This window comes from Ammospiza nelsoni, chromosome 2 (genome assembly GCF_027579445.1).
Source record: "Ammospiza nelsoni isolate bAmmNel1 chromosome 2, bAmmNel1.pri, whole genome shotgun sequence".
Classification (NCBI taxonomy): domain Eukaryota; kingdom Metazoa; phylum Chordata; class Aves; order Passeriformes; family Passerellidae; genus Ammospiza; species Ammospiza nelsoni.
Window position 1 is genome coordinate 15,876,670 of NC_080634.1, and position 112,351 is coordinate 15,989,020.

The following is a 112,351-nucleotide window of genomic DNA, read 5'->3' on the forward strand; positions in this document are numbered from 1 at the left end:
CTTAGAAATGCTCTATTTTTGTCATGTTCCTTAAACCCTATGATCCTCCCCATAACAAGCCCTTGTTCCATCACTATGTCATTTTTTTTTAAATAGCTTACAGGTGTGTTATTTCCAAAACGCCTCTGCATCCTGCACAGTGGGTTAGCTTTTCTTGAATAATATAACTTCTGCCCCCAATGACATAGTTTGGAACTTTTTTTTTCCATGAAGGAAAATGATTGAAATCCTGACTTAAACCCTGAGCATGGCCCTTGCTGTGCAGACAGTCTGTCATGCCAGTCACTGTGTGTGCTGCTTCGGGTAGAACATACTGCAGGAGGAGAAAAGTATCTGCACTGTCTAGCTGATGTTTTGGAGTGATACCGTCTGTCTTGGTTTACCAGACAGGTGTCTGCTGGGCACACGAGCAGATAGAGGGAGGTGTCTCAGGGCTGAGCTCCAGCAGTGCTGGTGAATTCTCCCTGCAGTAAGCGACAGCCTGGCTGTGCTTCTCTGATGCCAGAAAGCAAGAGAGCCCTGCCCTTGTGAGAAACGTGAAAAATGACTACCACTTGGTTTTAAAATTTTTAAAGTTTAATAGTAATAAAATGGTTATAAAAATAGTAATATAGTTAGAATAATAAAAATTTGGACAATTTGGATTTAGGACAATACAAGACAATATAAACAAAGAGTTATGGAGAGTCTGGGTACTTTTTTCTGGGCAACATAAGCCCGAAAAAGAACATATGTTAACAGAGGATTAACCCTTAAAAGCAATAGCCTTTTGCATACTCATACACCTCATACATGATGCATAAATTCCATTCAAACACAGGATTCTGTCTGGTCAGTGTCAACTTCTTCCTCTGAATCCTGACGGTGTCTTCATGGCTGAGTGAGGCAGGAAGAAGTTAGTTTCTTCTGATAAGAGAGCAAATTTTTTCTCAGAAAGATTTAGGTGTCTTGTGGCTGCTATCTCGGTGCAAATCCTTTCTTTAAAAAAGTATCTAACATAGCATAGTTTCTATTTTAACATTATGTTATAACCTAAAACTATATTTAACACACTACTGAAGAAAATTATTGGAGCATAACTTTCTAACATAACACATTTAATATTCATTTTAATATTTGAGAAAAGCCAATCATAAAATACACATTTTTCACAGAAAGGACTGCTCACTTCTCCAAGTTTTAAAAGGTTTATTAAGGTTTATTAAAACCTTAATAAAAATTACATCAAAAGGACTAAATAAGGAGAAACAGGCCTTGGAGCCTCCCTCATGGCTGCCTACCCCATGGCACATCTTCAAGGTGGATGCTTCACCTTTTATACCCCGGGGGCGAGGGTGTGCATCAGCCAGCCCTGGCCACTCCCACAGTCTGTCACTCAGCTCTTCTTTGCTGTTTATTGTTGGAGACTGCTTTCTTGTACCTTGATTGGAGGTCAGGTGTTGCCATGCCAGGGCCCCCAACACAACCCATTGTACACCTCTTCTTTCTACCTGTCCTGGATAACCAAGGCTGTCTGATGGCAACAATACACAGGGGGGAGAAGGGAACTGTGGGGAGAACAGAGGACATCAAAACAACAAACTACAATAACGCAGCTATACATCAATAAAGCTTCTCTTAACACAGGATATCCATCCCTTAATTGTGAGAGCCAATCATCCCATCTATCTGTTATCCATCTGTAACACCCCCAACCCTGTCTCCTTTTTTACCTGCCCCCGTTCTCACAGTATCTCCTCCTTCTCTACCCCCAGAGAAACTCCCAAAAAATCCAAAGGAGTTCCCTCTCCCCCCCATCAGTGCTTATTGGCAACTCCATGGGAACAAAATTCCATAGATAACAGGGAAAGAACAGAAAAACCCAACCTCCAACAACTACCTAGAACAGAGGCTAGACACGATTAGGAGAATGAAAAGTAGGTATTATTAAAGGTACACCTTTGAGTGTAAATACGTACACCTTTGGTAGGGGAAAGCCTCTGAGAGAGGCTACACCCAAGTTGGACGAGGGTCACAAGTTTTTCACACAATTATAAGTTGGGTCCATTTACATATCAGAGATTAATCTCCCAATTACAGCTTCAGGTAAAGAAGTCATATTCCCTGAGTTTGCTTCCCTCCCTAACTCAATTTAGTTTATACTTTTCGGGGCCTGAGGCTGTAGGCTGTCCTTGAATTTCAGGCCTAGAGGGATGGTTTTGTCTGACCAAAATGTGAAGACAGTTAACTAACACTTTATATGGAGTTTAGAGTTATGCAGTAGTGCAGTACAGGATTTGAAAAATATAGAGGCCAAAATCCTAAGGCATCATAGCAACCCATTTGGACCAAAGAATGAAGCTGGGGATGCACTGGGAGACATAGGGGAATGCTGGAGTTAGTTCAGTGGGCTGGGAAAGCAGACATAGGGCAGTAAACTGAAGGAAACAATCCTGCTCATCTATTTGATTTTTCCAAACATTGAAACCTAATTTGTTGGGGAACATCTTTATTTCAGAGGTGGGATGCACTCAGCAAAAACTGCAGAGGCAGGGAACAGGCAACTTTTCCACTAGGAAGTTTAGTGCACTGGAATGGTGAAACATGGGCAACACAGAAACATAGATAATTGTGCTCAAATTATGCTTAAATATGTATCATCAGCTCCCTGTCAGGTAGAAGTGACGGCAGCAAGTTTGAAAAGCTGAGTAAACTCCTGGTCTCCTTTTTCTCATAGAAAATTTTAACCCCAGAATGATGTCATAGGTGAAAAAGATGTGATATCTCTGATCAAACAGACATGTACAAGGTTAGTATCTATCAAAGGACACTGGTTCTGATAACCTCCACAGCTCATGGAGGGAAATAGAAGCTCTTCTTGCTTGTGATTCATCTCATTCTCCGGCAGATTCATCACCCACAAGGAGCTCCAACTTTCTCCTGTGAATAAGGGAGTGGTGAATGACTAACACAGACATAGATTCAAAATTAAGGGAAATTAGTCCCTCTTGTAGCCAGCAAACAGAGAATTTGGGGATTTTTTTTGCTGGTTGTGGGCGTACCTCTAGCTGGTGTAAACCCCAGCTTTTCAGCCCAGGTTGGATATATCAATTCCTTATGATAATTCTCAGGTTTCCTTGAGAGAAGCCAGTTGATGATGGTATCTCTGGATGTGTTACAAATGCTATAAGTGGTTCTTCCATTCTGTTGTTGCTTTGAGGGTCTGACATCCCTCATCCCACTGAGCAAAGCCCTGAACAGGATTCCTCCATGAAGAGCCTCAGTACCTCCATAAAGCATGTACTCATATAAAAATGTAAATATCTTTGTTAAGAAATTGGGATCCAGATTCTGGGGTTAGATTCTACACCCCTTTTCCTCCTCAGCTCAAAGGCACTGTGTTTTAGACAGTGATCCTTACAGATCTCATGGCCCATCTGGAAGGTCTGTCCACGCCATATTATAAGCATCTCCTGGATGAAGGGGTGTGCTTCTTTGGATTTGCTCTCTGGCATCAAGACTACTGCATTTTTATTCTCTCCATATCATGAGTGAAAAGAAGAGAAGCTCTTCTTTTCTCACTGGACATTTTCAAAAGGTCCCTCTTGCTGATAGCACACTTCACAACTTAATGGATGGAATCAGCTGTTCCCAGGACTCAGGAACTGTGAGAATGGACAAACCTATCCATGGTAGGTTTGGATCTCAGGCATTTCAGTTCTCAGGTAAGACATTCTTGATAAGGGACCAGTCTTTTTACCATATATAAGTGAATATCCACTTAGGCCCAATGAAAAGTGAGTGGATGTACAGCTCCTACTGACCTCTCCCTTTCTCCACATATACACATGCCAACACCCATTCCAATCAGGAAAGAGGTTTTAGCCACAGCACTGAGGAAGTTTCTCACCTTTCACTTGTGACATTTCTTGGGTTTAACCCATGATGAGCTACTCTTAGCTCAGACCATTTCAGCCTTGAAAAATGCGCAGACTTTCTAAACAAGTAAACTAAACAAAAAATAGCCATCAAACTGTGCCCTATGAGGTTGTTGTAGGGATTGAGATTCAGGATAAAAACTTTTTAGAAGGGCCTGTTGTGCTAGAACAAGGGGTGATGGGTTTAAGGTAGGAGATGGATGATTTTCTTTAGATGTTAAGGAAACATTTTTGATGAAGGTGGTGAAACACTGTCACAGGTTTCCCAGAGAAGCTCTGGTTTTCACATCCCTGTAAGTGTTCAAGGCCAGGCTGGACAGGGCTCTGAGCAGCCTGGTATAGTTGAAGATGTCCCTGCTTATTTCAGGGGGAGTGAACTAGATGACTTTGGTGCCTTTCAAACCAAATTATTCTATGATTCTGTAATAAGAAAGTCATTGGAGATGATTAAAGAAAACAGTGGTGATATTTTCTGGCCACTGAATTATTTACTCATTGGCATTTGCAGGGAACACACAGGAAAACTGATTTTCATATTCTTTGCCTGCCCTCTCGTGGTGAATGGGTGCTGATTAAGTGTATGCATGCATATCCATTTCTATAGACACGTATGGATGTATATGTACATATATATATGTGTGCAGTGACATATACAGCAGAAAACACTTTAGTCAGATTTGTACCTTGTGTTTGATGTTACAGAAGTGAGCAGTAGTTAATTGTCCCATTGGTGGTAACTGGTCTTTTTAATGCTGAAGATTTTCCTGTGATTGGTTACAATTTAGTTCAGATAAAATATTTCTGAAAATAATAAGACTATAATGACTTTTTTTTTTCCAGCTTGGAGAGACTAGGGAGGCCTCCATGTGTTCCCTTCCTCTCTATAAACTCTGCTGAAACTGGGTGAGCTGTACAAAATCAAGAGCAAAATGTTTTTCTAGGACCAATTGTTATGACAAATACAGGGTAGCATAAAAACAACTGCCCTGTTGTTTTTAGATGGAAAAGGCATGGATGTGCCTTTTCCTACACAATGCCAGTATGGGATAGCAGAGGGGCTCAGAAGGGGGAAGTTTGGAGAAGATAATTCATTCACCTTTGGTGCAGTTTATTTTCAAGTAATTTTAAACTCATTCCCCTTGTAGCTGCAGAGAGCAGCCATGTAGCTTGTCACATCTCCTAGAAAGGTGTCCAGCACTGGGTGTGAGGTACTGAGGGTAAATGTGTTCAACACTGCATCTCCTGTCACTTACATAAATATCAGAGGTATTGCCTAAACAAGGTGTTCAGCCTTTTCTCTTCAGACCACCTATCACAGTGATTACAGTTCATATTGATGGGCCTTGTCTATGTCCAGAGGAAAGTGAACAAGAGTAACTTCTCAACAATACATTGATTCACCACTCAGTGCATTTATTATCATTCTGACTACATATTTATTCAGGATTTTGTTTTGAAGTCTTGTACAGGGAGCAGCACACTATATCTCTGGACTTCCATAGCCTTGGGAGATTATGTCCTAAGTCCCAAGCTCCCCAGGGACATAGTCACAACAAAAGGCCTGCCAGAGTTGGAGAAGTGTTTGGACAGCACTCTCAGGCTCATGGTGGAGTTCTTGGGATGGTCCTGTGCAGAGCAAGGAGAAGGACTTGATGATCCATGTGGGTCCCTTCCAACTCAGGATATTCCGTGATCCTAATCTATGATTCCATATTGTCCAAACCCACCATTTATTGCACATTGTCCAGTGACAGGGCAGTATTTTTTTGCCTTTTCTGTGGTGACTGTGGTGGTGATCACAGGGGTCCCAGGACAAGGGAAGAGATGAGAATCTTGACTCCATGTTTTAGAAGGCTGATTTATTATTTTATTATATATATTATATTAAATGAAAATTATATACTAAAGGAAGAGAAGAAAGGATTTCATCAGAAGGCTAGCAAGGAATAGAAAAGAATGGAATGATAATAAAATCTTGTGACTGACCAGAGAGTCTAAGACAGCTGGACTGTGATTGGCCATTAATCAAAAATAACCACGAGACCAAAGATGCACCTGTTGCATTCCACAGCAGCAGATGATTATTGTTCACATTTTGTTTCTGAGGCCTTTCAGCTTCTCAGGAGAAAAAATCCTAACAAAAGGATTTTTCATATAACTGTCCATAAAATATGGACAGTTGGTCCCTAGCCCAACAAGCACCACCCTAAACAACCTTGAGGCACATCTGGGGCCACGGATATTCCAAACATGGTGTTTGGGTGTTTGGAAGGGGATGGCAGTTTATTAGCTGGCCAGGGAAAGGTGCCAAGCAGATGCCATGTAATCACAAAGGCATCCCCTGTGTTTTCTGAGGAGCTTCCATTTGTGCCTTTCCTTTTCTGAGTCCACAGAAGCAACATGCAAGGCTTGTTCCCCTCATTGCTTAGGGCCTCCTGTTGTTCCAGATATGGGGAATGATCTGCTGGAGACCTCTCAGGATGTGAAACCTCCTTTCTCATTACAGCTGGAGGATTTCCTGTCTGGAGAGATTCTTCACTCATTTTCTTTCCTCCTGCCCATTCTCTGCTGGCTGGACACATGTGGACAACAGTGCCAGGGTGGGGAACCAAGGCAGGTTCATCCTAACTAAATAAAGACCTTTTTGTCTTCTAACCTCACCTGGTCAGGACATTATTCTCATGTTTCCTGTTTCTCTCCACACCCACAGACACCAGTGTGCACAGTCTGCAGTCCTCATAATATCAGCCAAGGACAAAGCTACAGCAGCAGGAGTGAAGAGGAGAAGGTTTTCAGGCTGATCCCTCCCCTCCCTTGTGTGAGAAATGGAGTTCCTGGGGTCAGCCTACAAACAGGACCCCAGGCTTGAACCCACCATGAGCAGGGGGTCCTATTTCCCTCTTGTCCTGGCTGTGTTGCAGTCAATCAGAGCATCTTCAATGACATCTCTCCATGAATAAACTCTGGCACCTTATTTGGATAATAGCCTGCAGTTATTCCCCCCAGTGCTTTCTGTGTGGTGATGGTGTTCAGGCAGCCAGGGTTACAGATTTCACCAGGCAGACAATCACTTCCACGGGAGCCCACATAAGTAGGTTAAACAAAAGCATACAGGGTTCTTGGGACATGGTGCCAAGATTTCACAGAGAGCTCAAAACAAGGATTGGCAAGGAGTGTTGTGCTCCTGTAATGCTTCTTTTTGCAAACTGCCACAAGTCACAAAATGCATGCTCAGAGGCAAGCCTGAACTTCTCTTAAAATTAAAATTTTAAAAGAAACCTGAAACACTAACAGTTTTCAGGTTTGTTGTTTAAAGCAACAATGTACCAAAGCAGAGTTCACATGCAAGGGTGTATAGCTCTGCAGAGAAGGACCTCGAGGTTCTGGTGCACAACATGATGTTCTGAGCCAGCAGTGCCCTGGGGGCCAAGGAGGCCGCTGGGTGCCTTGGTGTGCACAGGTCATAGGTTGGACTTGATGATCTCAAAGTTCTTTTCCAACCTAGTTCATTCTGTGATTCTGTGACTGTGCAATGGAGATGACAGGCATGAAAGCTGATGCTGGTTCCTTCTCCCCAGGTGCTTCCCAGCCCGGATGCACTGGCCAATGGGGCAGTCCCTGTGGGCTTTAGGAAGAGAAAGCCTTGACAGCAGGTCAAGGGAGCTGATCCTGCCCCTCTGCTCAGCCCTGGTGAGGCACTTCTGGAGTGCTGTGTCCAGTTTTGGGCTCCTCTGGACAGCAGAGACATAGGGGTCCTAGAGCAGGTCCAGCAGAGGCTGCAGAGATGATGGGACCAGAGCTTCTCTCTTAAGGGGAGACGCTGAGGGAGCTGGGGCTGTTCAGCCTCAAGAGGAGATGACTGACAGGGGACCTCCTCAGTGTCTGTCAGTGCCTGCAGGGAGGGCTCAGAGCAGGGACCAAGCTCTGCTCAGCGGTGCCCAGCAATGGGACAAGAGGCAATGGGCAGAAATAGATGCAGGGGAATTTCCACCTGAACATGAAGAACTTCTTTCTGTGCAGTGACCAAGCACTGGAAGAGATCATCCAGAAAGGGTGTGGAGTCTCCCTCACTTGAGATCCAGAATTGTCTGGACACAACCCCGTGCCACATGTTCTGAGATGACCCTGCTTGAGGAGAAAGGCTGGACCAGATGACCCACTGTGGTGCCTTCCAACCTAGCTCATTTTGTGATTCTGTGTACAAGTAAATTCTGCAGCTGGGACAGGGCTGTGAGCATGGGCTGGGGAAGGAGAGGCTGGAGAGCAGTGCCATGGAAAGGGACCTGGGGCTCTGGTCCATGACCAGCTGAACAGGAGTCAGCAGTGCCCTGGCAGCCAGGAGGGACATCCATGTCCTGGGGGCATCAGGGACAGCATGGCCAGCCAGGCAGGAGGGGACATTGTCCTCTCTGCTCTGCTCTGGGGCAGCCTCACCTCGAGGGCTGGGGCAGGTTTGGGCACCATGAAATAGAAAAGACATTGTCATTAGAGAGCATCTGAAGGAGAACAACAAGGAGGGTGAAGGGCCTTAAGGCTCTGTATGAGGAGTGGCTGAGGTCTCCTGGTCTGTTCAGCCTGGAGGAGACAGGAGAAACCTCATTACAATCTTCAACATTGTCATGAAGGGGAGCAGAGGGACAGGTGTCAATCTCCTCCCTCTTGTGACCTGTGACAGGACTCAGGGGAATGGCCTGAAGCTGAGTCACGGGAGGTTTAGTCTGGGTATCAGGAAAAAGTTTTTTCATTCAGGGTGGTCAGGCACTGAACAGGCTCCCCGGGGAATGGTCATGGCCCCAGAATTGCCAGAGCTCAAGGACTGTTTGGACAACACTCTCAGGCACATGGTGTGATTTTTGGGGTGTACGGTACAGAGCTAGGAATTGGAGTTAAGTGGGTCCCTTCCAACTGGGGATATTCTGTGATTCTATGATTTACAGCACCAGACTCATAGTCCATGGCTTAAGTCATCTGATACTACAGCAGAATAAATCTTCAATAAGCATGGTTATTAAAGATGTTAATTTCAGTACATCTGCAATCAGATATTATTCTGCAATGCTCAGACATTGCTCCTGGTGAGTGAAGGCCTCAAGGCCGGAGCTTCAGCCCTGCAGAGTCAGTTTGCTGCCTTCTCTTCCTGCCCACAGTTTTCTGACTGGAGTGGAGAAAATTTAGTTGGTTTCCTGAAGCATTTCAAGATTTTGAAATGTTATTTCAATACAAGTTTTGGAACATAAAAACAAATAAAGGAGGAAATCAGATGTGGAGGTTGGATCTCAGCAAACTGTCTCCAGGGTTGCTTTGGAATCAGTGACTGTGATGGCCCAGAGGGCAAGCAGCTGAGGTGTCTGGCAAACAAACTTTGAAGACCAGAACCATTTTCCACTTGAAAAGTGCAAAACATCTGCAGCTTGGCAAATCTGAACAATAGCCAGAAAAGGCTTTAATCCTTAATAAATACTGAAGACCAACTGGAATTTCAAGCATTGTATTGTGGCCTTCATTTAGCCATCAGGCCTATGTGGATATAATATGTCAGAATTAGTCCTTGGCCCTGTATCTGCTTTGACTGAATAAACTCAGGGAAGCTCCTGCTTCTCCCCATGGACCATTCAGGGTACCTGCCATGACCAGCTCACATCAGTTCACATGTCCAGTCTGGCCACCTTGAGCACTCTTGCCAGGCCCTGCAGCCCCTCATTTTCATGGGACCTGCCTAATCATGGGACTAAGCCCAGTCTCCCAACTTCTCTCTGGGACTGACTTGGAACCAGGTCTAAGGATGAGGAGAGGAAGTCAGCCTGGCTGATGCTGTGGGCTGCAGTGGGGAATGATACTCTATTTTGGCTCCACTAAGGGAATTGTAGTGAGAGTCCCTACAAAATCTATGTATTGGATAAATGGGTCCTAGTTGCTCTAAATGAGCCACAGCTGTGAAGTCCTTAGTTGGGCAGCAGCTGTGGCTTGCAAAGATAACTGGGATAAAAGGGGGTGGGTCGAGAGCCCAGGATGAGCCCTTGTGAAGCCATGAGGAACTGCACAGCAGAGAGGAGCTGCATGGTAGAAAACCAGCTAGATGGTATGGACTTTAAGATGGGACTCTAGAAATATGAAATACAATAAGATAGCAACAATAGGGAAAAACTGTAGATTTTTGTTCTGTAGTTGCACTTCTTTAGCCTGGAAAAATTACCCCTTCCATGATGCCATGTGAAATCCTGTGTGCATGGAGCTGGCTCCTGAAGGTAACTGTCCACAGTTTCAACACTGTGATTTAACCCATCCCCCTGTTTCAGAACAGCCCTTAGCAAACTCCTGCAAGATGCCCCAAAACTTGGCCTCCAGATTATCATCCTCTTCAGGAGCCGATGGAGATTTGGTCCTTGGAGGGAGTGTGGAGGCCCTGGGGCTGGGGATGTGGCACAGGCCCAAGTAGCCAGAGTTCATACACCAATCATAGCAATGCACTGATTGCTATACATGCACACCTCTAGGATCTCTTTTCTGTTTGGGTTTTAGCAACAGTTCTGTTAGGGCTCTGGATTTTCATCTGATAGGGACACCCACACATGCCATAAGGCAAAAACCTCCTGAGAACATCTCCTGTGGCACAAATGGTCTCAAACACAAAAGCATCCAGTGAACAGTTATTCAGTATCACCCTGAAGATGGGTTGATAAACTCTCTTTTCATGGCTGGGCTTGTTCCTCCTCCTGTTCTCTCCAGCAAATTCAAATCTCTCCCAGACACCCCACACTGAATACGTGGTATACATCTACATTCTCCTTTATCCTACCTCTCCCGTTGTGGCCCATTTTCTCACCTCCCCTTTTATTATCTGCATTTTTATGAAGATTAAAGCTAAAAAAAGAAATTACCAAACTCCTCTACATTCTCTGCATCCTCCTCTGTTTTTCTTTCCTGCTGAGCAGTGAATGAATGAAGCTCTTCTTCATCTACCTCCCTTCATTCTGCCTGTGTTCCTTGCCATCCCCTACACACAGCAGCCTTTGCTTTTCCATCGATATCATGTTATCCCTCCCAGTTCAGCCTCCTCATATTCTCTTCTCTCTGATGCTCAAGTGGTCAAGGATTTGTGCAGCCCCTCCACTCCTCTCCTGGCAGGCCCCATGTTTTCCTGTGCTGCCAACATTTTCCATTGTCCTGGTTTCAGCTGGGATAGAGTTAATTTTCTTCCCAGTACCTGGCAACGTGCTGGGGTTTGGATTTAGTACAAGAATGAGGTTGAGAACACACTGACATTTTTGCTCAGTAGTGCTTACTCTAAATCAGGGACTTCTCCTTGTCCCATGCTGTGCCAGTGAGGAGCTACACAAGGAACTGGGAGGGAGCATGGCTGGGACAACTGATCCAAACTGGCCAGAGTGATATTCCACATGTCATGTGTTGACGCTGGCCAGATGCCAGGAACTCAAAAAAAGCCACTCACTCACTTCCCTGCTGCAGCTGAACAGTGGAGAGAAAATTTAATGAAGGACCTGTAAATTGAAATGAGGACTAGGAGAGATCACTCACTAAATACTATCAACGGCGCAACAGGCTCAGCTTTGAGATATAATGTGAATTTATTGCTAACAAAATCAGAGTAGAATAATGAGAAGTAAAGCAAGCCCTTCAAAACACACGTTGTGATGCACGCACTGGTGGCTTTATTGGATGCACCTGGAGTCACAGTATAAAATTTGGGAATTTAGGTTGCCTAGAGAGGCAGTAGATCCCTCATCCCTGGAAATATTCAAGGCCATTTGCACAAAACTTGGAGAACTTCCACTTAGTGGAAGGTGTTTCTGTCTATTGAAAGTGTTCCTGCTCATGGAATGAGATGAGCTTTAAAAGCCCTTCCCAACCCTAACCATGCTACGATTCTCTGATTTACGTTAAATTTTGGGAAGAAATTCTCCCCTATGAGGGTGGTGAGGCACCAGCACAGGTTGCCCAGAGAAGCTGTGGCTTCCCCACTCCTGGAAGTGTCGATGTGCCAGGGGGTGGCAGTGTTAGAGCACAGAAGGAGGAGACTCCTCCACGCCATTCGGGAGCCTGTGAAGTCCCAGAGCTGGAATGCCTGAAGACGTGAACATCCTGTATCCTGCAGCCCAGCAGCTCACCAGAGAGTCCTGGGCCTCCACATTAGCTTTATTTCTATGCATATCTCTGGGCAAAGTGAGAAAATTAAAAATAATGACTTTAACTGAAAATCTTTTGCTAAGCAAAATAAAAAACTAAACAACCAGTTCTGAGTTAAGAACTGATTGTGCACGCTTAGTAAAACTGAAGAGTGGGGAGTTTGGGGAGCTGAAGAGTGATACCCAAGTGCTTTATCTCCATAAAAAGAAATCAGCATTTTCCTACCCCGAACTTTTGAAATTCCAAATCAATGGTGTGGTAAGTAATTTTTTAAACTGGGACAAGATGGAATCATTATTCCTGAGGCATTTGTTTGCTCCTATATGGGATCATGCCCAGCTCTAGTAAGGAGCAGGGTGAAGGGAAAGAAGATAAGATGAATGCAGAGCTGACATTTGAACGCCATAAATGTTAAAATTGGGGGATTTGAACCCCCCCACCCCCTCCCCCCAAGGGTAGAGAAAGGGATACTCTACAAAACCAGTAAAGGAATCTACAGAAGGAGAGAACAGGGCTCTGAGCAGCCTGGTCTAGTGGAAGATGTCCCTGCTTATGGCAGCAGGTTGGACTAGATGACATTTAACAGCCCCTTCTAACCCAGACCAGTCTTTTTGTGATTCTGTGATTCTATGAACAGTTTAAAAAAGACATGCACACATGTTATTTTAATTTTATGAAAAAACTAAATAAAGAGAGTAAAAGTTAATTCAGATAGCCTCAATATAAGAATTTTTTACATAAATTAATGCTTCACTTAATCTTTTCTCTTTAACTCCAGGATCTATGTGAAAATTAAAGTATTTCCCAGCAAGTCATAATTAGGAGATTGAAAACCCTTGATGTACCCTGGGACATCCACAGAACACGGTGGTGTTCATGAGTTTACTTACAGCTGGATTAAAAAAAATGGCTCTAGGACGATGCCCCACATCTGCAAAGCAGCCTAAAGTGCAACCTTTCTCTACAGCCCAAGTCCCCTGGAGATCCTTCATGGGGCAGAGCTGCAAAATAAAATAGAGTTGAAAGGATTTAATCTCATTAGAAGTCCCACTGCAGGCTGTCTAGGACTCAGGCCATCTGATGCTCAAGCTGCCTGAGGCTCCAGCACGCTCCAGCCCTAGCTGTTCAAGCCTCGATTGTGTTTGTCCCTGGATATTAATTATTATGAAAACCATCCCTAGAACTCCAAAGAGCTCCTAGTCACTGAGAGACCAATTTGCACTGTTTTTACTGGTATTGCCCCCCAAGTGTAAGAATTAGTATTTCAAACCAACCACGTTTGCAAGTACAACTTCTCCCAGATGTTTACAGGAAAGATTTTTAATATGAGTGTCCAGGGACTCCACCATGAGGAGCACCATCTCCACTTGTAAGCAATCAGAAATTCAAGTGGGAAATTGCTCTGACAATCATAGGATATAAAATCACAGAATTATTTGGGTTGGGAAAGCCCTGTGAGATCATCATGTCCAGCTGTTCCCCCAGCACTGCTAAACGCACCACCAACGCACGTCCCCAAATGCCTCATCCATGTGGCTTTTAAATCCACCCAGGGATGGGGACTCCACCAGGACTCTGAGCAAACTGTGCTAGGGCTGAAAAGCCCTTTCCAAGAAAGAATTTTCCCCCAATATCCAACCCAAGCCTTGGCACAACTTGAGGCTCTTTCCTCTTGTCCTGTTGTTTGTTACGTGGGAGAAAAGACTGATCCCCACCTGGCTACAACATCATGGACCTATTGGATCAGGGCCAGAGGAGGTCACCAAGACATTCTGTGGGCTGGAGCAACCCTACTCCTGAGACAGGTTGGGAGAGCTGGAGGTGTTCACCCTGGAGAAGAGAAGGTTTCAGGGAGACCTCAGAGCCCCTGCCAGAGCCTAAAGGAGCTCCAAAAGGGCTGGAGAGGGACTTTGGACAAGGGCCTGGAGTGACAGGACAAGGGGGAATGGCTCCCCACTGTGAGAGGGCAGGGTTACAGCAAAGATACCAGCTGGGAAGGAACAACGACTCTTCCTTCAGAGATTCCCACTGGCCTTGACTCAACAGTCCACTTGCACTGCATGACAAACGCTGGGTAGTGGAAATTCCTCTTTTGCTGCTCTGGAGTTTATGGTTGTACCATCCCCATCTGCTGGGAGGGGGATTCAAAACTGTTGAAGTGCTCCTTTGGGAAAATAACATGTGGGTTAAATAAATGTGTGGGCTCAAGCCAAGAGAAACTCCTGGAGAGCATCTCTGGAGGGCAAGGCAGCGTGCTGAAATGAGATCAGCATCAGCAGTAGCTGTGCCCATTGATTCATTGCAGGAGTTATGCCCTTCCCACTAAGGATAACACTAAGGAAGGGGAAAACCATGTTAACTCCAAAGCACCAGTGAGTTATTGCTGCAACTATTCAGTTAATAGGAAAGCATGTTTCAGACTAATTAAGTGTTTCATTTTGATTTACTTTTTTCTGTTGGGGACCAGGATGGAAAAATATGATTGTTATCCATGTAAACAGGCTCCAAGGGATGAGAATTTGATCTAATACATCTGAAAATGACTTCAAATCAATGCTAATTTTAAGGACTTCACATGCTGAGAATTTTATTTTGGTAATAAATTTTATTTTGGCAATAAATTACCTTGGGTTCTTTAATAGCACAGAATTTTTTGTATAAATTACACCCTCAAAGCTTACCAGTTTGGAAAAAAAAAGGATGAGAAGTGGAGAAGGTTAGATTAGGTGAGAGGTAGAAAGTAAACAAAATATCAATTGCATTTAAATCTTGGAATGGCAGAAAATCTATTTATTTGTAATATTAAATGGATCCCTCCTATATGGTTATGGAGATGAGTCTCTAGGTGAAAGGTAAAACTATCTGAAAATTACCAGAGATTTAATAAAGTTCGGAAATTGTATGAGATCAACCACTACTCATGGCCATGCACAAAACATTTCCAAGTGAGCTTTATTTCCCCTCTCTTAAACTGGGATAAGGAAACCAAGGAATGGCATAAAACCTTAATTAAGCCTGATCTCTCCTTTTTTTTATAGCTTAACCCTAACAAATAAAAGGGTATTGTTTTCTTACAAGCATTGTCTTGTAAGAAATAATTGTTAAAGAGAGAAATTCCCAAGGAATTTGTGCCATGAAAGGGCAGCAGCTCTTTTGTGGCTTGAATCAAAGCTGTTGGAAGTTTGCAAAATGCTATTTTTTCTGCAGCAAATAAGAGCATAAATTATAGGTTTTGAGAGAACAGTCCTTTCTGCATTAAATCTTTATGAGCAACAAAGTATTTCTGTTGAGAAGGAAGAAAATCTTTGTGCCTCGAGAATTTTAAATGTAAAATAAATGGGAAAGAGTTGCACACACTGTCTTAACCTTCCTGGACAAATCAAAAAAGCATCATAAGTTTATATGAATAATACAACTGTAGATTACTTAAAATAAAGATGTGTAAGGGCTGTAAACTGCCAGGGTGTGTCCCCCTCCATCTCAGCTGAAATCACTTGCTCATTCTGACTTTTTTGTTACCCTGTCTTTGAATGCCATGAAACATTTCTTACTGTGGTAAAGAACATGATGATGGCCTCAATCAGCCAAAAGAATTACAGTGAAAACTATTATCATTAGTATTTTATGTACCAGGAAACAACATGGAAGTCAAAAGAAATTCTACATTTTCCTCTGAAAATCACCAACAACAGCAGAACGCGACTTCAAAGGCCATGGAAAATGCTGCAAGTGTCCAATCAGCAGCAGCTGGAGCATGAAAAACAGTGAGGAGGACTTTGGGTAGCAAAGATTGTAATCTAGCAGAAAAAGGAGGCTGATGGACTGCTCCTGAGCTAATTCCCTGAATTCCCTTAGAGAAGTGTGCACTTCCATAACGTGGCTCAACTTCTCCTCAGTGCAGAATGGGGCAAAGGACCTGCATGGCCCCAAATGTGCCTTTTCCCCACAGAGCAGAAAAGGACCCCAAATGACCAGTCCACATGGGGACCCTCTGAATGGACAACACCCAAAGCAAGGTGGGTTTGACCTTGACTTTATTTGACGTTTGTCCCCAAGACTGAAGAACATTCTATCTACAGACAAACTCCACATCTCCAACAGAGAATCCAAATCATCTTAACTATGAGATAGAGACAAGAGGGGCTAAGCTGTATCTTGCATATGAGCCTTGGTCTAAAATAAGGGTTTTCCTTACAGAAGCTCTGCAAATTTCCTTAGGGAAATATCTTGAACACCAGCTTGTTTTATGGAATCATCATTGAATCACAGAATGATTTGGCTTGGGAGGGAGGTTTAAGATCATCCAATTCCACCCCACTGCCATTGACAGGAACACTGTCCACTAGACTAAGTTGCTCCAAGCCCCATCCAACCTGGCCTTGAACACTTCCAGGGATAGGACAGCCACAGCTGCTCTGGGCAAGATGTGCCAGGGCCTCACCACCTCACAGGAAAAAAATTCTTTGCAGTATTCCATCTAACCCTGCCCTTTGTCAGCATGAAGCCATTCCCCTTGTCCTGTCACTCCAGGCCCGTGTCCAAAGTCCCTTTCCAGCACTCTCAGAGCACTGGAAGGCTTATGACCATTACCTGCCCCCTGCAGCCATCCCCTTTACCCAGCCAAGGCGACAAGAAGAGTGAGCACCCAGGTAGCATCCCTGCACTGCCAACAGCTGGGCCCATCATCACACTGACCCCTTCACTAGCTCACAGAAACAAAAACATGGATCACCACTGCCTTTGGGACCCTCTGGCAGCTGGACAATCCACATGCTTGGACTTCAGTGCCCATTTCCAGACATTGGGGTTCCCTGTTGCTGTGACAGCGTTGGTCATCCCTTTGGCCTCATCACACTGTCATTTATCCATGTCATCCCTTCAATACTACAAATCAACTCCAAAGGAGGAATGAAACTTTTATTTTATTTATTACTTCACTCCTCTGATTAGTTAAGACATCATTGCCTTAAGCATTCTGTGTGGTTTCCCCAAATGAGGGCACATGCTGGTAAAATAAATATATTTTAGCCTATTTCCATGATTCTTTTAATCAACTTGCTATAATATTTATAATTTTCTAGTTTGTTCTCTATCCTTCCGTGACTAAATAACCAATGCACTAAATAAAGCTGAACTAGAGCATTACCATGTTTCTTTACACTTTTCTCCACCATGAAGGATGCATTCTTTCAATACTCTAATACTTTCTTGGGTGACAGAAGTTCTTTTCCCTACAAATGACAGAGGTGACTCCGGACTTCATTGTTCCCAGGTAAGGAAACTTTAAAAATCACTTCACAGGACTGCAAAGCTGTGGAGAAAGTAAAAGACAATTAAAAAGAGAGGAGTCACAGCTGGATGAAACCATGTCTGTGTGCAATACAGGGCTATCAACTCCTTCTTACATCCAACAGACTGAGTCACAGGCTCCAGCACTGGGGAAGCCAACATGAAGCAACAGGCAATAAACCACCATGAACCACCAATTGTCAACACTATCAAGCATCAGAAAGTGGGATTGTTCATTGTTTATTCAGTTCCTTTTTCTCCCAGAGCAGGCCATTAGTCTAGTGCAAATCTCTGCCCTTTTGAGACATACCTGGATTTTTCTGACATTAGCAGACTGAAATTTATGTCTTTCCCACGGGATCTGTTTAACAGAACCTTTCAAAGCTCATTAAAGGCATTGGGGTGTGCAACAGAGATACGGGAGTAGCCTTGTGCTATCTCCTTGCTCATTCATTGACATTTTTAATTTGAGATGACAATTCAGTCCAGATTCAACCCATTGCTTCACCAGTGCCTGTAAGCCTAGAAGGGTCACTGTTCCCCCATGCAGTGATATCACCCTCCTGAGATCAATCTTTTACCTGCCTCCAAGCAATGGGCCTGCAGCCAAGGGTGCTGGAGAAGAGGACAGCCAGATGTGCTATGACATCCTGCACATCCAAAGAGAACAGCCAGATGTGCTATGACATGGACTCTCCTGCACTGTCCACTACCAAAAATGTACACATGGATGGGAATTTGTGGAAAAAAAAGTGATGAGAAAGAATTAATCTAATCGTAGTGGTTGATTTGGGTGGAAGATGTTTGTTTTAAATTTCTACAGACTTTCACTGTTTCCTGTTGAGTCCCCAGTGTAGAGAGCATCCTCTCTGTCACAAGCATGCGAGCAGGAGCTGTGTCAGAGCCACCACAGGCAACGCCATGGCATCATCTTGGTTGTCTAAAAGTGGCAACCATGCTCTTCTTCCGCATGAAGAGGCACCATGGGATCCAGCCAGGGAACATCAGAGGCCTGTGTATCAGTTAGCACATAAAAATCAGCACTGATGCCCCATTTGCAAGAAAGGAGACCTGCACAAATGTCAGAGGAGAGAGAACCACCAGGGACCATGCTGGCACACTAACAGCACACCACACTGAGGTGCCTGAAGGGCTCTCATGGACAAGGAGGTCTCCAATGAGCTTTCAGGAATTGCAGGATTAGCCTGAGTTAAAGGTGCCATGTATCATAAATTCACCCTTGGTCCCAACTTTTGCATGCTGTGACCTTTGTGTCCAGAAGAGCTGACATGTTCCTGCAGCACAACAATATAGTTTGATCTACTTCAATAGTTTTCAGTTGAAATCCTTCCCCCAACAAAGTGTTTAACAATGAAGAATGGTTCATAATGACCAGCAAAATGTTCTTTTTGTTTTTCTCTCACTGTTAAAAAACTTAAGTCTTATTCCCCCTTTGATGTAATTCATTTCCCCCCACAAGACCTTTTTTTATTTTTTGTCTGACACCAGATCCCTGTGGCCCATGTAAATTCACACAACATGATCCAACTCTTCCATATGAAATGAATGCCCAGAGGCCCAGACTATTAAGACACACTTTCCTAACTTTTAACAATTCTCTGGGTTTTTCTTCCAACCCTCTTTATGTTTTAACATCCTTGTTAAAGAATATCCATAAAAACTCAGTATAATAATCCTATATTTGCTGCAGCATCATAAAACAGAGATTATCCTTACCCAGCAATGGTGGGTAAGGTTCCAGCATTTCCCTCCTGATACATATAGGACTGTTTGACTCTTCTCAACAAGTCACTTCTCAGAGACAAGTGTTCCTGAGGAAAAAGCCCTATAAATATGAATTTCAGCTGCTATTTTATTGCATGAATGTTTATAAGTGCCCCAAGGATGGGAAACAGACAGCAGATCAAACAGGGTGCTGTGCAAAGCCCGGCACTGTGGAGTGCTTATCCCAGAGGGGTGTCTCCCAAGCCATCAGGGCACAGGTTCTTACATTCAGGTTGAAAAACCCTCTGAGACCACTGAGTCCAACCATTCCCCCAGCACTGCCAAGCCAGCTCTAAACCTTATTCCCAAGTGTCACATCCACACATCCATTAAATCCCTTCAGGGATAGGAACTTCACCACTGCCCCAGGCAGTCTGTCCTGGGACGCAACAACCCTTTCAGGGAAGGAATTTTTCCCAGTATCCCATCTTGCTTGCATGCATTTTTCACCCACAGCTAGCAAACTCCTCCCAAAACTCTAGGATGGGATTCTGGAAAAGAATTAAAAATTCACTGTAATCCAGAGGGAGAGAGAACATGGCCTGTGAGAAATTGGGAGTTCTGTGCTCTTCCCACAGCTAGTCACCAGGAAAGAAACACTAAATCAAGGAGAAAGGACACATTTGGGTTTCTCCAGTGCCAGCAGGGAGGATGTTACCAGCTGCCATAAAAACCCCATGGTGGTCTTGGGGGAAGGCTCAGAACCACGGAGCAAAATGGGGAATCAGCCACTGAAGGCACAGGAGTGAAAAGCTAAAACGCCTTAGAAGCAGCCCTCCTCCCCTTCCAACACCCACGGGCAAAACAGGGTGGGAGGAGAAAGAAGAAGAACATGGGCACAGCACATCCTAGAAGGCTGCCCAGGGCAGTGGAGGAGTCCCCATCCCTGGAGGATTTTAAAAGCCTGTGGATGCGGCACTTGGGGACAAGTGGTGGGCTTGGCAGTACTGAGGGAACAGCTGGATTCAAAGGAAGCCATAAGGATTACTGAATCTGGCTCCTGGCTCAGCACAGCACCACCCCCAAGAGTGACACCCTGTGCCTGAGAGCATTGTCCAAACACTTCTTGAGCCCTGGCAGCCTCGGGGCTGTGACCACTGCTCTGGGGAGCCTGTTCAGTGACCAACCACCCTCTGGGTGAAGAACCTTTTCCTAATATTGCATCTAATCTTCCCCTGACACAACTTCAGAGCATTCCCTCAGGAGTGTCACTGGTCACCAGAGAGCAGAGATCAGAGAGCTGCCCCTCCTGTTCCCCTCATGAGGAAGCTGTAACTGCAATGAAGTCACCCCTCTGTCTCCTCTCCTCCAGGCTGAACAGACCACATGCCCTCAGCCACTCCTCCTACAGCTTCCCCTCCAGGCCCTTCACCGTCCTTGTTACCTTCCTTTGGACTCTCTCTCATCATTAAAGCCTTCCTTGTATTGTGGTGCCCAAAACTGCACACAATATCATTGCCTTTGTCTCAGGAAAACCTGCATGTCCCTGCCAGGCTGTGGAAACCCCACCACCTTGTCTTTGTCCTGGCTACCACATGAACTGAGCCAAGGCAATGAGCATCTTTGATATGTAAAGCACCTTCTCTCTTGTATACACCCTCATGTTATTAATATTGCTGTTACTGTTCACAATGTTCATCCTCTTGCTGTTTGCTTCCAGTAAATTGTTATCTCAACCCATAGTCTCTGCCTTTGCCCCTCTCTAACTGGAAGGGGAGAGGAGGAACAGCTTATTTGGAGTTTAATTCCCAGCTGGTTTTAAACCACCACATTATGTAAAAGAAGAAAATCCACCCAGAGGATTTTACATAGTTTTGAAACAGTTTTCCCCTATCACAGTTTGACCTGTTCCCTCACTTTGAGGAACTGGACTTTTTCACCTGGAAGTGCTGCTGGCTCTTCAAAGGGAAGCAAATACCTCAGCTGGCTCCTAACACCTGTGTCAAGGGAGGAGGCCAGAGCAGGGGGGCTGAAAGGCCTGCAGCCAATGAAGAATACCATCACAGAATAGAACTCCCAAGATGGGATGCTAAATACTTTTAGCCTGACAATATTCATTACATCTGACAATATAATAACCTTGCCTAGCAGCTAGAAACCATTTCCAACTAATATAGTTTGTTATCTGCAGCAATAGCATTATCCTAATATCCACAGGGTCACTCAGCTGCCTTGTACAAAACACTGCATTCCCATAATGCATTTTCTGCTCCACACCTTCATCTCAGTTACAAATGAAACAAAAAATAAGAATTACAACAAGCAGAAGAAGCTGCAGGCTCTGAGTGTCAGTTTTTCCAGGCATGACTGAACCATGAGAGGCACTCTGCTGATGAATACAAACCCCCAAATACTTACAATTCCCTAATATTGTGTGAGCCAGAACAGCACTGTAAAATACCTTATTCTCTATCCAAGCAGCAAATTTTCCTACCTATTACTCCTTTTTGCACTTAAATTACTCTACCTCATCTTTGGGGATGTCAGCCCCCCTTCTGTAGCTGCATTTCTTTCCACAGAAAAAAGCAAGGCACAACTTCCCAAGGATATTTCTGGGAATCGCAGCTCTGAACCTCAGAGAAAGAAAAAACAATTCTTGTCTCATTTACTGCTCCTATGTTTTAAAACAAGTAGAATGCATTGTGGAAGATTGTTTACCTGAAGGGAATTGGTGACTGGATTCTGGTGTGAGTGTTTTGATTCATTGATCAATTGAATCCAAGTGTGTGTGTCAGGACTGCTGGCTCACAGTCATGAGATTCTGTGCAGTTGAGTTGAGTGCTTGGCAGAATCAGTTTAGATGTAATAAAATATAATGTAATATAGTATAGAATAATATAGTATAAGAACGTAACTAATTAGCCTTCTGATATCAGTGGAGTCAGATGCATAATTTCTCCCCTTCAGGGTTGCCCTGTTTTACTCTATTCTTCTGCCTCCCCTCCCCATTCCAGAAGCTCAGGCTTCTTCAATGGAGCCTACACAAAGATGAAGAGAGACAATTTACAAGACATTGGAGTGACAGAACAAGGGGGAATGGCTTCACACCACCATAGGGGCGGGTTAGATGTGATATTGTGATCTTGGGAAGGAATTCTTCCCTGTGATGGTGGGTAAGACCTGGCACAAGTTGCCCAAAAAAAGGAGTTGATCAATAGTTAACTCATGTAAGCATGAGTTAACTATTAAGAGTCAGCAAATATTGATCACAAGCCTAAGAAGCACCTTAGCTTTGCCAAGATAAGAGAAACAGAATGCACCTTGCCAAGATACAAGGAACAACCTGTTGTCAGCAGAAAACATTAAACCAGCCAGTGAACCAGCACATGCTTCAGAAAGAGAGGTGAGAAGTGCAAAGTGAGGAAGACTGCTCGCCTTCATTGGAACAACTGCTGAGGAAGACTCGGAGCCTTACTCAGTGGAACCACCAGGGTACACTGCACCAGTTTGTCAAACATGCTATTTATATTAATGATTTCCCAGAAGTAATTTGCATAACCACACCTGTCCCAAGGAATGTCATGAATATGCATGAAATTTAACCATATATTGTACTGTGTAAAAGTGCTGGGTGTGCATGTTAGCAGGAGTGATCCCCATGTACCCGGCACTGAATAAAGCAAATACCCACCTCACTGAATCAGTCTCTGAGGTGACTTTTAGCTCAGCGTTGGAGTGAATCAGCCCCACCCCTGGAAGTGTTCAATGCCAGGCTGGACAGCCCTTGGAGCAGTGTGAGGCAGTGGAAGGTGTTCCTGTTCATAGCAGGGGGATGGACTTCAGGATCTTGAAGGTGCCTTACAATCCAAACTATTCTGTGATTCTGTAATTCTATTATTACCTTCCAGGAAAACCGTGGTATGATTTTTTTCTTTACGTCTCATTTCAAAATGAAAGAAAATCCAGAAATCAAATCAATTAACGTCTAGGTTTGCATCAATATAAAAATATTTGCATGCCAAGGAGCTTATGAGTGTCCACATTAATCTGAAAGTCTCCCCTTCCATCATGAGAGTCCTCTCCTCCTCAGCTTGCTGCTGCTTCTTTGTGCCTGAGACTTCCTTCCTGTGACACAAGCTTCCACATCATGCAAATTATGTGTACATGGGGCGAAGCAAAGGCCAGATTGTTTTGTGCCATTGTAACATGCTGGAGGTTAGGATTTTTCTTTTTTTATCCCATTTGTTGCCTAAGAGATGATAAGGACAGTGCCTAAGAGAGACAAAAGATGTAGCTGAGAAGGGGGAGGAGAGGTGCAGCTGAATGCACTCTGGTAGCTGAGGGGCATTCTCTTAGGAAGAGCAGAGATACCTGTGTGAAAAATGTGTATTTTAAGATTGGCTTTTCTCAAATATTAAAATGAATATTATATGTATTATGTTAGAAAGTAATGCTGTACTAATTTTCTTAAGTAGTGTGTTAAATATAGTTTAGGTTGTAACATTATGTTAAAATAGAAACTATGCTATGTAAGATATTTTTTTAAAGAAAGGACTCGCACTGAGATGGCAGCGACAGGACACCTAAATCTTTCAGAGAAAGAGAATTTATTGCTCCATTATCAGAAGAAACTAACTTCTTCCTGCCTTGCTCAGGTCTGAAGACGCCGTCAGGATTCAGAGGAAGAAGTTGACACTGACCAGACAGAATCCTGTGTTTGAATGGAATTTATGCATCATGTATGAGGTGTATGAATATGCAACAGGCTGTTGTTTTTAAGGGTTAATCCTCCGTTAACGTGTGTCCTTTTTCGGGCTTATGTTGCCCAGAAAAAGGTACCCGGACTGTCCATAACTCTTTGTTTTTATTGTCTCATATTGTCCTCAATCTCAATTGTTCAAATTTTTATTATTCTAATTCTATTGCCATTTTTATAACCATTTTATTACTATTAAACTTTTAAAATTTTAAGACCAAGTAATTAGTGTTTTTTCACACCTGGAGATTTTGGTTGGAGGGTGAAAGACTGGGCTTGGCTCCAGTCCCTCTCTCTCTCTCTCAGGATTGGGGCAGACACAGGTGGGATTTGGTGCTGGACCATTGCTGCCCTGAGGATTTGCTGCCACTGTGGTAATAATTCAGAGGGAAGGGGGTCATATTTTCCATTCCATTGGAGATTCCCACCTTCCTTGGCAGACGCCTGTCTTTCAAGCCAAGACATAACATTAGCTTTAAATTATAATATTAATTCTGCTTTGCAATCAGAATTTTTCTGCATTAATTTCTTGTAAAAGCAGATAATCTTTTTTCCATTGCTCCTTCAGGCTCACAACTAAACACAAGGACTTCAAAACACATTTATTTTGTTGGTTTTGTTTGGTTTTGCTAGGCAAGAGTTGAAAGCTTGCCTCACCTACTACCACATGCCATGAGAATGGACCCATGGGTACCCTGATGCACCTCCTTCCCTCTAAAAGAGACACAGTTCTCACTGGAGTCACTCAGAAGTCTGTGAAGAGTGCCAAAAGGAACATCCCCCTCATTGATGTGTCCCCTTCTCATCCCTCAGAGTCAAGCTCTCCTGCCAAGCTCCTCCATAGTCAACAAGGGCAAAAAGAGCCATCCACAAGGCTAAGTCATCTTGCCTCCTGTATTTCTCCATGCAGGAGGGTCTGCACCTGGAAATGTTTGGAGTCACCAGGATGAGTGGGCTGGAGACTTCCCTCCTTAAGGCAGATCAGTCCTGTTCAACTCCTGCAGCATCACAGCAGGGAAACACAAAGGTTTCCAAGGATGTTTCTAAATTTAGGAGCTATCGAAATCTGGGCTGGAAATGTCATAACATCTGCAGTAGAGGGATACATATTTTGATTTATTGAGGTTTTAAAATATAAAAAAGTAAAGCTGCAGGTTGTGAAGTCAGTGTACCTGCAAGCAGAGCCCTCGTTACACAGCTTCTGCACTGGGATGTGCCACAGCAGAGCTCCCAGAGTATGGAGAAGGAACTCATCATTCTGTTGGGGGTTTAACACCATTTTTCATCCATTTACACCAACAGTGCAGCACTTGGTGACACAGAGATCTGTCTTTAACCCTGTGCTATCTTCATGTATTATTCTGCTTTTCTCTGTCTCCCTCCCAGGGAGCTCTGTGACCTTTGCTGTGCATTTACCACACCATGGGAGTCTGAAAACAGTTGAGAAGTGAGGGCAAGGCTTTTTTCTTTCACAGAGAAGAAAAGCCTTATTATTTGAACCCCAGAGAGCCCAGGAACAACTGGGAAGCCATTCCCAAAACCAGGCTTTATTGCAGCTTCCATTTCTTGCTCAGAAATGTGTGCAATGCCTGGGGAGAGCTGAGCATCTTACAGGGTCTTTCAGTGTCAGCCCTTCTGTTCAGACATTCCAGGTCATGAAATCATTGCTCTTCCCTGCATACCTCTGATTTGAAATGTCACCTCTCCCATATCTGGGGAGGGTGACCTGACTTTCCAGGGCAGCAGGGATGATGCTGTGTCTGAGATGAGACAGCTCCTCTTCCACTTGACCTGATCAACAGAGCACTCCCCTCCTCCCCGTTGCTGCTGAGACCATTTTCCTTGGTCCATCTCCCCAGGCTAGCTCCTATCTACATCTGGCTGTTATGCTTTTTAAATTATCTTATATGGGTGTTGAAAGTTAATTTCTTTCTTTTTTTTTCTTTCTCTCAGGGAATTTCTCTCCCATTTGTTGCCTAAGAGATTATGAATGACAATACTTAAAAGAAAAAGATGTAGAAAGGATGGGGAGGAGGAGGGAAGGGGTGCAGTCTCTTTAGCTGGGGAGTGAGCTCACTGGCTGGGGGGTTTTCTCTTGGAAACTGCAGAGATACCACAAGAGATTGGGGAGACGTACTAACCAAGACTTGGCTGGGGGTAAAGGGACTGGTCTCAGCTCTCTCTCTCCCTCTGGGCCTGGAGGGGAGATGGTTGTGGTTTTGGACTGCTGCTGCAGAGAGGTTTCACTGCTGCTGTGGAGGTTTTTGTCCTTCACTGCTTCTCCTTACTGTGGGTGAGCCTCTGCTCACAGGAGTGGCCCTTGAACTGGGACTTTGAACATTTCAAGGGTCTTGGGAGGGACCCTTACCATCTGCTTGGGTGCCTCAGGGGAACCCCAGGACCACCAACCCCCTCACTCTCTCCAGAGGAAGCATTCCTGGGTGCTTGCAGGAGCCTGGCTGCTGCTGCCATCACCAGGATGTCACATGGGACACAAGACAGACAGAGAAAATTTATAAGAAACAAAAACCACCCTCCTCTCCCTGCTCACCTTCACTCTCCTCCTAGCATTGCCCCAGTTTGTTGTTAGCTTGCCTTGTCTCATATATATATACGTATATATTCTAGTAAAGAACTGTTATTCCTTTTCCCATATCTTTGCCTCATAGCCCCATAATTTCAAAGTTATAATAATTTGGGGAGAAGGGGTTAATATTTTCCATCCCAGGAAGGTTCCCACCTTCCTTGGCAGACACCCGTCTTTTAAACCAAGACAGGGAGTATACTGAGGCCTGTTAACTTTACTCCATCCACTTCACACACCTCTGTATGCAATTCCTCCGTGAATAATCCTCACTTTCTGACTCTTACCAACACAAAAAAAAAAAAAAAAAAAAAAAAAGGAACAAAACTACCACAGGTTAAAAAAAGGTCTCCTCTCTGTACCTGGTTAATAGAGACATTGTTGACAAGGACAAAAGGTAAATGGAAGACATTTGGGGTCTGTTTTGAATCCATGTAGTTTGCCACGCTTCTGGCAAAGAAGGAAAAGGAAAAAGGGGGGAAATTTCCCATGACACAAATATGAAGGGTAACAAAATTGATTTGGAAAGAGCTGCTGTGAACCTGTACTGTAGAGCAGTTGTGTGCTGCCTTTGATTTACACAGGGCATGCACTACCAAGTTGGAAATTAGGTGCTAACACTTGGGAAAAGGCATGAAGACAACCATGTGAGCTCTCTAAAAACATCTGCCCACCACTATTAACTGCCCCTAAAACGGAGCAGGGCTATCACCAGCTCTGGGAAGCAAACAGAGCCAGAGCAAAAGCATTTCATTTAATCCATCTTTGCATCTTGGCCATAAAGATCAACAACTGCTCTCTCTGTCTCTTTTTAATATTCACCTTATAGTGAATCTAAATTCTAAGGTAAATCTAAATTCTACTACCATAGTTTGCTTAAATACAAACATACCAAAAAAAAGTTCTTTAGCAATGCCAAAATGCATTTCTCTGCTGCTTCTTTTCTGTTGAGAAACTCAGTTTCTATGTTTTCAAAGGAAATGAGTTTGCTCTGATATCATTTGATATTGGATATGACTGATAAGGGTGTTTTCAGAAACACCTTAGTTTAAAAAATAGTATATTTGCTTTGATTTATATGAATGCTTTTGAAGTTAGTGAGGATTTTGTCATTGCTGTTCCTGCTTTCAACAGAGCTGAGATAAAATGTTATTTTTGTACCTTTCAGTGTGGAATATTTATAGCAACAGCCTGGCCTATGCCAGTGCACTGTGACTGCATTAGGTGAACAAAATAAGGAGTGACATTCAGAGATGCTGCCTCCTGATAACAGTATGAAGCATTCAGATGAAAAAGAATCACTTATCAGCATTCACACAGTTTTATAAATTGCTGCAGTTTCACTGAATTTATTGAGAACCTACCAGGGCAAGAGGACTAATAATAATAATAATAATAATAATAATAATAATATGCTATTTGTTCAAGAGATAGCTGAGTTTCCATCCTTAAAATTACTTTTAGCAATAGCATCTTTTTAGCCATGCAAAAGCCAAAGCATTTAGAAAGTTGTGTTTCTGAGAGATTGCAAACCCTCCTCCTCTTTTCTACCACCAAAGCACCCAGGAACTATTCAAGGGGAATGCTAACATGCCTTCCTCATTTCCATCTCCCAGCTTGTGCCAAATTGCAGCTCAGGAATGCCACCTGGACAGTGTTAGTGCACACTCCAGGGCCCCCAGCACAAGGAGGACATGGAGCTGATGGAGCATGTCCAGAGAGATGCTCTGAGGGCTGGAGCCCCTCTGCTCTGGAACCAGGCAAGAAGAGCTGGGGTTGTTCAGCCTGCAGAAGAGATGGCTCCAGGGAGACCTCAGAGCCCCTGTCAGGGCCCTAAGTGGGCTAAGAGAAGGATTCATAATAAGGGAGAGGGACTCTGGGCAAGGGCCTGGATTGACAGGACAAGGGGCAATGGCTTCCCACTGCCAGAGGGCAGGGTTAGATGGGATATTGGGCACAATTTCTTCCCTGTGAGGGCGGAGAGGCACTGGAATAGGTTGTCCATAGAAGCTGTGGCTGTCTCATCCCTGCAAGTGTTCAAGGCTGGATATCTCTTGGAGCAACCTGGTCTAGCGGAGGGTGTCTCTGCCCATGTGTCTTGGGGGGATTTGATGATGATACATTATTCCCTAATCATCTGCTTTATGCCCAGAAATGGCTGCTGTATATTTTAGATGAACCAGGGAGCCCGGGAACCCCAAGCATGGGCTTTGTTCAATTTCTCTCTCTGGCATGGTCGGTGGCTACATGGATTGTTACTTCATTGCATTTGCTAGATCAATTTTGTAATGAATATCCCTGTTCACTAAACCCCGATATGGGCAACCATGTGATTAAGAAATATATGGGCAACTATGTGATTAAGAAATACATAACCTAAAAGAATATATCAGCTATTGCCTGTGTAAACATTAACCACGCATTGCGCAAATATTAACCATGCGAAAAGCTAAGTTTTAGGAACTAAGAAGAGCTAGCCGAGAAATAGAAACCAGCCTAACACCACCCCATATAAGGAAGGCGAGAGTTCCGAGGTCAAGAGTACAGGCCTGAGGAAGACTTTGAGCCTTCATCCAGCGACCACCAGGGCGTAGAAGAAGACCCCCCTAGCAACGACTGGAGCATGCGCAAAGCAAAGGACACGTGCGCGGAAACAGAACTGCATAAAAAGAGGATGAACTGGGGGTTGAGCGCAGCTGTTGGCAGAGCAGAGACTCCCCAGTCGCCCAGCACTGCTTTGCTTATTACCTTTGCTTGTTATAATTAATAAATTCCAATTGGACAACCTAACTCGTTGCGGAGTTAAATTTATAACGACTTTCACCAATTTAGACAAGAAATTTCTGGTATTTTGGGTTTTTCCTTCCCCTGGCCTGGAGGCTTTTCACCAGCAAATCCTTTCAGCAGTTTTTATTTCCTTGAACTGTCTCAGTTTGTTGTTTTTCTTCAATCTGAGGAGCCTGGGGAGGCGGCCACAGACAGTCCAAAGCCTGGGAAAGACTGAGACAGTGAAAGAAAGGACATTGAACTCCACCAACTTCGCCTGCAGTGAGGAGAAGAACCACACCAGAAATCCAACAGGTTCCCAGCTGCTGTGTGAACTTTCTTTCCTCCTCCTTTCCCTGAGACAGAGAAGGGCAGATGCCATCTTTGCATCCCGGCCACGCAATGAGGTGCTCTTTTACCCTTGTGCTTTGCAGGTATCTTGCTTTGTTAATAAACAGTTTTACTTTATTTTTCACTTTCACCCACAGGTATTCAGTCCTCTCATCAGCAAATAGGGATTATTGAAGCCCTTCTCTTTGGACAGAATGCTCATTCCAGGGCACTTTTCTCCTAAAATTTGTCTCTACGCTGAGGCACCATGGCAGGGGTGTTGGACTGGATGACCTTTTAAAGGTCCCTTCCAAACCAAACTCTTCAGTGATCCTGTGACTTTAGGAATACCCTCCTCAGATTACCCATTATCCAATTGCTACCAGAATTAACATGCTGGATGTACAAACTGTAGAAGTCAACCAGGTCTACTCAGCCCAGGCCTGTCACACTTAAGAGCAAATTTTAACCATGGAGCTGCCCATGGGCAGATAAATGTGCAAAGGACACAAACAAGAAATACTTGGCTCCACTCAATTCTCTCTTTGACATAGTTTTTGTGGTGTCAAATGTAATGTTTAAAAAATGGTCTAAGCACATGCAAGAGCCTGCAGCAGTGAGCTGATTTAGCATGGCAAGTGCCAGGTAATCCCCCAGCTGCCAAGAAAACTCCATCTACAACTGTGCTCTGTCTCTGGATTTCTCTGTTTCCCTGCTGATTGCCCATTATACTCATTAATCCTTCTCTAATGCATAATTGCTCTGTGTTCTTGTACTTAAGGGAAATCCTGGATTAGCTTGAGTAACACTACTTTGGGCTTTTGCAATGCGGTGTAAGCTTTAAAGCTCCTGAACCTACGTCAATAGCTGCAGAGTCATTTGTTCACTTCCAGGAGGTTTCTGATCTCCAGATCCTGCCTGTGCCCACTGGACACTACCCTAACATAGCCCTATCCCCTTTCATTTCAAAGCTAATACCTGCAACAAAACCATGATGCTACATCAGTTCATGTCCATAAAAAAACTCCTGAACACAGAGTTTTAATGATGTGGTAATAAAAATCACCATTCTGCACCACTGGCTGGTTGTCCAAAACATTCTCCTGGGAAAAGGAGGAATGGTCTGTGCCTGATTGAAGTCACTTCACCAGGAACCAATGTGTTCCTCAATGCTATAACATCCACTTGTGAAAAATTCCACTCACATTTTTTTTTTAATTGTAAAAGTTTAATAGTAATAAAATGGCTATAAAAACAGCAATATAATTAGAGTAATAAAGATTCTGACAATTAGGATTTAGGACAGCATAAGACAATAAAAATAAAAAGTTACAGACAGTCCTAGTACCTTTTTCTGAGCAAAATAAGCCCAAAAAAGAACACACATTAACAGAGGATTAACCCTTAAGAACAGGCTGTTGCATATTCATACACCTCATACATGATGCATAAATTCAATTCAAACACAGGATTCTGTGTGGTCAGTGTCAACTTCTTCCTCTTAATCCTGACGGTGTCTTCAGGGCTGAGCAAGGCAGGAAGAACTCAATAACAGAGCAATAAATTCTCTTTCTCTGAAAGATTTAGGTGTCTTGTGGCTGCTATCTCAGTGTGAATCCCCTCTTTAAAAATGTATCTCACATAGCATAGTTTCAATTTAACATTATGTTATAACTTAAAACTATATTTAACACACTACTTAAGAGAATTAATACAACATAACTTTCTAACAGAACACATGTAATATTCATTTTAATATTTGCGAGAAGCCAATCCTAAAATACGCATTTTTCATACTCTTCAACAGTTCAATTGCCTCAAATATGATTGAAGTAAGCGTAAAGATAATTTTGACACTACACCTTTAAAACACTTGCTTGGAAATACACATTATTGCTCCTAATTGCTTCCTGGTAGCTAATTGAGACTGATTTGTCTCTTCACCTCCCTCTTGTCCTGAGTCTTCCAAAGCACCACATGACTTTCCATCTTCTGCTGTTTCTGGGTAAATGCACCAATAAGATGCTGGTGCATCAGCCACAAAGTACTCAAAAGTGACTGACACAGAAAGCTCAAATTACTGTAAAGCACGAACATAAATGGCATGCCCAGCTCTTTCAGCTTAAGTAAGAGGCTGCTTCTTGCATGAACAAAGCAGGGCTAAGCATGGATCCCAGGGTCTCTGTACACCCCATGGGCTGCCAGGGATGCCAGCTCTCTCTGTCTTTATAAAATCATAGAATAACAGAAGGGTTTGGGTTGGAAGGGACCTCAAAGCTCATCCCGTTCTATTCCCCTTGCCACAGGTAGGGACACCTCCCACTAGACCAGGCTGCTCCAAGCTCTGACCAACCTGGCCTTGAACACTTCCAGGCACAGGGCAGCCACAGCTTCTGAGGGCAACCTGTGCCAGGGCCTCACCACCCTCACAGGGAAGAATTTCAGCCCAATATCCCATTTAACCCTGCCCTCTGGCAGTGTGAAGCCATTTCCCCTTGTCCTGTCACTCCAGACCCTTGCACAAAGTCTCTCTCCAGCTATCTTGCAGCCTCTTTAGGCTCTGAGGTCTCCCTGGAGCCTTCTCTTCTCCCGGCTGAACACCCCAGCTTTTCTTGCCTGGTTCCAGAGCAGAGGGACTCCAGCCCTTGGAGCATCTCTCTGGCCTCTGGACTCACTCCAGCAGCTCCATGTCCACCTTGTGCTGGGGCCCTGGAGCTGGAGACAGCTCTGCCAGCTGGGGTCCTCCAGGTGTGCAAATGCATGAGGCTGCAGACCGTGACAGGGCAGGTGTGTGCACTCCCCCCTGGCCTGGACCCTACATGTGGGGGCCAGAGAAGTGGCAAAGGGAAAGCCTGCTGCACTCCCCTGGAAGGCCAACCTCTGAGCCACAACCCTTGCGCTTAGGGAAAGCAAGAAAATTGCCCCCAGAGACCTTTATATAAAGAGAGAATATGAGGGACAGGGGGTAGGGGGAGAAATAGAGGGATAGAGAGGAGCCCCCAGAGTCAGAGATCAATCCTCATGGAAGTAATGATCACTGCTCAATTTATTGCAAATCTGAGGGTACATTTATATGGTAATGCAGGGTTCAGATACATGAGAACACATTTGATTGGTTACAAAGTACTATGTGTAAGACAAAGAGCTAACACATCTTTGGTCACGTAGCGTAGCTTGGCAAAAGGGTCAGCAGAACATCTTGCCCTATATCTTCTCTTCACATCCTCAGAACATCCTCCTTCACATCCCTTTTCCTTGGGTACATCTTGGCAAACTTCCTTACATTTTATGCCCAAGGACAGCATGTCTCTGCTATCAGGCACGTATGCAGGGCTGTGCAGCTTGCTTCTATCCAGCGTCTGCTCTAAATGCTCTCTACATTTGTCAGTGTATGTTGATTTCTTCTACCCCACTGGCCCTTCCCCTTTGCTCTGCCTCTCTGCCCTCATCCCATTCACTCCTGTGTTCCATCCCACCCTCGAGATCCCTCTATAAAGCCCTACTTCCCCTAACTGAGTGGCTCTTTTCTCCCGGGATTCCTGCAAGGAAGAAGCTCAAAAAAGGTGCTAGAATGCTGTCAGTCACACTAATTGAGACTGCTAAGAAAATTAATCCACAAACACCAGAGGTTTGTGTCCAGAAAGGAGACAGAGGAGTCCTTTTACTTTATTCAAATTAAGGGAGAGACCATGAGAGGTTCCCCTGGGATCTCTCAAATTTTTGGAGGATGTAACCTCTTTTTTATCCTGATTTCCTGGGCACATTTCCCTTCTCTCTTTCCCCATTGGCTGAGGTACTGGAGAGGTACAGACTTCCCAGAATGCCTGATCCCAAATATTTCCCTCTAATGTATAACCCTCCCTTTTAATTCTTATGGAATTTAGGGGTTTTTCTTCCCCATTGTTTCTTTCATCTTTCAATGTCTAATTTCATTTATCAGCAAACCTAAAGTTTATTTGTAAAAGCAAATATCTTTTTCCATTCAACAATCAGTGGAATCCTTCCCATTGTTTCTTTTATCTCCCAGTGCTAGTTTTACCTACCAGCAGACCCACAGCTTGTTAGTAAAGACAAATCCACTATTCCTCTCAGCATGGAGCAAGAATATTTTCATCTTCTTTCATCTTTCACTAGTTTTTACATGTATATGCTGATAAGTCTTTTGTCCCAGTAATATCTTGTGTGGGGGAAAAAATGTAACAGTTTAATGAGTCCATGTACTAATCAGCACGTATTTGTCATGTAAATTGTTACAAGAATTCAATTTTCCCTTTCAGAGTCCTCTCTTGTATTTTTCCACTCATGAACACACACAGAGGGCACAGCTCATTTCTGATTTTGATACAGTGGTCTGTAATGGACTAATTTCCATCTCATTTTTAGCTTTATTCATTTTCATATATACAAGCCACTGGGGTTGGTCGCTTGTTTGTTTGTTTTTAAGATATACTAATTTATACATGTGGTTCACAACTTGAGATTTCAATTAAACCTTTGTGATAAGATGAGGCCAGGTTGGACAGGGCTTGCAGCAATCTAGGCTAAAGGAAGAGGTCCCTGCCCATGGCAGCAGGGATGGAATGAGATGATCTTTAAAGTCCCTTCCAACCTTAACCCTTCTGTGATTCTGTGTTCGATCACTTATTTCACTCACTTGTTTTTTCAGGACCTTGTTTCTGGTTTGGGATGGGTTTTTTCTGCTCCTTTTCCCTTCATTTTGGGGGAAGAAGACTTTCTGCATAGTAAAATAACTCAGAATTTATTGGAACGTTTATTTTTTCAAATTCAATGTATTATTTTGTCAAATCTTCTAAAAAAACCTTTTGAATAATTCTATTTTATTGAATAGCAAAATCTTTTTTGAAAGAATTTTGAGTAATTATATTTTACTGAATATCCTATAAGGACACCCTTCTCTTTTAAGCAGAGAAGAAGCCTGTGATAACCCTTAAGATCCCTGCTAGCAGGATGCATTGCTGCTGCTTGCTCACTTGGCCTGTGAGCACCTGCCTGGCTACTCTCAGAGGAGAAATGGATGATGGTTGGATTTTTCCCCATGAAAGGATCTCCTTGTTATCCAAAACCCTTATTTACAGCTGTAATTTAGGTGAGGCTTAACATTATTAAGGCAAAGTTGTTCTGCATTTCTTTAATGTTCAAATATTCCTGCTGCTAATTTTTTCTCCATTAGAAGGGAAAAGAAAAAGTTTGTGCTCTTCTTTTGAGGCAACCAACCAAAGCTGAAGTTTATTTGTTGTACATTCAAACGAATTTGAGGTGTAATCCCAGGAATAAGATTAACTTCTTCCCTTTACCCCACACAGAAGACCAAGTTCCTGATAAGCCACTGACCTACTTAAGGATGACTTTCCTGCTTGTATACAGCAGGGAAAAGATTTCTAAGGAAAACAGAGGTGCTGAGTTCCACCAAAAGGGAAGGAGTTGATCAGTAGTGGTTTTAGTAGAGTTCTCCTTTCAGGAGACATGGATTTCACAGCAGCAACTGCAAACAATTCCAAAAATAACTAATTTGCATGGCAAAAAGTTGAAAATCTCTTTCCTTCATGCTCCTGCGGCACAGAGGAGATGTATTTGGTCTCCCAGACCCCATGTTTTTCACTGCACACATCAAATATCTATTCTTCCAAAGTCTTGTTCACATTGTAATCTGGGCAGGACAACAGAGTTTCTGAGCGACACACTCGTGGGAGCTGGGGAAATGGTGTTGCATTTCTGTATTGCATTTCTGTACCAGTTCAGAATTGTTGTGCAGGGTCAGTCCTAGAGTCCACTCAGCCCCAGTCCACCACCAGTCTCAGGCAGGTATCTTGAGAAGAATATGAATAGAGCAGGAACATAGGGTACTTTCTACTAATACTGACATTACCTTCAATTATTTTCAACTCTTAAGTACTCAGTTCCTGAGGGAGAAGTGTTTTCTATGCATTTTGTAACCCAGTTCAGTCTCCCCTTTGGTTTGTCTTGAACCTGGAGTATAAGGTCATCATTTTTTGCTAGTTGGAGGTTAGGGTTTTTCCTTTTGTTTTCTTCCTCTTAGGGAAGTTTCTCCCCATGAAAAATATGTATTTTATGATTGGCTTTTCACCAATATTAAAATGAATATTATATGTGTTGTGTTAGAAAGTAATGCTGTATTAATTCTCTTAAGTAGTGTGTTAAATGTAGTTTTAGGTTATAACAAAATGTTAAAATAGAAACTATGCTACGTAAGATACTTTTTTAAGAAAGGACTTGCACCGAGACAGCAGCCACAGGACACCTAAATCTTTCAGAGAAAAAGAATTTATTGCTCTCTTATTGAGTTCTTCCTGCCTCGCTCAGCCCTGATGACACTCTCAGGATTAAGAGGAAGAAGTTGACGCTGACCAGACAGAATCCTGTGTTTGAATGGAATTTATGCATCATGTATGAGGTGTATGAATATGCAACAGGCTGTTGTTTTTAAGGCTTAATCCTGTGTTAACGTGTGTCCGTTTTCGGGCTTATTTTGCCCAGAAAAGGTACCTGGACATCTGTAACTCTTTGTTCTTATTGTCTCATATTGTCCTAATCCTAATTGTCCAAATTATTATTACTCGAATTGTATTACTATTTTTATAACCATTTTATTACTATTAAACTTTTAAAATTTTAACAACAAGTGACTGGCTTTTTTCACATCCCATTGTGTTGCTAAGAGACAGTAACGACCGGCTACCTAGGAGAGACAGAAGAAGCCTGCCGTGGGTTTTTGCTGCACTGCGGCCCTGCACTCCCTGCCTGCCAGGAGCTTCCAGCCACAGCTGCAGAGCTTCTGCTGCCTCTTGCTCGCTGTACAAGGGGGTGTACCCGCCCTGCCATTCCAGCCTGCTGCTTTCCAGGTTCCTGCCACAGCTCCTTTCGCCATCCAAAGGGGGCAGCGGATGGGCGGTGCCTGGGGCTTTGTGAGGGAAGTTCCGTCTCCATCCCTTCCTGCCCACACGGCCGAGCCCGCGCCGCAGCGCCCCCTGCAGCCGCGGGGGAGTCACTGCACGGTCCCGCCCGGCTGGGAGCCGCCAGCGCCCCTGCAGCTGTGACTGCGTCCTGGTTTAGGGCAAATTTGGGAGAAAACCACCAAAAGAGGGCCCCTCCAGAAAGCAAACCTACACGGTACCTCCCCCCAGCCGGTTCGGGAAGGATTCCTCGGAGAGAAGTGGAAAGAACCTCTTTTTTTAACAGGCACAGCACCCCCCAGCACACAAAATGAACAATACCGGATGGCACCACTCTTTCACCGCTCTGAAAAAGATGACAAATTCAGAAAGTCTCTCTCGGGGGTGGTCGCTCTGTTATCAGTTCCTCCGGCGCTGGGGCAGCTGCTGCAGCCACAAGGTGCAGACTGTCGGTGTTCCCAGGTCCCAGTCCGGAGCAGGTTCGAGTAGGTCCAAAAAAAAGGAAAGGAAAAACAGTCCAGAAAAAAATTTGGACTGCTTAGCTACTAACTAATGAGCAGAAGCAAAAAGCAAGAGCAAAGCAGAAACAAGAGCAAGAGCAAAGCGAAAAGCAAAAAGCAAAAGCAGCACCATGTACAGCCCCATCTGTGTGTCCCACCAGCCATGGGGGAGCGGCTGATAGCAAAACCAAAACAAAACTTCGCTCTTCAAAGACAGTCTTGAAAGCACAGAACATGATATCCGCATAAACACATGGATGGGGATACAAACATCATAACGTCACCCTAGGACAGACTGGAACTGCACCCAAGGGGAAAGTGCCGCAGCCGAGAGAAGGCTGCTGCTGGGTCTCTGCTTTTGTTGTTGTTGGTTGCCTTTTTTGGTTTTGTTTTGCTGTTTGCCTTTCTATACCAGTAAAGAACTGTTATTCCTTTTCCTATATCTTCACCTGAAAGCTCCTTAATTTCCCTCCAGAGGGAAGGGTGTCATATTCTCCATTTCAAGGGAGATTCCCACCTCCCTTGGCAGACACCTGTCTTTCAAGCCAAGACATCACAATAGCTTAAAATGATAATATTAATGTTATCTACTTTGCAATCAGAATTTTTCTCCTTTGGCAGACACCTGTCTTACAAATCAAGACGTGCTTGTTTGGAGAAAGAAAAGTCTTAAATAAAACTATATAATCAAATAAATGACTGAAGAGACTCAGCCCGCTGTTTCACATTACTTGTATGCAGTCAATGTCCTCTCATAGCATCTGTCATGGAATCATTCCATTAACATAAATCTGCCTCTTTCTGCAGATTTGTAGGAACAGGATGTACATCAGGGATGTATACAGGATGTATATCAGGGCAGTTCTTATGAACAACTGTAGGGAGAATAAAGCTTGATGGCAAAGGGCTAAATCAAAACCACCTAAGTATCCTTTGACTAGGAGAGTGGATAAAGTGTAAATTTGTCCCTCAAAAGCAGTCTCAGAAGTCAAGCACCATTCCTAGGTTGGCAGTACAGGGATTATCTTGGTTTTCACCCATGACTGTCCTCACAGATCCTGCTCTGGCTGCCCTCAGCTACTCACAGCAGTGTTTGTTGCTTACTTGTACCATTTTTATTCATTGTTCCCTCAAATACTGTGAAAACCAACTTCCACAACATAACACTTCATCCTTCCTTGTGTCCATCATTGCTACTGGATTTTAATTAGGCGGAGTCAGAGAGATCTTATTAAAAAGGCATGCTCAGGTCTCTCACTCTGTTTTCATTACAAATGCAATGGAAATGGCACACTTTGTACCACACAGGCTGCACATAGTCTTATATAAACCCTACTTCTCAGACATTAACATTGGCAAAACTTTTTCACAGGTGGATCTTTTTTTCTGACATCACTTCCAAGGTACCTGCTCCCTCCCAGACAAGTATTATTGTAGATGGCCAGATCTGTGTGGGTGTTAGTGTGAATGCTGCAGCAGAATAGTGGGAAGACTGGCATCCATCTGTCCTTTATTACTGCTGAGGGCCAGTAAGAAAAGTTACTGGTAATTGGAAGGATCTGAGGTCTGCTTTCCTTCTGCTTGGTCAGCAAAAGTTATGTTCTTGGCATCAGTGTTCTCAAAGTCATTGGAGCAATGCTGGCTTTTTGCTCTCTCCTGGAGAGAAGAGTTCTAACCCCAAACTAACCTGCAACAAGAGACAGGCTCACTTCTGCAGCACCTCAAGGCACGCCACAGGCACAGGCTGAGCGCACACCCACAAAGCAGCACGACCCAAAACCAGGGCAGCTCTTCTGGGGGAAGTCTTGCCTTCTTCCCTCTGCTCTGGGGATATTCAGGCTCTTTGACAACTCCTCTGTATTGAGTTTGTGTGGCCAGGTTTGGATAGCAGGGAGGCTACAGGGGTGGCTTCTGTGACAAGATGCCATAAACTCCCTCCATGTCTGGCAGAGGCAACCACAGGCAGCTCCAAGGAAGATCCATCGCTGGCCAAGGCTGAGCCCATCGGCCACACTGGGAGCACCTCTCAGACAAAGCATTCAGGAAAGTAAAGAATACTGGGCAACTTCAGCTGGACAGAGTGAGAACATGTGAGTGCAGCAGCCCTGCAGTGTCCAAGATCGGTGCAGAAGGAGGGGCAAGAGGCGCCAGAGCTGAGATTCCCTGGCAGCTGATAGTTCAGCCCATGGGGAGGCAGCTGTGCCCTGCAGCTGACGGAGCGCAGGGGGAAGCAGAGATCCACCTGCAGCAGCTGCAGGACTCCATGCCAGTCAAACTGAGCCTGGACTGAACTCAGGAAGAGTGGAAGAAGACAGGAATACAGGGAGAGTGTTTTAAGATTTGGGGGTTTTCCCTCATTATCCTACTCTGCTTTGATTGATAATAAATTAAACCAATTTCTCCAAATCAAATCTGTTTTGCCTGAGACGGTAATGACTGAGTGATCTCTCTCTGCCCTTATCTTGATTCATCAGACTTTTGGCAGATTTTCTCAGCCCTGCCCTGCTGGGGAGGGGAGTGACAGAGTGGTTTTATGGGCCACACCCTCACTTCACCTCGTGAGAAGTTTTTAGCTGTTAAAAACCATGAATGAGAAACAAGGAACGCAGAAGCTGAGTAGTCCAGCCTGGACAAGGACAATAAATATGCAACTGAGGGAGTCCTGAGCCTATCTTGAAGGGAACCTGTAATTTTGAAACTGAAGGTGACAATTTCATTTTGAACATACTTGTCACAATTTAATTTTGAACATCCTTGTGAATGTTGTCATGGCAGAAACGGAACATTTACAAGAGCACGGTTGCTCTGCAAGTAATAAAGAGTGCAAAAGTGGTTTTCAGCTTTGGTGAAAATGGCTTGAGAAATGCAAAAAAGCACTTTTTTTAAGCTGCAAAAAGACAAATACAACCATATTTCACCATCTATGTGCTGTCCTCTCTTCCCTGCTGCCTTTTTAGCACTTTCTAACATGACCATGACCTCAGTGATGGATTGGGAACTCCCACTGCCAACACAGCAAACACCAACAGATCAGTACAAGCCGCACAGCCCACGGCAGCCCATGACCAGGGGCATCAGACTGTCACCTTTGCACCCAACAGGTTGAACATTACTAGAGCAGCAGCTAAAGCTGAGTAACAAATTTATCTTAGGAGATGGATTTCATCCAGCCTGTCTCTGCTGTGCTATTCCCCAAATGAACACATGCCCATCTCAGGATTTATTTTTCACCCTGCAAAGCACATTTTTTCTTTTAGGTGTGTGACCTAAAGGATTGTCACTGTGATTTTGGATGGGCCCCTCTGGACCGCAGGCTGGAAGAGTTTGAAGGCAAACATGGATATGCAGCTGAGCTCCAGTTCTGAGAGGACAGGACATACAGGGATATTCTGCTGCCTTCCTATACATTGGGTGTTTTAAGTCACTCAGCAGTGCTCCACAAACCCGTTGCACACAACAGCTGACATCCTTCCACCTCTTCCTCAACCCTCTGCTCATTCATTTGTCTACTGGCAAAGAGCTTTTAGAACTTTCTGCTGTTTACTTGCTCAGGCAGGAAGAGGCCCCAAGGCACTGCAGAATGTCAACTGTTTTGGGCAGGTAACAGTTTGTAGATCAAATCAATCATTCTTCAATTATCAACCCATGGTGACATTTCGACATTTCACCTCTGTTCCCTTGGGAGGGAATCCAAGTGGCATTCCTTTGATTTCCACTCTATCCCTCACTGAAAATGTAATCAAATGTTGAAAAAAATTACTTTAAAATAGTGTGTGAAGGATAAATTCTCTCTTATCCTCTTATCATTTTATGCATTTTTTGCAGGTCAAATGGGCTTACAAGCTTAACTGAAAGAATATGGAAATGTGGCTGTAGACCAGGAGAATGTTCAAAATCCCAGACTAGGAAATGAACTGTTCAGGAACACATTTAGAACAGGTAGCTCAGTGTGCAAGCTGCAGGTGGAGTTCTGCATGGTGAGAAATGGCAGGAAATGGCCTCTGAAGTGAGGCCAGAGGCAGGTGAGCAGCCACTCAGAGATACACCAGGATTCAGTGACTCCAAAGACCCCAGACTATTGCACACAGGATGGAAAAAACTTTTGCTATTAAAAAAAAAAAAAAAGTAAATGAGAAAATGCTTTAAAGTTCTGTTGTGGTCTTCCGGAAGTAGAATCACAGAATCACAAGATGGTTTGGCTTGGAACAGACCTCAAAGATCATCTGATTCCAAACTCCCTGCCATGGGCAGGGACACCTTCCACTAGACCAGGTTGCTCCAAGCCCTAACCAGCCTGGCCTTGAACACTTCTAGGGACAAGGCAGCCACAGCTTCTCCAGGCATCCTGTACCAGGGCTTCCCCACCCTGACAGCCAAGAATTTCTTCACAAGATCTCATCTAAGCCTGCTCCCTGGTAATGTGAAGCCGTTACCCCTTATCCTGTCACTACATGCCCTTGTAAATAGCCTCTCTCCATCTTTCCTGTTGGCTCCCTCTAGGTACTGAAAGGGGCTCTAAGGTTTCCCTGGAGCCTTCTCATCTCCAGGCTGAACACTCCAAATTCCCTCAGCCTTTACTCACAGCAGAGGTGCTCCACCCCTCTAATCATCTCCATGACCTCCTCTAGACTTGCTCCATCAGGTCCAGGTCCTTCCTGTGCTGGGACCCCAGAGCTGGATGCAGCTCTGCAGGTGTAGAGGTGTAGAATTCTGCTCCTCTACACCTGAGTGGTGTAGAGGGGCAGAATTCCCCCCTTCCTTGCTGCCCACAGGGCTTTGGATGCAGCCCAGCACACAGAATCTTCTGGGCTCCCAGTGCACACAGCCAGGGTATGTTCAGCCTCTCATCCACCAGCACCCCCAAGTCCTTCTCAGCAGGGCTGCTCTCAAAACCATTCCCCACCCAGTCTGGAGTTGTGCTTGGACTTGACCCAGATGCAGCACCTTGCACTTAGTCTTGTTAAACCTCATGAGATTCCCATGAGCCAGTCCTCAAGGTGTCCAAGTCCCTCTGACTGACACCCCCTCCTTCACGTGGGTCACCTGCACCACTCAGCTTGGTGTCATCTGCAAACTGGCCAAGGGTGCACTCAATGCCTTTGTCTGTGCCATTAATGAAGGTATGAAATAACTCTGGTCCCAGTACAGGCCCACTGATGTCCATCAGGACTGAGCCACTGATCACTACCTTCTGGATGTGACCATGCAACCAATTCCTTATCCATCTCCCAGCCCTGTTGTATCTGCAGAGAATGTTGGTACTTAATGCACTGCAATTAAGGGATAAAATTACTCCAGTTGTGTAGCAGACACTGTACATTACCTATTGTTCTAGCAAAAGGGTGGCACTGTGTCCATCCAAACCTCAGCTGTGCCAAAGCAAGATGAAATATTTAGGCTCTGTTTTGGGGAAGGGGCAACAAATGATAAATCCAAATGATAAATCCAGAAAGCATTGAGGGAATAATTGAGCTCCCATGCCTAGACACAAAAAGCAGGTAGGAGGTTTCCTCAGAGGTGTGGTGTTCTGTTGACTGTGGATTCCAAGGTTGGGAGAATTGCCTAAGTTTCTAACTAAAGCAGCCAAGAATGGAGAGACAGAGAAGAGCTGGCCCCACCTGGACCCAGGTGCAGCAGGAGTACCAGACTGCATTAACTTGGTGTCAGCAGCAACTTTTACACCAGAACAAGTATAGGATGATTTAAGAAGATGCATCACCCTACATCCAGCAAGCCCGTTACCTCTGCCTGGTGATGGAGAACATTCCAGTGTGAGCAAGGGATGCACATTTCAAATAACCCAAAGACTGATTTAACTGATGTTCCCTCACATTACCCAGACACAGTTCTATTTGCAGTTGGCTCATCCTCTTCCCTGCAAGGACATCTCATTCCAACCCCCCTTACCCCTGGACCAGGCTGCTCCAAGCTGCTTTCAGGGATGGGGCAGCCACAGCTTCTCTGGGCAATCTGGGCCTCTTTTCCTGCTCTTTCTGAATATTTCTCTCTCCAGTTTAGATCTCTTTATCCTATGTGATAGTCTTCAGAACAGATATAATCGTGCTTTCCCCTTAACATAGTGATCCATGGCACCTCAACTAAGAGACAGGATTTAACTCCAGATTTCTATTTTCTTGTAATTTTACATATTTATGTCAGAGAACACGTGACTCATCTGCATTCAGTTGAAGGCACCTAATGCTTGTTTTTTGAAAGATGTCATTGCCACACAGAACTATCAAATGCTTTGGGTTGAAAGGGACCTTAAAGTTTATCTTGTTCCAAACCCCTGCTATGGAAGGGGCAAGGAATTTCAAACATGAAGCACTGAAGATTCTACTGGATGGAGAGCTGGATATGATCTGGCAAATGAAAGATGTGACTGTACCTGTGTTTCTGGCTGTGGCTGCTGACAGAGAACATCCTGCAGATGTTTGATAATAGGCTTTGTCATGTCTGCAAAAGAAAACAGACCAAAAGGAAGAGGAACAAAAAGGAGAGAGCCTGGAGCAACAGAACAAGAGGAAAGCAGGTTTTATGTTTAGGAGTTACACATCCAGCTCTGGGACCCCAAACATGAGGACATGCAGCTGGTGTGGCAAGCCCAGGAAAGCCATGGAGATGCTTCAAGGTATAAAAAACATCAATCACTTGTTTCTAAAATTTTAAAAGTTTAATAAAATGATTATAAAAATAGCAATATAATTAGAGTAATAAAAATTTTGGACAATTTGAATTAGGACAATATGACACAACAGAAACAAAGAGTTACGGACATCTGGGTACCTTTTCTGGGCAGCACGAGCCCGAAAAAGGACACACATTAACAGAGAATTAACCCTTAAAAGCAATAGCCTGTTGTATATTCATACACCTCATACATGATGCACAAATTCCATTCAAACAAAGGATTCTGTCTGGTCAGTGTCAACTTCTTCCTCTGAATCCTGACGGCGTCTTCATGGCTGAGCAAGGTGGGAAGAAGTTCGTTTCTTCTGATAATGAAGCAATAAATTCTCTTCCTCTGAAAGATTTAGGTGTCCTGTGGCTGCTATCTCCCTGCGAGTCCTTTCTTTAGAAAAAAAGTATCTTACATAGCATAGTTTCTATTTTAACATTATGTTATAACCTAAATATATAACCCACTACTTAAGAAAATTAATACAGCATCACTTTGTAACACAACACATATAATAATAATTTTAATATTTGCAAAAAGCCAATCATAAAATACGCATTTTTCACACTTCCCACTGTCAGGGGACAGGGTTAGATGGGATATTGGGCAGCAATTCTTGGCTGCGAGGGTGGCGAGGCAATGGCACAGGTTGCCCAGAGAAGCTGCGACTGCTCAGTCCCTGGAAGTATTCAAGGCCAGGCTGGACAGGGCTTGGAGCAATTTAGTCCTGTGGAAGATGTCCCTTCCCATGCCAGCTTTGAGTCCCCGCCGTCCCAGCCCGCTCCGCCTCCCGCGGCTGCCGCACCGCCACTCCCCGCCCTCAGCCTGCGTGACGTCACTGCCGCGCGTCAGCGCGTGACGTCACGGTGGCGCCGTGCGGGCGGGCGTTGCCATGGAGGCGGCGGACGAGTGGCTGCTGCAGTCGCTGCGACTGTGAGGGACCCCCGGCCCCCGGCCCCGGCACCGAGCCGGGCACCGCCGCCTCACAGCCGCCCTCTCCCCGCAGGTACCGCGACCTGCACACCTTCGAGCTCCAGGCGCCCACCCGCCTCATCGAATGGGCCCGCGGGGACCGTGAGTGCGAGGCGGGGAGCGCTGAGGGGAGGAGAGGGACCAGGCTGGAGGCTCCGGGGTGCGGGGCCCGGGGCTGGCCGGAGGAAAGGAGGAGGCCCAGGGGCCGGGCCGGGGGCCGTGGGCGGGAGAAGGGGGAAAGGAAGCTCTGGGCATGGGCCAGTCTGGGGTCCCGAGGGTGGCCAGGGTGCGGGACCCCAGAAGTGGGGCTGAGTGGCTGGAGCTGCTCCGGGCTCAGTCTGGGCTCCAGCTCAGGGCCTGGCGGTCCAAGGACTGTGCGGTAACTCGGGTTTGTCTCAGGGAGGGTGGGCTGGGCAGGGGGGCAGCCGTCACCATATTCCTGGCTCTTCATGCCCACCCCACCAAGGTGTCTGTGTAGCCGGGTATGGACAGTCCGATGGGAACGAGATCCTGCAGCTGATCCCACCGCCAACGCTGCTGACAAAGGAGACCCAGGTGGGTGTTGCAGCCAGACCTCTCTGACCTCCTTGGCCTGATGTTTTCAGAGGCCAAGGCAGGGCTTGGTGGCCTTCATGAGCTGTTACCTATTGCTGTGACAAGGGCATGGCCAGGGATTGAGCAGCTTTGGTTGAAAGGAAAAACACATAAATCACCTGTGTGTTGTCCAGTCGTTATCCTGCAGCTGCTCTGCTGACAGCTTGGGTTGTGGACACTTCATCTCCAGGTATGTGAATGAAAGCATTTCCTGGAGAAAGAGAACAGCAAGCCAAGTGAAGAAGGGGCTTGCTGAGCAGCTCAGGCCCGGGGGACCACCCTGCAGAGCACCAAGGTTGGCCCTTGGGTGGGTGACCTCTGCACTAGAGTAGAAGGTGCTGTTTGGGTAAGTAGAAAGCTCCTGAGCTAGATGTGCACTGATGGCAACAAACACAGGCAGAGCTCTTGGCAACACCTTTCTCCAGGCTTCAGTTCTCTCTGACTGTTTTGGAATCCTTCAGTGCTGTATCTCCTGTTGAAAAGGGCAGCGCTGGACAGGGAAGAGCTGTAACCAAGCAAGAGTTTGCTTCATGTCTCTGTCATTTTGTGTGATAACTGAGCACAAGTTGTGCACCACTGTGTGAAGAAATGACTTTGCCTTTGATTTCTAGGGCCTGTGTCCAGAGAGAGATTTCAAGGTAGAATGTGGTGGATTTTCAGAGCGCCCAGTGTACAGCCTGAAATATGTGCCAGACACCAGGTATGACCACCAGGTCCTTCCCAGGGTGTATTGGAAATGGAGAAGGGACTTTTCCACTGAGAGCAAACTCCTTTTCCATACCTCCTTCCCAACCCAGCTGGTCAATCCTGCCAGCTCTGAGACCAGTGTGAGGCCGGGCCAGTTACATACCAAGAACTGCTGTTGTTGCTGCTCCCTACCCCACTTCTGAGCAGCAGGGGCCTGTAGAGTTTTCCTGCTCTACTTTCCCTTCCTTTGGCATTTGACATTGTTTGGTGCTGCTCAGCAGCAGAACAGGACACTGGTGGCTGGTGCCACTGCTCTGCAGGACCCTGTGTGTGCAGGTTCAGGAGCTTTTATCCTGCTCTGGATTTAGACCAAACAAATACTGCTGGCTGATCTCTTGTTCTTCCTACACAAGTCCCCACTGACTGCTTTGGGGCTGTCTGGATCATTCTCAGTCTAGTCCTTCTGGAAAGTGTGATAATTAAATCATGGAATCATTTAGGTAGGAAAAGCCCTCTGAGACCATTGGTTCCAAGCATTCCCCTGTCACTGCCAAACCCACCACTGACACATGTCCCCAAGTGCCACACACACCTTCTAATCCCTCAAGGGATGGCACTTCCACTTCTGTCCTGGGCAGCCTGTACCGAGGCTGGACAACACTTTCAGGGAAGGAATTTTCCCAATGTCCAACCTAAACATCTCCTGGTGCAATTTGAGCCCATTTCCTCTTGTCCTGTCCCTTGTTCCTTGGGAGCACCCAAGTTCCCACCTGGCTGCACCCTCCTGTCAGGGAGTTGTAGAGAGCAAAAAGATGCCCCCTGAGCCTTCTTTTCTTCAGGCTGGGCACCATCTCCAGCTCTCTCAGCCACTACTCAGCAGATCCTCATAAAATATCCTCATAAATGCTCTTGCCTGGGCTGCATGGAGCACACCCTGCATGAGGAGTTCTGGGATTATGGTCCTTCCAGCCACCACTCTGCTCCAAGCAGAGGCAGGAGTTCCTGCTGACAGGAGCAGCAGACCAGTTTGTCCCAGGCTGGGGAAAACAAGGCTGTTCTCTGCTCCTGAGGAGACTCTTTTGTGAGATTCTTCTGTTTCCTCAGCTTGCTGGTGACAAGTGGCCCACCCGACAGCTCCCTCCAGGTCTGGCAGGTGTCAGCAGAGGACTCTGGTAAGGCTTTCTGAGCTCAAGTATTTCCCAATGCAGTTGTTGTTGCATCTCACATCTCTAGCTTCCCCTTCTTCCTGTGTGTCAAAAATGAGGAGAGGAGTGCCACTTCCCTGTCCTGAGTGACCACACTTGTGTGGCACAGGCTGGAGAAGGGTACAAGACAAGGGTCTACACCAGTTTTGGTGGTTTGGAGTTAACAGCACAAACCTTGTCAGAGAATTAATATGTTCAGGCCTACCACAGTAGCCTTGTACTGATGTAGTTGGCATGCTGTCCCCTAGTAACTCCAATGGTTAGCTCCATCCATTGCCTTTTGGGATGGACTGTGATCCACCTTCTCTCAAAAAGAGAGAGGCTGCTACTGGGAAATACTTGTAAACCACCAGAAAGGAGGTGCAAAAGGAGAAAACTTCTTCATTGAACATAAACATCTCAATTCACAAATTTTCATTCAGTTTGCTCAGCATTTTGTCAGCCATGCTGGATGAGTTGCAAAGGGGTTTTACCCTCAAGAAGGGGTTAGGGATAATTGGATTTCTTATTGGTTTTGCAGGTCAGTTTTACCTTTGTGAGGTATTGTTGTGAAGCAGCTTAATTGGATGGATTACTTGTTCTCAATGTGTTTTACATCTGTTTTTATCTTTTCCTAATAGATGTTATTAAATCTGTAAGCACCATAGCAACAGAAAATGGCACTGGGCAGTCCTGGGCTAAAATTGACACCATTTCAGCCAGAGCCCCATGGGTCCTTCATGGTTCAAGACTTGACAGAGTCCAAATTACAGAGGTTGAATCAAGGAAAAATGTCTACACAGCAGGCATTCAAGGCAAGTCTAATGTCTTATTTTCGGAAAGATGGAGTTTGGGTAAAGCAATGCTAATTGCCTGAGTAGCAAACATTTCACTGAGCAGGTACTTTTGGACATGTGCAAGTGGTTATAAAGATAGTTGCCATAAGTATATTGTCTTGAGGAAAGAGGTGACAATGGTCAGGTCCATCTCTAGCTGCTTACCACTCACATTACACTGATTTCTCACATTTCTGCTCCAAATCTGGGCACTACCTGAGTCCTGCAGATAGTTTCAGAGTGGAGAACTGGGTTCACAGAGGGGTGCTGTGTGTGCTGTCCCAAACAAGGGAGGTGACAGCCTGGTTACAACAGGTGGTGGGTGCAGGTCTGGTTTCCTTGGGGATCTGGAGACTCTGCTTTCACTGTGCAGTGAGACTCAGTCCCACAGAGCTCATCGCTGGGGAGGGAAGAGGGGATGTGTGGCAGTATCACAGCACTGAGGAAAAGGAAGGTCTGTTTGTCACTGTCCCTGTGCCAGAGGGACTCACAGAACCTTGCAGTGGTTTGGCTTGGAAGAGACATTTAAAGCTCATCTCATTCCAACTCCCTGCCATGAGCAGAGACGTCTTCCACTAGATGAGGTAGCTACAAGCCCTGTACAAATTGCAGGCATTAGGCAGCCACAGCTTCTCTGGACAGCCTTGTCAGGGCCTCACCACCCTCACAGACAAGAATTTCTGCCCGGTATCCCATTTAACCCTGTTCCCTGTCAGTGGGAAGCCATACCCCCATGTCACTCCAGGCCCTTGTCCAGAGTCCCTCTCCAATTCTCGTGGAAAGGTGGAGAGGGACTTTGGACAAGGGAAAGCTCGTGGAAAGCTTTTAGGCACTGGCAGGGGCTCCTTCTCTTCTCCAGGCTGAACACTCCAAGCTGTCCCAGCCTGTCACTAGGACAGAGGGGCTGTAGCCCTCAGAGCCTCTCCATGGCCTCCTCTGGACTCATTCCAGCAGCTCCAGCTGGACACATTACTGCTGAGCATCCATCCTGCTTTCTCTCTCAGGCAATACTGCAGCACAGAAATCCTGAAATGCTCCTCACTGGACCTGAGCCCTGCCTCTGTTTTGCAGCTCCCCAAGGCAGCGAGGAGCTGAGCAGCCTGGCCTTCCTGGACTGCAGCCTGCTGCTGCTGTGCAGTGCCACGGGCCGGCTGTGCCTGGCCGACACACGGCAGCCGCAGGGCCTCACGGAGGCCGTGCCAGCGCCCTCGGTGCCCAGCAGTGAGCACTGGTGCATGGGCACCCAGCATGCAGCCCAGGGTTCCCAGCCCAGCTCCCAGCCCGTGGCTCGCCTCTCGAGCAGGGGGCTCCTGGCCCTGACAGACCTCAGGAAAACCTCGGAGTTTTTGGCTGTGGCAAAGGCCAGGGTCCCCTCTCCCGGCTCAGGTGCGGAGTTCCTGTGTGTGTCCTGGGCTCCTGCTCTGGAAGGCTACCTTGCCATTTCAGGTAGGTGCTTAGGGCAGAGATCTCCTTTTCTGGGTGCTTTTTTGATTTGTGTTTTTGTGAAGGCCAGTTCACTCCACCTAAAACCCCCCAGCGACAAGGTGGCTTTTCAGTGCTGCCTCTGGAGCGAGCAGAGACACCAGCTAATTGTCCTCTGCAGCTGCCTCTTTCCAACAACTCCAGAAGGGGCCTGGGTGGGTTCTGGAAGATGCCTGCTGCCCTTCTGTGAGATGAAAGGCCCCAAGCTAACCACAAGCACTGTGTGATAGTGCCAGTCACAGCCTGGCTGCAGTGTTGAAAATGCCAGCTGGGCAGCAAGGCTGCCTCTTGACCGGAGCCTTGCATGTTCACACCCATGAGTCCACAAACTTTGGGGATCTGGTCTGGGCTCTCCGCAGCAGCTGTTTCTTTGAGACACTCTTCTCAGAGGCAGAGCTGCTCTCTTCTCACAGGTTTCTAGTCTGGGCCATTTTTCCTTGCTCCTGCTGGGAGGTGATCCTGAGCCCAGCTGGACTAGACCAAAGCAGTTAATTTCTGCATGCTCTCTTCCTTCTTTATCCTTTTAATTCCCTTTTCTCCAAGGTTTTGATGGCACCGTGCATGTGTATGACACACAGAGCTGGGACAGCTCTGGCAGGGAAGCAGAGCCCATCTTCGTTCACAAAGGCCATATATTTGGTGGAGCAGGTGGCAGCAGGGACCCTCCCCTGGTCACTGTGCACACGTGGCATCTGCAGAAACCCAGAACTTTGTTGTCAGCAGCAAGTGATGGTTCCTTGCACGTCTGGGACTGGGTTCAGCCCTGTGGGAAGTGTGGGTAGGTGGTGTTTTGGTGAGATAGGGCATTTCCTGCCTCTGCTGTAGTTTGCATGGGCTGCAGTGTGTGTGTGTTTGCCTGCAGATACTGTTTGGAGACTGTTGCAGTGAGCAGAACAACTGTAAAATTTCTATTTTAATAATAGTAAAAATTTTTGCCTGTGTTACTTGTTCTCCTGTGTACCAGCCTGCAGATGAGAGCTGTGCTTGTGGTTCTGCCTGTGTTTCTGCTGCTGGCAGAAAACATCCTGCTCTTGTTTGATCATAGGCTTGTGTTATGTCTGCAGCAAGGGAGAGGAGCAAAAAGGAGACTTGTCAAGGGCCTGGGGGGACAGGACAAGGGGGAGTGGCTTCACACTGCCCGAGGGCAGGGTTAGATGGGATATTGGGAAGAAATTCTTCCCTGTGAGGGTGGGGAGGCCCTGGCACAGGTTGCCCAGAGAAACTGCTGCTGCCTCATCCCTGGATGTGCCCAAGGCCAGGCTGGATGGATCTTTCAGCAACCTGGTCTAGTGGAAGGTGTCCCTGCCCGTGGCAGGGAGTTGGAACTGGATGAGTTTTGGGGTCCCTTCCAAACCAAACCATTCTCCAATTTAATGAAAAAAAACCCCAGGAATTTGGGGAAACAGGCTCTTCTGTGGGATATTTACCCACTGTATTCCAGGCCCAGAGCACCAAGTGGAAGCTGCACCCCTGAGGGCTGTTGACATTTATCACGTGCTCACATGTCACGAGCAGTGACCTCCGCTCAGGAAGTTTCAGTGTGAGCACTTGTGTTCCTGCTTGCAGCCTGCAAAAGGAACAGGAACAATCTTTCCTGCCACAGCCTACTGCAAACTCTGCCCCTCCCCCTCCAGATCCTGAGAGCACTGGTCTGAGACAGGGCATTGGTGTCCTTTGGCTCTTTTCCCACAGCTGCATGTTTAGATTTGATCAAATGTGTTAGATATTTAGATGTGATTTCCTGGGCTGTGTTGCAGCTCGTACAACACTCACACTTTTACCAAGGTGTTAATTGGGAGGAACAACCTGCCTGCACAAAGGCTCCCTTCTGCTTGGGTGTCACTGAGGTGAGGAGGGGTTGAAGACAGGTGAGATGGGGGTAAAATCTGTACTTCAAGAGCACCTGGGGAAACCTTACACTGGGAATGTGCTGTACTGACTCATTCTGTGCCATGGCAACAGTTGTCTGCCTGGCAGCTGGGAACCTGCCTCATTTTTCTTCCAGGACAAGCTATATGAGCATTTCTGCTCGTCCCAGAACTCTGCCTGGCAGCATGTGAAGCAGGGGCAACGTGTCCTGCCCAAGGCTGGGGATGGTAATGTTTTGTCAGTTACTAAAGGCATGGATCTCTGTCACCAGCAATCAACAAAAGGAAAAGCCTGTTTGAGTGCTAAAGGAGCTGAGCTCTCCTGCAGGAGTGCCTGAGCATCCTTTGTGCTTCCAGGGGTCCACAGTGAAACCAATGCAGTTGAGCCAGAGCTGAACTGGAGGAAATGGCTTCTGACCAAGAGCCTGGGAGCATTTCTGCCCCATGTGGGCAGCAGGGAGGGCTCCTGGCTCTCGAGTCTCTCCATCTGCCCTTGAGTCAGTTCCTTCCGGCTCTGGTAGAGCCCAGCGTGCCCTTCCCCAGCACCAAGACCTGCAGGGTTCTGTGTTTAGCAGGTGGGGCCTTTCTGCCCCATGACTGGGACCCCCAGCAGCCCCAGGAAGGGCAGCCTGAGGTACACAGACATGAAGGGCTCCCAGAGAGGGATCTTGGAGCTCAGTGGGTTTTCCTCAAGCACCCCTGGGAGCAGGCAATTTGGCAGAGGTGCACTCAGATTGTGCAGCTCCTCCTTCCTGGGGGAAACACCCACAGAGGGAGGGTCTCACTTTGGAGAGGTGAGCTCTGAGGCAGAGAGAAGACCATTGGAGCCTTCCCAGGACCCCAGCTACCTCTTCCTGCCTCCTTTGCTGGGACATGTGGAGGAGCTGACCCCTCCCTCATCACAGTGTTGCAGATAGTACAATAAGGACAGGGAACTGAATTTGCTTGGCTTTCAAAATGGGGCTTAAGCAATAGCTCAGTTTGTACCCATCTAAACTTCCCTTTTCTTTCCTAAAATAACTTAAGCCTTCTTGTCCGGCTTGAAGCAGATTTGACAGGGGAATGGAGATATAAAAATTACTAAGTACTCACAGATGCTGTGGGAAGGGATTATGCACATAGGAGTGATCTGGAGAGTTGTGCTGGGCAGGAGGGACATTGCTCTCAGGAATGCACCACATGGAGCCTCTGGCAATGTCCATGTGCAATCAGAGTCTGGTTGTGTGATTGTGGAGACTTTGGCTTTGCTGAAGCCAGATTTGTCTTTGGCAGGGAAGGTCGGGACAGCCTCTGGCACAAATGCCAACACCCATGAAGTGAACCAACTTAGGGACAGTCTCTTCCTCCCCATAGCATCAGCATGGCAAGGGCAGCTCAAGCTGCATGGGACATGAATGTGTCCAACCTCTGCTCTCCCTGGGACCATGGAAAGGTCCTCCAGAAGGCCTGTCTTCACTGAGGCCACAGAGTTTTAACCCCTGGGCAAGGTAACACAGCTGGAGACAGAATCCTGGAATCATTCATGTTGGAAAAGCTCTTTAAGATCATGGAGTCCATTCTTTACCCACACACAGCCAAATCTATCGCTAAATCATGTATGTCTTCAATTGACACATATACATATCTGTTAAATCCCTTCAGGGATGGGGACTCCACCACTGCCCTGGGCAGCCTATCCCAAGGCTGAACAATCCTTTCAGGGAAGGAATTTTCCCTAATATCCAATCTAAACCTCCTCTGGCACAACTTGAGGCGGGGTTTCTCCTTCCTTGGCTGTGAGGGGACAAACTACAGCCCTTCCATGAGGGACTCTCCAAATTCAGGTCCAGAAATGGAGGTGTCACTTGGCTCATTCCCCAGTACTGGCTCCTGCTGCTCTCAAAGGGGATGAGAAGCTCCCTGCACCATTAACAGATGTTTGGATGTGGCTCTTGGAGATATGGTTTATGTGCTCTGTGGTTTTTTATGTGGTCAATGGAGATATGGTCCCAGCCTTGGCAGGGACCACTGGGAACCACTGGACTCTATGATCCTAGAGGGTTTTTCCAACCTCCATGATTGTGTGATCATTAAAACAATCGGCTCTGAGCAGTTGCTCAGCAGGACACAGACTGGACATGGCTTGTTTAACAAGCAGGTTGTTAGTGCCCTGTGCTCATCAAGTACTGCATGACCATGCATTTCATCTCCAAAATAATGCCCAGTCCCTGCTGTGGGATATAGAATCCTTCTTCTCCTCCTTGGCTCTTCTGCATGCACACCAGGGAGGCTGTCATCAGTGGCATGGGGTGGCATGAGCAAGCCAGGTAGCTGCTGCTCCCTGGTCCTTGTGCAGGAGGGAAAAAATGAGGATGGTGAGGCCCTGGCACAGGTTGCCCAGAGAAGCTGCCCCATCTCTAGAAGTATTCATGGCTAGGTTCAATGGATCTTTCAGCAACCTGTTCTACTGGAAGGTGTCCCTGCCCATGGCAGGGAGGATGGAACTGGATAAGCTTCAAGGTCCCTCCCAACTTAAACCATTCTATGGTTCTGTGACTTGCTGCCTGTGCCAGTTCCCCCATCCTTAGCCAAGAAAAGTGTCCAGGCATTGGGACTGTGTTTTACTGTTTCTTCTTTTTTTCTATTTTTTTTCTGAGTTTAATAAACTAGAATAATTTATTTGACAGAACACAGAAACATCACAGACAGGGTGGAGAAACCAAAGCAGCAGGTATCAATGATCAGTACAAAGGAACCACTTTACAAAAAGAAGTACCACGCTGCCCATCAGCTTTACTCAAAAATTACGGGGGGGAGGGGGGTGGGCTCAGCTCAGCACCCCACAAACAGGGTGGGGGGGATGGAGCTATCCCTACAAAATGCTCTCAGATGACAACGCTGACTGCAACAGCACAATAAATAGTGGGAATGGCCTCTCAGTGAATGGTGGGAGACCAGAGACCCTCGGAGGGGAGAGGAGGTCCAGGCACCACCAATCTGGGAGGTACAAGCATCTGTTAAAACATTGATTAGGGTGGCAAAAGCCCTGATTCTCCCCTACCCCCAAACAGGTGCTGGATCCCATGCAGGCAGAGCGAAACATCAACCAGGGGGGCTTTGCAGCTTGGCAGGACAAAAGTATCCCTGGCAACATCCTGATGGGGAACAAGGCTGTTCTGCCACAACACTGCCACGGCTGTGAAGAGGCATTTGAGGCCTCTCCCAGAGCAAGCAGTGTGTGGTGGATAGCACAGACCCACAGGGTCCCCTCTGCCGCTTTAACCTGGCACCAGCAGCTCCCAGCTCTAAGCTGGTTTCCTCCAGGGAGATTATACTGGTGTGAAAACAGATGCAGCTGAGAGGACCCCTGGGGTTGGCCACTTTGGGGGGACTTGGGGGAAGAAAAGGGCAGGTGCTGCCCACCCCCTTTGTTTGGAGCAGCTGGGGCAGGGGCCAAAGTCAAAGCCAGGCTCATGCATCCCAGGGAGGGAACACATGCAGCAGGGCCGGACAGAGGGGGATTGGTCATGGGTGAAAGGAAGGGACACCAAAGTGCACAGGTGCCTTTTCCCATGAGAAGGCTGCCTAAAAAAAACACCCCCCCCAATTCTGCTGCACCCTCCCTCCCTGTAGCAAACTGCTGTTGAGACTGGGCTTATATAAAACTCATAAAAGGGGCATCTCATAGTAAAGGGCTCTAGTGAGTGGCAGGAGGCTGGACAGGGACGGAGTTATAGTGAGCCCCAGTGCCTCCAGCACCTCCCTGGCCGTGCCCTGCACAGGAAACAGCAGCTCTGGCAGCTGGATGAAGAGACAACACGGCACAGCTGGACGGTTATAGGTCCTGTGGCCATCGGGCAATTGGTAGGCTCCCAGTACAGGTAGAAAACAAAATGAATTAATTATAGAAAAGAGAAGCAGCCTAATGTAGGGGTGTCCCTGGGGCAGGGTGGCGAGCTGGGTGGGGCTCGCTTATCTGTCGTTGAGCTGTGGGGAATTTGTCCGCTCCTCCTCATCCTCCTTGTCATCCTTCATGCCTTTCAGTCGCTGGCGGGCGAAGTCTTCAAACACAATGTCATCATCGCTAGCAGGGACACAAGGGAAGTGGGTTTAGGTGGAGTGCAAGGTGAAACACCTCCTCTCCCACAAAGCTGTCCCAGCTTGCCCAGTGAGCTCAACTTGCACCACCACCATGTTACAGCAGCTCAGGGGGCCCCAAAACTTCCCATCCCTAGCAAACAGCCTTGGTTTTCAAAGCCTTATTAAATACTTGCCCAATGCACCCCAAAAAGAGACCCCAAGCTCTCCAGCAGGTGCAGCTTTACCAGAGCCATGGGCATTTGTCCCACTCTGGGGGAACCACGGACCGGCAGGAAGTAGCTGGGTGGGTTAAGTACCCTAAAACCTCCCAAACATATCACCAGCCCTTGGAACGCTGTGGCAACAACCTCCCGCACCCCAACACGATCCCAGCGGCCTCTTACTGCAGTTTCTCCTGTTTTTTGGAAAGCCATGCAGGGAAGGGCAAGGGAGGAGAGAAGAGAGAGGGGAACAGCACACGTCATGCATTACAGGTGACATGCGTGGGGTTAATCACACGTGCCAATCCCATGGCACAGCAGGTGTTAGAGAATTGGGGGAGTGCCATGCAACCGCCATATTTCACATTCCCACAGGACATGTGGGAATTGGGGGAGGGGTGTATTTTAGTCTCTTACTTTGTATCAAGCTCTATCAGATTTGTATCTATGGGCGCTTCATTCTCTGGAACTGAACAAAGGGATGACGCAGGATTAGTCACAGGGTGGTGAGTGCCATCCCACCAAGGTGGGTGACACCTTCCCCAGGATCATCTCTGCCCTCCTATCAGGGTGGGCGAGACCACCCCCCCCGCCACCATCACTGCCATCCCACTGGGGTGGCTGAGATTCCCCTGGAGTCATCACCACTTCCAGTGTGTGGATGCAACCCCCCCGGAGTTTGGCTACACTGGGGTGATGGGAGCACCCCCATTTAATGAACAGGGCCAACAGGAGGCAAGAGTCTCCCTCCATGCAGCCTCACTGGCTCCCTTTGCCCCCACCCACGCCCAGGGATGCTGCCCCTGTCACTCAGGGACAGACACTCACTGTCCCGGTGTACTGGCTCCTCCCTGGGTTTGGGATGCATCAGCGTGAAGGGCAGCTCCACTGCAACGTCGCTGGAAGAGACACCAGGGTAAAGCACAGGCCTGCCTGCACTTTACATGTAGAGCAAGGCAAATTTGCAGAGGGGGAGCAGAACAGCACCCCCATTAGAGCTGCTATAGAGACCACAAAGCTGGGCAAACCCCTGTGTCAATCTCCATGGAGCTGCTCAGCAGCTCTCATGCCTCTTGGCTGAGCATGGACACCAAGGTGGGGGATCAGCACAGGCCCCCTGGGAAGCAGAGGGGCATCAGGAGGGAGAGCTGCATGACAAAAATCTGTCTTTAGCAGCTGTTGGGGGGTATCCAAAATTCCTTGAGCTTAGGCTGCAGCCAGCAGTGCCATGGGAATGGCAGGAGGTGCACCAAGTTTTCCCAGTGCTCAGTGGCCATGGTGGCATCAGGGCATGACAGCCTAAGCACAGCCACACCCAGGGGCAGGTAGGACAGAGCTCAGACAGAAGTGTCCCAAAAGAGGATGAGTAGTCCCACGGCCCCTGTAGGGACCTCCCTGTGGGAGGGAAGTGATGTGAGGATGAAGACCTAGGAAGCCCCAGAGATTTGCCTCCCCACATCCAGAGATGCTCAGCCCTATGGAGCCACCTCTGTGCCCTGCTCACTCCACAGCAGCACCCACAGGCCTCTCACTCCAGTACAAGTAGGATGATGCAGAATTCAAACCCTGCCAGCATTCCCAGCAACATCACCCCAGCCCCACCTCTGCCAGGCTTTTTGCTCTAGGTGAGACAGCATCCCCAACACAGTGGAATTCCAAGGACAAGCATGGGATCAGGTAGCACCCTGAGGGGCTGAGGGGGTGCAGTGAGGATCAGGGGGCGCTGGGGGGAGTGCGGTGTTACCTGGAGGCGAGGTCTCCCAGCAGGCTGGCATGAGTCAAAGGATACAACACGTTAGTCACTGTCCCCTCCCAAGGACACACAACCCCCACACACCTTTTGTCCCACCCATGCTGCTTAGTCCCAGGGGAGCTTTAAGGATGATGGGGCCCCACCTGCAGCACAGACCAGTCCCAAGGTTAGAAAGGAGGTGCAGCACGGTGGGGGGGTGCCCAACACTCACCCTCCTCGTGACACCACCAGCTTCACCTTCACCTTGTAGGAGACAATGATGCCCAGGATCTCCTTGTTGGCTCCATCTCTTAATCTGGAGGAAGGGGCAGGTGGGCATAAGTGAGGTAACATCCATGGGGACCAGCCCCCTGTCCTCCTGGAGGTCCCCCCATGGGATCTCCTCCACCCCAAGCATCACCCCTGAGCAGGGGCTGGATGCCCCCCAGGGCCAGGTCCTGCCCCCACGCTGCAGGGGAGGCAGGAGCCCTGGGGGTAGAGGGGCTCACAGTGTGCTGGAGGCCAGGTTGGTGTCCTCGTGCTTGAGCTTCCCATCCAGCGCCAGCCCCCGCTTCTCCCGGTTGTTGGCAAGGAAGGGGGTCAGGGTGTAGACTTTGCAGAACGTCGAGCTCGGGGCCACCATATCACTGGAGATCATTTCCAAGGTCAGCCAGAGCCCCAGCCACCCACAGCCCCACAGGCCACCCCAGACATCTCCATCTTAGCCTGGTGAACTCCACATATTCCCATCCCTGCCACAGACTGATAAACATCTCTTTCCTGGAGGACGCAGAGGGTGACATCCCCAAGATGACACCAGAAAAAAGGTCTCCATCTCCCTGTTCCTCCCACTGGTTCCTGCTTCCCAAGTGCAACATCCCAGTGGGACTGCACTGGGGCAGGAGACCTCCAATGCTCCTCCAAGACCCCCTAGAGGTCTCCAGGGCTCCAAGGAGCCCGTACTCACTCAGCATCCTCCACAGCCACTGGACACTTGTACTGGGCAGTGTTGAAGAGGCAGATGTCAGCATACTGACGCACTGGGGAGAGACACAGCGAGATGGGGATCAGGGTAGGCCCCCACAGGGATAGGAACAGGGACACCAGCAGGGCGGGGCCCTACTCTTCACCTGAGATCTTGATTTTCTTCACTGTCTTGTTGGTGTTGTTGGTGACGTGCACGTTGACACTGATGGGCTCCCCGTGGTAGTATATCTGTAGAGCAGCAGAACAGAGAGGATGGTGAGGTCCCCAGGGTCACCCCACCAGTGTACACTCCCCAGTCCCTGCCCACCTCCTTGTCCAGGGATGCCTCAAGGTGCAGGGGCTTGTCTGACATGAGGAACTGCCGGGTGGTCTCTGCCATGGGCTGGGGGCCGGGTCTCTCTGGTGCATACTGGACCTTACGGATCACCAGGCGCACCGAATTCCTGGGGGAAGACAAGAGAACTCAGGCTGCCCACAGGCTACCCTCTTTCTTGGCCCATTCTGGGTCAAATCCCTCTTTTCTTCTCGTCTGCTGGGTCAGAAGGATGCAATGGAAGGTCTTGTCTGGATGCCCACCAGAGCTACAATGGGAAAGCCCTATGGCTGGGCCAGGTTGCCCACAGCAGGTGTTGGGCTCCTTGCACAGTGATGGATATCCCAGCCCCTAGATGTTCTCTGGCCCATCCCTACCCTGGAGAACACCTCCATCCCAGCCCCATTGTGGAAAATATCCCCATCCAAGCCCCTTCCTGGATAACAACTCTATCCTATTCTGGAAAACATCTCACCCAAGGTGGGTAACAAACTGCAGTGCCCCTTTCCTGCTGCCAGTACCAGGAGGATGCTGTTCCCACCCAGGCTGGATGGATCCCCTCTGCTTACCTCTTGTGGATCTTCTCCTCCAGGTTCTCAGCACAGAAAGCTTTAACCTCATAGTCCACTCCACAGGCCTGAAAACCAGGAATGGGGGAGAAGGAGGCAGAGAAACCCTTTTGCACTCTCCAAAGAGGTGACCCCAGCAGTGGCCACTCACCACAGCCTTGTGGCATGGGAACATGGGGGACCTTACCTTCCCCGTGTCCTCTGGGCCTGGCTGCAGTGTGACGGAGCAAGGCAGGTTGGGGGGGATCTGGAAGGGAAAGGGGGGTGAGGAGCTTTCTGGGGGGCTACCAGTACTTCCCTATCCTATCCACAATGGAAAGAGGGAAATACGGAAAGGATTTCCTCATTTTACTATTGCATTTCCCAAATCCCAAAGTGCTACAAAAGTACATTATTTTAGAGGGTTTTAATTAATTGGGGACTTTGAGAAATCAGGGCATCAGGGACATTTTTGAGGCCATAGGATTGAGCACTGTAAAATGTCACAGAGCTCCAGAGGGGGTGGCTGTTGCCAGCCAGGGGCTGCGTACAAACCACGAACAGGACAGGGCTGCTGAGGAACGTGCCTTGAGCTGTTTTATTTTCCAGCATCACTCTCATTACACGGTTATGACAATGGGAAGATGCCAGCAGCTCACATCCCACAGTGGCCAGCATTGCCAAAGCTTTGCTGGGGAAATCAGAGGAGCAGGGGATCTACCCCCACCCCATTCCCTGCCAGAGCTGTGCAGTGCTGGCATGGATTCCCAGTGTTACCATGGACCCCCTGGTGCTGACACAGACTGGCAGTTTCCCTACTGGTGGCTACTTTCTGCTCACGAAGATCCACCACCAGAAGTTGTGTCTTGATCACAGATCAACCCCAAGCACGACCCCACAGGGCCAGATGGGACCCTGCTGTCCCCACCAAAGGGTTCACTGTCCCTTCAAGCAGCCCAGAGCACGGTACCTCGAAGGTGAAGGGGTAGGCGTGCTCGCCCAGCTTCTTGATGAGCCGCTCCTGCAGCCGTGTCAGGGGCTTCTTGTCCTCGGGGACCGGGGGGAAGGCCTGGGAGTTGGCCACGAACAGGTCCTTGCGGAAGGTCAGCCCCAGCACATCCAGGTCCTCACGGCCATAGCGGAAGGCGCAGGTCAACGTCACAAACACTGGAGAGAGTGACAAGGGGAGGTTGGAGCAGGGTGTGGGTCATGGAGGGACCATCATGGCATGGGGGCACCAAGGCAAGGTGGCATCCTGCCACCAGCACTGGGAAGCAGTGGCTTGAGGACAGGCCATGTTGAGAAGATGAGGATTCAGCAGCCAGCTGTGCCTTTGGATGCCCACCACAGCACCCCCATTCTCCACAGGACAGGGAATCTGTCGTGGGGACAGGGGCTGGAAATTGTCACCAAAGAGCCCAGAGATGCCAATGCCTGGGTAGGATTGCATGGGGATGCTGGCATCACCCTGTGGCAGTGCCACTTCTGTGGCCCCAGGGGCAGACATTACCTTTTCTCTCCTTCAGGTATTCAGGATCCACCAGCACTACTCCATCTGCAACAGAATAGCCAGGTGAGAAATGTGCCATGGGGACGGGGGGACACACTGGCAGGGTTAGGGGACACGATGGCAGGGTCAGGAAATGCAATGGCAGGGTCAGAGGACATGCTGGTAGGGTTAGAGAGGAAAATAGAGGCAGGGTTTGGGGGGACACCAGCACAGTTAAGGGGAGACATGCTCCCCCTTTACACAGAGAGTCATCACCTCCAAGCTGCCAGCTGGGGCCTGGGGGCAACACACTGCTAGCAGGGACAGTCTGCACCTACCACACCCAGGACATATGCAAAGCCACAGCAGGACATGAACATTATCCCAAATCAGCTGTTTTCTGCTCCCCAAAATCCTTCCCAGACAGCCCAGCCCACCCTGGCATGCATTTTCCTACAACTGAGGTCCCCTTCCTGCCACCACATACCCACGGGGTCCACTACGTCAATGTGGTCCACGAAATCCCTCTTCCCAAGGTAGACAGTGAGCTGCAGGGGAGAACAGGGTGTCAGGGTGCACACAGCAGACCCCCCAGGGCCCCCCATGTTGTCACCACCCAGTGGGGTCTATAGCCCTCATCATCCCCAGTGTCACCCTGTCCCTGTGGTAGCCAAAAGCCAATCCCACCCCATTCCAGTGAAAGCCTGGAACCAGATGTTCCCAGAACAGGAGACACTTTGCATTTGGGGACTCTCAGGTGGCACCCCAGGGGTTTGTACTCCACTGTCAGGAGTGGAGTGCTGCTGCCTGACCCAAAACCCCCACAGGCAGAGTCACCTGCACCCCAGCACTCCAAAACCTGTCTGCTTGACTCCTGACCTTGGGAAAGCCGCCCACCAGCCCCACTGTGCCTCAGTTTCCCTTCCTGCCACCCTGGCAGGATGCTGAGGCAGACAGGGTTCAGGGACATGCCCACCCCCACTCCCAGCCATGTTTGTGACCCCGTGGTTCCCCCCACCATGTCCCCCTTACCTTCCCGTTAGGACTGGCTTTCTTAAACACCCTGCAAAACAGCAAAGGGAGGTGAGTGCTGGAGCGAGGGGTACCCCCTACTCCTGAACCCCCCTCTGCTCCTGGCTCCCTGCCCATGGAGCTGTCCAGCTCTCCCCTTCAGGAAGGGTCTCTGGGGGAAGAAGCATCCACTGGCACAGCCCCATGGTGCCAGGTGCATCCAACCCTCAGCACCCACTGCCAGGACCCAGCTTTGGATAATGGAGGCATCAGGATCTCAGCCCACCCCTTCACCTGAGGATGGTGCCCAGAGACCACTGTGAAAGGCAGCAGCACCCCAGCAACCACCTGGCCCTGGGGACAGCGTGTGGGACCATGGGGTCAAGGCATGCACAGGATGGGAGCATCCCATGGGATGAACCCACCTGACCATTACCTCACATGGATGCATCCCAAAGCCACTGGAGAAGCAGAAAAGTCTGGGTGCTCCTGTCCCCAGGGCTTTTTATTGCCATTCCAAACAATGGAACTAGCCCCCAGACACCCCTCTCAACTCCCAAAATCCTTCCGGAACACCCCACAGAGATATGGGAGAAAGGATGTGAATCCAACATGCCACTGCTGGGGAATGCCAGAGCATTCCCAGCCTGCCTGCTGCAGGCAGGAAGTGGTCAGAGACAGGTAGGGTGCCTGGTGCTGCCAGATATTTTGGAGCCTGCCCTGGCACGAAGCCACCCATAATGGGTTCTCCTCAGATAATCCTTCCTCGCCTTTAAATTCCATTAAAACCATCCGGGAAGATTAGTAGTGGTTTTAGGCTGGAAAAAAACCAATTTCCCAGGGCAGCTGCTTGGCTCTGCCAAAATGTCAAAGGTTGCTAGTGGATGATGACCCCTCAGCCACCCGAGTGCCTGCAGCTGTCCACACCAAGCCAGGGGCAGGCAGGGAAGCAGCAGCTGCTGGGTTGCAGCCTGGGGGTGACCACCACCCCAGCAATGGGGGAGGATGCATCAGGAGATGTGTGGGCACACCCCTCACTCCCATATCCCTGAAATGCTCTGTCCCCACCTCCCTGTATCCTATCTGTGCACTCCTGCACGCCCAAGCCTCCACATCCCTCTCTTGAGAGCCATGGGGACCAGCACAGCCTGGCCAGGCTCTGCCCAGGAAGCAGGATCTGGTCTGGATAAGGGAGTGTGGGGGCTGGGGGCCCTCGTTCCCTTGTCCCCAGATAAGCCACAGGAACCCTCTGCCACACACATAAAATATTGGGGACATCCTTCTGGCTGTCCCAAGCCACTGGGAGCATCAGGAACATCCTGCTGGCTCTTCCTGGATGGCTTTTCCCTGTGGGGGTTGGGGGATTGACTCTTCCCAGCCAAAATGGGAAAGCACTTCCACAGTAGGATGTTTGTCATGAGGGTTTGCTGATGAAGGTGTGATCCTGTGCTGGTGCAAAGAAAGGTGGAATTAATGGGAATTTAGTGGGAATTTAAGCTGCTCCAATTAAGTAACTTGGGGAGATAAAGGCCTCAGCTTGCCATGGAAGGGCATCAGCACCCCACAGTTTCTGGGATTTGAAAGCCATGGGAGGATCAGTCTCCATAGTCAGGGATGGAGGGGCAATGAATGCATCCTCCTGAGAGCCCAGAGCAACTAACAGCAGGATTCTCATGGCTAATTAATGAGGCATTACTTCAGAGCAGGATAAGGAGCATCCCCTGACAGCCTGTCACCCCACACCCCACAGTCCAGCTCCCAGGGGAAGCCCCAAAGAGGGTCCAGCATGCTGGATCACAACCTGAGGCGCACTGGGAAGGCTGGAGGCTCAGTGGGTGCCACTGCCAGCCCCTGTGACACGGGTGGTGCTCCCAGCCAGCCCTGAAGGCACTAACATTCCTGCTAATGAAGCCAGTGCGAGTGAGACTGATGGCAGGTGCTGCAGGAAGCCATTCCTCACCACCCTGCCTGGCACATACTCGTGCTGGCACCACACTGGAACAGGCCCCATGGAGCCTGAGCCTTGCTGAGCCACGCACTGCAGGTGCAGAAGCCCCAGGTTATGGGTGCAGAAGCCCCACAGAATGCAAGAGCTGCACAGCTGCATGCTGTGCATGCAGGAGCCCAGGCTGGCTCCCTACTGTGGGTACATGAGTGTGCTGTGCCCTCATCCTGTGGGTGCAGCAGCCCTGCCTGGCCCCAGGAGCTCACACCTCCCCTGCAACACGGGTGACAGAAGGGAAGGGGCACATGGGGACACGCTGGCCTCTTGCTGCCTCCGGATCTAGAGGGAGGAAAGGAGGAAGTGTGAAGCTTTCCCTCCCCCTCCAGCCCTTCCTGGTGTCGAAATCCTGGAGACATGAGGCAGGAAGTGGCCTCTGCTGCTGCCCATCAGAGACTTGGGGCCTCATGCCCTGGGCTGGCAGTGCCAGTGCCCCCTGAGCCTGTCACACTGCCACACAGCCACATCCCATCCCGCCTGCCCTCTCCCTGCCATGGATCCCATCCCTTAATAAGCTTGTTAGGCACCCAGCCAGGGCTATTATTAGTGGGGTCTGTTGGATCTTGATTGGAAGATTTATGAGGATTTAATTCCCCTAGGCATCGGAACAGGATCCGATGGCAACACCATTGATTGCCTTTGAACCCCGGGCAGAGAATTCAGGGGTTTTGCCAGCCCTCATGCTAACAAGGTTGGCTGGCAGATCTAATTAGCTAGGGCCACGTTAGAAGGGACCTCCAGGGATAATGGAACCACCAGCAACCACATCACACACACCGGCACAACCCTGCGGTGGCGGCCAGAAGCTCCATGCCAGCCTGGACAAGCCTGGAGAACCATGCCAGCCAATCCCAAAGCAAGAGCATGCCACAGGCCCAGTGCTGCATTCTGCATCCCTGCTGCATTCATCTGTCTGTCTATCCCCTCCCAGGGTCAGCAGCAGCATCCCCCAGCAGCTGGGTCAGAGCTCCACCAACTTCCTTGGCAAGGAAACGCCTGAGCTCTGGGATCCGGGATGTGTCTGGATCCTGCTGTTATTACCAGAGTTTGCTCTCCAAACAACATCCAGGAAGCAGGAGTCCTGGGCTACCCTCTCTTTCTCTTCCCAGTGGAGATCCCTGTCCTGCTCCCACACCCTATGGCTTCACCTAGGGGGATGAATGGGATGGTGGAGGGACTGAGCAGCAGGTCTGGCGGTAGGTGAGGGTCGCCCCCCTAGCAGCAAGGAGCTGTGGTGGAATGCTGCAGAGGGGCTGGATGGTACTGCTGGGCCAGAGGAACGGTGCCAGGGGTGCTTAATGCCAGCCAAGGTGGGCTCTGGTGTACCAGAAGCACTGCAGCACTTCCCAGCCACCAGGAAGCCACCCTCAAGTCACAGGCTGGAAATCCCAGCAGCCAGGAATTCCAGTAGCTGGGCATCCTGTGTGGGGCTGCAGCTGCCCTGGCTGGGTGCTGAGTGGGAAAAGCAGGGAAAGGTGATCAATGATGCCAACAGCCACCAACTCAGCTGTATCCTCCAGCTCTTCCCACTGGTGACTCCCAAGAAAAGTGGGTTGCCACAGCAGGAATCAGCCAAAATGGGCTTTTGGGGAAATCAGATAGTAAATCAGCTCCCACAGCTGAACCTCCTGATCAAACCCAGTGGATTTGGGTTTGGAGATCCGAACTGGAGTGGAAGAGGGATTTGTCAGCCTAATTCTTCCCCCCTCACCCTCCCCCAGCTCCCACGGTACCCGCTGCGTAGGCAGGGAGAAGATCAGCTCATGCCTCTCCTGCCGGCACGCCTGCTGATGGGAATGCTGCTCACCAAGCTCCCCCTGGCACCTGAAAAACCCTGCAGGCCAATCTAGCTGCATCCTGGGGTGTGCACCCAGACATTGGGGGGGATCCAGTGGCTGCTCCAGCCCCCTGATCTGTGGGGCTGCCCGCCAGCCCCAGGAGCGCAATACAAATTCTCAAGAATTCAGGATACTGAGCAAGGAGGAAGCGGATGCTGTCAGCCATGGCTGGGCCACCAACACCCAGCAGCAGGCCGGCAGCAGCAACAGCCGCTTCCCAGAATGCTGGATGAGTTCAACAGGCACCCACAGCTCCCATCCTGCCACTCCAAAACACTGCAATGCTTCTGGAAGGTTCTGCCCAGGCAGGCCAGAAGACCCCCTCACCCTTCTCTCACACCGTGGCCATGGTGAGGGGGGAGCAGAAGCTGCACCAAAGCCCCTGATCCTGCTGCCAGGGGACATGGGGATGAGCAAAGGGAGGGCCATGGTGTTGAGGGGTGAGCAGGAGCACTCTGAAATCCCTGATCCTACATGATTAATGGCTAAGGGGGCAGAAAGGGATTGGGGCGAGGAATGGGACTGTCAACACCTTGACCACTCTGCCAGTGCCAGCCGGCGAGCGGATGTCACAGGATGTCACACCTGTGAGCGGATGTCACACCCCCAGGCCTCCCTGCAAGGGCTGGCAGGGGTCATCAGGCTCTCCCTCAAATCCCAACAGTTCCCTGCAGGATGTGCAGCCCCATGGGTCCTGCAGCTCTCCTTAAATCCCAACAGTTCCCTGCAGGATGTGCAGCCCCATGGGTCCTGCAGCTCTCCTTAAATCCCAACAGTTCCCTGCAGGATGTGTACCCTCACAGGTCCTGCAGCTCTCCTTAAATCCCAACAGTTCCCTGCAGGATGTGTACCCTCACAGGTCCTGCAGCTCTCCCTCAAATTCCAACAGCTCCCTGCAGGATGTGCAGCCCCACGGGCCCTGCAGCTCTCCCCCAAATCCCAACAGATCCCTGCAGGATGTGCACCAGGCCCTGCCACCGTCTGCACCTGGAGCCCTGGGGGGCACAGGGGGGGTCCCCATCCACCTCTGCACAGGGGCCCCTAAAAGACAGCATCCCCATGGCAGCATTCCCATGGGATGAAGGCGTCGCAGGCCCTCGTGTCCCGGTGTTCCAGGGCTGGCACGTGCTCCCTGACACCCCCAGCTGTGCCGCATGCCGGGAGTGACATCAGGGCCTGGGTCCCCCGGCGTCACCGCGATGACAACAGCCTCCCCCATTCCCAAATCCATGCAGGCTCCAAATCTGATGGGGAGGGAGCAGTGACGCCCCCGGTCTCCGGATGCTCACTACCGCTCGGGGAGCGCCATATCCCAGCAGCGGGGCCACCTCAGGGGACCACCAGCTCCAGCGCAGGGCACGGGCAGCGCCTGTCCCACCCCTCCCCCGCCGCTGCCGGGCATGCCCCCCCGGGATGCTCCGCTCTGTCCCGGTCCTCACTCACCGGGTGCCTTTGTCTCCCATGGCCCCGCCGATCCTGCGGGCTCAGCCGAGAAGCGCCGGCTGGGCTTGGAAAATTACTGGCTGGATGGTGGAGGGAGCGGCGGCGGGGCGGGCGCGGGGCCCGGTGCGGCCCTGCTCGGGCCCGCTCGGAACCGCTCGAAACGCTCGAGCACGCTCGGAAACACTCGGAACCGCTCGGCTCGGCCCGGGCGGACGCCACGCCGGCCGGTTCGGGGCCGCTCGGAACCGCTCGGGCAGGTTCGGAACCGCTCGGAGCCTCTCGGAGCCGCTCGGACACGCTCGGAGCCGCTCGGCAGGGCTCGGCCCGTCCCGGTTCCGGTGCGGACGCTGCCGCCGCCGCCGCCTCCGCCCGCCCCTGAGCGGCGCGGCCCCGGGGCCGGGGGCGGCGGCGCGCAAGGGCCGCACGGGCGGGGAGAGGATACGGGGAGGCGGGGGGGGGCACCGGGCTGACACGGGGTGGGCGGGAAGGCGGTGAGGGGGTAGGAGAGTGTGGGGCAGTGCGCGCGCACACACACACACGGAGCGGCGGGAGCACGCGCGCGGCTCGGGGCGCCCCCCAGCGGCTGCGCGGGCACAGCGGGGAGAGTCCCGCGTGTGATCCTGGGGACACGCGTGGGGAACGGAGACCGGCGTGTCAGCCGGGACACGTCTAAGGGCACACCGAGACACGTACGTGTGCACACACGCGGCAGTGTGAGTACAAAGTGTCTGTGGGCAGAGGGACACAACTTGCACGTACACGCGCACACATGTGCATACAGACGCCATGCACACACGCGTGAACTCACGCACACACACACACACACACGTGCACAAACATGCATGCTCACACAAACACGTGCACACAAAATAGTGTGTACACGTGCGCATACCCCCCATGTGCACACACATGTACGCATGTGCGCCTACAACCCTTGCACAGATAGACAGACGCACACACACAGACACACACGCACTTGCGAACACCCCGCCCCCGAGGTGTCCCTCCCCTCTCCAATGGAATCCGCCTTCCTTGCAGGAACGCGTCCATCCTTCCGCCCCGCCCTCCCCGTCGGCCGTGTCCCCCTCCCGCCCACCTCCTGTCGCGGAGCAGCCCGTGGGGAACGGGGATTCAGGTGATCCCGGTGCTAGGTGCATCCCCAGCTGGAGCATCCCTTCCTATCCCGCCCCATCGTGGGGCGGATGGAGGGGACCGAGGATGGACACGCGATGTCACCTGTGCCCACTGTGGGGACACGTGCACCCCACCCACGGGGCAGCTTTACCCCATCCTTGGGGAAACCTGCTCCCCACCGTAGGGATCAGCCAGGACGAAAGGACAGGAAGCAATGACGGGCCGAGGCTGCGGTGAGGGTCTGGAAGGAAGGCCGTGATACCCTGACGGATCCAGGCAGGAATGTCACCTAAGGGCACAGAGCCCTCGGTGGCAGAGCCAGAAGTGGGGCAGCTCCTGGCTGGGAACCATAAACCCTGCTCTGGGACTAGTTTGGAGGATTAAAGGGTTTAATCCCAGGATTTGAATCGGCGCTTGGAGCGGGATGGAGGCATTTGGTAGTTTGGAACATTTGGTAGTTTGGGCAGGTTTTCATGGTTTTTCACCGCCATTTTGGCAGCTCACGGAGTGCCAGAGCGTGCCAGCACCAAAGCCTCTGGGGACTTTTCCTCTGGGTATAAAATGCCCAAAAGCTGTCAGATTGGGCTGAGATGAAAGTGCTGCATTGATTTTGGATGATAAATTGCTCCTTAGCTGGATGGCGGGAATGAAAGCTGCAGTCCTGATGGATGATGGGCAGGCTAGGGGATCCCCTCTGGGGCTGTGCAAGGATGGCTGCAGGAACCAGAGGAGCAGCTGGATTCTGCCCCAGTCCCTGCCCAGGCTCAGAGGGGTCCCAACACAGGCCTGATCCTGCATCCCAGCCTAGGATCCCCCTGCAGTCCCAGCCCAAGCTGGATCCTGCCCCAGGCCCAGCTCCCCCTGCTGCCAGGCTGGATGGGGCCCAGCATTGCAGCATTCCATGAGAGTGGAACATCCAAGGAGGGGCTGGAGCCTCCTGGGGAGTCAGAGCTACACTGCCCAAGCTGGATTCTCCCCCTGAGGGTGATTTTGGTGTTCATAAGTTTCAATTGGAGCTCCCCAGACCCCAACAAGGCCACCCACCAACCTGTCACGGGAAGGTTGACATATGAAATTTATTTAGGAAAACCAAAACCCACCAAAAAAAGAGAAATAATAATAAAGAAGGAGCAGGAGGAGGAGAAACAGTAGGGGGGGGGGGGGAGGAGGAAGAGGAGAAGGAGGAGGAAGAAAAGAAGGAGAATAAGAAAAGGAGGAGGAGAGGAAGAAAGAGAAGCCATCTCCTCCTTAGGCTCCATTGGAGTCCAGAACAACCAGTGCCGCAAGACAGAAGGACAGAGAAGCTGGAGGAGGTTTGCACACCCACACACGCCTGTGCACGCTCCTGGGTGAGCTGGGCTGGCTGTGAGCTGCACTCCTCACTATCCAGAGGGGTATATACAGGGGCAGGAGCTGGGAAAGCTTTGACTACCTACACACACCAGCAGCAGGGGCTGGAAAAGTGGGATACAGCTGGGAAAAGGGCATCCCTGCGTGCCCCCACCACGGTGTGGTACCCGGGATGCAGAACCCAAGTGCAGGACATCCCCACATCTGTTGGATGGGGAGATGTGTGCATTGTCAGGCATCCCTGGGCGGCACTGGGATGCAGGGGCTGTCTTTGAACAGTTGTACCTACTGGCACCTTTGTGCCAGGGCTGTGCCAATGACACAACAGGGATGGGGCTGCTGTCCTCCTCTTGCAGCTTGGGGGTTTGCTGCCTTCTGGGACCATGCCCACCCCCTGTGGCAGTGTGGGGAAGGGGGAGGGCTTAAGGGGGTCTTGGAGGCAAAACCATGGGCCAGCAGACAGACTCAGTCAGCAGGTGGGTCCCACCAGGCTTCGGGCAAAGCATCTCACTAAAGGCATCTCCGAGTAGGTAAGGCAAAAGGAATTCAGGCCACTTCAGCCACGTGGAGCAGCTCAGCGTTGAGGTCTCCCATTGCTCCTGCAGACACGCTCCAGGTATCCCGAGAACACCGGCAAGTCATTGCTCACAGACAAGCCAAGGAGAGAAGCAGCCACTGTGCAGCCCAAATCCAGGAGGGACCCACTGTGGCACCACTGGGGATGGTGCCATGGGTTACCGCAGAGCAGTGGGCATGGGGTGGCAAAGGGCCCCACGTGCACTCTTGATCCCTAAAGAACCAACACCAATGCCAGCAGTCCTGGAATTTTACCCTGCTGCTCCCATTGCCTTTCCCTGGTGTGGTGGTGGACTCATCCAGCCCCCACAAGCTGGATGATGCAGCCTGAGGGCTCAGTGCACCCTAATCCCCCGATGCTGAGCACACCCACTCAGCCCCAGCCCCCTCTTCAGCTCCGCCCCAGCAGTTCCCCTGCTCAGGGGTGTTTCAGGTGGCCTTGGCTGGGGTGATGGAGCCCAGGATCACATACAGCTGGTCGGACCCTGGGGGCTGGCAGAGCCCCTGGGACAGGGAGGGTCCATATGGGTTGGGTTGTGGGACTGGAGAGACCACAGGAGGGCAGCAGGGTCCATGCACAGTGGTCTGTAGGACCAGAAAAACCACAGGAGATTGGTGGGGTGCATGCATGGCAGTAAGGACAAGGAGAGAGTCATGGGAAAACACCAGGGTCCATGCATGACCAGATCAACCATGGCTGACCAACAGCATCCATGCATGGTGCCACGTAGGACTGGAGGGACCACAGGAAAATAGCAGGGTCAATGCATGGTGGTCTGCAGGACCAGATGGACCACAGGAGACCATTGGGGGTCATGTCCAGTGGTCTGCAAGACCAGAAGGATCCCAAATGTTGGCAGGATCCATGCACAGAGGTTGGTATGGCAGGAGTTGTGAAGCCACTGTGAGCTAGGGTTACTCACAACATGGTCACCAAGCAGAGAAGCTGCTTGCAGTGAGGAGGCTCCGGGTGGACACCTCAGAGGAACACCCATGTTCCTCTGCCTATGGCAAAGACATGTATGGGACCAGAAGGTGAAGATGATGTGTGGGACCAGATGGACCCCCTGTGGAGCACAGCCTCCCTCCCCTGTGCATGCAAACCAGCAGCAGGACCCCCAGCCTTGGCAGGTGTGTAGCCCTTGTAGGGGATGTGGTTGTGTGGTTGCATGGGACTGGGCTGTGTGAGATATGAGCCCTTCCATGGGTGAGTGGGTTCAGGGGTCCTGGAGGGGTGGGGCTTTCAGCCAAAGGATGCTCAGCAGCTTCTAGGGAGAGGCTGCAGCTGGTTCTCCAGTGTGGATCCCAGCAGGGGATGCAGGCACATCCCCATGGCCGTGGCCATCCCACTCTGGTGCCCCTTCCCTCCTCCAGCTGGAGCCAACCTTCTTCCATGGACCTGATCTATGGTCCCCATAGATCTCCATAACACCCCCCATACGCTCTACAGCCACCCCAGAGATGTCCCACTGCCCCTCACCACCCTGCCCCACACCATCCCCTCTGTCCTGCTGACCCATGCACACCCATGTCATGGTGACCGAGCCCTCCATGGGTGCTTCTACCAAGGACATCGTTCTTATTGTCACCCCATGGGGACAGGACCTGCAGTCTTAAGGCAGCTTAAAGCACATCCATCCCCCAGCCCCACCGTGTCCCTTGGTGCTCCCAGCCACCAAGGCAGTGTCCCATGGACTCCCGGGTGGATGGGACACCTGAACACCCGCCCTGGAGGGAGGAGATAGTCACTCAGTGGTGGGGAAGGACCAGTGGCAGCTGCTGGCAGCACACAGCCCTTGCTGTGGTAGTCCAGATTCACTGATATCCCCCCAAACCTCCTCCCCATGAGCTGGGGGATGAGGCTTGGGGATGCTCCCAGCCCAGCCATGGCTGTGGCCCCCCCATCGCCTTCTTCACTCGGCCCCAGCCTCGGCGGGCTGCCCCGCCTCAGGTTCCAGGCAGCCATTGAGCTGGGGGTCAGGGACCTGTGGGTCATATTCCTCATCCAGAAAGTCCAGGGAGTTGTTACTGGGCAACCCCCGGATGGTGAATTTGTGGGAGACCTTGGTCCACTGCTCCCGGTTGCTGGCCACCCGCTCGTAGAGCTCTGCTGCCTTGGGGAAGAGATCCTGCAGCAATCTGGGGAGTGGGGGATGCATTCCATCAGCACAGGGCTGCACCCCTTACTTCAGTGTAACCCCCTTGGCTGACTGCAACCCCCATCCCCACAGCCTGGAACGCTCCCCAACATCTGCCAGACCTGGCACACACAGCCCCCGATCCCACCCTGAGGGAGGTGGGGGTGGCAGGGGGTCCTCCCCATCCCAGCTCCAGCACTGGGGCTCACTTGTAGATGGGCATGGCAATGTGCTCCATGAAACTGATCTGCAGCTCGGGGATGTAGGCTTTCTCCCGGTCCATCATCTCCAGCGGGCTGTTCCCCATGGCTTTCTCCTGCATGGGTGGTGAGGAGGGTCAGTGCTAGTGCTTTCCCCCCATTCCCAGGCAAGACCTCTCTGCCCACTGCCCACCCCCCCATCCCATTGGTGCTGTCTAGGAGCATTGGCCAAGCCCAACCCTGCCAGCTGGTACCTACCAGGTCACCCTGGGAGAAGAACTCCTTGTAGATCAGCTCCTGCAAGAGACAGGTGTCAGCACAGGGGGTGCAGCCTGGGATGATCCCCCATCCCCACTGCCCTCCACATCCCTCCCCACAGCTCTGAACCAAGCAGGGATATGGTCTGGCTTGGAGAAACTGGGTTCTGCATGGTCCAGGGTCCTGCATGGAGGAACCCACTCCACAAGGGGCAGGTGTGTGCCTGGGGACATGCAGGTGGCCTAGGTGGGTTCTGAGGTGGCATTCAGGGGTTTAGCTCGGTGGTGTGGCACTCACTGCAATCTTCCTGGTGGTCTTCCAGCCCTTGGTCTGGTCAGACAGGTCACAGGAGGTCATGAGCAGGCAGAGCAGCAGGCTGCGGTGCTGCTTGTTCTTGGAGTCATATCCCACTGTGGGCACAGTGTGGGGCAGGGCTTGGGATGGAGGGCTCAGGACAGAGCTCCATAGCCCCCTTCATGCCACATTGTGAGCATTTAAGGGACAGCCAGAACCTTCTGTGTCATGTCCCAGCCATTATCACCCCTGACATAAGAACCTCCCAGCTTTGGTGGGATGAGTTCTTACCACCCCTCAAATCCCAATCCCAATCTCCATTGAGGATCTTCACCTTCTGCCATTTTCTGGAGATCCTTGAAGATGCGGAGGTGGTGGGCCAGGTCAGTAGCCAGGATGATGTCCCGCATCAAGTCCAGCATGCGCTGATAGTCCTGAGGGCAAGGCAGCTGCTGTGACCAGCTCTGTGCCCCTGCCAGCTCCCACACCCCCCGGGATCCAGGGATGGGGAGCAGGAGGTCTGGAGAGGATGCAGGGGCTCAGCATGGGCAGGGGGTGGCAGGAGAGAGGTGTTTGGGTGGGGGACTCACCTTTCTGGAGAAGTGGTCAAAGATGTTGCAGCCTTGGCTGTTGAGGATAGCAATGGCTTGGGCAAAGTGATGCCTCTGTGGGAGAAGGCAGGATGGTGAAAGCAGGCAGGGGGCAGGCAAGGATGCTGCCACGCAGCCAGAACCCAGGAGAGATGGGCAATGAGAGATGTGAGGGATCTCACCTCCATGACAGAGCCCTCTGAACTGTAGAGCGCAGCCAGGACTGATTTCTGCAAGGTAGAGCAGCCAGAATGATGGAACTATGGGGGTGAAGACCCCCACAGTTCTCCCCATACCTCTCCTCCCGCCTCGCCCATCCCAACTCTGGGCTCGGCTCACCGAGGCCACCTGGAAGGAGTTATTTGTTCCTCTGTGGTCCAGGTCGTGGCACATGCAGGAGATGAAGAGGGCAAAGATCTCGATGTCTCTGGGGAGGGGAGGAGGGAAACTGAGGCAGGCAGGAGAGCAGGGAGCAACCCAGCCTGGCCAGGGGTTGGAGAACAGGGGCAGGGATAGCACCTGGCCTTACTCCAGGTAGTTAACGAGCTCCAGGTTCTTGTAGAGCAGGTAGCAGAAGTGGGAGACGGAGAAGGCGTGCATCCAGTTGTGGTAGGGAGGGTCACGGTACCCCTTCTTTACCATCAGGCAGAACCTGGACAGGGGCAAGCCATGCAGGGTGGGTCTCACCCCACAGGGACCTCCACCTTACCAGGTGCCCACCAGGCAGGCACAGGCACGGGCATAGGGATCAGGATGGGGATGAGGATGGGGAAGGGTTGGGGAAGAGTGATGGGAGGGGGATGGGGACAGGGAAGGTAGACAGTTTTCTGCATGGGGATGGGCATAGGGATAGGGATGAGGATACAGACAGGGGACAGAGAAGGTGGACAGGGATGAGGATGTGGATGGGGACAAGGAAGAAGATGGAGGGGATGAGGTAGGTGGATGGGAATGGAAATGAGGATGGAGACAGGGAAGGTGGACAGGGATAAGGACTCACCTGGTGAGCGTCTGACGGTCCATCTTGTAGGTGTTGATGAAATTCATGTCTTGCAGCATACTCAGGATGGCCTGGCAGGAGGGATAGAGGGAGTGGCAAGGAATGACAATGCCCAGCAAGGTCCCCCACGAGCCATCCCTGCCCCTGCTCAACAGGAAGATGCTCAGGGCTGCAACCACAACCCTTCACCCCAGCACCCCAGGTTGGGATATATGACCTGGCTGAGGCCAGGCAGGGGATGGTGGCAGTTGAGAGTTGTCCCCATGGTCCTCACCATGGAGGTGTCGTCCTCAGGCAGTGAGCGTGGTGTGTAGGTGAAGCTGGCAAAGTTGGGGTCAATGGTGGACACAGGCTGGATGCCCTCACTCAGCAGTTTGGTGTACTCATCATCAGACACCTGCAGGAGCCATAGCCAGTCACCCACTCTGTGGCCAGATGTCACCAGGTGTCCCAAAGGCCACATGAACCACAGGGACAGCAGAGAGCCCTGGGGTATCACCACCACCCAGCTGTGTGACCACCTTGAGATAAAGGGTGGGGGCACCATGCTGGCAGTGGGGGTCCCAATCCCTGTCCCTGTCCTCATGGTACCTCACCTTCATGTGGTACATCATCATCTCGTTGGCCAGGTGGCTTCGGTACTGTGCCTCATTCACCTTCTTGTACAGCAGGGACTGTGGGGCAGGATCAGGGATGGGAGTGCTGGGGGTGGGCAGACACCTCCAGCACCCACCCTGGCACCACAGCACATCTTTGTGCCCGTGAATTCCCTTCCCATCCCAGGGCCACCACCACTTGTCCCCAAGGAATGGGGACCACAAACACACATCCCCCCATCCATCGCTCTGTGCTTGGCAGAGCTGGGAGCCCACGCTGTGTGTGACCCCCTCCAAGTGGAGGACCCCCAGCACATACATGGGCGATGCTGATGCCGCAGTAGATGGAGAAGGCAGTGGCCAGGTCCTCATCGAACTTGCTGAACCAAGGGCCATTGATCTTGTTGACCAGCTCTGCCACCCCAATGACCTCTGGAGCAGAGGGGGAACAGCAGGGGTATCAGGCCCTTGTGCTGGGAACAGGGTCATGCCTGTATGCTGGGGACAGCACCGTGTCTGTGGGCTTAGGGCAGGGTTGTGCCCAACTAGCAGGGACAGTGCTGTGCCTGTGGGCTGGGGACAGCATGACATCCACATTCTGGGGACAGCATGGCATCCACATTCTGGGGACAGTGCAGTGCCTGTGGGCTGGGGACAGCATGGCATCCACATTCTGGGGACAGTGCGGTGCCCAGGGGCTGGGACAGGCTCATGCCCAGGGACAGTACTGTGCTCATGTGTTGGTGGACAGGATCGTGCCCACATGCAGGGTACATGATCATGCCCATGTGATCAAGGACAGTGCTGTGCCCATGGGCTGGGACAGAATCATGGCCATGGGCTGGGGGACAGTGCTGAGTGTCTGTAGGGGGACAGGGTCATGTCCAGGGACCACGCTGAGCCCACGGACTAGGACAAGGTCATGTCCATGTGCTGGGGTCAGTGCTGTGTTTGTCTGCAGGGGGACAGCCACACCCAGGAACTGTGCCCTTGTACCAGGAGACAGCACTGAGCCCAAGGGTCAGGACAGGACCATGCCCACATTCATGGGACAGAATGCTGCCCTGATGCTGGGGGCAGGACTGTGACCATGGGATTGGGACAGGGTCATGCCCATGTGCTGGGGCAGTGCTCTGTGTACGGGCTGGGGGCAGAATGGAGCCCATGGGCTGGGGACAGAAAGGTGTTCACATGCTAGGGACGAAGGGGGTTCACATGCTGGGGACAGAGCTGAGCCAGGATTGTGCCCCTGTGCTTGAACAGGATTCATGCCCACAGGCTGGGGATGATGCTGTGGCTGTGCTGCATGCTGGGGACAGTGTCATGTCCACATGATGGGTGACCAAACCACCATGTGCCAAGATGCCTGCTGGGCCAGACCCCTCTGTTCCCAGTGTGCCCCCATCCCTGGCTCACCCTGGCTCTCATTCTTGATGGGGAAGCAGAGGATGTTGCGGGTGCGGAAGCCAGTGCTGTCATCCACGCCGCGGTAGAAGAGCGGGTGTGAGTAGGCATCCTTGATGTTCAGGATCTTGCCAGTGGTGGCCACGTGCCCAGCGATGCCCTGGTCTGCTGGGATGCGGATCTCGTAGCTCTGTGGGCAGGGGAAGGGGATCACCAGAAAGGCCTGTGGGGAGGGACACAACCCCAGGCCCCCAAGCTCCAGGCTGTGCTCACCTCGTCATCCACCACTCCACCATCGAACACCTTGGCCACCAGCTCGTGACTGAGCCGGTCCAGCAGGAACACAGAGCATCTGCAAGACACCCCACTGCCATTCTCACCCACTGGGGAGCTCGGTGTCCCCTGTGTCCCCTCACCCACGTGCCCCACCACCACCACTCACATCTCAGCATTGCTGAGGTTCCGGGCCTCCGTAATGATCTCCTGCAGCAGGACAGAGACATCATCTGCAGGGGTAGCAGTGAAGGGTCAGGGACCCCAGCCAGGCAGCGCTGCCCCCTCTTCCCCACTCATGCAGTGAAAGCAGGGGGAGGGTTTAGTTCAGGGTCCCAGCAGGAAGTCTGGGGGGCACAGAGGGACAGGGGCAGTGTGGGGAATGTGCCTGTATGAGCAGCACATGTGTGCAGCAGTGCAGCTGCACATGTGTACATGTGTTTCTAGGAGCTCTGTGGTCATGCTATATGCATGCATGCAGCCATGCAGCATCAGTGCGTGCCAAGTTCTGTGCCAGCTCACACTCTTCTGTTACCATTCCCCAACAAGGGGACAAGGTTTTCCCTGGCTGGGGACAGAGACCCCATTGCTACCACCTTCCAGGGCTGGGAAGTGATCATCCGTTCCCCATTCCAGCACCCTCACCATGGGTGCTCTCCGGTGCACCTACCCAGGTGGGTGAAGAGGTTCTTGGCCACCTGCAGCAGGGCCTGAGGGGACAGAGAGAATGCCATTAGTGACCAGTGCAAGATGGGGCACGCACACACGCACATGGCACTGCCCTGCACATGCTCACCTGGCACTCACACTTGAGCTTTTGCTCCTTCTGGAAGGCCAGGGTGCTCGTGAGCACCGTGGAGGTGTAGCAGAAGCAGTGCTGGATCTTGTGCTCGTCCGTGTCTGTGAAGCTGGTGGGGGCACACCTCAGTCGTCTGTCCCCATTGGTCCCCCCCCTTCTCCATGGGGACAATGCTCCAGCATCCCAAAAGTGAGGGGGTGCAGCCCCACAGAGAGTCCCAGCCAAAACGCTGCTCACCTCTCCCCACTGAGTTTGTTGAAGGCGCAGGCCAGTGCCACCACCTGGGAGGTGGCCCGGCTAATGACAGGGACACAGAGCATGGAGGTGACCTCACAGCCCAGCATGCTGCTCAGCTGCTTGTGCTCCTCCTGCAGGGAGAGGGAAGATGGGGCTGGAACCCCTGGCCCACTCCAGGAAGCCCCATAGGACACTGGGGTGACACCTGTGCCCCAGGTGTGGAAGGCACAGAGCTGGTACCCACCTCACTGATGTCCTTCAGCGTGATGGGCTTCTTGTCCTCCACCACCTGCCCCAGGCGCCCAAAGGTGAGCTGTGGGGAAAGGGAACATGTTAGCACATAGCACCCACTGCCCACCCTCTGACCTCCCAACCCCTCACCACCTCCCCTTGCTCACTGAAAAGCTGATCTCCTCATCCAGGACACGGTCCCCCACCACCTGGAAAAAATGAGGAGGGGGTGCCCATAAGGAAGACACCATGCCAGGGGGTGTCCTGTAGTCCTCTGTGGGGGTCAGGCTTGGGGGGCTGGCCCAGTGGCACCTACCTGGCAGAAGAGCTGGTGGTTGTCCTCAGAGACGAGCAGGAGGCAGCAGCACAGAGACTGGGTCTCCTGCTTCAGCTGGGGAGTTAAGGGGAGAGTCAGCACCCCAGCCTGCCCCGAGCACCCCCCAGGCAGAATCCAGCCCCTCCTGTGCCCCTCTGTGCCCAAGGCACCCACGCATGGCACAGAGAACTGGGTGCCCCTCCCCAGAACCTCCTCCCCATGACACAGCAGGTTCACTCTGGAGGCTGCTGATGGCAAGGGGAAGGCTGCTCACTCTGGACACTACTGAGGGTCATACTGAGGTACAGAATGATAGAAGCAGGAGAGGAACCTGGATGTTCTCTCAAGGAGCTTTTAGCGTGACAGTGGCACTGTTAACTCTGGAGACTATTGATGGTTGTTACAAGGCTGCTCGCTCTGGTCACTACTGATGACTCCACGGGTGATGCTTGAGGCTTTTCTTGGCTTTGGGGAATTTTCTTGTTTTGAAATAAAACAGGGCTCCCTGGTGTGTCCTGGGGCTGGGGGCAGATGGGGACAGGGGGCTGGTGGAGCAGCTACTCACGTAGTTGATGACCTTGAGCTGCAGCGAGGCGGCATCCAGGTCATACAGCTCACCTGCGTGAGGGTCACAGTGCTGTGAGGGGCTGAGCATGGCTTCACCCTGCCCACACACCCCTCCCTGCCCAGTGTCCCCCAGGTACCACAGAGCTGCAGGATCTTGCAGTCCAGGTCACTGTAGCTGCTGTCAGGTGCCTTCTCAGCCTTGGCCAGAGAGGTCTGGGAGGAGCTGGTGGAGAGGCTGACCTGGGGCCAGGGCTGCAGCTTCTGCAGGGCTTGCAGGCGCCGGACCGCCACCAGGGCCTGCAAGGTTGGGCAGAGGGGACAAGGAGCAGCAGGGCTGGGGGAAAGGCTGGCAGGTTCCCAGGTGGCGGGTCCACAGTTGAGAAGGAGTCACTCACGTGTCTCTCTAGCGCACGCAGGTTCTGCTCATCTGAGTCACTCAGCTGGCCACAGTGCACCTGGAGCAGGAGTGGGGTCAGGACCCTCATGGCCAGGCCCTGTCCCCAGAGCCCTGCCCATGTTCCTGCACTCACCAGGATGACACAAACCACAGCCCCACTGTTCTTGTCCACCAGCGGGATGATGAGCACTGCAAGCAAGAGAGGGTTGGTCCCAGCTGGGCCCCAGGGCCAGCCTGGAGCTGTGGAACTCAGCTCTTGGGGTGCATGACCCCATTACATCCTGATGTGTCATGACCCAGCCAGCCAGCCAGGCAGTCAGCCAGCCATCTCTCCATCTTCCCACCCATCCATTATCCATGTGCCCACCTCTCTGCTTCCTTGTCCCTGAGAACACCTCTCAGTCCCAGTGCCCACCTGTCCCTCATGCCTCCATCCTGTTTCTACCTACCTGTCTATGCACCCATCACTCACCCACACACAGCTGTCTCAGCCACTGCCTCTGACCACCCATGGACCGACCATCCATCCATCCCTCCCTCCCTCCCTCCCTCCCTCCCTCCCTCCCTCCCTCCCTCCCTCTATCCACTCACATCTCAATCTCCCTCCCTGTCCCACCACCCAGCCCTACACCCACACCCCCATACATGGGTGGTGCACCAAGAGCACCCTTCCCACAGCTCCCACCTTGTGTGCCAGCGGCCAGGGGCGCTGCCAGGGGTCCCAGGTGCCGGCCAGGGAGCTCGGCAGGGAGCAGCCCCCCACATTCCAGCCGCTTCTGCTTCTGCACAGCATCTCTGTGGGGACAGGGATACTTTGAGCACCCCCTGGGAAGGTGAACCCCCAGGAAGGGGCAATCCCTGGGCAGAGACACCCACGGGATAGGGACAGGTTCAAGGACTGTGCAACACACATGCATATGTGTGTTCCTGCAGGCATGCACAGCCCCTGGACACAAATGTGTGTGCTCCTGCACACACACAGCCCCTGTGCCAACATCTGTGTCCCTGCACATACACATAACCCCCGTGCACGTGTGCACATCCAGGATGAAGAAGAGGATGGGAAGAGACAGCAGATGGCCACAAGCATGGAGATGGAATGGAGATGGAGATGAGGACAGGGATGGAAACCCTCCTGCCTTCCATACACACCATGCCTGTTCATGCACTCCAGCAGGGCCCCCCCATGTGCCCATCCATGTCCAGGGCTGGGCAGGGGACCGAGCTCACCTGAGCTTCCCGTTGGGCGGCAGCTCGTGGGGGGGGTCATCGCAGAGCAGCCGCGTGTCCCCATCCAGCAGGTAGATGTAGACGTGCTCCTGGGGTACAGGGGCAGCCACACGTGTGTGCAAACACGTGAGCACAGCCACCGGTGTGCACAAACACGTGTGCACACCCGCAGTGGCACATGCACACATGCACAAACCCAGCCCTGCCCACGCACTGAGCCCTGCTCAGGTGTGCACAGGCAACTGTGCACATGCGCCCCATTCACATCCACCCATGGCTGGGGGGGCCCATGGCATGGCACTGACTGGCACAATGCCCAGCCACCACCAGCATCAGGGTCACCAGATCAGGGCCACCAGCACCCCCAGGGTCACCACCAGCACCCTGGGGCCACCATGAGCACCAGGGCCACCACCAGCACCACCCCAGGCTGAACCCCAGCATCAACCAGCAGATAATCCACTCTCTGCTCCCTCCAGGGCTTCCCCCAATCCAGGGAGTCTCAGCACACCCATAATCCTCACCCACCCGAGGAGGATGCTCTGCTCCACATCCCTCCCAGCCCCCAGGGATGCAGATGCATCTCCCACCTACCACGGCGGGCAGCAGGGTGACAAGGGCATGGCGGAGGGCATCGCGCAGGGCAGCGGCATCAAGCGCAGCCCCCAGGCTCAGCAGAGCATCCTGCAGGGACAAGAGCAGAGCAGGGGCTCGCTGGGGGTTGATTCCATGGAGAAGGGCACTGCAGCACCCACCCTCTCTGACCCCCGCCATGTCACAGGTCCTTCTGCTCCCAGACCCCTTGCAGTGGCCTCCAGTCTGCCTGGTGCCTTTTTTGGAGCCAAACCCTCCTGTGCTGGTCAATGTCCATTATGTGGGGAGGTGGGAGGTCCCCAAAAAGGGAGAAGAGGCTTTGGCACTGAGCCACACACTGCCCTCAGTGCTAGCCATGCCATAAAGCAACCAGTGAGAAGAGAAATGGGACAAGGAGATGGATTAAAGCTCATCTGGGGATTACAACCCCGTGGAGGGCAGAAGTGTTAGGATGGACACATGGAAAAGCTGGGGGGCACATGGAAAAGCTGGGGGGCACAGGGGGCTCTGTGGTGTGACCCCCCCAGCTCTGCTCCTGCTTCCAGCCTTGTCTGGGAGACTGGGATAAGGATGATGTTATGATGGAAACAGTAGATGCTTGGAATCAGACTCTGGATAATGGCGTTGGGATTTGCTCTTCCTCTGGTTCCAGCCTTGCCAGGTGGCTCCAGGCTCCGTTCCCGATAACCAGACCTGGGGACTGTCATGCCCCCCATGACCCCATCCAGGACAGCAGCCCTGTGCAGGGCCATGCCACCCACCCACCCTGGGAACATTCTTGGCCACGGGGCCACATCCATGTGGCACTGGGAGCGTGGCTGGCGGTGAGGCTGCTTCCAGCTGAAGACATGGGCACTGGATGTTATTCCAACAGGGCCGCATCTCCAGTCACTTACTCACACTGGAGACACATGCACTGTAGAATACAGCCAGGCCTCAGCCAGGTGGCTGTCCTGCTGTCCCTCTGTCCCACCAGATCCTCCACAGTGGCCCCCTGGGGCAGGGGAAGATGGGTTAGAGCCTGAGTGGGTCCTGTAGGTCTGCTTGGGGCATCAAATGCCAGTGGCATTCCTGGTGTGGGGATGGACAGGTGGCAGCTGGACATGGGTGGTGGCTTTATTAGGGCTGGGAATACAGGTCCATCCCGGAAACAGTGAGGGAAAAGCTGCAGGAGCTAAAAGAAGATATTCCCAAGACAAAGAGACAGCAGCAGATGCTGGCAGGAGGGTTTGCAGCCTTGCAAGAAGGTAGAGAGAGTGAAGTGGGCTAGGAAGGACATCACACTCATTCCACTTATCCCACTCATCCTGCTAAACTGCTTCTCCCACTCATCCCAACCTATTCACTATATTGATCCAGTTCATCCAACTCATCCCATTTGATGGCTCATCCCACTCAACTGCTTGTCCCACTTGTCCTGCCCATCCCACTCATCCCACTCAATGGCTTGTTCCTTTCATCCAGCTCAACCCACTCATCCCACTCAGTGGCTCATCCCATTCAATGGCTCATCCCACCCCTTCCACTTGCCCCACTCATCCTGCATATCCCACTTGCTCATCCCACTAATTCCATTTGTCCCACTCATGCCACTCCCAGTCCACATCCTCCAGTCCAGAGCAGAGGTTTCCCCCAACACCCTCACCCCCTGTCCCCCAGCCCGGAGGATGCTGCAGACCCACTCTGGAGGCTCTGCTAGGACAGAGCCTGGGCCCAGAGCCAGCACAGCCAGAGCCACTACCACAGCCACATCCCAGTTACTGCCATAAACAGCCTTTCCCTTTGCTGAGGAGCCCCCTGTGTCCTATTCCCAGCAATCCACACCATCCAGGCACTACTCCAGTTTGGGTGGGGACTCCTTCAGATCCAGCACTACTGCACAAGTGTCAGGGTCTTTGGATGAGGCTGCATTGGCACACACCCCCCAGCCCCAGTGGAGAGATGAAACCATCAGCCAGCCCATGCCTGTCACCAGGAATGTCACTAGGATGCACACAGTCCTGTACCTGCACCCAGTGGGGACCAGAGCTCTCCCAGGAGGAGCTCCCAGCACCTGCTCTGCATCCCAGCTTCCATGGAGGGCAGAGCTATGGTAACACTTCCCAAGTGGGCACAGGGGGTTAATTAACATCACTAAAACAGGAGAAAGCCTAGAGGGATTGCAATTCCTGGCTGCTGAAGCAGAGTCAACACCCTCATCCCAGGTGCTGCACACCCAGCAGCTCTGGAGGGAAATGCTGTCTGGAAATGGGCATGGAGAGAGGGCTTTGGGAACAGATCCAAGGACAGGGTATGGGAAGGGGACACAGCATAGCATGGTATCACTGTCAGCCCCAGGAGCTGAGGAACAGCACCCTGTCCCTGTCCTGTCCCCATGGTGCACACTCATGGCCCTGTGAAGCCCCTACCCAGGGACTGCTGTCACCTTATCTCTGGCCCAAGAGGACAAGGATACTGATGTCACCCTGCCAGACTCCCTGAGCTGACAGGGTGACCCACGGGGATCTCAATGCTGGCAGGAATTTTGCCAGCTCTCCTTGGCCAGCATCCCATGGTGGGTGCAGCACCAGAGCCACATCTGCCTCAGTATTCCCACTGGGGCCAGTGGAAGATTAATGACACCATTCATCTCCTTGGAGTAAGGATTTGTCTCTGCTCCAACATGGACACCCCCACTCTGGCAAAGCCAAATCCTGCCACAAGCCAACTCCTGCTCTCTCCCTCATGGAAAATGGCCCTTTTTCTCCCCTGCTGTTTTTGCCCCTCTTTTCCCTTTGGATAGCTGCAGAAGCATCCTGTCCCCATGCATCCTGTCCCCCTCAGCACAGGCTCCCAAGCTGCCATCCCAGGCTTCCATAGATCCTGCTGGGATTTAAAAACAGCTTTTTTTTTTTTTTTTTTTTTTTTTAATCAGAGGGAATTCACCAGCAGTGAAAACATGAGGATCAGCAACGTCTGTCCCCTGACCCCCTCCCCACCCCCACCAGTTGTGGAAGCTTGGTTTGTCCTCCCTGGCACCCCCAGCTTCTCTGGATATTTATGAAATAGAGAAATCCCATCCTGGCCAGCTTCCTCTCCAGAAAGGTTCATTGCACACCTGCCATGTGCAGGGTGGGGGCCTGGAGGAGGAGGACACTGACACCACAGGATCTCAGGTCTCTGAGCTCGCATGCCTTCTCCCGGCCTTGCTCCTGGGAGATGAATGGAGGCACCCCAAGGGTGAGGAGGAACCCCCTGGCAGCAGGCAGAGGCTGGATCTGTGCAGTGAGGCACCCACTGGGATGTTCAGCCCTCCTGAGGGTACCTGGGTCTTGGGGTCTCTCTCTGAGGGGGTACACACCTGAGCATACACTCGGTGAGTGGAGTTTGCATGAAACAGAGCTCAGAACAGGGACCTGCCACCCACTGGATTCCTCTTTCACCATGGGAAAACAGGCACAGAGAGCCAGGCAGCAATTCCAGGTGCCTGGGAGCATCCTGCTCCCAGAGGAGTGCTGAGCAGGGCTGCAGCACCCCCAGCCTGCCTGGCAAGGGAGTGCTGGGCTAGGGAGGCCCCAGATGGATCCTGCCATCGCTGCCATCATCCATGGGTGCTGATTCTGCAGGGAATGCTGGCAGCAGCCCAGGCTTCAGTGGCAGACTCCTGCCACAACCCTCCCCAAAGAACCTTGAGGAAATGAATCATCTCCCTGCCGAGCTTCCAGCCCAGCTTTGCTGTAAAGATTCCAAGTAAATGATCTGCCAGAGGTGACCGCTGGAGCTTGAGGCATCCATGGCACAGTGAGCCCTCAGAGCTCACTCGGCTCCTGCCCTCCAATGGGACCTTATCCATCTGTGAGCACGGGGAAAATGAGCCCAATTAATTTTGGCAGTGGATTAGTCTATTAGCCCCTGCCTGAGCAATGACCTTTGGGATGGAGCTGGACATTGCTCTGTCTGGACAACTTCATCCCCAGTTGTGGGCCCCAAATCAAATTAGAGCTTCCAAGATGCTGAGTGGGCAGCACATCCCAGTGCCTACATCCCATGCAGATGCTTCTCACTAGACTTACAGGTTCAGGTTGCAAATGGATTGGGATCCTTGGGAGTGCAGAACACAGCGAGGAGGGGTCTGGGGCACAGCAAAGGACCCCTCTGCTGTCTGTCTCACCAGCCCCAATGTCTCTCACAGAGGGTTTGCAGACTTCAAGGACACAGGAGCTGCTCCCCAGGGAATTCCCTCCCAAGCAGAGCCCTAGATGAGGAGGGTGACCATGTGGTCACCTCATTGCAAGGCTGAGAGCCAGTGCTGGGGGCTCAGGGCTCCCTCCCACTGAGGTCTCTTCAGATAGGGTGCATTTTTAGCCACCAGCCTCTGGATCTTGTTATATTTGACAGGTGAAAAGCAAAATCACGTTTGGATTCCTGGGAGGCAGCCTGCCTCCACCTGCAGAGCCCCTCACCACTCCTTGTGTCCCACCCACAGGGTGCCTGGGTACCTGTCCCTGTCCAAGGGCTCCCTATCCACCACAGCCCTGCAGGCAGACACACCCACCCTCTCTCTGCCTTTTCCCAGCCCTTTCCCCTTTCCAGGGAAAGTGATGGGGAACCATTTTCCCCTCCTGCCTCCCCTTCAAGGAGGAAGATGCTGCTCCAGGACCCCCTTTTGCCCCCACCCATCACACCCCGAGTTGTTTCCAAGTGCACGGGGACAGATGTCCCTGCCTTTGTCACCTCTCCAGTGCACGGCTGCAGAGTGACAGCACCACGGGGAGCAGCTGATCCCCCTGGGCCTCCAAGCTGAGCCACAGCTGCCAGCAAACACCCAGCCCGCGCCCGCGCCGCCCTGCCCAAGCATTTGCCGAGCAATCTGGCGGCATTAAAAATATCCCAAAATATCCCTGAGCCATGATTCATCCTCCTCTCCCACCTCCAGCAATGCTGAGCCACCCCAGCTCCCTCCAGCCCTGGGGGGCTGCTCTCCCCTGGCTGCTCTGGCCGTGGTGGTTAAATATAGCCCGGCTCTGTGGCAACGCCGGGCTGACAACAGCAGGGCCAGGCAGGAGAACACAGCTCCGACACCGGGCATGGATGGGGAAACTCAGCTAAGGAGCAGGGAAGCAGCTCCTGAAGGCAGCAGGTCACCAGCTGTGCTGTGGGCAGGTCACCAGCTGTGCTGTGGGCAGGTGACACTGCTCAAACCCTGTCACCCTTTCCCTGCTCCCCACCCCGCTCCTTCCCCCAGGCCCAAAGCCACGATTTCTAAGGGAATCCTCCCCACAGAGCTGGGCAGCATCCCTGTTCCCACCCCCCCAGGAGCATCCCTGATACTCTTCAGCTCTGCCATCCCACTTATGGGATGTTACACTGCTCAAACCCTGTCGCCCTGGCCCTGTTCCCCACACCGCTCCTTCCCCCGGGCCCAAAGCCACAATTTCCCAGGGAATCCTCCCCACAGAGCTGGGGAAATGGAGGCAGCATCCCTGTTCCCATCCCCCCAGGAGCATCCCTGACACCCTTCAGCTTTGCAACAGGCTCTTACACTGCTGACACCCTGTCACCCTGCCTCTGTCACCCCCCACACTGCTCCAGGCTTCTTCCCTCTGCCCCACAGTCACAATTCCCCAGGAAAATCTCTCTGTAGGGGTGAGAAAACAGCGGCATCCCCAGTGCCCCAAAGCAGCACCCCTGATAACCCTCCAGCAGTGTCCCTGGAGCAAGGTGCAGGGCAGCAGCGGATGGAGGGATGGATGGAAGGTAGAGCTGGCAGCTCTGCCCAACTCCAGTTGGGAAGCCATCCATCCATTTCCTCCCAGCACCGCTCTTAGTCCCAAATTACATTGCTTTAATCTAATCAGGCAGCAACAACCTGCAACACGGTAGCTCCTTAATTACCTCATCTTTTCCAGGGGGATAATGAGGGCAAACAGGAAGGAAACACTTCTGGGATATCTCTTGTCTCCTCATGGTCATTTGCCTCGGGTCCTGCTGCAATGTATGGATGGGAAGCAAGGGCTGAGGTGCAGGACCCTGCCATGGAGCTACCCTGGCACCCAGTCATCCAGGCTAAGGCTTCCAAGGGCTGGAGGAGACAAATCTGTGGAATCATCCCAAAAAATCACACAAGTAGCCCTGCATGCCTGTGCCTACCTCAGTTTCCCTTTCTGTGGAGTTTCCTACCTCAGTTTCCCTACCTGCAAAGGGTCTGCTTAGAATGGCACTAGAGTTTGGTTCCACTAGAGGTGGAATGAGCCGTGCTGAGCCCAGTGTCTCCCTGGAGCTCAGTGCATCCCTTACCCCATCCTTCTCCTCCTCACCCATACATCAGCCTGGCTGGAGCCTGGCATGCTCACACTGCACAGGACATTTGCACAGACCATTTGCACATGGAGTTTCTGCAGCCTGGAACCAGACAGATGCCATTCCCTGAGGATCCCATACATTCTGAGTGGGAGGTTTGCTGAACCAAGCAAATTTCCTAACCTCTGGCAGCTCACAAGCCCTTGGGGTGCTGCTAGCCTGTCCCCCCACATCCTGGCCTGGCCTCCCGGGGCCAAGAGAACTGGGCTGGAGTCAAGGTTGCTTCCTGTTGATGTCCCTTTGTCGGGCGGGACAAATCGGGACAGCAGCCACACTCCTCAAGGATTTCCGTCCCCAGAACATCGTGGCCTTCTTGGAACAGCAGGCTCAGCCACCAGCCTAATGATCTGTCACTAGTTTGTCACTAATTAGCTCACTATTCTCAGAAAGAAGTGGTGAGGGCTGGGGGTCTCACTGTCACTTGTGTCTAAGCCAGTCAGAGAGAGGGAAAGGGACCCCCCTCAGCCCGGTGTCACTTGTCCCTAACTCATGTCAGGGAGGGACATATGGACCCTCCTGCAACAGCTGCAGGAAAGCTGCTCCATGGTTTGGGGAATCCCTGCTATGCAGGTGCCTGCACCCCAAAGGACAGAGACATCCTGGCACCAAGCTTGGGGTGGTGGCAGTGCTGGGAGAGAGGTGGCATGATGGGCATTCCTGGGACATGGCATGGCTGGGAAAACTTCCCTGGCACACAGTCCCCTTCCCATCCACGCTGGCTGGGTTTCCAGGACTTTCCTAGATGTTTTCTGATGGATTAGCCTTGCAGGGCTCTCCGTGCCTGGCTCTGCTTGGGACCATCATGGCAAAGCTCAGGGGATGCAGCCAGAGAGGGCTCAGGGGACATGTAAGTCCCTTGGGGGGATAGGAATCAGTGGGGTGGGAAGGGGGATGCAGCATTCCCACATCCATCCGTGCAGCCCCTCCTGGCATGGCTGGTGCTAATGGGATCTGCACAGTGATTAGGGACCTCATTTATCAGACTCTGATGGGATCTGGGAAAATTGAATTCCTGGCCATCTGCAGCTGGAGAGGAATTCGATTTGGGCAGTGCTCCGGAGCAGGGTGTGGGGGGCTGGGGGCTGCCAGAGCTGCCCCCCCAGGGGATTCCACTCTGTCTGTACAGGGACTGCTCTTATTTTCCATGCCTGGGAGGGTCTGATGGCGGGATGCAGCTCTTAATTGCCATGAAGGAGTCTAGGAATTGGGGTGGTCTCACTGCTCGGATGGGGAAATTGAGGCACGGCAAGGAGAAGAGCAAAGCCCATTACATGGCAGAAAGGGTCACAGTGCTGGTGTTTAATGGGTCAGCACCCAGCCAGGGGTCTGGCCTCCAGCTCCCCCTTATGTGTGGGGAGTTCCAAAGCTGGGGCCAGGGCATCCAAAGGTGCCAGACACCCTCCATCTGCTGGAGCCAGCCAGGAGCAGTGATCTCTCCTGCCCCAAGAGGAGGGAGACTCGGGAGCTAGCTCTGCTCCCTGCCATTTTCCACCCCATGGCTCTCTCAGGCAGGTCCCCACCATCCTCTCCCCCACTTCCATGTGGAGTGCTCAGGGTAAGTATGCAACAGGATTCAGCTGCAAAGGTCCCAGGCCAGTCCCCAAATCCATGGACTCAGCTCCCAGAGGACCACCCTCCAGAGCCAAGCTTGCAGGGGATCCCAGCCCACCACCTCCCTGCCAAATGTCACAGCTCGACTCCAAAAAGCCAAGGTCACCCACGGGGCTTATCCCATTCAGGGGGAAGATGCCATCATGTCATCCTGCAACAGGAGCATCCTGTCCCAGCTCTCACTGCCCAGGATGCAGCAGAACTAATCCCCTCCAACTCCTTCTGCTTGGGGTGCAGCAGGAACATCCCCATCCCAGCTCCCCTGCCTGGGGTCCAGCAGGGCACTCCCACTCCAGACCTCCCTTCCCAGGTGATGTCACGAGGCATGAGAGCACTGGAACCCATATAGCAAACCCCACTGCCCCTCAAAAACCAGCAGCAGAGCACTGCAGTGCTAGCACAGGCTGACTCCACGCTGCAAGCCTCAATCACTCCTTGATCCCTGATCTGTGGGGATCCCAGACCTAGCTGGGAAACACCGTGCTGCCCCCAGCCATGCCAGTTTGGGGATCCAGCTCTGCCCCTGACCCTGCTGAGCGTGGGAGGAAGCCAGCCCTGCTGCATGTCATGGAAAGAAGCCGCCACGGCCCTTTCCTCCCCTTTATTGCCCTGCTGATGTGTTTGTGTCTGCCAGAGGAAACGCAAGGACAAACGCCCGCGTACGCATGTCCCCTCACTGGCCTCAGCAGGCCCTGGGCCCACTGAACGTGGCAGGCCCCATGCGGGGGGAAACTGAGGCAGGAGGAGCCCCATGTGCTGGCTGAACCCCCCAAGTCCCTGGCAGGTCAGTAAAGGTGCCTGACTGTCCCCCACAGCCCCTCCTGCTTCTCCAGGCTGTGAACATGTATCAATTACCGTTTGATTCATGATCCAGTCTGCCAGTAATTGCATTGCAGCTCGTGGCAGGGAGGGAGAGCAGGAACAGACATTCTCAGCCTCACCCCACTGCAGGGTGTTGGAGGGGAATAATGCCCCAAGCCCTATATACCCCCTATATGCGCCCCCAGGCTCAGTCAGGGATGGGAGTTCCAGATGCAGTCAGCACCTAGGACACCAATGGGGACAGGGGTGCTGTGGTATTTTGTGGGGGATGAGCTGTGTGGGATGTGCTGGAGAAGGGGCAGGATCCATCCCCACTCACTCGTCATACACCCTGGGTCACACCCCATTGCCATACACTGGGGCTGGGGCTGCATCTCTGCCCCACCGTGTGACCCACTGCTCCTCGTCCTCCTCCTTGCCACGCCAGCACTGGGTTAAAACCAGCCTGCCCAACCCCCCATATGGGTGCATTTTGTCCCCCCCAGGCTGGCAGTTGTGGCTCCCTGACCCCCCCATCCCCAGATCCCCTTGGGGGGCTGTGCCCGGCGTTCAGAGCCTGCCCAGCTGCCAGCACCCTCCTGGGTCCGGCCCGGGTGGGTTCTGGAGAGCTGGGACCCACAGGGATCACGGGGACCCCCGTGTCCCTGCGCTGGGCGGTAAGCAGGGTCACACCCCACCGCCGTGCTCAGCGACACTTCAGATGTCCCCAAGCCGCCACCTTCCCATCCGGAGGAGTAGGGGGGCTCATTTCCCCCCGCCCGGGGCACACTGGCCCTGCTCAGCTTCTTTCTCTCCGTCAGCAGCTTTCGGCAATTTCCTTCCCTTCGCTTCCCAGCTTCAATTTCCAGGTCCTCGCTCCTGTCTCGGACCTGCAGCCCCCTGGAGCCCCCCAAGCAGCTGTACCCCCGGGGGGACCGAGGCCACGGCTCTCACACCCAAAACCATCAGCACACAGGGCAGGGATCCATCCAGGCGAACAGAGAGGAAGAAACCCTCTCAAGTCACCCCCTCCCCAAATGTGGGTGTGCTCGAAGGCGCAGGAGCAGAGGGACCAAGTGTTTTCCCACTGATGCAGCCTCCATCTCTCCAAAATGTGCAGCTGGTGTAAGGAGGGTGGAGGGCTCAGGGCTGGGTGCTGCTGGGGGTGCTGAAGGGGCTCTGTCCTTCCCAGCACACCCACCCCGAGGTCTGGCAGTAGGATGGAATTCGCAGCCGAGCTCTTGAGGCTCTCATGGCCAGAGGGGCGAGGGGACACAGGGAAGGGGGAACTCCAACCCCCCAGGAAACCGAAACCCCCAGGCACTCCCAAGCACACCGCACCCCAAAGCCCCAGGGCAGGATGGACCCCCAGCCCGAGGGCACAGCTCCCCCGGGACTCCCAGGGTATCCCTTTCCCCAGGGTCGCTCACAGTGTCCTGGAGAGTCCCCATGGCGCGGCCCGGCTCCTGGCGCGGCTGCCGGAGGGCGTGAGGGTCCCCCCGGGACCGAGCCGCCCCCCTCCCTGCCAGTCCAGCCCATTTCCTCCCGGGATCCCGCCGGGATCCGCACCCCCCAGCCCGCTGCCTCCTCCCTGCGTGTCCTCGAACCTCGGACGCGGTCGGGGCGGGGGGGAAGGGACGACGGCACAAACGGCACCGTCACCCCCGTCTCGGGAGCCCCATGTGTGCCTCAGTTTCCCTGTCAAGCTCTCCCCGTGGGGTTCAGAGCCCCCCACCGAAAAGGGAGAGACAAGCGGGTGCAGAAAGCCCTCTCCGCCCTTGGGAAGGGATGGGGGGTCCGAGCACGGCGAATCGGGAGCCCCGACTCCCAACCCCGCCCCACAGCATGAACAGGGGGATCCCCCCACCTCCGGGACCCAGTGGGAAGGGAGGCCGCGGGAATGGGGTCCCGGGTGGAAGAGGAGGTGAATCGTGTGTCGTGGTTTGGGAGGGGAGGAGGGCTGAGGGTCCCGGCTGGGAGGAGAGGTGGGGTCCCTTGGGGTGGGGGTCCCCAGTAACCGGGCAGGTGAATCGGGTGTCCCAGGTGTCGGGGGACGTGGGTGGGGGTCCCGGGTAGGAACAGAGGGGAGTCTGAGTGCCCGGGTGGGATGGGGCGGGGGAATGGGGGGGTGGGTTGAGGGTCCCAGGTGGAACGGGTGATAGTTGGGATTGGGGTCCCGAATGGGAGGGGATGCGGCTGGGGATGGAAATCCCGGTTGAGAAGAGGAGGGTCCCGAGAGGGAGGGAGGTGCGGGGGAGCCCTCGGGGTGCAGGTCCCGACGTCCCTACCTGTAGCGCCTCGGGGCCGGGAGCGGCGTCCCCCGCCCGCAGGAACCCGCGGCTGAAAAAGCGAAGGAGCGCGATGAGGAGCCGCGGCACCATCCCGGCACCATCCCGGCAGCATCCCGGTCCCGCGCACCCCCGCACCGCCCGCGGGCTGCGGGCACGCCCCCGCCGCGACACGCCCCGTCACGACACGGCCGATCGCGACACGCCCCGCACCTGCTCTGCGGGGCTCCGCGGGGCGCTGGGAAGCGAGGATGGGTGGGGGCTGTGGGGCGGCCGGGGGATCGGACATCACTCTCCAACCGGGGGTGGGGGTCCCCGGGGTCGAGAGGGTGGTCCCGATGTGGGAATCGGGATGTCACTCCCCGGTATTGGGAGGGGGTCAGGAGTGGGAGTCCCAGTGTGGGGTGGTGAAGGGGGAAACGGGAATGGGGCGGGTGCGCCCATGTGGGGAGAGGATCAAGGCATGGCTCCCCACTCTGGAGCTTGCGGGGCAGGTGCTGACGGTGCCGTCACGGCTCTGGTATCCAGGAGGGCAACAACGCCCCTCCGTGTTAAACCCTCCCCTCCTGGGGGTCGGGCCAGGAGTTTCCCCTTGCCCCTTCTCCCTTCTGGGGCATGTTTCACCTCCCAATCAAGAGACCCCTGTCACCTTAAAGGCTGCGCCCCACGTTTGGGTTGGGGCAGTCTTCCCCTCATCCTCCCTGATGGAGGGGCCGAATCTCATCCCATCCCTCGCCCTGGGGTAACCCTGATGCAGGGCTCAGTAGAGAAAGCTCCCCTGCCCCCCCCCATCCTATAGGATACTGCAGGGGGTCCTACCCAGTGTTCCTCTCTTGGATAAGGAGGGACCCTCATCTTGGGGACCCCTTATAGGGTCTGTTCACCCTCACCCTCCTATATTAACCCCCCATTGCTTTCAGTGAGGAGTGACACCTCCTCCCGTCCCCCCGGCACTTACAAGGATTTCGGGATGCCGCCCCTACCCCAATGGCCCCAGGGAATCTGCACGGAGGGTGGACATGCTCAAGCCGTGTCACACGAGGGCCACATGCCACACGGTGAGAGGAATATCGCATGGTGAGAGGGATATCGGCAGCGTGACAATCTCCAGCCCTCCCCCTCCTCCTTCTCTGGGCAGAAGAGAAAGTTCTAGTCTGGGGGAGGATGGCCTGCTCTTCCTCCGGATCCCGGGACTCCCGTGTCCCCAGGCACTCCCGTGTCCCTGCATCCCTGTATCCTTGCCCCTCCATGTTCCTGTGTCCCCGCAGTCCTGTGTCCCACACTCCCGTGTCCCTGCACCCTGTACCCTTGCCCCTCTGTGTTCCTGTGTCCCTGCAGTCCCGTGTCCCCCTCCCTGCCCAGGCACCCCTGTGTTCCTGCACCTCTGTGTCGCTGTCCCCAGGGTGCCCTTCAGGGACAGGACGCTACGAGGCTCCCCTGGGGATTTGCAAAGGACTCCTCCCATGGTTTCTGAACCCTCACTAGGACAGGTGGTGATAAGGAAATGCCACCCCGAGGCAGGAGCCAAGCAGGGTAGAGTTTAAGGACACTGCATGCTGCACTGCACCCTCCATCTGGCTCCCTGCTCCTCGAGCCCCGGGTTGCCGGGCCGGGGAGCCCGAGGGAGGCTCAGGGTAGCCCGGGGAGGCTCAGGGTGGGCCGGGGAGCCCGGGGGAGGCTCAGGGTGGGCCGGGGAGCCCGGGGGAGGCTCAGGGTGGGCCGGGGAGCCGAGCCTGGGAGAGGCTCAGGGTGGTCCGGGGGAGGCTCAGGGTGCGCCATGGAGCCCGGGGGACGCTCAGGAGGGCCCGGGGAGCCCGGGGGAGGCTCAGGGCGGGCCGTGGAGCCGCGGGGCCATCTAGCGGCCAGAGCCACCAGGAGCTCCCGGCCCATCCCGGACACTGCCGCAGGAGCCCCGGCCGCCGGCCGGTCCTGCCCTGCGGGTGACACAGGGCCATGGGCGTCTCTCGCCGGGGGTGGCACAGGATCATGGATACCCCTCAGGGCAGCGTCTCACAGCGCCCATCTTTCTGATTAGGACACCACCAGAGCCGCCAGATCCCCGAGATCAGGCTGTGGAATGCCCCGCTCTGGGGTCACCCTGCTGCAGGTGTGACCGAGTGTCACCTCAGCCCGGACGGGTCCTGCTGGCACGGATGTGGATCCGGTGATCCATGAATAAAGCAGATGAATATAGATCTGAATATAGATCCATGAATATAGCAGGTTCCCTGTGGGGCCAGCAGTGGGAACACCCAAGGAGCTGGGCGCTGGCAGGATCCATGTCCTGCTACCTGGCACAATCCTGTCACTAGAGACACCCACAGCAGCTCACAGCCAGCACAGCTGCCCAGGGAACACAGAGACATTGCTGGGTACAAGGACACAGTATGGAGCTGTCCCTTGGGCTCGCCCAGAGGTGCCTGGGGACAGGGGATGGGACAGAGGAGCTGCAAGGACACAGGGGTGCAGGGACACAGGAGCTGCAGGGACACAGGGGTGCAGGGACACAGGGGGTGGGACATAGGGGTGCAGGGACACAGGAGCTGCAGGGACACAGGGGGTGGGACACAGGGTGCAGGGACACAGGAGCTGCAGGGACATAGTGCGGAGGGGCTGGGGGACAAGTGTTAGGACACGGCACAAAGGCCTGGGGACAGAGAGGGAGACACAGGTACAGGGACACAGGGAAATGGGACACAGGGACATGACAGTGTAGGGACACAGGGGCACCTGGGAACAGGGGAATGGGACACGGGTGCAGGGATGCAAGGGTGCAGGGACTTGTGCTGCAGCACCACTGTTGCATTCATACATCACTGCTCATCTCCCAGTCAGTCCTGGGGTAATTATGAGCTGATCCCTGGCTTTTCTGTGTGCCCCAGGAATCGCGTTCTTGGATGGGAACATCACAGCAGTCAGATGGAGAAACACACAGCCTCAGAACCCAGCCCTGGAGCTGCTGGGGAGTAACTGTAGGTGCTCAGGAGAGGCAGCAGTGTGGGCTTCCCACATTTCCATCCATCCTGTAGTTTTCTTTTGTTCCTGGCCTGAAGTGGATCAATAAAGTGCTGTGCCTCCTGTCTCTTCCTGGGAACTGGGGAGCAGCCACGCCGCATCCCATCTGGAGGGTGTCTGATGGCATCAGTGGGAATAAAGTTCATGCAGGCAAGTAAATATTGACCTTTATTCCATGCTAATGGAATATTCCACACCAAAGACACTCACATAAACGCCACTCCAGCTTTTCCTGGGAGGTGCTGGCAGCAAATGGTACCAAACTCCCAAACTTGAAGATTTTGGAGGGTTAAGGCACCAAGATGAGCCTTCACACCCTGTGTAACCCTGAAATCCCATTTCTCCCCATCTGTGCAGCACCTGTGGGCACACTGGATATCCTGGGAGCACTGGGATGGGAGAGCAGGGCAGGAGGAGCATGGCTGTTCCCAGCTGGGCCAGGAGTGCTGTGAGGCCTGTAGGATCAGCAGTGCTCCATTAAATTGTGGCACCAGTGCAGACCCAGGGCTGGATGCTGGATCTGGGGAGGCACAGCACTGTGCTGCCTTCTGGAGCATCCCTGTCCTCTGGGAAAGCAGGGGACATAGTGGCCAGTGCAGGTGGCACATGGGGCTGGGGTCCTGCCCAAGAACAGAGATGACAGAGACTGAGCTGAGCCTGGGGACACACCATGAACAGAGCTGCTGGATCCGTGAATGAATTGGGGTGTTATTGTCTGGAACTGCTGGCACAAGGTACACTGGCAGCTCTAAACCCCACCAGAAATCAATCCATCTGCTCTTCCTCTCTGCACTAATCCCCACAATGGCACCCAATCAATATCCCATTTACTGCTCTGTGGTTTCCCCATGGATAAATCCCACTCAGTGCCCAGGATGCAGCTGCAGTGCCCGAGTGGGGCAGAGAATATGGCAGGGCAGGGAATGCTGTGGGACAGGGGATGCTGTGGGACAGGAGATGCTGAGGGACAGGGAATGCTGAGGGACAGGGAATATGGCAGGGCAGGGAATGCTGAGGGACAGGGAATGCTGTGGGACAGGGGATGCTGTGGGACAGGGAAAGCTGTGGGACAGGGAATATGGCAGGGCAGGGGATGCTGTGGGACAGGGAATGCTGCAGGACAGGGAATGCTGTGGGACAGGGAATATGGCAGGGCAGGGAATGCTGTGGGACAGGGGATGCTGCAGGACAGGGAATGCTGTGGGACAGGGGATGCTGTGGGACAGGGAATGCTGTGGGACAGGGAATATGGCAGGGCAGGGAATGCTGTGGGACAGGGGATGCTGTGGGACAGGGGATGCTGTGGGACAGGGAATGCTGTAGGACAGGGAATGCTGCAGGACAGGGAATGCTGTGGGACAGGGGATGCTGTGGGACACGGAATGCTGCGGGACAGGGGATGCTGTGGGACAGGGGATGCTGTAGGACAGGGAATGCTGCAGGACAGGGAATGCTGTGGGACAGGGAAAGCTGTGGCATCCCTCACCGAAGCAATGCCAGGCACAGGCTGGGGGTGCTAGAAGGTTCCATGGCATCGGGTGGGTTCACTGCATGGAGCTGCTGGGAGCAGCAGGAGAGTTGGGAATGTGTGGACACAAGAAGAGCTGAATGATCTCAGGCTGGGCAGGGATGGGGTGTCCTGGCAGCAGCCCCCCAGTGGGGACAGCCCCCAGAAGTGCCAGCTGCAGAGACCTGGCTGCATCAGCTCTGGGGCTTGGGCTGTCCTTGGATTCAAAGCGGGATAACAAAAGGATGAGGAAGGGATGAGGAAGCCCTGCACCCTTAACATCTTTATAAATTAATTGGACACAGGACTGAAAGTTCAGACAAAGCAAGTTCACATAAAAACCTGGGAGGGGCTGCTGGCAAATTGGAGAGTTGGACAATTGCCGTGTGTGTGAAGTTCAATAAGGATTCTGCATCTGGGATGGGGCAACCCCGGTGTACACACAGACTGGGAAATGATTTGCTGGAAAGCAGTGTCGTGGAAAGGGACCTTTCCATGACAACAGTTGAACAGGAGTCACATGAGTCACACCCATGTCCTGGGGGCACCAGGCACAGCATCACCAGCTGAGCAAGGGAGGGAATTGTCCTGCTCTGCTCTGCTCTGCACTGGGGCAGCCTCACCTCGAGTGCTAAGGGCAGTTTTGGGCATCACAAAATAAAAAAGCCATTAAATCTACTAGAGAGAGTCTAAAGAAACACCGTGAGGGTGGTGAAGGGCCTTGAGGTGAAGCTGTATGAGGAACAGGTGAGGTTACTTGGGCTGTTCAGCCTGGACAGGAGGAGACTGAGAGGACACCTCACTGCAGGTACAAATTCCTTGTGAGGGGAACAGGAGGGGCAGGCACTGACCTCTGCTGCCTGGTGACCAGTGACAGTCCGAGGGAATGGTCTGAAGTTGTGTCATGGGAGGGATAGGTTGGATATTAGGAAAAGATTCTTCACCCAGAGGGTGACTGGACACTGGAATAGGCTACCCAGAGCAGGACCAAGCCTGACAGGATCTGGACAGTATTTTGGGCATGTGATGTGACTCTTCGGGAGGACCAGGAGCTGGACTGGATGCTCCTTGTGGGCTCCTTCCAACTGAGCGGATTCTGTGGAGGGGTGACAAAGGGATAAGGAAGGGCCAGGCTGATAAGTGATACCACTGATGAGTGAGTGCTGGAGTCCTTGGAGGGTCTCTGTGGAGACATTTCAGAGTGGGGCCGGGGGGCCACCAGCAGCCCACAGACGTGACAGGGGTAATGAGGGGGACAGATGGGATGGCAGAGCCCTGCTGGCCCCACTGTGCTGGTCAGGTCCCTGTGGGGCTGAGACAGCTCTTGGCTCTGCTTCCACGCCTCTGTCCCCATTCTTTGGCTGCTTTCCCAGCCAGCTCACACAGTCCTCATGGACAAGCTCTGGGCATGGTGGCCACCAGCATCTTCAGCCTGGCTGGTGGGACTTCCTCTCCTGAGTTTCACACACCTGTCCCATGAGATTGTCCTGTGTGGGCAGGGACAGAGCACACCCCCACTGTGCCCTCAGAGGGGTGAGGGAGAGGGAGTATCCATAGGGACAGCCTATGGATAGGGACTGGCATGTGCCATGGTGAGAGCAGGCACCCAGAGGGACAGCGTGTATCCAAAGGGACAGCGTGTATCCAAAGGGACAGCATGTATCCATCAGGACACTGTGTATCCATGGGGACAGCATGCATCCACAGGGACAAGTGTGTCCATGGAAACAGCCTGAATCCCGGAGGACAGCACGTGTCCGTGGGTGACAGCCTGGACCCAGCAGCACAGCGTGTGTCCAGAGGGACAACCTGCTTCCAGGGTGACAGCATGCACTCATGGGACCAGCACATGTCCAGGGGCACAGGTGACATCCTGGGGGACACCCTGTGTGTGGAAGGACACGGCACACCTGGGGACGGCACGTGTATGAGGGAGAGCAGGTGCCTGAGAGGACAGCACGTTTGCAGAGGGACAGCATGTTTGACAAGGGACAGCACATGTCCATAAGGACAGGGCTTGCCTGGAGGAACAGGATGTCACTGGAGGGTCACATGGATTTTGGGGAAATTATGTGCCAGAATGAGAGTGTACAGCAGGAGAAGGGACAGCAGGAGAAGGGACAGTGTGTACTGGGGGCACAGCAGCTCCAGGACATGCAGTGCCATGCCACTATTCCAGGTGGCCCAGCAGCAATAAGGAAGGTCCCAGCCCAGCCCAAGCATATGGGGGACAGGAATTTACTGCCAGGTTAAATAAAAGATGAGGAGATGACATCCACTTGCACTGGCTGTGTCACTCTGAGCCGACCCCACTCCAGCTGCAGGACACAAGGATTTGGCCACCTGCTCTCACTGGTCCCTGCCACTCCCCTTGGCCCCTTATTTAGGGATGGGGTTGATGCCAGGTGACAGTGGAGTGTGGTGGTGCTACCATGAGCATCCAGGGATCTGTTCAGAGACAGAGAAGAAGGCCTGGTTCCCACCAGCCTGGAGACCCCAAAGAAATGTGGCACACAGGGAATAGGGTCCCTGTCCCTGTGCTGGTACCTGATCCCACAGGGTGACAGTGTCACTTCAGAAAGGGATGTTCCAAGCCCTGACTCCAGGGATGCTCTAAGCCCTGTTCCAATGGATGCTCCAAGCCCAAATCCCAGGTGTGCTCCGAGCCCTGATCCCAGATGTGCTCCATGCCTCCATCTTAAGAATGTTCTGACCCTCTTCCTAGGGGTGCTCCAAGCTCTGGGCTCCCCAGGATGGTCTGAGTGGTGATCCTGGGACACTCTGAGCCCTGAGCCCCTCTTCCAGATTCCTCTTCCAGCTTCCTACTGGCACCCTCAGGATTTTGCTCCCCACTCAGCACAGCTTTCCATGGGCAGCCCTTGGCACCTGGATGCTTGTTGGCATTGTCTCACCTGGCACCTGCCTGCTCCAATGCTCCCTCATCATCTCTTCTGCTAGCAAAGCAATCACTCCCCAATTTAACCTGGATTAAAGCAGCATTGCTCACTTGCTCCCTCGCTAGTTCTTTTCCAATTAATTTGTTCCTCGCTTTTATTTCCTAATTAATTCTTCAGGCTCTTTGGCAAGGAAACAGCAGTGGTGCCCAGGGTCTCAGGAAGGGATCAGGATTAATTATCCCAGTGGGAATGAGCAGAGGGGAAGAGAAGCAGGGGCTTAGCCCAGGATGGGGACATGGATCTGGGGTGAGCAGTGTTCCCTGGACCACCCATAAGCATCCCATACAAAGGAGAACCATGGGATGAGGGACTCACAGCTTACATAATTTCCATCTTCCCTTGGGAATGTCACAGGGACAAAATCCTCACAGAAACCACTATGATGCCTCTGGGGGGGGCACCCTAGGGGCAGGTTGCAGTGGGAGCTCAAGTCCTGCAAGGGTTAATGCACAGTACAGCACAGGGTGTTGGAGCTAAAAATACTGTGCCTTTCTTGGGGTTTGCTCCAATGACTCATTCCTTTCTGTAATTTATTGCTTGTTACATAATCACTTTCATTTTCAGCTGGAGAAAAATGGAATATGTTTTTTTCCCCTTTTCTTCTGTTTTTTCAAATGAAAAGGGCATTTTAGCACATAAGCACCAGCCATTTTCCCAGCTCTTCCTGGCATCTTCCTGGCAAAGGGCTGGCATGCTGCCTCCAGCTCCAGCCTTCATCCAAAGGCTCCCAAGAGCGTGGGGAGCTCTGGGGTCTGCTAAAGAGGGAAAGGGGAGTGAGAGCTCTCTGGGTACTGGGAGGGCAAAACACCCTGGGGCGGCTCTGGGATGGATGGAGGGGCTGGATCCACCCTTTGTGCCCATTGCCCAGCCAGGGTGAGCACCCCTGGCACTGCTGCAAGGGCACTGCTGGGCTCCAGCTGTGTCCCAGCAAACCCAGGGCTGCATCCCAGCAAGCCCAACGTGGTACTCCAGCAATTTGGGCACCACGGCCCAGCAAACCCAGTGCCGTGTCTGAGCAATCCTGGGGCTGCATCCCAGCAAGTCCAGCTCTGTGTCCCAGCAAATCACTGGGTTTGCTGCATCCCAGAAATCCCAGTGCTCTGTTCCACTGAGCCCAACAGAGCGTTCCAGCAAGCCCAGAGCCATCTCCCAGCGATCCAAGTGTCTGCCAGCACAGCTGTCTGCACCAAAGCAGGGCAGGACACTCCAGAGGGGAAGGGGGGCTCTGGCTCAGGCCCTGGCTGGGACTGGGATGATTTTCTGGCACGGAGGTGAGAGCCCCACTCTCTGCCAGACCCCCTGCCACCTCCACAGGGGGGCCAGGAAGCCTTGTGTTTGGAGCTGCAGCCTTGGAATTAACTGTGCCAAATGTTTTATTTGCGTAGAAACACAATTATGTTAATTAAAGCATATCTGTAATTACAGCACTTAGTGGCCTATAAGTGCACAAGTGACTCTGGTGACTTTAGAGAAGCTGGAAGGCTGGAGGGTGGCTTGGCCCCAGCTCCAGAGAGCTCTGTGGAGGGGAAAGCAGCAGTGTCCCCATGGGGTGACAGTGGTGACTCCAGTGCCTGGCCACTCTGCCAGGGACGGTGCAGTGAGATGGGCGGCTCAGTACCCACAGTCACACCCTGACCAAGCCACGGTCCTGCTGCTCTGGGAGTGAAGATAAAAAGAAGAATATGCCTCCAGCATCTCAGGGAAGAAAATGGGTTCCTGAGGTAGCCAACAGTGCTGGGCAAAGGGAGTTTTTTCCGTTTTTGCAGGCAGCAGGGGCTAAAGAGTGTATCTGTGAGGGGGAAATAAAGGGGAAGCAGAGAAAGATGACAGCTGGAGCAGCAGGCAACCAGCCCATGAAATGGCTGGGATACATCCCACAGTCTCCAGGCAAAGGGAGGGAGGGAGGGAGGTGGCATCTGTCCCCACCTCAGCAGAACCCTCGTTGTGGGCAGTGTGTTATGGGGGGATCAGGACCCCAGAGGGAACCTGGTCTGGGGCCATGGAGAGCCTGGAGCAAGGGAAGCAGCAATGGCATGGCGTGGTGCTCCAGGATCCCCACACACCCAGACACCTTTCCTCCATCACCAGGGCAGCCAGCCTCCCAGGCCAACACCTGCCAATGCAGTTTCCATCTCCCCCAGCCTCCAGCAGTGACAGAAAATCCTGCAATTGCTCAGTCCAGAGCAAAACCATTTCTCTGGAGCCGAAGGATCTCACCCTTCACATCCCCAGAACAGATCCCACACACGGTTCAGCAGCACCCTGGCATCTGCCGGCAGGAAAGGCAGGGAGGGCTGCTGAGTTGCCGTGTTCCATTTGAAGCCATCGGGAACCCTGCACAACTCCAGACCTGCACAATAATGGCCAGGTGCTGCATGGCAGTGCCAGGGCAGCTGGCAGGAGCTGCGGGAAGGGCAGCGGTGGCACCAAAGCTTTGCCGGGTGGGATTTGTTTGCTGAGCAAACGAGGGGAGGCCGCTGATCCGGCTGTGGAGGCTGAGCCCTGTTTGCTCGGCAAACACGCTGCTCCGGTGCTCCGCCCTGGAGCATCAGGTCCTGTGCAAGCAGCTGCCCCCACTGCCAGGCTGGAGAGCAGCTCCCGGGGCTGCCTGGAGCCACAGGAATGCAGCTGGCCCTGGTGGTGGGGCTAGAAAGCCTGGCAGCCCCGCAAGGCTGCAAATCCCTGTCCACATTGCACGGCAACCCTGCAAATCCCCGTTGTATGGCGCTCCTGTAAATCCATTCCTGTTGTACAGCATCCCTGCAAATCCCTGTCCCCACTCCACGGCATCCCTGCAAACCCCCAGGGGTGCCAGGAGCCACAGGAATGCAGCTGGTCTCAGTGATGGCAGCCCTGCAAGGCTGCAAATCCCTGTCCACACTGCGTGGCAGCCCTGCAAATCTCCATCCCTGCTGCATGGCATCCTTGCAAATCCCACCACCGTGGGGGCCTCCAAGCAAAGCCACCGGCACCCCAAGGGAGCCAAACCAGGCAGGAGCATAGCCAGGTGAGAGGGAAAACACACAGTTACCCTGAATCCCTGGGGAATTATCCTTGGATAAATGCAACCCTACAGATGCTGCCAACTCATCTTTCAATTAGTCCATTTATTTGATAACTAGAGGAGGGAAGCAAGCTGCAGTTGATCGTTGTTCAGCATGTTTTTTTCACTTTGCTTTTTTTTTTCCTTTCCAGCATTGTTTTCCCTTAAAAATAGTGGGAATAGAGCAGGAGCCAGGATCTTGCCTGTGCTTTCCACGCCCCATGCTTTCCACGAACAACAGTGCCCTAGGAGCAGGGATCGTCTCCCAAGCAACACCACAGATTTCTAACTGGATCATCCATCTGTGAACATGGCACAAGTGGGAGCCACTCACTGGGCCAGGACTTCTTCTCAAATGATCCAAATATTCCCATGAGCCAGACTTAGTGCAGAGTTAGGGAGTGGGGACCATCTGTGGAGGGACAAGAGATGACAAAGCCACTCATGCCTTGGAGGCTCATCAGGGCAGGAGTGGCTCTGTTTGACACTTTCAACCCATTTCCCAGAGCTGAGTTGAGCTTTTAGCTTCCAAAACCTCAGCTTTCCCTGAGAGGAGGGGGAAACTGGGGATGGGCTGTATGGAGTGCCAGTGGTGGGGCTGGTGTGGGTAGAGATGGAACTGGCAGAGAAATGCAGCTCAGCCCTGGGACTGGCATGGAGATGCCATATGGAATATGGAAACAGAATTATTGAGGTTGTAAAAGCCCTCTGAGAACATCAAGTGCAACCATTCCCCCAGCAGTGCCAAGCCTGCCACTAACCCATGTCCCCAAATGCCACATCCACAAAACTTTTACATCCCTCCAGGGATGGGGACTCCACCCTGTTCTGGGCAGCCTGTTCTGCACCCCTTCAGGGAAGGAATTTTCCCTAATATCCAAATTAAATCTCCCCTGGTGCACCCTTCTGGGCTGCTCTCTGGCACAGCCAACATCCCGCTGGTACTGGGACCAGTGCCGGAGCAGCCAGGCTTTTATTCCTCGACCATGCTTTCCATTAATTAATGGCTTTTCTGTGGTTGAACTGCTGGCTCCAGCTCCCCTGCCACCCTGTGCCTGGACAGAGCCCTGCCAGGATGACTGGCAGCCAGGTGCCACCTGAAAAGTGTCCCCAGCCTCATCCTCTTCCCTGTGCCACAGTGCCCATGACAGGGCTGGTTCAGGGATCCAAGTGAGCTGCACAGGAAAGGATGGAAACAGGGATCCCAGATTATCCCCATGGTCCCTCCTGGGAGCACAGTGGTTCTCTGATGTGCCTGCAGGTTCAGGAGCTGGGATCCAACTGAGCTGCACAGGTCAGGATGGAAACAGGGTTCCCAGAGTATCCCCTGGGAGCACAGCAGTTCTCTGCTGTTCCTGCAGATCGGGGGCTGCAGGAGGGAGGGGACATAGCTGGGGTCCCCCTGGCCGTGCTGCAGCTCCCTGCACTGTCAGCTGGCACGTGGAGCTCGCTGCAGGCTCTGTGCACAGCAACACACCCCGTGCCTGACTCTGCATTCTCGGCAGCCCACGGACCTGCTGTCCCTGTCCCTGCTGTCCCTGTCCCTGCCTGTGCCGCGGGGGAGAGGGGCTTCTCCAGCAGCACCCCACCTTCGCAGAGCCCTCCATCTCCACCAGCACAGCACACCCACACAGCCAGGAGCCAGCTCCCACGCTGCTCCTGGGGGAAGGAGACCTTCTTTCCATCCCTTTTTTCCATCCCTGCACAGTGGCACAGTTGCTTCATCTCCTTGAGGTAAGGGAGATGGTCACAAAGGGACATGGGGGGCCCCAAGGACATTACCCTGACCTCGGGGTTCCCAAACCACATGGAGCTGGAGGTGGCACTGGTGGCCCCTCTGCACAGCCCGAGCATGGTACACACAGCACAAACCCTGCCCCAGGCAGCTCCAGCTGTGTCCTGTTGATCTGGTAGGTGCAGGACCAGCCACAGATGCCTGACTGGGACCCACAGCCATTCCCAGGAGCATCATTTCCCTGGAGACAGTCAGATCCAACAGCAGTCCCCTCAGCCTCTTCCTGAGCCTCCCAGGGTTCATCATACCCAGCTCCCACCATGAGCAGCTTGTTTCCTGTGGCATCCTTTGGAGCAAGAGCTCACCTGGCTCTTCTGCTGCATCCACCTGCACCTGGGTCCGACCAAAGGAAAACAGCACCCAAAGGGCACCTTAGTGCCCTTGGGCTGATTCTGGGGAATGCCTCTGAAGTTTGGCTGGCATTTCCACAGGGACACTCCTCATGCCTCAAGACCTGCATTGTCCACAGCCAGTACTGTTTTTCTTCACCTGAGCTTTAGCAAAACTCCCCAGTTTTGGGGGTTTCATCCAGCAGTGTTGCTGACTCAGATGTGTCCCACTTCCCACTGAAGCCAGGACAGGTGCAAGACCAAACCAAAGCCCATGATGGGTCCCAGAGAGCCTTTAGCTCAACCAAAGGGGGAAAAACAGGGATGGGAGGGCCCCAAGGCTGTGCTGGTGGGGAAAGTGGAGCATATTCTGCTGAGGGAGAATGGAGCACTGCAGCCTTTGTCCTGGCAGACCTACACTAACCCTAGTCAAGCACTAACTGTAATGCTGATCATAGACCTAACCATAAACCTACACCTTGGCATAGCTGTAACTCTAAACTTACACCCAGCCTAGCCCTAAATATAAACCTAACTATAACCCTAACAATAAACTAAGCCTTAAATCCAGCTCTAACACAGACACTAAACTAACCTGAAACATAATTCTAACCTGAGCCCTAAACCTAATCCGAGACTAACAATAACCCTAAACCTAAGCTTAAATCTAAACCTAAGCATAAGCCTAAAATTAGTACTACTCCTAATACTAATCTGAACCTTAAACTTAGCCATAGACCAAACACCAGCCCTAGACTTAACCTAAGTTTTAACATTACTCTTAGATCTAACCAGACCCTAAATCTTTTATCTTAGCTCTAGACCTAACCTTAAAGCTAAACTTAGCTTTAGCCTTAACCTTAAACCTATCCCTAATCCAAACACTAGCCCTGAACTTGATCATAGCCCTAAACCCAGACCTAAATTTAGTCCAACTTTAGCAGTAGCTCTGACTCTGACCCTAATCCTAACCTCAGGCCCAGCTTCAGCCCCTCAGCAGCCAAAGGGAGGCCAAGCTCTACCCCTGAGGTGCTGCAGAAGGACCGAGGGGGTCCCCATATCCTGCAGCTCCCAAGGATGTCCGTGCTCAGGATCCAACACTCTCCTCTCAGGAGGGGAGCAGGAGTTCCATCCCATTGCAGGACTTCCATCCCACTGCAGGAGTTCCATCCCATTCCAGGGGTTCCATCCCATTGCAGGAGTTCCATCCCACTGCAGGAGTTCCATCCCATTCCAGGGGTTCCATCTCATTGCAGGAGTTCCTGGCTTGAACAGCTGACAATCAAATTCTTGAAAATTTCCACCACCCTGCTTGAGTCAGGAGGTTGAGGACTCTGGCACTGTTCCCCATCACTAGCACCACCTTTCTTGACCCCAATTTCTTACTTAAAGCCTTCCTGGCTTCCACCTGCTTTTTCCATGCAGGAAGGATGCTGCCATCCTCCTGTCTGTGATCACACCAGTAAAAAACATGAGGAAAGCCCTCATTTTGGGGAGAGCAAGGGAAAACACAGCAACACCCACAGCTTGTGTCCTTTCAGCCAGGCTCAAGCCAAGTGTTGGCTCGAGGACAGGGCTGTGGAGACACAGGGCAGCTCTGGTGTGAGGATAAACCCCAAACCACCAAGAAGCTGCACAGACATCCCACAGCATCACCACCAAGCAGCAACATCCTCCTGAGGCTGATCATGCCACTGCTTGGCAGGGCTCCATGCCTCAGAGCCAGGCTGGGGACCATCAGAACAAGCAGGGGCTGCAAACCCCTGCATTCCCAAATTCTGGCTGCCCTGCCAGCTTTTGCCCTCACAGGCACTGGCATTAGGGCTCTGCTGCCATGGGGTGAGATTAAATGTGCAGGGAGGTTTTCATTGGAGCATCAGCATCCTCATGCTGTGGCAAGCAGATCCTGAACTTCAGGGGACATGGACAGGTCACCCTACAGACCTCACCCCACAGCCAAGCAAAGCACAGGCACGTTCAGCTGGCACCAGCTCCAGAGAAGAAAAGGGTGAAGAAAAACCCTCCACCAGTCTCTGCCTTTCAAATGTGCCTTATAAATATCTGCTCACCGTCTTCTGAGTCACCCAGCTGAAACGTGCAAGTTATTAACAGCCTGGGAAGGGGCTGGGAAGCAACTGGGAGGCAGAAGAGGCTTCTGGCTAAGTCAGCACTTTGTCCCAGAGCTGCACTGGCAGCGCTGCTGTCTGCTTTTCATTCTTTGGGTGGAGAGCAGAGGGCTCTGGGGATGCTGAAACACACAGTGAGGCTGTCCTCGATGGATGCAATGCTCAGGCTAAGCCCCAACCCAGCCCCAGCCAAAAAAAGTCTGGGTTTCATATTTTCAGTGCGAAATGTACCCCATCCCACTTCCAAATCCCTCTCTTTGTTCTATGTGATTTATCATAGAATATACAAACTGACAAAGGCCCAAAAGGTTTGAACCCACCCAAGATTCTCCCATGTCCTTCCTCCCCTCTGACTCCACACACCAGGGATGCAGGCAGGGCTCAGAACATGGGTCCAGGAGCAGGATTTGCTGCTGGGAGCAGCATTTGGGGACAGGAGAGGACCAAGGGCTGCTGCTGCCAAATAACCAGCTTCAGGGACATTTGGCACTCAGCAAGTCCCTGAGGCTGCCATACTGGTCCATTCCCCACAGGGGATCCTGTGTGGATGACAAGGTTTGGGGACAGCTTCCTACAAGGTGTTTCCAAACACCTTCCTACACATTTCTACACGGCCAGATTGGATGAGGAGGGACCTGGTGTACTGAAAGGTGTTCCTACCCACGGCAGGGACATAGGAACTGGATGAGCTTTAAGGTTCTTTCCAACCCAAACCACTCATCCCACAATTCAGGCTCCAACCCCTGAAACATCAAATCTGGCTGTCATCTCCCATTGCTAAGGCAGGTGAGACCCTTCCACCCACCCCTGACACCTGGGCTGGGAGAAGCCAAGCTCAGGCTGCCTGCTGCCCACTCAGCAGCCTCTGCACTGCCTGACCCTGCTGCTGCTGCTGTGCAGATGGAGCCATGGCAGCAAACAAAGCCTCTCCCAACACTCCCTATCCAGCTCATTCCCCCCTCCAGACAGGCCCATCCATTCAGGAGAAAGCTGGACAGGCAGAGAGTCCCAGGCAGCTCCGGGCCCTGCCGGCATTTCTGAGCCCAGCACAGCTCCCACTGAGCCACGTGGGAGCTGGCAATGAGACAAAAGCAATGACCAGGGTCAGAGGGCAACAGGAGGAAAGAGGGATTCCCAGAAATTGCTGCTGCATCCACCATTGCCCCCAGGGAATGCTGTATTCAGCCCTAGATGGATGCTCAGGCTCCCAGAGCCCCCAAAGCAGCACAGCTCACAGGGGATGAGCAGGGCTCTACTGCAGATGATGGCCAGGGCACACCTGGTGAGGATCCTCACTAACAGAGCCAGAATCTGGCCCAGATCCCAACACCTCCAAACAACTGGCTGTTCTGAAGCTGGAGATGCTCGGGGAGATGTCCTGGGGTGATGGAGAGGAAATTCCTCATTCACCCTGGAGACCTTCCATGGACAGGAGCAGGGTGCTGGGAAGCTCCTGGCATATGCAGAATGCAGGAAGCTTGCAGCCAGGAGTTTTCCCTCTATTTTCCCTGCCAGGCACCTCCAGGCTCTGGGGCTGGGTGCACAGGCAGGTGGGTGATCCTGAAGAGCCCCAGTTACAAGTGCAGGAAGAGCCTGAGGCTTTGAAAAACCTGGAGAACCTCACCTAAGAACCTCAACAATGGGGGACCAGGTTAACCTCCTACCACTGAACCCCTTTTCCTGCTGGAGGGGGAGCAGAGCCACCCAGCCAGACTGCCAGGACAAATGGAGTGATGGGGTGGGCATTTTCCATGGCATTTTACACATGCAGCCCAGGGACCAGCAATAACCATGAAGGGTCTGGGGGGGTTCTCCAAGGGGTTTTCAGGTGCTCCAAGGCTTCCAAAGGGTGGCTGAGCCCATGCTCCCTGTGTCCCAGACAGTGTTGTGCCCTGAAGGAAGCCCTGACCCCTCCCAGCCTCCGCTGAGCTGGATCCTTCCCGCAGGGATGCTCAGAGCTGCATCTCCTCCTCTGTGTTTTCCATCTGCAGAGCTCAGTAGCTGCTTCCCCAGCCCCGGCTGCTGTCAGATGCTGTGAAAGCAGCAGCTCCAGGCACCCTGGCACCCCACCCACCTCTAACCAGGTCAGCGTCCACCCACCCGGGAGCACACATCCCGCCAGGAGAAAGGGAGGAAATGGGTTAAAACATGACCTGGATAATGCTGCACCTGCATCCCCTTGCAAAAAAAATGCACCATGCACATGGGAGAGCTGGGCCACCTCTGGATGCCAGCCCCAGCGTCACTGGCAGCCCATGGAACAGGGCAGGGCTGGAGGGGAGGCTGGGAGCAGCAGCACCTTCCCCACAGCGCCAGCCTCACACTGCAGCCCCTCCAGGGAGCACTGCAGGGCCGAGGGCATCATCCTCTGGCAACTCCTGGGAAGCTTTTCCACCTCTCTGTACCCCGTGGGGTTCACAGGAGCAGGGACAAATATGAAGGACATATCCCATGTTAAAAGGGTAAAGCAGCTGGACTCACCATTCCCACCTTGCCTGCCAATTCCCACCTGGGCACAGCCAGCCCAGCTACACCAAGCTTTTATGTCATTTACTTTTCTTAAAAAAGCCTTTAAACAGCAGCAGCAGAGGCAGGAGGGAACATGGGGCTCGCATGGCATTTCAAGACCTTTGTGTGTTTTGCTTAAAGAAAAGGACACGTGCACGTGTTCAGGCAGCACCAGGGAAGGATCTCTGCAGGGAACAAAGCACACACAGCACCAGGGAGTGAGCCAGGAGAGCTGGGGGAAGGATGCTGCCTGCAGAGACAGACCCAGCACCCACAGGAGCGTGGGAGGATCAGCACCTATTGGGGCCTTGAGAAAACAGATCCAAGGCACACATTGCATGTAGGCAAGAGAGATGCTGGAGGGTGTTTTCTACAGAGAGGGAGAGGGTTCTCACCCAAAGGTCAACTCATGAAGGTGTGAAAATTCGGTGAGGGAAATGAGTAGCGCTGGAGCAGGAGTGGATGGAAGCTTCCCTGCACACCAACAGTCCTGCCATCACCTGAAGCACCTGCTCCAGGAGAGCCCAGGCTGCTCCTGGGCACATTCCGGTCCCTCCTGCTTCTGGTGGTCCTGGTGTGAGCAGCTGAGCCACGCAGTTCGGCCAGAGCCCAAGCATGTGGAGCTGGCACTGTCAGACAAAGGAATCCAGCACTGAGAAGCCTTCCTCCTTTCTGCCCTAGACCTGCATTTCTTCCTGTGGTCCAGCTCACCCTCCCAGAGGGCTTTTCAAAATGTGGGATCTGCTCCCACTGGAGCAGGGGGAGGAGGGACTGGGAGCACCCCAGATCCTTGGTGCCCAGAGCACACACTGCGAACATCCATGCACATCCTGCTTCCCAGCAGCTGCGGCGCAGCCAGCGCTGCACACGGGGGTGCACGCACACGGGGGGCTCTGCCAGCCCCGCCAAGCCTCTGGGCACTGGGGATCCACACACTGCAAGCTGCCCCTCTTGCCACGTGGGCTCTCCAGAGCATCACCCTTCCCTGCTTCCAGGGAGCACTGTCATCCCTCAGCAAGGTCACCCACGCTGTCACACAAAGCCCGCTGTGCCCGCTGCAGCAGGAGACCACCGTGAGCCCCATCCCCACGTGGCCTTACACAGACAGGCACTGTGACACTGGGAGCCCCAAATCTGCTTCTTGGTGAGCAGGTGGTCGTGCAGGGACTGGCTTCTCTTGCCCTGTGTGAAGCTGCCGAAACCACAATTCAGAAGGCTGACCTGAATTTCACAAAGTCACCCGGGCCCCCCTGCGGCCCACCACTGGGCCAGGAGCCTTCTACCCTTGCAGGAAATCATTATGGGATGAGGGTGATGGGGAGACAGGGAGATTCAGCTCACACCAGCCCTGTGGTACAGAAACACCGGCGATGACCTGCCCCGGGGCTAACATGGGTGGCGAGTGGGGAACAGGGAGGGGTCGCGGCCTCTTGTCATTTCCTTGCCACCCCCTCCCTGACAGCTGTCAGGCAGGAGGAACTTTTTCCTGCGTCCCTGACGTCTCCTTCGCTCCTCTGCCCGGCATTACTCCCAGAGCATCCCTCCCTCTTGGCGTGGTCCCCCATCCCCGGTGCCGGCGGGAGGGAACTCACATGTCAGATGCGGCCGCCTGGTACGGCTGGCTCCGGCAGAGAATGGAGTGTCCGCAGCCCTGGCCCATGGCTCCGCATGCTTCGGCAGCCCTCCCAGCCCCGCCGCCGCCGCGCCCGCTTCTCGGTGCCGGCTGCGAGCGGAGCCTCCCGCCGCGCTCAGCTCGCTGCTGTCACCGAGCCCGATGCAGCGCGCCGAGGCGTGCGGGAGGGGAGGACGGAGCGGGGGCGACGCTGATTGACGGCGCTGCTGCGGCTCCGCGGGGCTGGGCGGGGGCCGCGCCGCTCGGCGGAGGGCCCGGAGGGGCCGGAGGGGCCGCACCTGCCGCCCGCCGCCGCCCAACCCGCGCCGCGCCCGGCCTCGCCCGTGCGCCGCGCCGCGCCGGGGAGCGCCCGCCTTTGTCTCGGAGCGCCCGCGGGACCTGCCCTCCCCGCTCGCCCCTCCGGCCCTGCTGGGAGCGCAAGCCCCGTGTGCCGTGCGCTGTTACTGCCCCGGTGGCACCGGCAGCGCCACTGGGCAGCAGTGTTCCCGCCTGTCCCTGTCCCAGAGGTACTGAGCAGCACTGGTCCCACAGGTTCCTGTCCCAGCGGCAACGAGCTGCACTAGGCAACATTTGGACCACAGGCAGGCTGCAATGTATTTCTTCTCTTGTAAGGGAGATGGCCTCAAGTTTTTCAAGAGAGGTTTGGATTTGGTATTCGGGACAATTTCTTCCCCAATACTGTTGTCAAACGCTGCAGGCACCACGCCTGTGGGGATTTAAAAGCCATGTAAATGTGATACTTGGGGACATGGTTTAGTGGTGGGCTTGGCAGTGCTGGAAAATGGTTGGATTCAGTGGTCTCAGAGGGATTTTCCAAATCATGGTTCTGTGATTCTATCATACAGAATGGCACTGGACCACAAACATGTCCCTGCCAGAGAGTGGACACCCGGCAAACAGTCCCAGCCACGTGGGTGGTGTCCAGCTTGAACCTGCTGCTCTCCTGTCCTGGGGCCCATGGGCTGAGTTCTGGCAGTGTGAGCTGCCAGCAGGGTGGGACAGTGTCAGAGGGGTGAGCAGGGTGGGACAGTGTCAGAGGTGCCTGGAGAAGGGTAAAAGTCACTGCAGTGCCAGCACTGCCTGTGCTCTTCAGGCAATGACCCCATGCACCGGAGATACACTCCCAGGAGGGACCCTGGGGAAGGACACCCATCCTATACTGAATTCAGGTCAGAGGTTTCTGTGAAACCTCCTGGCACAAGGGAATCAAGAAGGAGTGACAGCAACCTGAGCTTTCAAAGATATTTAAGCATTTCAGCTTCTTCCAGTGAAAGCACTGGAGACAAAAAGGGAAGCTCCTAGGGACCAGGTGCTGGACAAAGACTG

At 52.3% G+C, this 112,351-nt stretch overlaps 3 protein-coding genes across 4 annotated transcripts; 1 reads left to right on the plus strand and 2 right to left on the minus strand.

Moving 5' to 3' along the window:
• The first annotated feature begins 44,488 nt into the window (after positions 1-44,488).
• On the plus strand, positions 44,489-50,310 carry WDR73 (WD repeat domain 73). Its single transcript, XM_059466292.1, has 8 exons — positions 44,489-44,556; positions 44,630-44,697; positions 45,062-45,150; positions 45,801-45,889; positions 46,981-47,048; positions 47,702-47,875; positions 48,968-49,342; positions 49,922-50,310. Exons 1-8 carry the CDS (start codon positions 44,516-44,518, stop codon positions 50,158-50,160), a joined length of 1,143 nt encoding a protein of 380 aa, XP_059322275.1. The 5' UTR covers positions 44,489-44,515; the 3' UTR covers positions 50,161-50,310.
• Positions 50,311-53,842: 3,532 nt separating this feature from the next.
• Positions 53,843-67,244, minus strand: ARRB1 (arrestin beta 1). Of its 2 annotated transcripts, XM_059465982.1 has the most exons (16): positions 66,890-67,240; positions 61,628-61,658; positions 61,083-61,143; positions 60,617-60,661; positions 60,077-60,273; positions 59,315-59,374; positions 59,128-59,195; positions 58,553-58,688; positions 58,389-58,473; positions 58,226-58,298; positions 57,768-57,905; positions 57,491-57,574; positions 57,271-57,294; positions 56,355-56,425; positions 55,944-55,995; positions 53,843-55,309 (listed from the first exon to the last, which is right to left on the minus strand). In XM_059465982.1, the coding sequence occupies exons 1-16, from the start codon at positions 66,907-66,909 to the stop codon at positions 55,198-55,200; spliced, it is 1,257 nt and encodes a 418-aa protein (XP_059321965.1). In that variant the 5' UTR covers positions 66,910-67,240; the 3' UTR covers positions 53,843-55,197. The 2 variants fall into 2 exon arrangements, with proteins under 2 accessions (XP_059321965.1, XP_059321966.1); XM_059465983.1 differs by lacking the exon at positions 57,271-57,294 and having other exon boundaries at positions 66,890-67,244.
• A 1,856-nt stretch (positions 67,245-69,100) lies between these two features.
• PDE2A (phosphodiesterase 2A) lies at positions 69,101-111,103 on the minus strand. The gene is made up of 31 exons (XM_059493526.1): positions 110,985-111,103; positions 92,113-92,164; positions 81,074-81,163; positions 80,480-80,568; positions 79,935-80,044; positions 79,383-79,438; positions 79,248-79,307; positions 78,990-79,149; positions 78,851-78,903; positions 78,286-78,360; positions 78,137-78,178; positions 77,983-78,051; positions 77,739-77,869; positions 77,499-77,610; positions 77,373-77,412; positions 76,872-76,935; positions 76,703-76,781; positions 76,442-76,619; positions 75,345-75,457; positions 75,026-75,103; positions 74,704-74,826; positions 74,430-74,500; positions 73,959-74,081; positions 73,769-73,856; positions 73,612-73,659; positions 73,430-73,504; positions 73,174-73,273; positions 72,843-72,955; positions 72,546-72,584; positions 72,297-72,403; positions 69,101-72,088 (listed from the first exon to the last, which is right to left on the minus strand). Exons 1-31 carry the CDS (start codon positions 111,050-111,052, stop codon positions 71,863-71,865), a joined length of 2,832 nt encoding a protein of 943 aa, XP_059349509.1. The 5' UTR covers positions 111,053-111,103; the 3' UTR covers positions 69,101-71,862.
• Between the last annotated feature and the right edge of the window lie 1,248 nt (positions 111,104-112,351).

Coding starts and splice junctions, on each gene's coding strand:
- PDE2A (XM_059493526.1), bottom strand. CDS start 111,052: ATGGGCCAGGGCTGCGGACACTCCATTCTCTGCCGGAGCCAGCCGTAC. Junction 77,611..77,738: donor AACAAACTCAGTGGGGAGAG/GTGAGCAGCGTT, acceptor TGCCCCCACCAG/CTTCACAGACACGGACGAGC. Junction 77,413..77,498: donor AGCTCAAGTGTGAGTGCCAG/GTGAGCATGTGC, acceptor CTGTCCCCTCAG/GCCCTGCTGCAGGTGGCCAA.
- ARRB1 (XM_059465982.1), bottom strand. CDS start 66,909: ATGGGAGACAAAGGCACCCG. Junction 60,662..61,082: donor TGACGTAGTGGACCCCGTGG/GTATGTGGTGGC, acceptor ATTCTGTTGCAG/ATGGAGTAGTGCTGGTGGAT. Junction 59,375..60,076: donor CCTACCCCTTCACCTTCGAG/GTACCGTGCTCT, acceptor TTTCCCTTCCAG/ATCCCCCCCAACCTGCCTTG.
- WDR73 (XM_059466292.1), top strand. CDS start 44,516: ATGGAGGCGGCGGACGAGTGGCTGCTGCAGTCGCTGCGACT. Junction 45,890..46,980: donor AAATATGTGCCAGACACCAG/GTATGACCACCA, acceptor CTGTTTCCTCAG/CTTGCTGGTGACAAGTGGCC. Junction 49,343..49,921: donor AGGCTACCTTGCCATTTCAG/GTAGGTGCTTAG, acceptor CTTTTCTCCAAG/GTTTTGATGGCACCGTGCAT.